The sequence below is a fragment of the Opisthorchis viverrini genome (genome assembly GCF_000715545.1).
Source record: "Opisthorchis viverrini unplaced genomic scaffold opera_v5_521, whole genome shotgun sequence".
Classification (NCBI taxonomy): domain Eukaryota; kingdom Metazoa; phylum Platyhelminthes; class Trematoda; order Opisthorchiida; family Opisthorchiidae; genus Opisthorchis; species Opisthorchis viverrini.
In genome coordinates, this window is record NW_008752178.1 from 1 (window position 1) to 134,386 (window position 134,386).

Below are 134,386 nucleotides of genomic sequence, written 5' to 3' on the forward strand. Positions count from 1 at the left end.
CTCCGAGGACCGGGTGCACCGATGGGGGTCGATACACTTTTGTCCTACGTCAAGGAGCTCTGTCGCTTTTCAGTTTATAATCACTTGCGACATATAAGGACTTGGTTTCTTGTAGAAATTTTCGACGCTCTCTCTTTTGAGTGTAGGTGTTTGGGGTGTCCTACATAAGTGCATGGATTTCACGGCGGAGAAGAAATAACAATTTCGGTTACCCTAATCTCCTCACCCCGCTGGCTAAACAATGACTTGACTGTGATCGAATGCATGACAGCCTACACACCTTGGGTACTCTAAGATGTTGGGCTGTCCTTTCGCCTAACACACGAATGTAGAGCGCCAGTTTATCGAGCAGTATCTAACGTAGTGTCCACTACATATATTTAGGTGACTACTGGCTGAATGCTTTAGCGAGCAGCGATCATGTTTTGTATGTGGTGTCAAAGTACTTTGCGGTCCATTTATTGTGCTAGTTTGCTTATTTTCTGCATGACACGAGCGTTGCAAGTGGAACCTACCCTAATTCTATCTATTATTAGGCGACACATAAAAAGTCTATATTGAATTTTGTATTGCATGTCGGAATATAGCCAGTTCGATAGAGTTTATTGAATGGAGTTAGAAAGTGATGAACCACGTTTTTCTCAAGTAGGTCAGCTTCAGCGGATGGTAACCGAAGTTACGTCAATGTCTTTTGCTGCAGTGTTCAGAAATTGGAGTCCGTCTAAGAAGTCTGACGATGATAATCTAGACGGTCCTTGAAAGTGAAGTGGTCCCCATCCCGGAAGTAAATCAGGAAAAAGGGAGGTGGATGAACCACAAATGTATAGCTATTGGACAGAATAATTTGGCACAGATTAGAGTTTGGAGTTTGATAACATGTGAAGGTGAACAAAACAGCCTTTATATTAGAATGAAAATCTGGATTCTCAAACAGGCGAGTACATGCCCAGTTTAGTTCCGAAGTACAAACGAGCCAGGCGATGCTCTGCCATGAGTAACCTACGAAGACAGAGAAAAACGAAGATTTATTAATCGGCCACAGGAAAGTGCGTATAAAAACAAACTGGAATCAAATAACATGGTATTCGTCAAGCATCACAAATTGAGATTTCAGCAACATGGGTTGAAGGTTTCTGGTGACCAATCTAAGAAATTCCATGTGTGAAAAGCCAGAACGTTCTACGGGATACCTGTATGATACCTTGACATCATCGACAGCATGACATAACACCGATGCTCCTATGCCGTACAACTATGATTTATTTGAAAGCCTTATAGTGAAGAAAAGAATAAATGTGCACAGAGAAGGGATTTAGTGCTACCTTAAAACAAGCATTCCGAGATGCCCACATACCGACACACATTCAGACAATCTGGATAGAAACTGACAACACGAACGCCACTGACATCGATCAGCAGCCATATATTGAGGCGTCTTCAACCAATGGAATCTCACGGTCCCCATCCTAGAAGGCGAGTCGCACCAACAGCAACCGAGCGTTTCATAATCTCTTTCACGCCCTTCTGCCAGGTCAAGGGTTGGCCATCTCTCCGATTCCGCCACTTTGAACTGGGCAAGGAAAAAATAGTACCCTCTTTGGTAAACGATGGTTTGAAAGCTTTTGGTGCTGGACACATTATTCAACGGAAGTACGCGTTGCGCAACCGAAAACTCACGTTATGGATTCTCCGACACCAACCCACACGAGCTATGGTTCTGAGACAACGATAGTCGAACAGCTGAAGACGTTTCAGTTCCGCCGCTCCAACAGGCCAATTCTCACATCCATACAACAAAACAGCCCGTACTGTAGCCTGATACACACGTCCCTTGAGATTCAGAGATTCATCACTTTGAAGTCGTGTCTCAAATCAGCAAAAGCGACCCGAGATCTGCAGAGCCGTGCATTGACCTCATCTGTCACACTGCAGTCAGAACTAATACAACTTCCAAGATACGTAAAACGCTCCACAACTTCCACGATCTCTTCCCGGATTGTAAGTGGCGCATTCAGTGACTGCACGTCCACGAGCATGACTTTACACTTTATGGGTGCAAAGTGCATACCAAAGGACAGGATGACTCTGGTGAGTTCATCCAAAAACACCTGCGGCTTCTCCTCTTTGAAGACGAGAACGATGTAGTCTGCATATCCTAGATCGACAAGGTCGTTGTCACAGGCTATTTGAACACCAGGGTTTTGGAAACCATCTAGCGTTCGTCTCATGATTTCATCGATCACGAAGTTAAACAGGAATGGAGAGAGCGGGCATCCCCGACAGACACCACTTTATGTACGGAGGGTTTTGGAGAGCTCGTCGTATACTATCACCCATCTGATAATACAAAGGGCTTATTATGTTCACGAAATACGTGAGCATTCTTCAGTGGGCAAGCGTGTCAAGAAGTACAGATCGGTTGACCGAGTCCAATGCGCCTTAGATTTCCAGGAACACTAGAACTGTGGGTAGCTTATACGTATGGTGTTGTTCTAGCACCTGACGAAGTGTGAAGATTTGGTCAACGCAACCCCTACCAGGCCGGAATTCCGCTTGCTGCTCTCGAGTCAGTGGTTCATGAGCCACCATAAGGTGAGGATGCACAAGTGACGCCAGCAGTCTCGCTGGGACCGGGGTCAAGCTGATCTTCCCGAGGCCACCGCACTGACTACGAGCCTCCTTTTTGAAAATGGGCACTCCCACCGACTCTCTCCAGTTGTCTGGGACAGACGCCTTTCCCCAAATGCAAGCAGACAGATCTAACAAGCGCTGACTGAGGACTTCACCCCATTTTTTAACAATATGGCCTGGAGTTCATCCGGACCAGAAGCTCGGTGGCGCTTGAGAGAACACATCCAGTCATACCCATGACTAAGGGAGACCAGCAGATTATGAACTGAAAATTTCGGATGATTCAAGCCTCCTATTGTCACGCTGAATGATGCAACATGTGCACTTGTACCCATAAGAGTAACCTCCTCACGATCACTCTCTACTATTTAATTCCCTTTTGCATTGTTATGTTCAGGATACACTGAGTAATTGAACTTATCTGGCTTTGCCACTTAAGTGTGACCGTAGATACTCCCATCTTGTACACTGGTGAATGACACGCTTCCCTGCAGTTGTGCGGGTGAACAGTAGGAGGGCATATTCATCTGTTGAGTTCAACCCTCGCATTACAGAATCCGGCACACCAAGATTTCCGACGTTGCTGATCAACAGAAACCTCTTGACTCCAAAGAACACGGTCCAGAGAAACTTCAGCTGAGAACTTTGTTGGTTCATCGGCGTCTTCCGCTGAATGGGCAGAAAACTACCTCTTCAGTGCTTTAGCCGTCTAAGGAAGATTAAGTACGAATATACATAGCGGTGCTCTCACTTGAAGCATACGGTAGGTACCTGACTGTTCAGCACGCGCCCAGTCAAAACATTTGACTGAAATATGCAGTTCACACGCATAACCGGGACGTCTGCGATAAATTTTACTCCCCTCCCGGTCACGTAGCTGTAGAATCTTTACTAGCATGACTTCAGAAATTGAACAGCTTGTTTTACATATAGAAATAAAGCCACGAAATTACAATAGCATGGCTAAGGGAACTGACGAATGAAACAAACTCAGTGTGACCAGGGCGATTCCACCTCACTAGTTATCTAAGAGGTGACAAGCTACGGCGCTAGCGGGATTGCCAAGATGGGGTATCTAAAGCATTCCCATAGGTATTTGTTTAGGCTTTCGTGCCTTAATCTGTCCAAATTTCGCTAACTTAAAGTGTATGGAGATGAAATAATGACAACCCTAGCAGCTGACCTCGTCGGGTATCCTATCAATTTTGATGCAATTCAAGTTTACAAGATGCAGTGGGCAGTAATTGGATTTAGGACTGTCCACACTTGAAGCGGACATTTTGCAGAAATACCTGCGGGAGCTCAGAGACAGGTGGAATTTATGATCAGGTAACCAAGTGTCGAATAGTATAGGAGCAACAGAAAGCTTTGGACCTGACAACAAGTCAGAACGAAATTTACAAGGATTAGGAATAAGCTTATCAACAGTTTGAACTCTATCACGTTTTGCATGGAAAAATGTAGATTTCATCTCTTTTACGTATGCCCGGGTGAGTGTCCGTCTTGACAACGCCAACTTTCGTGTTTGTTCTCCGACGCATTATGTTCTCATTACAGTGACTTTGGATATAGACAAAAAACAAGACTACTGATCAGAACTCATTTATACTTGGCGTGCACAGTATATCACCCGTGAAAACCGCCAGAATTTACCGCTTGTAGGAAGTGGCGATGCATACGCAGAGGATGCGGGTACATAAATTCTGCTTGCGGAGTTGCATTATAGTGATTTCGGTCGAATGGAGCAGATGGAGTATTTACCAAGGAGTATTTACTGGGTATTTTTGATAATTGAATATAGGGTTCCAGAGTAAGAATCTACAGGGTAATGTATGAATCATACACATCCTACAGTTGGCGATCTTATAAAATTGTTCACAAAACACTGCAGCATGATATAGAGATGACTACCTTGAGATGCGATTCGATACGCACGAGACACTCTTTTGAAATCACGAAAAAGATTTAGTTTTACCAGGACGGCGAGTGAAAGAGTCAATTTCGGATTTTTTTTTCAGCAGAATTTCTTGAACCAGCTGCAGTATGTGGCTTTCCACATCTTTGTTTGAAAATGGAAATGGGATATTCTCCTCAGTACGAATCGATTAGAGTGGTGATCAGTCGCTCGTGGCTAAACGGCTAAGGATGAAATAGTCGCAGTGCCTTTCGACATAGATTGGCTTCACTTACAGGACGAGTGTTCAAACTAAAAGCGGAAGACCGCGGGTTCGAAACTCCATGGAGTTTATCGAGCTACACGCTGCTGAAAATTCCCAGTAAGGTGAAAGGGTTGTACAGTACTACTCAGCTTTTCAGCATAGACTGGCTCCACTTTAAGGATGAAATCTCAATCAAAAGTAAGGTATCCCACAACCTTAACTTTAACTAGATTAGTTTAAGCTTTGTCCAGAAATGTGGGTTATTAAGGAAGTAGTTCATGACAGCTCCATAATGATTAACGTTTCAAGGATTGTGTAAAGTCACTGTTTTAATGACCCCGCGGAACGCAGCGTATTGATGGCACGAAATTACTTCCTTCAAAGAAGCCCCAATCTGATCGTACTCAGGAATGATTCTGCTTCGATTAGGCCGTATTAGGTCACCGTATTTGTATGTTGTATGAATGATTCAGCATTCACGCCATTGTCCATTCTATGCATACAACTGACTTGCTTGGTATGGCTCTCTGTGATTGAATAGTGCCCTGCAGGGATGCTTAGAAACCAACCCTATCATGAAGTCCCCTACGGACTGATCAAAGACCTATAAACGACGTCGGCCAGTGTTCACGCGAGACTCGAATGTACTTCTCATTTATGATTTTTTTTCAACCGAATATGAAGTACATGACTAGCCTCATATTTCTGTTGACACAATATTCGAGACATCGAAGTATGTTGTCTTGTCACAACAAACTACTCACACGGTTGCTAAAAACCTTTCGACAGCCAACGACCGACTCTGCCCTTCTTCGGGCTCAACAAGTTGGTGTAGTTCCATCAACTTCATGTCCTACTGAGACACGAGACGACTTTTGTGTATCACATGAATATGAAGAATATTATGAACTGGAAGTGAGCTGAGTCTACCGTTTACATCAAAGTAAATTTAAAACGACTGTACTCCACCCGATCCGGCGTTTAAATGGAACACAAATTCATGGGGTTTCTGAGATTACACTCACACGATGGGAACCAAAATTCGAAACCGGTAGTGGCTTTTCCAGGGAATTTTACCAACCTTATACGTAGTGTGTAATGCCAAGATGTCGGAAAATCCTTCGCTTTGATGAATTCATTTAATGACGGGCTTACAGTGGATCGTCCATGTTCTGCGTAATCTTGACAGTGAATTGTGAAAGGTGCCACTGATTCCATGGCCAAGTTCAGGATGACGCTATCGGATGAAGCGCAATTGAAAGCAACTGTGAAGATCACTGTTAGTAGCTAGGGCCTACACTGTCTATGGGGCTCCGTCGATAGGAACAAAGATACGGCGCCGCTAGTGGATGGTAGCATCATGGAATTTGTTAGAGCCGACTAATCCCCACACAGTAGATACTCTCCGTGAAACCAAAGATAATTACTTGAGTTAACATTGATATGTGAAATAAAAAAATTAAGAAAACTGCTAGCACTAGTGTTAATACAAACACATTTCGAATGGCGTTCTAAAATGAAAGAGAGAATCAGTTATGTTTCATCGGCTAGGTTTTGGTTGGTCCTCATGCGCTTGATATCAATACTGAGCCTTCATCAATTCGAGTAGGGCAGCATATCAGTTACCGATGAAAAATCATACACTAGACAAGTGGTGGTGGGAAGCACATACCGCCGTTCTTTCCAGGCAACTAGTTCGTTCAACACCATTAGAAGCGGACACCAACTGAGCCCAGCAAAGAACACGCCGAGGGATAAATAGTCTCGCGGACGAATAGATGACAGATCAGCCCAAAAGCAAATGCGAAGGGTTAGGTAGATCGAATGCAGCAAGAGGCTGAACAAAAGTGGAGGGGGCAGAGAGAATCACCACATACAGAAATGACAATACAATTGCGGCAGATGAACACACTTCAGAAAGAATGCAGAGATTAGATTGGGAAAAAAGATATGAACTTAGTTAGTGGTGCAGAGTTTGAAGATATGTAGACAGTGAAATCAAGTACTACTGGTCGGCTGGGAGTATTAGACGAATTCATCATCATCATCATTGTCAGCTGTAATAACCGCGTACTCGTCGTACTGTGGTTGTAGCTGCCGCAGTTTCGTTCACGGATAGTTTGGGGGGGGGAGGATTAGAATAGCAAAATGGGTCCCCAAACATCACGATTTAAGTTACCAATGGTACGTAAGACAAATATGAAACACTATAAACACAAGCTTAGTGTTAAACAGCACACAACTATACTACTACAGTACCGGTGATACTACTGATCGGGAGGCACGCGAGTAGTATGTGTTGTTCGTAGAATTTCGCTTTGCGTCGATTGGAAAATAGAATTCTGTTGCGGAATTCGCGGGGCCACTTTGTAACATTTGCTTTTATTTGACCGACGAATGATTGGAGGCAATGAATCCCCAGGAAGACTCGTTCGGGAGAAGATCTGTGTCCAGTTTTTGTAACTAAGATGCAGATTAGAGTTTTTCTTCCTTGTTCAATGGTCTGTAACCGGTCAGTTGGCATTTCCGAATAAATAACTCCGCAGCAAAGGCCTTCTTCCTTTCACTACTACTATACTTAATCCTTTTCCCTCCCAATTATCCCAAGTGTACACTGCACTAAGGATTCGAGGTCAGACCAGAAGGAACTGGGATGGGGCTCCGCTCAACTCATATTCAAAGTGAAGCTGAGATAACAGGTAAGGTAGCTAAAACAGCGCGACGATGACAGCTAAATTAATGGCAAATACACATGAAAGACAGCTAAACAGCCTAACCAAAGCCACACAGCACAACTTCTTGGTCGTGAGCGACATTTATGATCGGGATTAGTTTGCTGACGGTCGGCTTAACGGTACTCATTAATCAATTCAGTACTGTCAAACAGGGGATAGTTAGCGGCACAAAATTCTCGGCTACTCCATATATCCCAAGCTATCAACGAGAACAGGGGTCGGGATGTACAAAGGATTGAGGAAGCCCATATCGTACCATAAAATTCAACGAGAATTACTAGAAAAATGTACGAGTACCACCTAAAGACAGCTTTGTAATGGGAGTAATACAAGCGGAAACTGCGAAATGGGCACATGATGTATAAGGGCGCTGATTTTTTCTGAAATCAGCTCACTCCATTTTTGCTCGTTTTGGTCGTGTCCATGGGAGTATGTGGCTTGACTCTGACCAACCTACAAGTGTACGATACTTGTATAGACGGGACAGGTCAACCTTCGGCGTGGATGAAAACACACACGAAAAAGATACAAGCATTGCAGCGTTGGTGCCTTGACCCATAAAGACAGTCGTACCACCGTGATGTAAACTCAGTCACTATTGTGCACTCTTACCAAAGAGGTAGCCTCACCGACCTTGTGGGCGTGTACTTTCCTCGTTCCTCTCCCCTCAAGGAAATAAAAGCCAAACGACTGAGGGAGAAACACTTTATGGCTTTTCAAATTGGCACTTTACTCCCCAAACCCGTATGCGATCTATCCAGAATTATTAGTTGGCTACTTATTTATTTGATTTGATGAGCATAACCGACGCACTAGTCTACCATAAAAGTGGACTATTTTTGACTAGTATCAATTTGGTTTTCACGAGAGACTCAACTGAAACTCTCGTTTATGATATTCTACAACTGAATGTGCTGCACACAGGCCGCCCCAAGAAGGGCGAAACCGGTCGTGGGCTGTCGAAGAGCTTTCAGCAACCTTGTGAGTAGTTTCCTTTATGAAAATATACTGCGATATCTCGAATAGCGTGCCAATTGAATCATGAAGCGGCCTGTGTGCAGCACATTCAGTTGTAGAGATTCAGTTGGGTCTCTCATGAAAACCGAATTGATTTGCAAATGAGTGTATTTCTCGAAAACAGTCCAATTTGGGTTCAAGTAGAACATAAGGTTGACGGGAACTCGGGGACTGCGCCTACCTGATGAGCCCCAAGAAGGGCGAAACCGGTTGTGGGCCGTCGAAGCGTTCTCAGCAACTCTGTGAGTAGTTTCCTCTATGAAAATACTTTTGACTAGGTTTAACTTGGCTGCTAATTTAGCCTTGGAAACTGTTATATCTTCTGATTCGCCAATCGGTGGTATCTGCTGCTGACTCGCCCCAGTGCCTAGTGCCGGAAAAAAGACTCACAGAAGGGGACGCAACAGCTATATTCCGAACGAGCGTGTGAGTGCGTGCGTGCGGGAGCAAAAATTGCAACGGCCCTACGTTATTTAGAGGGAATTTTCTGACATTGTTCCAGGCTGTCTGATAGTGAACACCCATCAACATCGATGGTACCTCTATGAAATGCCTGAACGCTGATCACATTCGATCGTGCATCTGCGGCGTGCATAAACACTCATAAGTTTTTGCTGAATTGATTGAATGATTAACTGACCTGGATGCTTGCCGGCTTTCCTACTGAGATTTTGGTATGGTTTTAGGATCTCAGTAGGTTCCGGGCGTTCTGGGGTTACTTTTAGGAATCTGAGCTTCCTGAGAGAAACTTACACAATGGCGCTGGACTACCGATTGAAGGATATGCGGTTGAGGGATAAGATCCAACAACGCAGGTTAATTCACTATTTCTGGAGTTTCCAGTGGTCAACGCAGTCTCCCTTGTTATAAGGTACTTCTCTCCAGTGCGACTTCGAAAGAGCCAAACCAATTCGGTTGCATTCGAGATTTGGTGGCACGATGGAGAAATCACATTTCATAACAATCACGGGCGTTCAATATATGCGTGGACACAAGTTTTATGAAAAAATTGCCGATATACATAATAGGGCAACAAAAAGATGGCTTTGAACCCAGTGAAATGGAATACATGAGCAAGTTTTGTACAATGTTTATAAAAATGAAATGTGTGGATTGCACATTAGGTCAGTAACTATTCACGACCCATCTGTAATGTGGCATCTTGAAAAATAAACGGGACCAAAGAACACGTACAGCTGCTACAGGGTTCACTGCTATCGTAAGCGCTGAATGCGGGCGCAGAAAACTCCAGTAGTTACAATTTGAGGCAAAATGATTCCATAGGTGTTAGTTGTTAACTTCCGGTAGAAGAAACATTAGTTGGTTGCTTTGTTGATTTTATGGTAAAAATCTTTGGAAATGTTACGCCGATATTTTTTGGGAGTTCAAGTAACTCAGTATATTGTTTCTTTTTGGAGGTTTGTTATAAGTTGCTTGTTGTTCCTTGCTTGTTGTTCCTCCAACTAACTCCGTTTAATTTGTCTAACACATCCGTGCTCACTAGATCACGCGACACCTTTGTCCCACAAACGAACAAATCACGTGACAAAACCCTGTCCCGCTCGCAACCTAGACCAACAGGCCGTCTTGCACGCGTCGGAACGATTCTATGCATTATACACATATCAAACCTTGCTACATGTATAAAGACAACACAGTCATCACACACATACGCGCGCTCAGGGGGCAGGACGTTAACCAAATTCCACAAGTGCATGGACAATGACGGAACGTGTGGCAGTTATACTGCGGAGAAAACACGTTCCCCTGTCCGGACATTCACAGAGGAACTCTCACAAACAATAAGTTCCCTTTTACGGCAGTGAAGCATCGGTGTTGAACACTGATGTCATGCTGTCGATGATGGATGATGATGATCCCTTTTAACATGCTCCACATTTTGCATTCCATTTATTTTATACACGGCGCAACTCATCACTGTAAACCAATTTGTAAAAAACTGTCGTTGGTGAATATATCTTGAGTTATATTATAGCTACCATGACGTGTGCATTAATAGGCTTATCCCTTTACCACGAAGCCGCTATATTTATCCAGTGTTCCAGGCTTGCCATCAATGTTGACACTGTAAGTTAAGTTATAATCAACAAAGGAGCATGTCTACGGACCATTTTCACCTGAAGCAAATTCGTTCATAACAACCCTATGCTCCATTTGATCGTGATCTCTCGCAGGGATGAATAGTAATGAGCGCAAAGTATGAAAATATGCACCGAAAAGAAAATTCCCCGTAGATCAGCTGATATATCTAACCAATATTTCACATGTCATTTGTAAATTCCTTAGTCATCTGAAAAATGCAGTCAGTCAGAAACGATCTATTGTACTACAATGATAGAGAATTTTAGTCCACAGTAACTTCGTAAGTAATAAAGGTAGGGTTACAGGATACCTGCAAAGGCGAATAGAAAGAGCCTTATTGGGTTGAAACAGGATGAAATAACAAAACGTTAATGAACCAAGGTTTATCGCTACATATTACAGCAACCACGGGTGCTTTTTCAAGGATGGAACTACAAACTTACGGAAAGAGAAGCCAAACCGGCATCACAAAGGAGTTATTCAGTGGGCAAAGGGGATACGTGAGTAGCTTGGTAACTTGGCATCACGCGTCTGGCCGATTTGATTAGGGATAATACGACAGACACGGACAAACCGTCGTTTCGGCTAACTCACGCGTGTTGAGTGTGAATTACCAGATTCCGCATATTCATGCATGCATACATGTTCCTGTTTGCACGGGTTAAGCGCGATCAATAAAGGCTGCGTGATTCTCTGTCACACCGTATAGACCAATGATTGAAACTCCTCCCAGATGAAAAAACGCCAAGTCTTTCGGCAGTACGTAACCTCAGTTGCCCAACAGTCTTATCCGTGTAATTAGCACGTAGCCATTTGGACCCCCAGGAAAATTCAGTTCCTCTGAATAGACCAGATGCATTTTATTGCAGTTTTCTTTGAAGAAACAGTACGGATGCTGAAGTCTGATCACGCCACACGAGTTCGTTCGGAGATCTGCTGGCGAAAATGGATCTGCATGGTTGATAAAAACGTCATTGCGAAGGGTTGTTGCCTTCTCCACGAAGGCTACCGGGTGCGGCATCTCTCTTTGTTCGTTCCGTTTACGGATGACTACACAACAATTCGCTTGATGATCGCTGGACGATATGAAAAACACCCTAAGTACTGTCTGGAAGGAGTTGGCCTTCAATGCACGAAGCAGTCCGTTGAGAAGTTAGTATCAGGTCATTTTTCAAAACGTAGTGCAAAACTGGCACACCTGCGTACAGTGAATATACAGTAAAACTGGAAAAAGCTTCATTGCCATGCGTTTAGACACATGACATCGTAATAATTCTTACAGTTGCTTACCAAGTTATTCTAAGGGGGCTTAATAATTCGTTCCTGAAGTTCACCTATATTGGCAGAGAAGTCAAGTAACAAACATCGGCATAGTAACGTTGCCTAGTTTCTTCATACTTCAACCAATTTGAAGATGGGACTTACATTAAGAAGGCGCTCACACACCAAGACGGATTAGAGGACCAACGGAATTTAAAAATATGCTGACCGTAATTGGCGAAGACGAAAGATGTTGCAACTGAAAACAAGATGAGGGTCAAACGGAAAGGGAAACATTGGATTAATTGAAACATGAAAACGACACCAGAGGACACTGCTTTAGTTCAACCCCCTACAATTTTCGTGGTGAAAAGAACAAAATGAGATAGAAAGTGACCTGGTGATATGCTATCACAAATAACCCAATAAATTGTTTCATTGTGAATTCACTGGTGTCGGCGTAAACTAGCTACAGTTCCGATGGATCGATGGTTAAATACCTAGAAACACTGGAGACCCAAGCCCACAAAAGAGACTCATCGTAATTGGGGTAGCCTGATGCATGCTGTCTGCACACACAGGAGATTGGTAATTGATCAGAACTCAACAACTGGAGATCTCTCTAGTTTTAGCGACTCAATGACGTCATTCGGGAAGGGCGATGCTCGACATCCAGCTCTGCTTGGTACGCAAAACAAAGCAACGGTGAGACGTCATCCGACAAAATGTGGACCCCAAATGGCTCACATCTTACTCATGGGACGAAAATCCACAACTACACTTCAGAAGGTAACAACAGGATATTAAGAATTAGGTTACCTGGAACTGACGTTTGGTTCAGGGTGAAAGTTTTGTGGAATCCAGTTTATTTTGCATCTCGCGGGAAGATGATGGAGAAACAAAACTGTGATACTAAACAGAATTTTGGAGCGCAGGTCAAATGGATGGTTGTTGGTTTGCGGAGCTGGGCCAAAGAATGACACTGGCATGCATGCGACCAGAGATGCACCAATTACAGTGATCCTAAAAGCATCAAAAATGCTTCCATCTTGATAGTATTACCTATTATGGGTGGGAGGGTTGTATGTAACTATTTTCCAGAAAAGAATTCACGTCTGATAACAAGCGAGACAAAATGCATTCTATTGTGTCGTTACTTTCATAAACTAGGAACGAGTAGGTTAAAAGATTGTAGCGAAATACACTCATTAACATACCCGTTTGGTTTTGACGAGAGGCCAACCTGGAGCTCAGCTGAATCTCTCGTTCAAGATATTTTAACCTGTCACCGTCACGAACAAAAGTGAAGTAGTTTCTTCCTTTGTTGACCATCTATATTCAAGTCAAACCATGCGCAGCTTAACGCAGTCATGTGGCTGCTGTTTAGAAACAGAATCCGGTTTGAAGAGATAATACTTCATGCGTGCCGAACTCCCGGTGCATTGCTGGAAATCCGTTTGAACAGGGCGAAGCAATATCTTTTCGACTAAGTATTTCGGTGGTTGATAGTTACGCAACTACACGTGACTGTGCTCCACAAGCTTAAAGCACCTAACAGCTTCCTGTTTGCGTCCCCTCGTGATGCGAAATCAACAGCAGACTCCGAATGAGGAAATTACAACATACAGCAGTAAGTGGGTGGGCGGACAGAAGCCACACGGAAACAGAAGTGACTCATAACGGCTTGGACCTAGTCAGGTAAAAAACGCTTGGATTTATGTTTTCAGTGGTTGGCCACGCGCGCTTATTGCATGAACAGTTTGGAAGTTTGTAGACATGCGTCAGATATCCTATGAAAAACGTCATAAACAGCTTTCTCCACAGTACATCTCACGGAAGTAAAACTGATGGACGGAGGACGTGACAACCCTATCTAACTCGCTGAAGAGAGTATTGCCATCATATCTCAAATAAGACGAGAGGCTGATGCAATGTTGACCGGTGAAAGGAAGAAGGCTTTTATTGCGGAGTTATTTATTAGAAAACACCAACTGAACATTAACAGACTATTGGACAGAGAAGCAAAACTCTCATATGCATCTTGTTTATAAAAACTGAGTATCTGTCTTTTAGAACGCGTCTTCCTGAACTTTCCTGGGTACTCACTGACTACCACTCAAATGTAAACGAATGTTACCAGGCAATTCCACGAATTCCGCAATAAATGCCACTTTTCAAAGACAGGAAGTGGCTTTACGAGAAAACCACGTGCTACTCGCAGGCCTCATCAGTAGTATCCGCCGTTACACCGTTACACCTGTAGAATTTCGGATTATTTGCGGACAGGCAATCAAGCCAAGCGGGTGTCAGAAAACAGAACGTGCTTCATATTTTATGGCTAAATGACGGATGAGGCTTATCGAATGATGTGTTTGGAGCTATGTCCAACTTTCCATTCAGGTGAAACATCAAGTCAACTTCAGTTTCTCAAACAAAAGGGGGGCTGGTAGTTCGTAAACTGACGGAACATCGATCGGCCTATAAACAATAATAAAACCGGATACTTGTGTCATTCTTTGTGAGTCCGTCTTAAATAATCAGTGCTATCCATCTTGCGATGGATCCATTATTATACTGTAAATAAAATTTGCAGGAAGTCAAGTCTATCTGTTGATCTAACAGTTAGCAGTTTGCTCAAAACCTGTATAGGGTGCAGTAATAATGATGACCATGTTAATAGTCTCCTCAGTAGTTTTAAAAGAGGAAGTACACTTTAACGGTAACTGATGGTTGTCTAGTTTTATCTGGCTGCCATGTGATCCTTAAAGATTTTCAGTCGGATATCGTCAGTGAATTCGCACTATGTATGACGGCCGGAAGGTAATTCTTGATAGGTTATTGCTTGTCGAAGGGAGTCCCATTGTAAATAATTCTCAAGCACTAAAAGCGCTCTTTTTTCTTAGAAGCAGTATTTGGTCAAATGTTTCTCATCTCAGCTATACTGTTGTCTACAAAGACGCCCGGGACGAATGGTGTACCGGCCAACCAAGATATACAGTCAGCAGTTGCATGCTTTTAATAGCGTTCCTTCTGCATCCTAGCGTCCAATCAAACTTGGCGCCCTTTCTTCATCTTGCGTCTCAAGGCACTATTGTGCATACCCCTTTACCTTACCTGATCGTTGCTTCCCTCAACACAGTCGACCTCCATCAACGGCTGTCTGTTGTCCTTGAGCGAGTACAAAAATTCAAGCCCCCACCCATCCAAGGCAGTCCAACGGTTGGTTGTGTTTTTCTGCTGCATCACAACATTTTTATTGAGCTTTCTGCCGCAACTGACCCAGCTGAATTAAGCATGGCTTAAACCACAAACCTTTCCTAGATATGTTTTACACTAAATGTATCTGTCCTTCGGGTTTCGTTTTCGCGTCCCCCCCCCCCCCCGTACTATATAAAACAAGAACCTTGAACGCGCACATACTATGGCAGGATACTTAGTGTTTTAGCAGTAATCCCTCTAAAAACGTAGGTTTTCGCGTCCCCCCCCCGCGTACTATATAAAACAAGAACCTTGAACGCGCACATACTATGGCAGGATACTTAGTGTTTTAGCAGTAATCCCTCTAAAAACGTAGTCAACTGTCTAACAGAACGCGCGGATAACCTCAGAAGATGGGTTTATCCCAATAAGACTTCACCAGAAAGGTGTCGTTCAACCACTGATATGTAAATATAGGTTGTATATTCGAACAAACTGTAAACGCATTCCTGGCAGTGTATTTTGTTTAACCACGTTTATCAGAGGCCTGTTCTGACGTGGTCATCCCGATGAATACATCAGTTCAAATTACAGCTACTATGGTATACCGCAGCTGACACATTTCTTGCTTCAATCTATCGTTACAACTCAGGTTGCCGTACACGCATACTAGTCGTTTGAGACTGCACGCACGAAGGACTACAGTAATTTGGGTTGGAGTGATCGATCGACACCAACAGAGGAACCACTTCTGTATTTGAAGGACAGTAATTTGAAGGTGTGCATTGCTTGGGTTGATAAGATTGCAGCGAAGAGATCTAGAAAATTAACTTATCCGATATAAGCACTTTATGAACATGTTGGTAAGATTCTTATGCATATCAGTGTTGAGTGTCCTTTGTGCAATGCGTTGAAGAAAAGCGCACCGATTGCAGTTGGTTGATCTTATGAATGCTGCGGATACCAGAAGAACGAGTGTTACTCGAGGAGACAAAAAGCATAAAATTCATATGATCGCAACCTGCTTAGCGATGCAGCTTGCATAATGCACAAGCACACATGAACAGTCTAGTTGGTACAACATAGGCACTCACCCAAACAGAGGATAAGCTGGAAGAAGACTACGTCTTTCACCAAGGCAGTGAGCACAGAGAGCTGAATAACACATTGTGGAACACTAGAGTGACAGAAATGAGAGGGGGGAATAATTGTATGCTAATCACTGGTGAGTTAAGGAGGATAAACAATACAGTAGAGGTGCACTTATACCAACAGCCGGGGATGAGTGAATGAGCGATTAGGAGTCAGAGCACTGCGTACATCTCATACGAATGCGACAAATAACTTTAACAGTAACGTGACGAGTGAGAAGCGTTTGGTAGCCCAGAAGTACGATAAAATGGAGAATAAATCTGATTATATTTGGGAGCTAAAAAACAGGAAAATTCAAACACACTCTTACCAAGGCTTGAATCTGATATACACTTACGAGAACAATGTTGATATTTTCACGTGGTTATCAAGATGATATACACATCAACGGTGCACGAGTTTCCTCACAACTAATATGAGAAACTTATGAAATGTGCACGCCTGGACCATGAGAAGTTTGAGCCAACTGAAGTGTCTATGATTGCCTAAAAGATAACGGTTTCGTCTAACATATGTGGAGTTTTTATATGAGGGGAAACACCTTTCTATTAACGATGAATACGATTTCCTTCGAAACCATGGGGGTGAGTTTTTAAGTCGAGTGACTGGACGAAGAAAACTAACAAGTGATAAAAGAAGGAGGAACTCAACGTCACGTCGTGCCTCATATATAAGCGTAAGCGTAGAACCGGGCACACAACGAATCACACTCTAGAATTCCTTTTTCTTTCCCAATGGTTTATTATCGTCCCTTGTCGCTGGCCCTTATTTAGGTCGTTTACTGCTATCAAAATCGTTGTCAAACTTGTAGCTTACGCATTGGCGTTTTCCCTGCTAAGGTTACTGGCCAAATGGAATATATATGATCTCACTAGACAAGCTTATCACCCAATATCTGTCATATGAATTGGTCCGAGTGTGAAGTTGGACTTAGCGACAACCGTGGATCCCAAGCAATGTCCTCAAGAGGTTGCTCAGTAAAGTGAAGAACATAAGTTGAACAACGGGAAGCGAAAATTGATTAGCTAAGGTTAAGCTACTTGAATATCTTTGGTAGTTTGGACAAGGCTAGCGGTTTCATAAATGTAGAGTGCACGAACGAATGAGAAGACATTGGCTTGAACAGAACAACATTAGGCATGTTTTCTGTTACGTTCGCCCGGCTAGTGTGGAAATACAGTGTAACACACCGAAAAAAAACATCTCAGTTTGGCCCAAATGGACAAAAAAACATTCAGCACTACTGTTGATAAAGACATTCAACATGCAATTAGTGTAACGGGCTCCCAGGCTCAAATCAAAACCTAGGGTAAAGCCAAATGAACTCACCTGGCAAGGGACAAGTTTGAAAGTGGAACATCTGTTTCGCTTGGTTGAGTCCAATTGTCTGAGCTTACTGTTATTCGGTTACACGAGTCGAAACTCGGAGCGAACAAGAAATAATTCAGCTCACAAACAGCACAAACCAGAACGGATGGAAGGAAGCGCAGAGCAGTGATTACCACAGTCCGAATGCACTTCTACAGAGCAGGCAACCAAACGGATAACAGGGTAGCAAAGACAGTGAACACACCAAAAAAAAACATCTCAGTTTGGCCCGAATGGACAAAAAAACATTCAGCACTACTGTTGATAAAGACATTCAACATGCAATTAGTGTAACGGGCTCCCAGGCTCAAATCAAAACCTAGGGTAAAGCCAAATGAACTCACCTGGCAAGGGACAAGTTTGAAAGTGGAACATCTGTTTCGCTTGGTTGAGTCCAATTGTCTGAGCTTACTGTTATTCGGTTACACGAGTCGAAACTCGGAGCGAACAAGAAATAATTCAGCTCACAAACAGCACAAACCAGAACGGATGGAAGGAAGCGCAGAGCAGTGATTACCACAGTCCGAATGCACTTCTACAGAGCAGGCAACCAAACGGATAACAGGGTAGCTAGTGAAAGTGCTACAAAGAAATGCGACCGAGTGGCAATCAAAAATAATCATACAGGCTGTAACTGCGGTTGTGATCAGTTATGAAAGAAACAACCCACCGCACATTTTGTGGAACTCATGGGGTGGATGTAGTGAACAGCCACTTAAATTCGAATAACGAACGGTTTGATAAAACAACATGTCACTTGGACTGGTTTCGATTGTGAAAGCTGCGAAAACCCTTAAAAAATGAGCGCGCAACATGAACTAACATGTGAACGTGAAGTGGTCAAGAATCGCACAGACGTTCAGGTATGCTGTAAAACCAGTGTGGTCGAAAGCTCACTTCAGTTCACGGGCCAAGTAAGGCTACGTTTGAAAGCACAAGCACTGAATACAAGCACCAGACAACCGATCTTGGGATACGAGTGGTTTAAGTTATAGTAAGATTGCTTAATAATCGCTTAATAATCATCGTGGACTTTATGAATCTTTCACTACCATGGGAAAGCTATGAGCGATTTTCCGATTACCCACAATCAATAACGAGTTTGACGAATGGGCGAGAACAAACCCGACCACCTAAGGGTAATGAAAGTTTGTCCAAATCGGACAGTAAGCAGATAATGGAATCAAACAGCGCCGTACTGGAAGAGCTAACGGGTTAACCTAAGTTCTGATAGGTCTCAGATACAGCAAAACTGTGACGATTGATCTCATAGGCGACGACCCCATTATTCCAAAAGAGAGAGATACGGCTTATCCAACACCGTGAATTAGACTGCTTGGGTGATGTGCTTAGGCCAACGTGGAATTTCTTAGCTGTTACATTTCTTGGTGCTAGGTTTTGGAAGGACGGTAATTTTTTGCGGGTCCTCACAATAGCAAAAAATGAAATAGCATAACACTGTTCTAAGCCATTTTGGCCACTGAATAGAAGATAGGTCAAATTTAATGTTATTCAGTCCAATCCAGACTGACTCCATGCTAGACACATGATTATCCGTTTTTCATGTCTTTATGAATGTGCCTATGTGCTTCTGTATGCTTCATCTGCAGTTTATCCTAAAAGGCGTTCTCGGACTATGGCTTCTCCCTTTCTCCGTGACCTACCGAGTGAGTGATAGGGAAATAAAAGGTCTTTTCATAAAGAAGCGCCGTACAAGGTCGAGTCTGATCATTTTACTCAGGTGCTCATCATTTTGATGCTTTACTGTATTGTTCAGCAGTATATATGGTGCAAACAGATTTCCACAACAAAGAGTCGAAAGAGTTTGTTGTAGAAGAGGGTCTAATGTACATATGTTTAATAAAATCAAGTCATATGGCTGACGGTTTTCAGAAGATAACGGAGTTGATTTCTGTGTATGATTTAGCGCCTTTAATCACAAAGAAGAATCCCGCCGTCTCGGTCGGATAAAACTGGATCATCAACTGAAGTTGATGAAACAATTGGACTATTCTAAGTCTGAATAATCTCATTAGAAATACACCGTCACATCGAGTATGGTATCAGATCCGAACACGTTCCACCCAACAGTGAGAACTGATTTGTTGTGTTGGCCGCAACAGCAATAGTAGTAAGATCCTAGGTTGAAAATAAAAAATCAAGCTATCAACCTTTAGATTGACTGGTTTGCCGCGCTTAGTTGGTGGTTCTCGAAGTGGACGAGTTCGTTCAATTTGGCGATCAAGTAAGGACAAGCTGAGTGCTGGTACGACGAACAAAATAAGCCAAAGCAACTGCCCCGCGGTGTATCCAGATTGAGCCAACTCGTGATTGAGGCGAACAGCTTTTTCTACGTTCACCAATGAGTGGTGTTGTAATTCCCTGTCTGAAATCGGAAGGAGATGCATTCGAATTCGCTGAGAGGGAAGCCATAACACTGTGATCCGATCGGGAGTAGATGCAGAGTAGCTGGAATGTGCGACGAAGGATGACGGGGTGATGAGAGGCAGAGATGGAAGTCCGACTAGAAGCAAGAGCCACTGAAGCAATGCAGCTGACAATGGAGCTAACACGGAGAATGTGAGCAAGAGATACAGGTTATTGACACTCGCGCGAACCTAAAGGAGGTAGAAATGGAGGGAAGTCCGCTAAGGTTGTAAAAAAAAACAGGGAAAGCGGAAAGGATATCGAGGTGTCGACAGAAACCGTGTTGTTTATTATTATTGTTACGGTGTGAAGAAAGCGAACATGAGACGCTCACATGGTTTTGCCAACGGACATTTTAGGAGACATTCAGGGCATACCAGTGGATGAATGCAAAATAGCGGCCTGAACTATGAAGGATTTTTTGCAGGCCTGTTGTAGACCTAACTAACACTCTCACCAGGAAAGACCGACTTATTGTGAGAAATTAGTGAATTCGTGTAGGCCTAGCATTACCGCTTGATGTCTCATGATGGATGAGTTCTGGAGAGTATTCACCTGACATGCTCCACGAGGGGAGTGGGGTAATTAAGCAGGTAACGGGCGTCGGAAGCCAAAAAAACTGGTCTGTACGACAAGAGAAACACTGAACCAAATTAACTTCAGTGTGCGCCAGAAACAATTTTACGAGATACGCGATGATCTGATTCAAGTTTAATGGGAGCTAGTCTACAAGATACTGACCTTTGGAAAGATTTGAGCTCCCAACAAACAAGCTAAAGAGTGAGAAACTGTACCCGAAAATGTGGTTGGGTGAATGGAGGGCCGACAAACAAAGTATGTACGAAGGTTGCCTTTATTGATTATCTGTTTGATGAAATCCTAACGGAAGGTGTGCATAACTCCATGAAACTGCTTACTCCGATCATACTAGTATGGTGTTTAGTTCGACTTGTCATCATGGCCCTTTTCAAAATGGCCAACTAACAAGAGAAGGAAAGCTAGACAAGATAAGGAACTGACCTCGTGAACCAAAGGATAGATTCGAAAACCATGTGTTTGCATGTCTAGAACCCAGGGGAAGAGCAAGCTCACGATGCGGGAACTCAGTTCTACGGAGTCGATCGGCGTGATGCATTCGCGTAATTGCGATTCTTGGGTTTCCAAGGCAATTGTTTCAGGGTCAACGGGATGAGATCGGTGAGAAAATCGTTTGTACCATTTCCGCGGTCGACGTCGGAATGATGGTTCCAAGCAAAGCGGCTACGAACGGAATAATTGGAGGGGAAAATAAAAGAAAACTAGCAGTAAGATTGCGATCGATGCGGCGCAGAGATAGCTGTAAAATCCGGTGTAAGAAAACAAAACAGCGTAGTACCTGGACATTCCACAGTACAATAATGTTGGGGAGAACAAGGAATAAAAATATGCTGGGACTGAAAAGCTCTGGAGAGGAAAGTATCTTCAAAACAGTAAAATTTCCATCAGTTCCGATTTATTGGGGAGATGGAGCTTGTTTCATAACTGAAGAACAAGTGCGCCACTTTCGACCACAGTTGGCTTGTGAATGTGAGCATGCACAAAAAAAATTGCCTCTCAAGAGAATTTTATTGACTCCGCCTAGTCACAACGGCTCTCCGTTCTCCAACAAATCGTTTCACTAACGGTACATGTACCAAAGCTTACTGTCGTCGACCAGGATTCTGAACAAAATGCATGTCCGAGTACATGATCAGACTGCTTTATATTACTCTCTAGTCGCTATGATATGCTCTAAGTACATCAGCTTTCCCAGTATGAGTTTTCTGATCCCCTAAACCTACAAGCAGCATGCCTTACTGAGTTGTTAGTTTTGCGCTACCAATCGAGGAAAAACAAGGAGTTCCTTTTAATTTCACCTAAGTCACACAGAGAGAAGTTAACAATGGTTTAACAATAGTTTGCAAGCGGAGTAAACATGTCCACGTCAATGGAGTATGCTGCTCATGGACTGCCCTATAGGCCCCCAAATGGGCGGAACCGATAATGGAATCTCGGACAGTGCTTACCGACCATATATGCGACATCCTGGACACGAGCCCAGCTGGACCATGGGGCGAATTTTGAACGACACATCCGGTAGAAAAAAAGCATAAACGCAAGATTCATTAGGACCATTTCGATCGCCAGATGTCAGTGTTAAACTTCACATATGTCTAATTTGGTGTTCAAGTATGTCTATTCAAAGTGTGAAAGTGGCGGGGGGCTGTCAAACAGTCTTCACCAACCTCATAAGCCGTGCGATGCCACGTCTGTTGTTTTGTTTTCATACAAGGCATACAGCATGCTGAAAAACTCGTTTCTAGAAGGACACTGACCTGTTGCGCCGAAGGACGCAATCGATGTCACAACCCAGAAAGCATTGTCTATGGTTCTGTTCTGCCACAAAAATACTGTTTTGTCTTAGTGCGACTGAATAGCTGACGTATGTATAGTGTTGTTGGGACATGCAGCCAAATTCGGTCACTAAAGTCGTGTTCGTGGTGAAAGTTTTCTCTGGTGCTAAGGTGCTATTTGAAAGTGATTGTCCTGTCTTTTCCCTAGAGACAATTGAAAGATATCTTTCGAGGTCAAAATAGAACGGCAACATTTAACGACCTCGATAATCAACATGCGCAGACCCGGGGTGACAAAACCATAACTAACTTACCGATGAGACAGGCGGCGGCTCGTCTGACGGGTTGCCTTTAAAGATAGTACAAGGCTGCGGTAGTATGGGGAGCATGAGAATTGCAACGTCTCCGCGAGCCAAAGGCTGGATATTATCGATGGATAAGCAGCTCCCAACAGTGCAAACAATCTCGCCGTACTCTTGCAGTATGGTTATCATTTGATAAGTAGCTTTAGGGGTTATGGAATAACGCGAGCAAAGTGTTAGATGAGAGGAAAAGATGAAGAAATATTTAGGCATAACCGAGGTCTCTTCATCAGAAATGGTTGGGGGCAAGTGAATAGTTTTGCACCAACTCATTCAGCGAGCTTCCGAAAACATAGTCACTGGTATCTCGAACAAAAACACCGGTTCCCTCGTTAAGAGAACGGGACATTTGGCCTTTACTGCAAAAGTGGGCCCATTCTGATAGTAATTTACATAATCCAACATCAGTAAACCAGATCATGAGACTGCGCGAAAACTGCCCTCAAAAATAATTGTTGGACAGAATATTAGGTGGCCTTCGACTGACTTTTCCTCAATATAAATACAGTGAACTCAAATTGAATATACATTAGTTCAGACAATAGTCCAAGTTGTTGCTTCTCGGTGGCCTGAATAGCGTTATCGTCAGCTTCTGTCTTAGATATGAGTAATCCCGAGGTCGCATTGACGATGTCTTGCAACTATCCAGAATCTGTAGTCTAATTCGACTGGCCGTACAATGACAGAAAACAGGTGTATCCAAAATCGAAGTTGACCTGAAAGTTTACTTCGAACATTTGATCGCTGGCGATCTCGTGACAATAGGGTCTAGCTGATTATCGCGTGTCCGCGGTATGGTAGCAAGGCAGTGGTTGCAAACTACGCAGAATCATTAGAGCAGCACATAAAGCTTATCAAGCTAGGATTGTTGGGTTAAGCGGGCCTGAACACTGTCTACCAGAAATGTTGTTCTTCGTTCCAGACGCTCACTGGACACAGGCCATGACTGAAACGCGGAACAAAGGGTCGGATGCTGTATGATCTTCGTAACTAATTGATCAAGGCAATTTCCCTTGGGAACTCTAAAGGACATGACACGTAACCGATTAGAGCAACCAAGGTATCGTTAGAAATCAGCTAGTAGCACATAAATAATCTACGATAACCAATAATGACGCAACTCATCATCATCATTGTCATAATCGAGAAGCCAGATGAGTGGCATCAGGAAAGAGGGATTCTGTCTGGATATTGTTCTTTGCGGATCGAACAATAGTGAAGGGATACCACTTTTCAACTCTGATTGTGGTTAGCTGGTTTAAGCAGGTTCTGGGGAGTTTTGAAGTCGTCGTTGCGTTCACAAGCGCCCTAAACTTACGTCGTTCGAAACGACCATTCGGACCTTGAGCTCCGTTTTTCTTCTGGATACTGCGGTCTTTTTCGATGTGGAAAATATTACTAGGGTTATCAAATCAGATAATCTTAACGGAGGTAGGAGTGAGACTACCAGAAATAAAAAAATCAGGCCAAATTCGTTCGGGAATACTTGCTGGGGAGTTCCTAGAATGAGGCATGCTTTAGAGCGAAGTTTTTCTCGGCGAAATCAGCTACATTGCCCAGTTAGACGCACAAAGCTGATGAGTCGGGGGCAGTCACTGTGGAAACCCTCATTCCCGTCATAAAAAAGCAATAAAATGCGGTAAACGCACCCAAGAATCTATTCACCATGCAGCCTAGTTAAAACCATCAAGTTTGAGGTCATCGCGTACGTCGACGGGAATTCTATGTAGCAGAAAGGTAGTTAAACGCTAAGATGGCTCATGGGAGTGTTCTCTCAACACTAGAGTATTCAGACAGAACTCAGTGCGAAAGGTATAATAACATGTACTTACTGTCTGGGGTGCAGTCAGTAAAGAGGGAGACCTGCAACGGTACATTGTCTACATGCATCAGGTGTGGGCGGATGTTCTCGATACCGCAAGGAAGCCGAGACTAGCGGAGAAAGAACGGGGAAATGGAATAATTATGCAGAAGCTAACAGAGCATAACACACGGCAGCAACACATTCGGTGTAAGTGGTCGAGGACATCAACTATTCTATTTGATAGGTTCCTAAAACCCTAGCCGTCAGTGGCTAGGCTATTTTTTCTTATATGAGAAAACTGTTAGCTGGTCTAATGGAGATGACCTAATACTGGACACCAATGACAGTCGTGTCAGTCAGGACGTGAGGCTTATACATTGGGCCATCCGAGTTTCCGTAGAGTAATGCATTTCCCAACTAACCACTAATTTGATGCCCTATAAAGCTGTTCGAGAATGTATACCACTTGGCAAGTTTTCCAAAGGTGATAAAGAATGTGCTGTACTGGATGCCAAAAAGTACCAGTCATGCTGTTCGATGAAAACCCACAAGTCCCGAAAGGTTGCAGTGTAGTGTTTATCCAGCTGTCTCGCACCAATAACCCCTTTATACGTATTGCGACAGGTCGATTCTTTTTGAGAACTTGGCCGACCGACCGACCCGAATACTCACAGGCAGTGGAAATGGAAGCAATTCACATTACACTGATGGCCTAACAAACTCCGTCGGACACAGTAGACTTTGATGAGAAAAGGACAATTTTTCCTATTTCGAGATAACAGTTTTTTTGGCTATTTCTAGAATCACTTGATACCGCAAACCGCACATCATTTTTAAGATTCTGAAAGACTTTGATCTTAAACTCGATCCGCAACCGATTGAAACAAACTTGAGTGGCAACGTTTCGTCGACAGAAGAACATACAGTACATATACGTACATCCATACTACTTTATGGCAGGGATTGTACAAATGACTGTCAAATTGGACTTGCATATGTGACAATACCTGAGCTATTAAGCCCTGTCAGTTGTCCGTCTATCAGACCCTTCACGTGTATCATCAGACTGTTCGCCGCGTTATCCACGAGCTCACTGCGCGCGTGCACGGACGTCACGATCAGCACGCAGTGTTATCGGTTAATATGACCATATACCACCCGTTTGCCCGAGTGAAATTTCAACGGTGAGACCAAACAAGTTTTGTGGCGGCAACACACAAGCGTTCACAACAGCGCTCTCTGTTAGTCACTACCTAGGACGAACCCATCCTCGACGACAGGTTACCTCTCTAGGCGTCAAACATCCGCTTTCCATCATATTTTTCCTTTGAGATAGAAACCACATAGTGTAGCTTGCCATACGGGAAGATAAGTAACCTAAACTGCGTCTCCACTGAGTACTTGGGCCGAACAAGAGCAGCACTACATAATACTAGGTCTCCAACACGTCCGAAAAGACAGATTGCTGTTCGACAACACAAGAGCACAGTGAAGAAGCTCAAAAAAGGCAAACGTATCAATTCAGCAACCTAACAAGAACACAACTTCATGGAGTCGATTCCTGAAATGGATCAAAAGAGGACATGCTGAGGTAGGGGGCAACAAACAGAATATTCCGAGCAGGGCATGTTGTTCTGGCCCATTAAAACAACTGAGTTGTCGCAGTTACCTAAAGGGAGAAATCCCATGCTGCAAAGCATGCAGCTCTAGGAATTGAAAAATTTCTTTAGAATCCAAAAACTAACAGGTGTCTAGAGTTACCTCAGTCAAAGTGAAATGAGATCTAGAGATACCTTGTTCTGAGTCAAGTAGTCTGACAATCTCAGTGTATCGTTTCGTTCCGGATTGTGAGTTTCGTCTTCAACACTGGTACTACTGATTGTATCGCTACTGGTGCTGCTTCCGTCGGAATGCAGAGAAACTGTGTTGCGTCTGTTGTTGTTGGTGTTGTTTTGGTTCATATTGGACCCATCAGACCGCATGTGTAAAAGATTGATATCAAGCGGAGAAGAGCCAAATGAGAGGTAACCATCAAATGCCCGTTTAGTACCAACTGTTCTAACGTGTGGTACCACTGTCATAACAGACGGAGAACGTACGAGGGTTCTGAACTTGTTGATCGTGGATGGAAGAGCATGGGGAACGGAACCAGAACGTTCAAGTGCGATCTTCTGATTAGAAATAGTAAAAAACGAATTGATTGAAGTAAAATAAGTAGAGTGACCAGGAATGAAGCACAACGGACCTGCAATTGATTACGCTGGAATACCTAATGAAAACAACACATTAAAGGCCAAACGAATCCTAGTCACTAATCAACCCACAAGAATGAATAATGGCTAGATGCATAGTGTATAGATGTGCAAGGAAATGAACGTTCGGTAGCTGGCCTGTTGGCCGAACTTGGTAGCTGGATTGCAAACGTTTCGCCACAAATCGAGTTGACCTCGCAGAACACGAAAGCATTAAACTGATTGTAGTCACGGTAACCCTCGCTATCGACTAATTAATGGACCAAAAATACGCTGATCTTAGAAGTGCTTATCATTTGTATTCAGAAAATCTGCGCTAAGTTATCTGTACAGGACAATAGACAGAGAATGCAAAAACTACCAAGAACAGATGCACGTCCAACTTTACAAGATAAACAGACGAAGGAAAGAATAAATTGCGTTGATCCGATAGTGGTTCCTACCAGAACAACCACGTCGCCCATCTGTACCGAAATCCACCTCTGAATAAAAGCCTTCCAAAAACTTGCATCGTCATCACCATTAGCAGTAGGAACCACTTACTTGCCACACAGTGGTTACAGCTGTCACAATTTCGTCCACCAATGATTTGGGAAGGTGGGACTAATAGCTGCGCATTAGAAGCTGTAGCTGATATAATTGATGCGTAAATACACGGTTGCTAGTGGACTTTTAAGTGGGGAGACTGGGAGGGTAGCTATGTATTGAAGACAATCGCTTGGATTCACGAGCACCATTGAGGGCGCGACTGGGCTATGTCTAGCAATGTCTCTAAGCATTGATGTGTCCCGTCTTGGGGTCCCCATCTAGGGAGAGGGCAATGACCAGCACAGTTTAGCTTGCTGGTAATGGCTTTCATACATCGCTGCCAAGTAATTGTTTGACATCCCTTGGCTCGTTTCCATCCTTCGCGTGGTTGTACGAAAATAGCCCTTCGAGGAAGTCGGTCGACTGGTGTGCGGAGCACGTGGCCAAGTCAGCACGACCTATGTAATGTGATCCGTTCATCTATCACGGGGAAGTTATTTCTTCCAAAAACTATTCAACGTACTTCAGCATTACTGCTCCGGCGTTCCCACCAGACTTGGATAATGCTCCGAAGATACCGATGGTTAAACATTCGAAGCATTTTGACGCCCTCGACGAACAGCTGCTAGGTTTCTGACCCGTATAAGAATATGCAGCACACCGCGGCATTGTAAACTCGACCCCTGACGGACAAGCTAACGTCACGCCTGCGCCACAGATAAAACGAGTTCACGAAAGCTGCTCTGACCTTCCCAGTGCGAATAGAAATGTCTTTCGAGGGGCCACCGGGAATGATACAGCTGCCCAAGCAGACAAACTTGCTTACTACCTCAACCGGCCCATCCGCAAGCATGAGGTTAGGATTCGAGCCTACCCAGTCTTGCAGTAACAGGTTACATCTTGCAGTAGTGAGGCGCATACCAAGCCGTGTGGGAGAATTATTCATATTATTTAATATTGTTTGCATTATCACGACTTCAGATCCAAGAAGGGCTACGCCTTTTGCATTCTCAATCTTTTGGAAAATGCCCCGGAGCACGTCGATCCCACAGGCATTAGAGGCTGATAATAATACTATCAGTGACGAAGTTGAAGATAAAGGTGAAAGAGGACAGCCTTGTCTGACGCCACTTGATGTGGTGAACTCAGGTGAGAGCGTACAGCGCCTTGAAGAGGGTTATGGAGAAGTCCCCTACTCCAAGGACATTGTAACAGTGCCTGACGGCCCACAGAGTCAAAGACAGCTTTCAAGTCAAGGAAGGCAACTAAAGTTGGCCGCTGGAAGCATGCAACCGTGGAAATGTTCATGACTTTTCTCCTTGGTTAGTCCCAATATTACTGATGCTTTGAGACTGAATGTGGTCAGCGACTCCAAGGCCCGCACACGCAACTTTGTGTACTTGTTAAACTTCGTTATTACTTGATATATTGCAGCCAATATACGGCAATTCCCAAGCTGTCCAACTGGTCACTGCTCTAGTTAGTAATGAAAAACTAGTAAATCACTCGTTTCAAAAAGGTTTAATAAACAATCGATGGATTTGAACCTTGGAAAGTTCGTCCTTAGGCTTTTTCGGCAAACACAACACGAATAATTGAGCGGCCGGAATGCCCACGGGCAAAACATCTGAAATCTGATATTTTGGATGTGTATGGATGAGGTGTATGGATCCACTTCTACACAAGCTTTTTTGAAGTTGATGTAGACAGATGTGGTCAGCGTCACAATAAGGACAAGTTTAGCCACAGCCACTTCCGCAGATGCAGCGGAACTCGGATTGGTCGCTTGAAAACCCAAACGCAACCAACCCAATTGTTCGATAGCCGTAAGCGCTTCGACAGTTGCCCAATCATCATCATCATCATCGACAGCATGACAGTTGCCCAAAGAAAACAACGAAATACATAGTTGTATGTGGATGTGCGGACGACTGGCGAGGGATGGACAGAGTGGCGAACAATACGACCTGTTTTACCTTTCTCCGGTATCTCCCGTCTTTTTGGTTCATAGCGGGCATATTGCTTTTCCCTGATGTGAGTAGTCTATTTTCAGGTAGCACAAGTGGTGGTTGAATGTCCTCAATGAATTTCATCACGAGATCTCAATACACTTAATTCAATCGATCGAACAATGGTCACGATCATACACAGTTTCCAAGTGACAGATTTACAAAAAAACAATGCAGGGCTGCTGTAGTAACATCAATCGCGCATCAACCACTTGTTTTAGCACTTATCTCAGATAAGTTGCACAATATATTAGAACATTCTTTACGGCTTTTACTCTATCGGGGTCACATCTGCAAGGGAATCAAACAGCCATGCGGAAAGTGAAGCGAATGACTAATCAGGGCAATCTGTAGAGTGCAACCGAATGGCCAAATGAGGGTTTACATTGGCCTCCCGTTTAAGGGATATACCTACCGGCCTACTGAACAGAAGACTTTCCACCAGTCTGAACAAAGTTTTCCCGGCCGCAAAACTCCGAACCTGGTTCACCAGCAATCGTTTGTCCCCCTTTAATCTCAAGGATAGAGTGCCTGTCCACACCCAAAATATGTTAGTTTACTCATTCCCTTGCTGCTGTGCAGCGGAATACATCGAACGCACGACTAGGCAACTCGGCCAAAGAATGAAGGAACACAATCCACCCTGGCTAGCTTCTGGAACTAGGAGGACGATAACCAGCTCCGTAGTACAACATTTAGCTGACACTGCACACAACGTGATACCCAGCCAGTTTCCGCGTTGTTTACAAGGCGCCGGCTAACCAACCCAGATCAGTACAGCAGCGCACAATTGCAGTGGCTGAAGCTATCGCCATACGACATCGCGACCCGATCCTTTGTCAGCAAAGACGCTTTGTTCGTGTGTTGTACTTACCATGGTCCAACTCACCTCCCCCCACACATGCATCGTGTGCTGAACACACAACTACAACACCCCCCGAGCTGACTAGCTCAAGTCATCCTATTGGCGACCTGAACTAATGGTTCTTTGATAGGTAGCCAGTGTCATCTCACTCGATTCCCTGTCCATTTACACCATACTCATTCAAATATGTTAAATACCGCTCTCTTAACCGTTGCAATTGTATAACTTGGAAATACCTTGCCGAAAACATGTTCGCCAACCCATCTGTGTTCTTATTATAAATGGGAATTCTCGGAATATCAACTCGATGCATTATCCGAAGCCAGATAAAACTGAGTATCCGTGCAGACCGAGAAGCTTGGTGGATGCGAAAGGCCGAAAAAATGGGAGAGGCAAAAAGTGCTGGAAACGTCCGCAAGCTGATTCACCCGATTCGTTCGAGTGATCTTCCGAAGCCTCTTGTTAGCGAATCTATCAGGGACCAGAAAGGCTCTTTGGACCATCGGGCACTATAGTACAAATACCAATTCAGTTGGCAAACTGCAGCCTCCTATTCAGACTGCTAGCGGTTAACAGAAAGATGGACTGTGAACATGGAAGCCCCTTAGCCTCATAAGTGCCCGAGTGTATGTCTCTACTCAAGCATCACCATGCTGTTGGTCCTAGCGACCTTATATTTGCTCTCTTCAATGATGCCGTTGAGTTTCTCAGCCAGTGCCTGTCTAGCCTATTTCCATCTATTTGGGAGAAGGAGTCCGTTCCGGATAATGCAGTCGAGTCGATAATGGTACCCATTTTCAAAAGAGGTACTCGCATTGGATGTGGTAATCAGAGGATTTAGTTTGACTCCCGTTGAAACAAGGCGGCTGGCGTCACTGATTCTTCGGCGTCTTACGGCGGCACGCAAAACTTTGACCCGTGGGAAACAAGCGAGATTTTGACCGGGTAGATGTTGCATCAACTACATCTTTACATTTCATCAGGTGTTAGAGCAAAGCCATACGCACAAACGGCCCAGTCTTGGTATTCTTTGACTGGAACTTTTGGAATCAATATGACAGAAAACGAAATGGCAAGTCACTTCATAGTTCACCGAACCCTGAACTTGATACCTTAGTGAAAGTACTTCTGATATCTTTGTTGGTTGTAACATTCCTGTTCCTCAGCTTCCTTTATTAACTCCACGACACTCTCCACAGGCCAAGCAAGGCAAACATTCAGTTAGGGATCCTGTCAAAATTAGGTTAGAAAATGAGATAGAGATGAACGAGTTAGAGATTGGAAAATGAAGGTTAGCGTCTCGGCAGATGCTGTTGGATTATGAGTCCTCTGCTAAAGTCGATTGCAGGCGACCATGGATACAGATTTTTATCCAGTCTACAGAATGTCCAGAAGTCTATTGCAAAAGTCAACCGGGAAGAAGCGAAATGCCCACGGCTTTCTACATATCTGTGTAGAAAAGATGCCGCAGTCGGGATTAGAACCGAGGCGCATAAAACGGAAGGTAAACATGCTGACCCCTACACCGCGGCGCTCGCCGGCGACTTGCCGAAAATAGACATAAGTTTGACGGTAATCATACACGATTTTGGGATTGTATGGAAGCCACCCAATTGAGTGAGGCGGATCGACTAATTAACAATAGTAATAAGTTCATGTGTTTTCTCCACTATTGCCTTGGTACTGGTGAAAGTAGCCAAAACACTGTTTACAACGGGACATTTCATCGAAGTTGCTTATGAAACTACACTGCGTAAGACCATAGGCGGACGGCAGCTACTACAGAAAAGTGTGCTGCGACTGAGTGTTCTCGATCGTATCGTACGCAACGTGCATCTCACCAGGAATAAACACCATTGGATGTTTTGGAGTCTGACTTGCACAAGGCTTATCAAAGGAATCGAAAATCAGTTTGAATCGGAGACATGACAGTGCCTGCGAAGGGTCTACCAAGTCAGTTCTCCAGAAGTGTGTGACACTGAAGGGCTGGAGACCGTTGAGGAGTCAGTTTTTCTGTAGAAGTTAACCCGGAAAGTAGTCAGTACCGGAAAAACACCTAAGGTGAACCAAACAAGGTTAGAACTATCCGAAAATTCTGAGGTTCTCTCTCGATTTGGCAGTGGTTCTGAGAGGACGAATAGGACGGCAACGAGTCAGATGATGACATCCACGACTATGGAAATCTGGAATAGGTGAAACTGAAGATGCTGTGAAGGAGGATCTGTTGGTGAAGACGGCGATGAGGAGGATGGGATGGGGATTATGAAGATGAATATGAGAGCGTTGAGTAAGAACAGGGGATAGATGATGCCAGCGGTGAGGAGATAGTGGTGGGAGGGTCACAAGAAAAACTTCATCCAAAACATCCGCTTGGAAGCCAGGAAAGAATATGTCGTGGCTCAGTCTGGAAGTGAAGAAAGAGCTTTTCTCCTCAAGGGGCAGAGGTTACAGTGGCAGAGGTAGTTGTTGCCCCCAATCGTGGAGGTCACGATAGTGATTCCAGGGGTCTAACAGGGAGTCGCTGGTAGCCACATGGGTGTTCTAGACGTTTGGTTGCGTGGCTCCGCCTTTCGACGAAGCCCAGGCCATATGTGGCCGAAATTGAATGTTGAGTGTATTGTCGATGATATACGGAGCCTTGAAATCAAAGAGTATAACGCACTGAATTATTATTTTACAAACCGCTCTCCTACTATTTTTCGGGAACTAGGCTGAAACGAGCCATAGTGGATGATGCGATTCAAATTCTATCTCCGTGCAAAGTCGAGCAAAGAAGCAACGGTTGTACTCACACTTAGTGCTCCTCGGCTTGATGAACTAAGAGCAGCAGAATAATCAATATTGAAATACATGCAACGGCAGGTATATAGTTCCCCCAGCGGAGGATTACATCCCAATGAGACTCAGAATTTGAACTCGGTCAAGTCGTTACGTCAACTTTCTCTAACACCTTTTGAAGGACTGATATGTGTCGAATGAAGGCTGCGAAACAGTGGTTTGTCCCAACCCACCATACATCCCATCATACTTCCTAGTTGACATCCCGTGACACATTGATTGGACACTATCATAAGTCGGAAGGATACATGGGTACGTTATGCGTCAGAAATTTTAAGTGGTAAAAGGGGCAGCCGGAGACTTGTGCGTAGTTGTTTTTCATGCAAGGCAAGGTCAGTGAAGTCAGCAGAACCGTTGATGGCATCCTTACCAGCCTGCAGAGTTGAACCTGGCTACGCCTTTGCGATCATCGGAGAGGATTGTCCGTCCCTTTTTTGTACACGACGGATGGCAGTCGAAGAAGCGATACGGATATATCTTCTCTCGTTTGAAGGCTCGTGCACTTCACATAGAGGTAGCTCATTCTTTATCGATCGACTACTTTCTTATGACACATTTCCCACAGAGATTCACCAAAAGAAATGTACAGTGACCACAGAAGTAACTTCGTTGGAGCCGAACTAGAATTTCGGCAATTTCTTGAGTTGCCAAATTGCAACCCCGTTAACAAGAGGATGGTATCCCAGAGGATCGAGTTGCACTTTAATCCACCCTATAGCAGTCACATCGGAAGGGTATGGGAGTGTCAGATACGATCTATCCGCCGAATGCTGAGTGCGGTCTCGCACGAGCAAGTGTTGGCTGACGAATCTTTGTCTACTTTCCTCACTGACGTGGAGCATATTTCAAATAACCGTTCACTGACGCATGTCTACGATGGTCCAGACTCAATAGACGTGCCGAACTCTAGTCACTTGTTATTGCTGAGAAAGCTTGATTCATCATTTGATGTGACCAATATACGTGACATATGTACCCGATGTTGGGGACAGGGGCAAGTGTTGGCTGATGCCTTTTGGTGTCGACGGTTGAGGGAGTAAATTCTGCTCCTACGGTTACAACACAGGTGGATGTGAAAACGTCGATATTTTTGAGCTGGAGTCTTTGTGTTATTCAGCATCGAAAATCCGAATCTCGGACACCAAGAGAAAGGCATCATAGTGGAGGCCAAGCCCGAATGTGATGGTCCTATATTCATACGGACTCATCCGGCAAGGTTAGGCGTAGTTTAGTCATATCTGCCTTCCGGAAGGGGTAGAAGACAGCTGGCTACTCATTCACCCTACGCGCACGCTCGAGCGACACGTTTGTGGCTAGAGCAATTGTACCATTCTCGGTGATCTAATTTTTGCATGCATGCGGTTAAGCCTGTAGATCAGGGGGCGATGTTGAATTTTTTCTAGACACTTCTTATTGCATGCAACGTAACGTGATCTAATTTTTGCATGCGGTGGATTAAGCCTGTAGATCAGGGGGCGATGTTGAATTTTTTCTAGACACTTCTTATTGCATGCAACGTAACTCAACGTTTTTGTGGTTGTTGTTGGGTGCCTATGCTGTCTTTCTTGTTTTTGACCTGAATGTAAACCGCTGTGTGACCTAGTTATCGCATGCGTTGTCTAAATCAACACATGGGTTTCGCTATCTTGTGGCCATCTTGCTTCGGGTTGGTGTGGACGTTGGGATCCCATCAATAATTAGCAGTTCCCAAACCGGTGTTTGGAAGCTGGTGTATTCCCACTGAGGTTTGAACAATTCTATTATTTTATTACTGTATTCATAATACCACATTTGTTGATAAACCTCTATTTGAACGATTTGACTTTTGGGGATTTGCGCGTACCTCAGCGTGGTCTATAGAACATACCCTTACAATTCAAAGCGAGTCAGTAAGGATTGTGGAGAACTTCGCATACCTCGGTAGTTGTACCTCCGACGTAAAGGCATCTGATAAAGTCAGTGCACGAATCTCAAAGGCTCGATTCACGTGCTCCCCTTTTGGCGTCAAAACGGCATATCACTGGATCTCAATGGTCGTGTGTACGTAGTACGTAGTGTACGCAGTAAGATCTGCGTTGTTTTATGGGTGTGAGGCATGGCCTATGCGGACAGAGGATGTAAAGCACCCTCGGGTTGTGACCACTGATGCCCCATAAGCGCTTCTGGTTTTGGATGACGTCAATGGATAAGTAACGAAGTATTTGGTTGTGTAGCGGGTACCTCAATCGCGGAAAACACCCAGCACAATCAAATACAGTGGCTCGGTCATGTGTTACGCATGCCAAAACATCGTCTACTGAGACGAGTGTTGTTCTTCGTACCTCCTTCCGAATGGCACAACCTCGAGGTAGACAGGGTATGACTTGACCGAAGGGTAGCTGGAGACATTGCAAGAAATGGCGACCGATCGATGTCACTGGCCTTCGTGAAGGCAGTCTCCTTCCAGAATGTCTGGTTGAGATTGATTGTCTGGAGGTTTAGGTAACTCAGAATGCTGGCGATCGTCCAGCACCAGGTACACTACCTCACCCACCCTTTTTCTTTCCCTTTAACTCTAGGGTTTAAAGGTAAATTTTGTTGGTGTACAGCAGTGAAGCATTGGTGTCGATACTTATGTTGTTGCCTCAAATGATTATGATCAACAGAATGTGCTGCGCAGTGTTTCAGTTTGGACGATATTTGAGACATCACCGTACATTTTCTAGTGGGCGCACACTACTTATAAGATTGCTGAGACAGAGCCTTTAGTAACTCCATAAGTAATGTGTTACGTCTGGAAAAACAGCTCATTTATGGAGTTCACCATTAAAAAACCTTATGAATAACTCACTTTTACGAGACCGTGGGTGCGATGGAAAGAAGTACTGCTTCCATGAGTGAAGAGTTCTTTCAGTTGCGAGACTGAAAATACAAGATTGGTAGTCCGGGCAAGTCGGGGGAAGATAAATTAAACCCAAAAAACTATTGTAGTAATGGTATCTAAACCCAGATGTGAATTTACTGCGGACTGGCTTTATTGTTTCGTTCGCAACAGAAGATATATCATAGCAACTCTAGCTGCACTATACAGTCAATTTTAGTGAAAGCTTCACACTGCAATGTTGTGGGTTTGGAGTGTCTGTTTTGCGCCGCGTGGTATTAACTCGACTCTGCGGTGAGGACTAAGGACTGTCCCGGATAATGGCCTGAAGCAAGTTGTATTGTGACTACACTTGCGGTTTGTGATGGATTTTTACACCGATTCTGGAGGAACCCTACGTGGACGGGCCAAATAGCGCCGTTTTGACAGTCTATTAAAATGTGAAGAGCTGGCGTTTCGAAACCCTGCAAGTAAATGTGAAAGAAACAGAAAACCGAAACGCCGAGAAAAGTCAATATGGGATATTATGATTCAAAACAGACATGTTTGGTTCGGTCATTCGTCCTCCTTAAAAGATCATAAATCCCATTCTTCCGTCCTTCAAAAGTCTGATAATGCCTTTTAGGCGACGGACTTTTCGACAGCATAAGTTGATGCACCACGGTATAGTGCGGTTTGGTCAAGAACTGGTGCAACGCGGCATACGCGGAATTATCTGACATGTTTTCGTGTATCCAGAAGTCTCCATTAGAATAATGGTATTAGCTCTCGAAGTGGGGGCAAATCCGGTTTGCTTTCTCCAAATGAAATATTGTGTCGAGTCATCGCCAAATGCGCGGAAATGAGTATACCAAATGACTATTATTAAAAACTTGTCTGAGGTTGTTCAAGGGCAGAGTAATGTGCTCATCATCGGGACTACCTACCTACCTACCTGATGCGCCCCAGAAAGGCAGTAACGGGTCGTGGAATTTTACGCTACCTAGTGAGTAGCGTATTACGTCTATACATGTATTGCGATATCTGAAAGGTCGCACCAAATGAAACATGAGGCGGTATGGCGCAGCACATTCAGTTACTTAAAAACACCACAAACGAGAAATTCAGCTGGATTCCAGGAGTCTCCCGCAAAGCCAAATTGGTTTGCAGATGAGTGTGTCGCTAATTTTGTGCAATTCGGGTTCACGTAGAACATAAGGTTGACGGAAACTCGGGGGACTGCGCCCACCTGATAAGCCTCAAGAAGGACGAAACCGGTCGTGGGCAGCATTATGAGAAGTCTATTGCTGCCTTGACTTGTTTTCTCATGAGGTCCATGTAACCGCACCATCAATGAGAATCACGAGACTGTCGCCGGAAGGGACAAGTGCAACTCACACTACTGAGTCAACAGTCCGCTCGCCGTTGTTCGGTGTGCGGTCGTTGATACTGCACTGTGCCGGTGAGTGACAGACTTGTGCACTTGTTGACTCTACGAACGTGGACAGCTGAGGTTTGTTGTATAAATTTGCTTGTGTAAATAGTACCGTAGAATTTCTAAACCATATCTTCCTTTTGATATTCAGGGTTGGCGAACCTACGTGTCACTCAAAGTTCGGTATCGGGAACATCAACACTTGGTATGTTAGGCCAATACAACGTCAGTGAAATTGACTGCGACTCTCAGTTCCATAATGAGTGATGATAAACCGAATGATATTTTTGAACCCTATAATCAATGCGTCGCTAGCCAAAAGCTCAACGGCCTTCCTCGTAAAGGATTTCGGTAAAAAAAAATTGACGCGAGAATACTTCAGAGGATGACGGAACCAAAATGGAATCGAAACGCATGGAGCGACAAACCTGAAAAAAGACACTCGTTCCGCACACGTGAATTGTGTCCAGCAGCAGAGTTGGACGGGTTTGCGTGACCCGGACTGGCCAACGATATGTGACAATTCCATTCGCACTCCAGACCAAGACGTTCTGCAAACACACGACTTCGAAGTTCATTTTCCTATGCGAGAAGGGAATGGAGTGCGAGTCCTAGAATAACTCAAAAAGGAAAAGGTGAACCGGTTGCGAAAAAAGTTCAGCCATTATCGAAAACGAAGAATGACTCATTACTTGTCTAGAAGAGTATATAACCAGGATCGGGCTCAGCTGGTGACGAAAGCGTCTAATCGGAAGCAGCTCAGTGCACACGGCTACACTTCGATAACTGTACAAGGTATGGGTTTACCAGGCCACACAGAACCTAAGGTGAGACCAGTTCGCTGCATGTTCCTGACGTAAAAAACGGTCGTCTAGTCAGTCAACTGAGTTTTTCACTAACGGTCTACTCGACCTTTGAGTATCCACTTATCAACGCTCCATCATTTTGGTCAATAGTACAGGCTGAGACGATTGACACTTTCAAACAAGGATTGACTGAGTTTGACTGCTGACCACAGCTATAGTGGATAGACTGGTTCGGCGCATTTAAAATGCATTTAGAGGCAGGTTGCTTTCGGTTCATCCCATGCAAACTTTACCACAGTTGAGGCTGAAAAAGTGGAGACGGTTTGAAGTAGAAACAATTGTTGATACTTTTTCTAATGGTTACAGGAATGTTTCCTGTAGTAATGTCTGGAGGCCAGCTGTTCCTTATCGCCGAACATCTCATCATTTGGACGGATGTTTCAAGTGCAGGCTACGGACCAAACGAAGGCACGCCCTGATTAGTTAGAATGTCAGCCAATCTGAACCGAACATCTTTCGCTCGACGCTTCTCGCCCCCTTGCAGAGATTCCAGAACGACCTTGAGGAACATTCAGTGATTACCCCATAAATACAGTTGTAATAATCTTCCTTTGTCTCCATATAGGGCTTTCTGAAGCTACCGTGCCTTTTGATATACCACGGTGGGCGGAACAGGGAGCCAATGGACCGATACAGAGTTGCACGACCGCTCAGCAAGTCACAGCAAGCAGCTAGTAGCTATGCTGTGTTGTACGTCTGTTCGTACGTCACCGTTTTCCATGCAGCGTCCGTATGTAAAGCAGATAAGGAGTACAAGCTTCTTATCTGTGGTAAATACTACTTCGGCTTTTAGTTCCAACGTGTAGGACGAACATTTTCGGATGGTTGCACCTCTTTGAGGATGTTCGTGAGATAAGAAGTATTTCTCTGTGAGATTTCAGGTTCACAGATTTATGTGTTCCTACAGGACAGTATGAGTTCAGTGTACGGACCCAAACTGAGGAAGTTTTGGTGTAGCCATAATCAGTCAGGTCCATATAAACCGAACGACAGGCAAGCACGATAGCTTGAAATATGAGTTGGGTCTTTCTTGGAGTGCAGGTTCAAAGACTGCATCCTGACTCCGCAGAACAGAAGCAGGCGCTCAGCAAAGCTTTACGTTAGAAGCATAGATATCGTTACCCAACAAAGTCCAACACTGTCCAGTCTAATTTCGCCACGATGTGGTGCGGCAGCTGATTTCAATGTTTTCCAGCTCTCGGAAGTGCGTCGGATGAAAGCGATGGACGTCTGAGAATGCAATCCAGGGGAGTGGAAGCCCTTAAACAGTCATAATTTTTTGGGTCAATACAGAGCACGATATGAAAGTCAAGCATGCTGAGACGCTCGCGGATGCCTCGATCTTGCCACCTAGGTCTTGCCAGCTGTGAAATGCCAACGATTATGCCAGGTTTTAAAGCCCATAGAATCAGGCGTATTCGCTATCACCCGGCCAACTTCCGGTATGCTGTGACGCAATGGGCTTATTGGTGCTAACTGTGAGGGTGTAGCCGCGACACCTGAGAGTAACTAGAGACGCACGAGCAGCATAGACGAAGTAAAGCTGACAGCCAGGCCACGCAGCTCTGCTAGTAGTCTTTCTGAGTATGAAGTTCCCCAGGAGTCAGATGGATATTACGAAATGAGTACACAGGGAACTTCCGTACCTCAGGGTATACCGTGCATAAGACAATAAAGTAGCACCAAAATCGAAGGTTTGGTGGATTACAAGTTGAACACCCGCAGGGGAGTGATTTGGAGTGGTGGCTGACTTTCTACAATTGACTTCTAGGTTATAGATATGTTCTCCAATATGTTTACCGACGAGGTCGTTTCCCATCCTGGTATTCGGCCAGCTATAGCCCACGTCGCTGCGTTTCTTGCCGCATCCAACGATGTGCTAAACTGATGATTTAGGTTGGTATTCTTGACACAAAAATAATCGGACTGTTTTCCTCTTCAGACAACACCAAGCAGTCCCATTCTGGAGTTAAGTCTGATCAGTTGTGGTTGGCCCAATAGATTGGCCCTCCACCACACTACGTCCGGAGTGTGCGCTAATATCTACATGAAACATTCAGGGATAGGTTGGGAGAGCTACTCCGATCGCTGGATCTGACTCCTGGACTCTTCCTCCGTTGCGTCTATAAGAATAGACCAAAAAGACTTCAAGAATTACAATCGAGCATCATGAGCGAATGTGAAAAAGGCAACCGGGGCGACCATGTACAAAGTGACAACCAGCTGTTATGGACGGATCCTCATCAAGAAATAAAGCGTTAATGCGTACTTTTATCATGCATTTCAATGGACTATAAGTATTGTCTATGTTTAATCATATCACCAAGATATTTTTATTCAAAACTAGTTTTCGTGTGAATTAGCTCAAAGAAACTGTGATACAACAGGCAGGTATATTGCCCACATTATCACTTTGGAAGTTGCCTGATAAATGATTGAGTTTGTGAAGCGTCATCTTAGCAATGAAAATAAGTCCTTCATTGACATTTCTGTGTGGTAAACGGATCTCGAGAAACGTACTTGCATGAGCAGAATCGAGGTACACCGGCGCTCCCATGTTGTATCATTCAGGGGCGGGGGGGGGGGACCAAGTGCCAAGTTGCGGTAAGTACTTGATCGTCCAGTGCCAGATAAAACCAGCTTATCTTGGTTGCTCGTGAGTTCTGTTAATATTTATTTCGTTTTCACCGTCATCATTCCCGGTTAGGGTTATGAATTCATTAACTCCGTTTTGCGACTCCTATACATGTGCCGATTGTCACCACTGTCTCTCACACAGCTAAGTATGAAACCTGGTGTGCCCTCGTATGTGTCNCATAATCGAGGTACACCGGCGCTCCCATGTTGTATCATTGAGGGGCGGGGGGGGGTCACCAAGTGCCAAGTTGCGGTAAGTACTTGATCGTCCAGTGCCAGATAAAACCAGCTTATCTTGGTTGCTCGTGAGTTCTGTTAATATTTATTTCGTTTTTACCGTCATCATTCCCGGTTAGGGTTATGAATTCATTAACTCCGTTTTGCGACTCCTATACATGTGCCGATTGTCACCACTGTCTCTCACACAGCTAAGTATGAAACCTGGTGTGCCCTCGTATGTGTCGGTATTGAAGCCCACCGAATGATGCTGGTAGGGTTCTCTGAGTTCTCTTTTAAGTTAGCAATTATCTAGGTGGCAAGCTTTAGCAATATTTTATTGGGTTCCTACCCCGAAATGCCGATAACCTTTGTGCAGCCATGTTTCACGAAGTTGAGGTCCTCCGGAGTAGTAACGTATAAACTAGAGGTGGGCTGAGTGTTCATGTCGGCATGGTGTTTTCTAGGCAGCGAATGGTAAGGGCATTTTCACCCCGGAAAATTTCTCAAGGTTATCAAACACGCAAACTGGGTTACCAAAAGACTTATTTTTTTACGTGAGTCGTGCCAGTAGTCCTTCCATCTATCCGGACTATCCCAGCTAATTTTTTTTATCGTTTAGACGGATGATGTGTTTCCACTCCGTTCGGAGAATACGATTTTCCGTGGTCTGGTGGTATTTAGCTGAGATTACGGGACAAGAGCGGAAATTACCACATTACAATGTTAGGAATTATTGGTTTGAAACGCTCACGTACCAAATCGCGCAGTATTTTTGTGCACGGCACTCTCAGCAACTGGGTAGAAATAAAAAACATTCAGCCGAGGCACCCTTTCGGTGTCTGGCTGCAAGGCCACCCAGAAGGAAGCATGAGGGCTGAGATACTGCTAGTCTGCCAAAGCCTGGACACGAGTAACCAAAATGCTGAGACTGCGTTCTATACCCAGACCTTTCAGTCGTTTAGTTCGCGTCTCGACCACTGAGCTATCTTGGTTGGATAGATTCCAGCCCGTTTCTGGGTAAAACAAGGTGTGTGCTGTACTGCTACTAAACATGGTGAATAGAGTAGAAATTCTGCATGTCTAAACTTGTGAACTGTGATACCCTCCCCAATGAGAAGTGATGACAAGATTCAGGTAGTGTGTACCTTTGAGCGGTACTTAGTCGGTTCGATAGCTTATACTGTCCGGCATTGATGTTGACACCGAACACGAAAATTACGTTCATCGTATGCAACGTTATTTCCCACGAGGTTGCTAAGAGAAACGGATCTTTTCTGGTTAGAAACGAAACACAAGTGGCCTCGAAATTGTATGGCTGGCTTACCGGGGTGGACTTACCCGAGAAAAATGAACGAATCGGATGCACGCTTGACTGAGCCGGCGAATAGTCTCCAACACACTGGCATTCACTTGATACTGCATACTAATGAGACCAAGAAATATTTGGTTTTCAATCACTGTTTGTAACTCGGTAGGCGTTGCGTGATCAGACGGACTAAAAAGGCACAAATTATAAACGGAAGTAGTAACAAATGAAAAAAAAACAGCAGCATGTAAAACTGTAATTCATATGTAAAGTATTGACAGACCTGGAGTTGTTAAACAGTAACAAAACTGGTACGAAAAGGGTTTATGAAGAATAAGGCGGAATGGACCATTGGCCAAGATGTGCCAGAATTGACTGAGCGGGGATTCAACAGACATCACTGTCATATGGTCTACGGAATATGGAACATGCAGTGGTGTGTGCAGTAGAACTGTGCTCTCTTATTTCATGCTTGCTTGCTTCACTTCACAGCGAAGGCCCCCGTGATAACAGAAGTCGGCTTCACAGATATCCTCATTGTTGCTGGACACGAATAGACTGCTGCTGCAGGGGTTTTTCAAACCTGTTTGGGACTTGACAGTAAAATTCCACAGGTGAGAAGGTGGTATGTCAAAAATACAACAAATTATTTTTTGTTCCTACTACACTCAGTTTAGGGTTGAAGACCCAACATGTTCGTGAGACGCAAGCAGTCCCCCAATTCTAAATATGTATACTTGCCCACGACATCTACCAGTCAGAAACCCTAAAAGTCAACCACCGCTCATCGTCCGCTGATACCATAGCAAGCAGTCAAAGGATGAGGGAGGGAGGCCTGGCGAACGGTCAAATTAGTGTTACTTAATTGGGCCTGATCTGTTCATACCCCGACCGATTGTTTGTTCGGTTTGCCGCTGAAATTGATCCCGCCATAATGTTTGTTTACTTAAACGATAACTTCTGCGTGAGGTCCCTTTCCCTTATCATTCTGGTGTTCGGTGAGCCTTTCTAGCGGACGCTTTGAAAAGGGTGTCACGGAATTAATTGTTAAGTTTGATGTAAGTGGCGCCACCTTATTCTAGACGCGATTCATCGCATTGTACTACGGCAAATGCTTTGTTATTCGTACGACAGCTAAGAATGAAGTTGGGTTTCGTCTTATCCTGCTGCTCCCAAATTTGAGACACGACAGAAAATTTCATGCAGTTCTCATGGAGTGTTTTGAGCAAGCCATATGCAATTGAATTAATTGATCCTAGCAACCACATAATTCTAGCGTATTTCGATCGCTTTGTTTTTGTACCACATGGTTGCCTGGATAAACTGAATTTCGAGTGATAAAATCTGGAGGCTCAGTATTTGAAGTGCGCTGTGGATCATGAAGCTTGCTTTCAATTGCGCGGATGTGCTTATTTGGGTCAGATACATACAATCGATTGCAGAATTAGTTGAAGAAACAAAGCGAATTGGGGACTAGGTTGACACCTGGTGCTATATTAAGCACCTCGCGCCTCCTGGAACCGGCCGAGGGAATTAGGATTTCAAGCTTCCTCGTACCTAACATGGCTTCCGAAATTACTGTGTCACTTACATAGCTTGCAAGACAAAAATGAAATGCAAATTGTTAGGCAAGAATCCACACGGATTCCGCTATACCGCACGCCTATAGGCGCGGCAACGGCCGATAAGCCTGGCCCGCACGGGGTTGGCTCAGAATTCGGGACGCTTGCCGGTCCGGTATCAAGACGAGATCTGATTGGTCAACAATCTGGACCCAACAGCCAATCATGACCCAGTATTGGCCAAATGCCGGTTGCCAATGCCGCATCCAGAACGCGTCAGAACTTCCAGAAGTTTATAACCGCTTACGCTATATATACGAAGCGCTGTACAACTGTTCTTGACTTCGTTTTGGGCATTAATAGACCTTGTGCACCTTTGTGGTTGTTTTGACGTGAACGCTAGCTTGGTAGGCTCAGACCGAGAACTAAGCTGAGGGAAAATGCCGTTACTACACAAATAGCGATACATTTCTTCTGTTTAGTTCATATTGGTGGTATCCGTATTTGTCTCAGTGAGTCATAAAGGCGAATGATGAAAGGGAATCACAGTGATAAACAGGCTGAGGATCACTGACCTAACAAATGATCTAATCAAGTATATCTATGGACACATTTGGTACCACACTGATTGTAAGCTGTGAAAAATTATTGTCATGGCTTTTCGAAATCCCACAGACTCTATTGGTTGTATGATAAGATGCAATTCGATCACCGATTATTTTTGTGGACTACGGTTCCTCCTTGAGATTTGCAAACTCGAGGACACATGAAAAAAAGCTTTATGGGTTCTGAACAGTAAACAACTAGCTTGAAAAGTCCAATTTTCCACATGAGAAAAGCATAACCATAAATCCATTGATTAAATTCTCCTCGGTCTACTGAAAATCCTATGAGAAGAAAACGCAACGGTCTTAAAACACACTTGCTGAAAGTCTATTGTTGACAGATATACGGTTTAAGAGAGTTAACTTCATCTTGATGCGCTCGATACCCTCAAAGGCAGGGACAGCTTTTCGAAACAGCCTCGCTCTTGTTAACCGAAAATTCCAAAAAAGAAAATAAAAACCGCACACGTGGAATCCCAAGCTTCGTATGAGGTCGTTGGCAGTGGCTTTCCGTTCAAACACCCGGCTACAATCTGACAGAATTCGCAATAAATCTGGTGTAATGGTGAGTTCCATACACAAACCTTACCTTTCCTGCTCATTCTTGACATAGAATGGCTTTTTCGGAGTGGAAAAGTCATCGATCTGTGATCGAACTGCTGATGACAGTTGCCTGGGATCCACGCTTGTATCACCGTAAGATCGTGTACTATGTGTACTTGAACATGTACTACGAGTACTATGAGCCGGCACACTGCCACCAGACGAAACCAACTCAACAAGCGTCTTTTCTTCGTCCTTATGCAAGAGTTCAAAAGCGCCGACGAAGTCTTCAGGTATAGCACAGCTATCATATCGCTCATGGTCACGGGGAGCGAACTGAGGCCCTGCATGCCAGCTTCGGTGTTTGTCTCGACGTTCTTTTGATGCATCAGCGGTATTTCGAGCCCGAACATAATCAACGGTTGGTCGTGGAAGTTGGGCGCTATAGGGTCGAGGATAGTGATGGACAGGAGTAGGAATATGGCTTAGGAGAAACGTCAATGCCGGGAGGCGATTGGACTGGAAAAGAGTCAGATTGAATGGTTTGGTGAGTTGCTTAAAAAGTAAAGGGTAGTATGAAGTTACGTGAGGCAAAAAAACTATACTACTATTCTAGTGAACCTACCGTGATGTGCTTACATAATCGTGTGGTTGGTAAGATGCTTCTTACAAATAGGACATAATAATAATCCTTTCAGTTGCCAACTAACCTATCTGTAGAAGGGTACACCGCATACAACAAACATCATTGCGATCGGCCAATTCGAAAAGTCCAAAATGAGCAGCTCCTCAATAGCTGCCAATGAAGTGGCTTCAAACGTTTCAGACTCACGTTTCCAAATCACTATAGATTTTACTCTGCGAAAAAGAGCCAACGCCTGATGAAAAGCGCGACTTACCGTGAATTCAGGACGTGAGGCTACAGGTTATTGTTAGCATGACTAATAGTTGTCTGCATAGAGGTGTGTTTGAATACAGGGACACAGTCGGACGGTTCACGATTTTGAAACTTTCAAACTTCGAATTTTGATCAAATCACATGCCGCTCACCGAACGGCGCGTGTTTGAAGGATACAGACTGGATGGATGGGCATACTCTGCAGGACACACGAACCGAATAAACGGACATCAGTTCACAGAAGACTGCAAACTCTATAGTTAGTTTCTCTGTCCCACAGACCAGACTTTTCAAACACCCATAATGTGTCCACAAAAACAATCACCATCATCGTAGTCGTCATCAGAAATCAGTGTCGCCACTGATCCTCACTACCGCGCGGACAGAAAGTTTATTTTCCATAAGCGAGTCAAAAGATCAATAAAAAAGAAAGGGCAGACAAGGGACCACCACCAGTCTGAGATGCCCACGGCTCTAAACATTCAATCAAGGAATGTTGAGAGGAACTGCTAGCACGGACGCACTGATGATGTCTCTTCGTATGGTGACGAAACGTTTGCAAGCCAATTGCCAAGCTCGGCGAACTGATCAACAGCCACGTGATCAACAACCAACCTTACTGCCTTCACACTCCTGTCGCAGAGAACAGTTCGACTTCATCTCTAGATCGCCTCGTAGCACGATTACTCGTAGAACGGGGTATCGCTGCTCTTGGACTGGCTGCTTCTCTTTGGCCTTCCTGGCATGGTTGCACCTTGTGAAACGACGTTCCAGCCAGTGAAGCCCGCGGGATCATCGCAGCACTCAAGCGCGACCACTACGTCAAGGTGGCAGCTTTAGGTCTCGAGAGAAATCTTTAGATCTCTGACAACCGATGCCGCAGAACGACTAGAATTAGCGAATTCTTAAGGAAAATACCTGAGTGCTGGGGTGTAAGCACCTCAGATACCTGTGATAGGCTGGCGCTCAATTCCTCCACCTGACCCATCATTCTTCTCTCCATTATGGAGCACTACTGAAATGAACTGATATGGTAGTGGAGCCACAAAGCATCCATGTTCTCCGTTAGGGTTGCTGGCAATAACATTAGTGATGTTAATGCGAGCAGTGACACCAAGAGAGCGTTCCAAATCCGGACAGTAAGATGATTAAGGTGTACAACCAAAGCCTGGGACTCACAAGGCCGACCCCGAGGTGCCGATGTTTGATGGAAAGGCTAAAGCATCACAACTACAAAGAAATAAGTTGAGATGTGTTCAGACGCCCCACCCTAAATGGCCATGAAATTCGGTTCCTTGATCAACATGGTATGAGGTTCAAAAGGTATCATATGGACAGTCTCCAGTATGGCTGAATGTTTTATGGAAGCACATAAACCACCACGATGAGGTCCAGTCTATTTGCCGTGGCACACAGCTGGTGAAAATAATTAATTGTAGTCCGATAAATAGTTTGGAACCGCAACTCTTAGGGCAAATGTGAAAGGGACAATGGAAGTGACGATATCTGCATAAATGATATAGCAAAACGGCAGCTCGAAAAAAGCAATGGGGCGGAAAACCGGGAAAAGATGGATGAACAACACAAAGCTTAATGGTCCAAGAAGACACCTTTTTATTTCTTTGGTTGAACTGAGCCAGGATTATTGGATTGTAGGCACGCACGTAAGAGTCATTACGAGAGGATCAACGGGCGGATAAGCACCCATATGCGAGTTAAGTTGATGTTAACGAGAGAATCCAATGAATTCCATTTGAATGTATTGCCTACGATGTTCTACAACCAAATATGTTTAAAAAGGCCGACTTATGTTTCAGGTAAGACAATGATAAATATATATTTTCTTGACACAGCACCTCACAGAACCGCTGACGTATCGTTCCAACTGAAACAGAAGGCGGCCTTCGTTCAAAGTATTCGGTTGAAGAGCACTACAAAAAACGAGAGATTCAGCTGAGTCTCTGTTAACATCGGGTTAATTTGCATATGCATGTATAACTCCAATTAAGTACAATTTAGTATTCAGCTAGAAAATGAAACTGACAGAAACTCAAGGGTTACACTTGTCTGGATAGTCACAATAAAAGGGAGATCAGAAGTGGGGTGTCGAAGACATCAGCCTCGGAATAGCTCGGTGGCTGAGGCGTGAACCTACTGACCAGAAGGTCCGTGGTTTGAACCCGACCTCTGTATCTCGAATGCTCCTGTGTAGGCTTGAGTGTCCTGCTAATATCTCAAACCTCCTACTTCCTTCGAGTGGCACGGCAACTATCCACCAAGAGGGTGTAACAGCTGAAAGAGGACTACCTCGTCATAGTCCCTCTTGATCCTGAGTAAAACAGGAAACCTTAGAGGGAAAAATATGCACTGAAATTCGGATTTAGAATTACCCTGGGAAGCTGAAGGAGAACAACCGCCGAGGTATCTGCAAAATCGGACACAAGTGATTGGGAAGGAACGATTGTCGGTCGTTCTAACAATGGGGCGTAAGCAAACCCAATACAGAAAGCAGCAGAAGCAGTTCGATTGTAGAAGTCTAGTAGTGAGCTTTTCTCCGCATAATGCATCGGGACCACATCGCGACCATCCCATAGGTCAGAACAGAGAGATGACAGCATGTCCCCGGTTCCTTGAGACAGCAGTTGGTAGTTGCCAGATGGATTCGAATCCCGAAATACAGCGGCAAAGCAACTAGACAACGAGGAGTTTGGGGTCTAGGAGATGGACCAAGGTAGACGGAAATCAATTAGAGGGAACGACTCTATAGTGTTACCAAACTGCCAAGTAGACCAGCTACATTGGAAACAAGCATATCTCATCTGGATCGAGTAAAAGGAACTAACCAAACACACATGAGCCTAACGGTAGGCATTTCAATTAGCTCATAGTAATTTTATGACAAGATCAGAACGCTCTGGTGCCACGGAAGGATGGATATAGCATGAGTTTCAAGTGGACTAATCAGGAGTAGTGTTCAAACTAATACTAAGAAACAATGCAACGGCGCATCTTTGGCATGGTGGGAATCAGAAAGAAAAAGATACTTCTACATCGTACGTTGTTGTCGAAAAGCAACTTCAGCCCTTTACATGTCGGTGGTAGCTATATTGATCAGACACAATGGTTTGGATGAAACGTTTAGATCAACAACAAAACCGAATCAGTCTTAAATTTCCTCATCTAGTCTTATGGCGCCGGATGTGGCCAAACAGGGTGTCAGTACAAACAACAACCCCACAGGTTTAGTTAAGATTAAAAAAACTCTCAAGGGTATGATATTATTGATGGAAGGACACTATTTCGTCAACTCTCCTCATAAGATCAAACAATGCATTTAGGTGTCATGAAGAGAGAGGGCAACTAAACGTTACGGCAATCAGTGTGGATAAATTAGACGAAACGTCCTGCAAAAGTGAAAAAATAATTCGAACCCTCAAAGGGGAGCAGAGCCAGAGCCCCATGGTTTGTGAATGACGGTATGGTCAAACTAGCTCCAACTGTGACTACATATTCTTACAGTGCATAGAGTAGAGATAAAAACTGTAACGTTTTATTTTTGAACAAAGACTGTCCAAGGTTCCTCCATGAAACTGGAGACAATCCAGTGACCGTTCCACCCTTCAACGTAACAGATTAAACTCGTTTTGTTGAACAACGGTAACAACATAATATCAAAGGACGAGGCCACTGAGACAAGTGAGGTGTTAGTGATTCACCAAAACTGTCTAGTTTATTGATCCAGAAAGTAAAAGGATGAAAGCGATAGTGCGCATAGAACGAACACTGAGTCCAATCGCGATCTCACACACCAGCTGGTCACAATAAAGATAAAACGACAGCAGAAGAGCAGGTAATCAGCTATCAAAATGAAGTGTAACTGATTTAAACAAAAAAAAGACGAATTTCCTTGATCAAGGTCGGGAGCACAAACGAATCGGGGGGATTCGTTGGCCGAAAAGTCCCTGGGTAAACTAAGTTGCATCGGATACAGATGTGATCGACTGGTAGAGTTTGTTGATGCTGTGTGGATAACGATCACACAGCGACAGAGTTTTCGGACGGAATGCCACTATCCAAGGTGTGACAATCCTTGGCTCAAGATGACTCAGTGGTTAAGGTGTGAACGTAGTAACCGGGAGGTCCATGGTTTGAACCCGACCTCTGCATCTCCACGGCTCATGTCGAGGCATGGACAACCTAGCAGTAACTCGGCCCTCGTGCTTCCTTCGGGAGGCATGGCAGCTAGATACCGAAAGGGTGCTACAGCTGAAACATTATTATTATGTTATTAGTGTTCACAGGATGAACGGGAACCGAAAATCACTACGTGGGCATGCCCGTTAGGGGCGATACAACCGCTGTTGCTGAAATCCGATTGCAGGAGTAGATTCGACTGTGGTCACAGTGGCAATCTGTCAAAAAACTGCCCGAAAGAGAACATTAAATCCGAGTCAATGAAAATCATACTCACCGATGGCAAATACTCCTCATGCGAAAGGCCAGTAGCACTGATATGTTCTGGAAACGGAGAATTTTCGCGCAGTGATTTCGTTGGTAAGGGGCAAGTCGGCGAACCGAAATTGTAGGCGCCGATACATCCACAGGAGACAAATGCTGTAGAAGCACTGGCTTGAAACCCGATTTGCTGGGCCAAACCACACAGACAGAACGGCAAAGGTGTGAAAGGTAGAAAGCGGTCCGCACTTCGAGCTACTGCATTACTGGCAATCAGATGATCTGTGACAAGAGCTCGTTCACTGGCCACACTGGAGTGACAATTACTCAACAGCAAGGACAACCCGATCGGTTTGAGGGACGGCAGAAAACGAACCCAGCGAGGTTTTTCGAAGTGAGGTAAGTATGGCCAACGGTCATCAGTGCGCAAGTCTAAAACCATTGGTATTATGTAGGGATTTTCACTACCATGCATGATTCCACGATCTTCTAGTTCACTGCAAAAGCTTCCAACGCGGTCGCTATGTCGTTCAGAATAGACAGCTGTGCTACTTTCGAGGGGAACATGGTGGGATACGCAGGCACTGGAAAACTGTATGGAAGGGTAAAAGTGGGGAAAAGTACACAGCTGTCAAGTCTCTGAAATCAACCACAATAATCGCCACAACTACCAGGTCGGGATACGAATAAAGCACGAATTAAACCGTTCTACCACTATACCAATAGGGGATTTGGATTTCGACTAAAGATGGACCGACTAAATAAGAAAGAAAATTGATTACTTGGAAAGACAAGGAAATGAAAAACATACCAGCTGAAAAACTGCCTTGTTGCGCATAAGAACGGGTGATGATCACGACTGCAACGACATTTCTGAATGTCTTTAATCACGTAGTACGCAGAACCACCAACCTGATTAGGCAGACGGATGTAAAATGTAATCGGATGGTGTTCTTGCAGAATAAAAGTTTTCACACATGAATAGTGAGCACTTGGAATCATCAAAGCTGTGACGAAAGTTGTTATTGATGTTCACTATCATTATTTCATTCTCACGACTTCAGGACTAACCAATATAGGATCACTTGAAGCTTAAGGGTATAATGCGTACTTCAGGTCCTACGGACTAGTGCGGCGACGAGTTCACTTTTCTGAAAGATTACCACAATGGGATACGCATTAGTTGCCCAATCATTCCAAGATTAATGATGATTCTAACTGATGCATTGCCTGTCTGACTGGTGTTATCGAATGGTCATACGTGGGCTCGTTTTATCCGCCGATCCTAAGCTGCACTAAAGTGGATTACGTGTACTTTGTTCGTCTTGAATTGGCGTTTGAGAACGGAGATATGGCTGATTTAGGCTAATGCATTTATATATACGTATGATAGATAAGAGTGTAAAATGAATAGTCTGGATAAAACTACGAAAATATGCATAAAAATCTAGTTGGGCGTTAGTGGTCAGCTCGTGCTCCATAAACTGGAGGAAGACCCGACTGCCAGAGCAGAGATGGCGGAAAAGCACTTAGAAAAGCGGGATGAGTAACAAGAACATTACCTGGTTCGTCAGACTATGCATTTCGCACGGGGGCTTCCCCAATCTATGTCTCCGTGATTCCCCCTGCGCAAAAGTGGATAGCGGACTTTTGAAACCTCCATCAGTCATCACATACGAGAGATGTGTTGTCCCGTTGGGTGAATGGACTGATTGGTCCCGTTGTATTTGATGGTGGATAAGACGAGCATGATTGTTACGACGGCGACGCCGTCGATGGAAGAAAAATATTTTCTCCGGTGACGGAATTGGACGGCTGAGAATGCCCTCCTGGTTGACGCAACACACCGAACTAATGGCACCGAGCATCAATAGCTGCTGTTCTTGAGCAGGATCTGGTGCTAAACAAAACTAAGTGGTTGGGGGAAACAAGAATCATACGCAGGTCAGATATACCTAACGGAAATAGGCTGACGTAAACTCGAAGCAGTAATTTGTGGTACTCAAGAGGAAAAATGTTAAGGTAAATTGGAAGATCCGCCCTCATTCCTCGATTTCTCCCCCACCAAAAAAATCAAGCAGTTTCATGTGTCGCTTGATTACCAAAGACTAAAGCACCACTTGCAACTAGAAGCCAGTCCACGAACTATTGAAAACTGACTGGAAAAATGTGGCGAACCGTCTGTTGCCAGAAAACAGGGAGTTGTGGCCACTAAAAATTGCCCCAACTGTTCCAAACTATTCAGAGTGGAATTATATTTATTGCATGTACCAAAAGCTCCCAGTATCGACTACTAACCGAAATCCGTCAGTGGTCTGTCCTAGGAGAGGGAGGTCTTGTTGGGATAGGCAGCTGATCAGTTAGTCTTGTGACGACTAGAGACCACTTGAGCCTCGGTAGCTGCGCTAAAGAATAACAGTAAAAAACAATCAACTGGAGCAGGCACAATCGTAAAGGAAAAACTGGGTAGCTGCAATAAACAGTGTGCGGGAATTACTACAGTGAGTCAACCATAAAAACTAAATCCTCTGCACTATCAGTTGATCGCACTAGATCAACCAATCACTGTACGTGAGTTGGTGTTTCCGTAATTCACCAACTTATAGAACACATCAGCCCTGAATATCGTTAACCACAACTATTGTAGGGCCTAAAGGTCACGAAAGGGTGCTGCATCTGAACAGTTTCTTATACGCACGTGCGATGTTGCGAAAATATTGGGCAGATTGAGGCTCCCATCGAACCATCGAGTGGTCTTCATTCTCCTCCCATCTTACCCGACTCAATACGAGACCGATAGCTTATACGTACAAAGGTGCCAGCAGATAAAGTTACTCACCTTAGACCAGATTGTACGCAAATGGGATCGTAGATCATGTTTGTCTGATTGCGTGCCGGGTAGAGATCCACAAGCATCAGAAGCCAGGCTGATAACAGATACACGCGATGATGGGACAGACGAGGAGGGAGTTAAATCCCACTCAGTCCTCAAGCGTTTCTTGTGGTGAAAGATTATTCTCTCAGCCCGAACACAAACCAGTGAGACACTATAAAGCCAAAGAACTGACAGGCCCAGCCCTGAAGAGCAGTACAAAAATCGGCCAAGCGTACTGAGCGTAAACGAGAACAGAATGGGTCTAGAGGCTAACAAAGTGGTCGAATTGGTTATCCATATACGGACAACGAGGGTCACGCAGAACAGGAGCAAAATTATCCACTTAACGATGAATGTGAACATGAGAAAAACTCTTATGAAAGTTCCAAGAGGTGAGCTCCAGTCGGATTTCTTGGGGCGGCGAGCTTCTTCAAACCGCCGAAGAAGATGCACGAATGGAGCCTCGGACACCAAAGCTCTGATTGGTTTGTGCAATGTGTGGACCATGGGTTTTCTACAGACGTCCCTAGGGTCCCCTGCCAGATGGGAAGCGCCATTCGATTCCTTCTAAAGAAGTGCTTACTAGTGAAACAATGTTTACCTGCACAGCACCATCTGGTGAGCAAAATTCAGGAATTGATTGTCCCGGTTTGATCAGAACAACATCCCCAGGAACCAACAAAATGATTGGGACAGACACCAACCGGCCATCTCGAAAAGTTGACTGTATAACAGAACTCAAATGCGGTAGTATGTCAAACCGAGGGTAGACAAGAGGCGAAAAAGCGTTATTTTTGGAAGTGACCATATCTGTTCATGGTTATAAGATGACCAAAGGGAGCGCACCTAAATCAGATAAAAGCTTTTTTAACGCGAAAGCTGCATAGCTTCCTGGTGCTCGAAGTCGACGATGGATGAGCCACAGTGTGAAAAAAGGTACAATCAACAGTGTGAGCATCAGGACAACATCGCCTAGGGAGCTACAAGTTCACGCGGTTTTATCAGGGAAGTTTGATAATGACTTACCAGGAAACGTTCCACTGCAACATAGCGGCGATAAAAATCATCACCGCCGATAAAGCATGGATAGAACAAAGTAAAACTTCGTGTGACGGTAAATCGAAAAATGCAGCCCGTGTCCACTCTAAGCCGTTATTTGGAATCCTGATATTTGACAATGTTTGAGTTAGCCGACAAAGGGCTTCTTTCGTCGTCAGACCAGATGACATACCCTGAGGCAGATATACCGGTACGTTTACTGAAAACAACAAAGGCGCCTGTAGTTATGACAAGAAAAACAAGTTCGAAATACCAGCATAAGATGTCGATTGGACATCAGATGAGTGGTGAAAAAACGGCCTAAAAAGCTGCCTGATGATTCCTCACCAAGCACCACTAAGGATAGCACCACAAGTTATGCACCTAAAGCAATTAGTGGCTAGCTGCTTTTTACTTTACAACTTCCCGTTTTAGGTGAATTAGCTCTCTAGGTGGTCGCTGATAGAAATTAACGGCCGGAAAACACTTTGCAATCTATTGCTGTTCCCAACTATACACGTCACAAACGGAATACAGCATTATGAAGTCAGTATTCCCGGTAAATGAACATTAGGTGATGAGTAGAGATGTGCGGTAAATGTGCCATTCGAAGTGTCGTTGAGACGAAGCGGTAATGCGAAGGTAGTCACGACAGTGGGCCGGTGCGATTTCGCGTTAGGTCGATTCTCATGAGACGGGACCAGAAGACACCGTCATAGCTGCTAGACACAATAAACTGAATACCCGTGAATTTCGGCCCGGACTGAGATGCTACAAAAATCTACAGCTTACTTCAAAAGACAATGGATTACCACCAAAATATGCTGGCCAGCACCCTGTCCATTAGAACTCCGGCAACTTCTTCAAACAGTTTATTACCCGTTTTCGCGGGTTGATACACAGGATCGAGGCTTTCGCTCAAACTCCCTGGATCGCGCTTGTTCTTGCCAATAGCCACCCTCATCATCACCACTAAACTTCGCCGTCGTGTCCAAGCACAGATCCACAATGGACATCTAAGGAAAGCTACAGGAGGTCCTTGCTCACAACTGTTTATTGGCCCGGCATGAGCATGTGCAACGGGTATTCGGGGTTGTTTCCAATGCACAACTGTCCAGAAGTTACTCAATCGAGTCACCACATCCCTGGCCACAGCCAGAAAAACCATGGTCCCGCATCCGAGCCAGTTAACAGCAAAGCTTCCTCGACCCTGTGGATACACTTAGTGAGTGGCCTGAAATTTTTGTTCTTTGAGACAACAACGACAACCATCACTACACCATGGGATTTGTCTTCAACCTCACGTCCCCAGGGCAACTACTGTGCGCGGAAATGGTGTTGAGTTGACATCGACTTGATAAATTGGCTCGAAGGCGATCACGCGACTTGCGGCGTCATCCCCATTCTGATTGGTTGAAATCTAGATGGCGGGAACAATCAAAAATGACAACATGGCGGCTTTGCGGCTTATGATTGACCCTCTCAAACGAAGCAGAAAATTATAGTGCGGTTGTATCTTTTAAATATTTACATCGGCAACGGATTTTCTAAGTCAATGAACGCAAAGAGTAATCGATTACCGGTAGTTTAGGATAGCTCGGTTGTAAAAAGTGTTACCTTACATTTTGTTCGTACAGTTTTCTATATCTCCAAAGGAAGATGGTATTTGGGATTACTGGCGGTGCCAAAAAGTAATTAGTCGGAACAGCATGGATTTAGCAGCTGACCCTGGTGTATTGACCGCTTGCACTCGGCATCGTTCACAAGTTATGAAACCGTTATTCGTTTGAATGAAAGTACAGCCTACGGGCTATTGTCTATGTTCCTCTCAATGAATGCCTTGAAGGCCGTGTATCATTGGTATTGTGTTCGGTAGCTAAGGCACCCGATATTTTCTTTGACTACCCTAGGTGAGAGACCCGGTGTGTTCATGGACAGCCCTAACTTTGGTTTACAATGACAGAACCATCGGTTCGTCGTTTGGAGCCAACAGATCAGCGATAGCGCCTGTGGTTGAGCTACAGCTGCAGCTCTGGCACCACCGGTGGCAAACGTACCATGCCACCCCCATTTGCCACCTTTGAGCACCGATGCCCACCGGTGGTGCCACCGGCGGCGTGTTTACTGAGTGGTCACCTATTTTCTGTTTCTGATCGTTCACCCCCTAACGTAAAGTATCGTTGTGGCATGAAGAAGGGTTTACCAATCATCTGAGCACGCAGAATAGTGTAAGCATTTATTGACGTATTTAGTGAGCAATGTACGCTAAGCTTGGAATACCACTGTTGCCATAATCTTCTAATGCGGCTGTTGACGACGCTCATCAGCTATGCCTAAAGCAACAGCAACTCGTCACCTTTGTGGGTTTTCGACCTTGAAACTCAGTTGTGGCTGGAAATCATTCCTTCCGTTTTCGTTGACGACTCTACATACTATGTAACAACAGGCGATGTATTAAGTGTACGGTGCGCCCCTGTCATAGAGTCTTCGGGTTGAATAAAATTCCTTTCGATTACGTAACTAGTAACACCGTGACATGAAACACCCATGGAGCCTAGCAGGTGCTTCAGGCACAGTTAGGCCGCCGGGATTTGTGCATACTGCTAAACGCATGCTGTTAGAAGCGACCCTATGTTGCCCTAAAATGTTTCGGGACCACTCTGAGGCTATAGACGAAATCAGAAAATTACGCCCCCCTTTCTCACCTACGCAAACTGGTCTTCAACTCAAGGCCTGGATGCCCTGGTTGCCGTGACGCTTGAGTTATCGGGAAACATGAAACCAATTTTAGGAAAACAATTTTATTATGACTGATTGCAAGCAGATAACAGAATCATTAAAAATGTGTTCCACAGTTGTGCCTGGAAAGTAAATGGGAAAAGAATTAGTGCAGGGCAACGGAATGGAAACGACCAGAGCCCCGTCCGCCCAGCCTGCGGAAAAAACGCATACTAGTTACCACTACTGTACCGCGTTGAGGAGGGGATTTTACGGAAGAAAAAACCAACCAACCACCGACAACTGCGTGTGGTAGCATTGGTGCTAGGTTGAATCTGCCTGAATTACATCACCATACTTTGCATACAAACCACGCAGACGGACGGAAGTAAAAGAACATTCAAACTCCCATCACCACAGACACAGCCATGGGTCCAAATGGGCGCAGCGCATCTCCGATACCCTGCAGATCATATACAGGATAGTTCAAGCGGCGCAGTTTATCGCGCAGGACCCGCACATCATCACCGGTCAAGTCTATTCAATAGTTTTTCCCGGACATACTTCGGATTTCCATGGATGACTTAAAACATCGCAACAATCCAAAGACAAACAACAATGAAACGTACGCAGGTTATTCTGTTGGCCCGAGGATACATCCTGTGTACCTACAAGTTATTGTACCACATTTAACCATTTTACTTGGCAACAATCCAGCTGATGAGGTACTCGGCTCAGGAAAAATGGGTAGTACCGCCCTTGGAACCGTGCTGGCGGCGTTCCACATGGCGTGGGCACCCGGACCGCAAGCGGAGCAAGCGAGGAATGACCATTTGTAGCTCGGCGCCAGTTTATATACCATCCTGATTTTGGCCTTCACACACCAGCTGCCCGGTCCAGATCGCAAGTCGCCGACTCTGGACTCGAAGACTCAGCATCATGCATGTAACTTCTGTCAAAATGTGAACCAGTATGTCCAACGATTGAACACGACTTTAGGACGATCGCACAAATCCCCAGCAATGACGTGAGCCCAACCACTCCTCTCGCAGACAGAAAAAGACTGGTGGAGCTTGGGAGGAGAGATTTTACTGGCGCGGAAGTCGATTCGTGCACAAGCCAAACTGAAGCAAATGATTGACTGGTCGTAGCCACGTGGTCCATACCACAACATACAACCACTGCATACGAGGCACAGCTGCTTAGCAGAGGTTTGCACCGCCGGCCGCTCGGTGGCCAAGCGAGTTGAGCTTGGCAGCGGCCCTGGTGGTTTGCCGTTCAAGTCCGGACGACTTTGGCCAACTTGTTTTCGACTTTCCGGGTAAAATGTTATTTCATAGGATGCTACTATTTTTGCTGAGTCACATATAGTACTAAAATATGATTCACTAAGATGAAATCAACATAATGTTGGATTGCTACATTTTTGCTGAGTCACATATAGTACTAAAATATGATTCACTAAGATGAAATCAACATAATGTTTCGAGTGCGAAGTCATAACTGTGGTTACATATACATGACTATGGTTAAGTTTGAATCGGGATTTCCGAAAACACAAATGTCGAGTTCCTTCCAAGCTTTTATTGGAAAAAGTAGTGTAGAAAGTCAGAAAAAGCTTGTGTATGAAAGGTACGTCGATGTACACGTTAAGGTACATGGATACTTTGCGATGTTAGGAAATGTTTGATGAACGTCCGACAGCACATTTTTCACGTGAAGCCGATGTCCCCTGCAATAAATTATCGAAATTGTTTCATGCTATTTTCTCCCTTGCACTGGCAGTCCATCTGTACGCTTAAACCATTTAACTGGTCTTTTGGCTCGTGCACAAAGGCAATTTGCTCGCGCGCGCTTCCCGGCTTGTGAACAACTAACCAATCAGAATGCTGGCTTGTGCATGAATCGCATGAGTCGCATGAGTCGCATGAATCTCAGAGCATATCGGTGAAAACGCCGAATGCGCATATTTTGCACGAACTTGGGGAGCGATATACTTCGGCACCCATTATCGGCACAATGCTCTCAGCCGCAAACCCCTTTCAAATGGAGTAAAACTTTCCACGCCGAAATGTTGCATTTTGTTGCTTATGTGATCAAACCAAAAAACGTTGCCATTTGCAGCTCACAAAACTTCGTCGTTCACTGAAGCAATCTTCCTTCTGGCTGAAAAGTACTGTGAGATAAATTTCCAGTACCGCTAAGACCACAGGATGCCTAAATGGGGCATGAAAAGTTTAGACTGGTACTCTCAGCTCTATTGAATGATTGCTGTAATCCATCCGGGACACGTCATAACTTTCCAAAATTCGATTCCATTGTGCGAACACTGAGTAACCAACTTTGTCGGCTTTTTTCACAAAATTTCAAAGCCCATTGCAACCGGACGGTGCTGACGCTTGCAGCCCCAATTCAGCAGAGACATATACACTGGTCAACTGGCTGCACTTCATAGTACTCAGCATCATCACCTACCTCACAGCATGCTTCATGGTAAAATGAAACCGAGATATGTGCAAAATGCATTAATAATATAAAAACAGTGCTTTTTGGTCATTGTGATGAACATGACTGATACTCTATTCATTGCTCTATTCATTATTCTCTTGTTTTATTATTCCATATGCTGTACATAGACGCCGATTCGAATACATACGTGCTACTTGTTGCGCTGCATTGAATCCTGGATTTCTACTTCGTCTGGTCATACTGATACACGTACGGAACTTAATTCTCACACATTGGCGCCGCGGTTGGAACAATTCGTCATGCCTGCCGAAATGGATTCATTAGATGTTAATCCACCTGCACGAGACGTAGAGGATTATTCGGAACGGTTCGACATATGGTGTCTCACAAAATCTGGTATGGATGAGAAGAAACTCACGGCATATTTTCTACATTTTCTTGGCAAAGAGGCGTATACGTTGATCAAGAATTTAGTATATCTTGGATCCCCTACACTGCATTGGAGAAAATAATTCTTCAAAACTTCAAACCGATCATCTTCGTAGCAGCCGAAAGGGCTAGGCTCAATGTGTTGACCCGCTCCCATTCTCAGTCTGTTCGTGATTTCGTATTGCAGCTGCAGACACAGGCAGGCAAATGTGACTACGGTGCCGAATAAGAAGGCCAGTTGCGTGATAGACTCATTGCTAGCATTCAACTGTCCGAATTACAGCAGAAGTTGCCGCTCCGTCCGGATCAGAAATTTCAAACTATTCGGAAAATATGTGAGCAGTATGAACATGTAAAGCACGTAACGAAGACTGAGGAAGCAGTCTTGTTAAATTACCCTGAAAGAAATAATTCAAGGATGCAGACGGACAATAACTTCAGACATCGAACAAATTCTCGTGCACCAAACCCATCAATCAAAAATTTTGGAGATGTGAATCCTGTGAACGAAACCATCCCAGGTATTCATGCCCTCACAGACGAACGAAGTGTTTTATATGCGGTAAAACGGGGCACATTCAACTTGTCTGTAAGTCCAAGAAAGTGTGTCACATAACTTCCGATCAAAATACTGACGTGAAAGAATTATCTGAAGGCCTTTAAAATCGTCGTCTATCTGTTTTGTCCCAAAATTCGTCACGTTTTTGAAACTTTGATATCGGCTTTTGGTCAGAAGCATGACTTCATTGTTGACACTGGTAGTGTTGAGTGCATTATTCCACAATCAGATCTAAATGCGTTCTGCCCCAGGGTCATGATGGTGCCTACGCATATATACATTCGTGGTATCATTGGACATTCTGTACCTCTGTTGGGTACTTGCGCGATCCCTGTGAGGTTGCCCCAAAGTACCTCTATCAGTTGCAGTGTTTCGGTTTAAACGTCGGGACCGTCGATTAGCGGACTCAAAGTTCCGCGCTCACTGCAAACCAGTATCAACTTACCGACTTCTGTGAATGAGAATGAAATCAAATAACAGATTAATAAATGTGTTAAGGCTAAACGTGGCATACAAATACACAGGAGACGAATTATTCCTTTTAGCTTACACCAGCTTGTTCATCGGGCATGTTAACGAGTTCATGGCGACTTATTTGGTCCTCTTCTCGGCAAATAATATGTTTTAGTCGTTATTGACGCACATTCAAGTTGGCCTGAAGTCTTTCCAAGTGTCCAGATGCCGAATTTATTCAACAAGCATTGAGGAAAGTGTTCAGCCGTGAATGTGTACCAATTGTTTTGGTCACTGACAACGGCACACACTTCACTGCAAAGTTCCTTGAGGAATGGTTGAAAGGTCCTGAATATCGACATCAGTTTACTGCTCCGCGACATCTCCAGTCAAATAGGCTTGCTGAGAATTTTGTCCGAACACTAAGGTCTGCCATTATTTTACTCTCCCTCACTACTTTTGCGGACTAGGACCGTGGGATTGACAATTTTCTAATGCACTACAGGATCGACGTTCATTCCGTCACTGCGAAGGGTCCCGCGCTCCTATTTAAATCTTGTTCGTCTGGTACAGGTCTTGACTGCACCAAAACGGCTGATGCTACATTTTTCAAGGGTACGGATTTACGATCTGCTACAGGTATAGTACTTTCATCAAAAGGCAAACGGATGGTCACAAATCTCGATTTGGATTAACTTCGCTGTCACCAGAGACACATTGAGCAGGTTGAATTCAATACCAGAGGTCAGTCTGTTAACGGCACTCCTGCTCTTTCAAATACCAACGAGTTCTTTGTAGATGATCTTATGGCATCCGAACAAAATGTTGTATCCGAAGAACGCGCTACCTGTGAAGAATCTGAAGTTCCTTTTCCAAGAAGAGCCAAAAGATTGCAACCAAGACCACCACACATAAACATCCACACGCTCATTCAAGATGTGGCGGATGTGATGAACATAACTGATACTCTATTCATTGTTCTATTCATTATTCTCTTTTTTTAGTATTCCATACGCTGTAATTATACGCCGATCCGAATACATACGTGCTACTGGTTATGCTGCACTGAGTTTGGGACTTCTGGTTCATCTGGTTATTCCGATATGCGTGCGAAACTCACTTCTCACAGTAATCCAGCCATCACTTTGTAGTTATGTCGCAAACTCGAGGATTGTTTCCGTCTGTTGGCGCATGTGACTTGGTCATTCGGGAAATTGTGGGGACAGGTTGAAATACGGTCAAACAATCACGGAGGGCACGGTGGCAGTGTACCCTCATCGAGACGTCGTACTTGGGTTGCTAGAGGGACCCGTACATGGACATCCTGGGTGCGATTGCAATGTTTGTCATGACAAACGAAAACTCGCGTTAGGCAAGAATACTTTTGTGACCACCGAGGGCACTGAGTGGTCCATTGCTGCTATTTGAATGGGCTAGTAATGCAGGCGTATTAAGGTTGTAGACTCAAAATGAGAAATTGTCCGAAAAGTCAGCTAAGGGGCAACGGGGTATAATATAAACGGCCAAAGGTAACAGGTAGCTAACAATTAAGTGAAGCAACACTGGCCGATTGCAAAACGGTAATCGATGTCTAGGTGAAGAAAAAGAGAATCCGGTCGGCGCGAATTGGTGTGAGCAAGCACGATTATCAGGCACTTGCATTAGCTTAGTTTTGCGCAACTTGGGCCTCTCGGAGAATGCGGGAACAAGGGATAGGAGTAAAAGATGATATGTCCGGTAATGCTGCGTGTTTTGAAGATGAACTGAGCTCGGAAGGGCATGGTTACAACCTAATCGAAAGTGTGAAGGATTTGAAAAACGATTTGTTCCAGGGGTGTCATAGTGCGCCTATTAGGCGAATCACTGTTAGCATTCTTCTTTAGTATCAAATGTTTTGGATTCATAGGATGATGACAAGGCTAGCTGATTATGGAATGTATGGGTTCTGTAGATGTTGTCTCCTATTTGAAGAACACCAAGGAAAGTTAAGTCAGAATAGAATTCGTGTTTTGCCTCAAGGACTTTCGAATCAGCGGTGATTGATGACCTTCAAACTTCAATTATCTAGACGAAATGTCATATGCAAGATATCTCTAAAACGTGCTACAGCTGCAGTTGGTCCGCGCATCCCAGGAGATGATCACTGCGTTGTTTCTTGGGAGTCAGTCATTTACGGCCAAACTGTTCCTTGGAATCCATCCCCATTTCATCACCTCTCCCTTAACGTTTTACTAGCTTTTTCGTTCACGCTGGCTTCCCAGGATTGGGATGACTTCTATCTTTGGACAAATACGCACCGCTCTGTGAAGGCTTCTACCAAAACTGCTATTCACCTTGTTTTTCCCGTTGAACGTTTTCACTCCAATGTTGCCGGCTAAAACGTGAGCTGCAGTTGGTCCGCGCATCCCAGGAGATGATCACTGCGTTGTTTCTTGGGAGTCAGTCATTTACGGCCAAACTGTTCCTTGGAATCCATCCCCATTTTATCACCTCTCCCTTAACGTTTTACTAGCTTTTTCGTTCACGCTGGCTTCCCAGGATTGGGATGACTTCTATCTTTGGACAAATACGCACCGCTCTGTGAAGGCTTCTACCAAAACTGCTATTCACCTTGTTTTTCCCGTTGAACGTTTTCACTCCAATGTTGCCGGGCATGACAAGCTATTAAAAACCTTGGATGCCAGAACACACCGGGCTAGCGGAAAACAACGGAAGTCTCGGGATTTCTCATTGCTGCTTCTCACCAATAAACTCTTTACTGACCGCGAATCCTTGCGGGTATCGCTCGAACACCGAGAAGAGTACACCATCCAGAGAACCTCCCTCAATTCCAAATGGATTAACCGGCTGTTCTGTAGACGTAGTATCCCAAACAGTCACCCAATTGCCTTTTGCGTTTCACTGATAGCGGCACCATTACTAAAACTGTTAATATTGCAGACCATCTGAACGCTTATTTTGCCAGCTGGTACCTACCCATTCCTCTCAATTCCAAACCCGTACCCAGCGCTGCATCTCTATAAATCCTTACCGGTCAAGGTAACCACCCGACTCTCAGTAATATAACGCTCTCCCAGGATGATAAAACTTCCGTTCTTCTGTTTTTCCAGGGCCTAACGGCTTTCTACCCCGTGTCTTGCTACATGGAGGCCAATATATTGGAATTCTTGTGCTAAACCTTTTTACTCACTATATAAATTGTGGGATCGTCCCTTACCAGTGGAAGAAATCTATGATCCATCCACCCGCACTTCAAATCCGGTTCCAGAAGAACTCTATCCAACTACAGGCAAATCCACCACACCTCCCTCCTATTGAGAACCCTTCGACGCCTGGTACAAGACCCATTAACCATGTTCTTCTTGGCTAATTTTGCCATAGATGACCGGCAGTATGTATTCCTGTCTCAACGATCCGTTAGTTGCTGCCAGCTCTTTGAGAACATCACAGTAGCCTACTACGCTAGATGATCCACAGTAGCAGTTTGTATGAATATTCAAACAACCTTTGACCAGGTCCGCCATGCCTCCCTGCAACACAAACTTAGTACCTTTACCATCACTGGAACCTTATTCCAGTGGTTCGCCTCGAGATTATCATGCAAGACGCAGGACATAAATCATCTCCACTACAACAACAATGATGTTTATTTTCCAACTTGTGGGAATATACATTACTATCATTATTACAATGTCACGGTCAGACTGAAAGTATGACCTGCGATCACCAGTGAAGCCATCCAAAGAAGGGTGCTAGGACTAATCCCTTTCTTACTGTACAATAATGAAATCTTCTGCGCCATGTCACATTGTAAGACTTTCCTCTTTGCGGACTATATAAAAATCTCGTGCACCTCTCCCCTTCTGCATGAGTCCTTGTCTTTAACCAGATTATGCAAGACTTAGATTCACTGACTGGCCGATCAAACGACTCTGGCCTAAGCTTCCTCTTTAGGAAATCTAGGAAAATTTCTGCTGTTCCCTCCCGGCTGACACCTTCACAAATAATGTAAACCCTATCATTCACTCCACGGAGATTGAACATCTCGACCTCAGATACTCCTGTTGTTGTATCTTGCTGAACGGTGGTGCAACTCTGTATCGGTCCCTTGGCTTCCTGCTCCGCCCATTATGGTATATAAAAAGGCACGGTAGCTCTACGCGGCCCTTTATGGAGACAAAGGGAAATTACTACCACTGTATTAAAGGGTAGTCACAGGGCGCTCCGCAATGTCGTACCAGAATCTCCGTAGGGGGCGAAAAGCGTCGCGTCAAAGGTGCCTGGCTCGGATTCGCCGGCATTCTGACCAATTAGGACATGCTTTCGTTTGGTCCGTGTCCTGCACGTGCCACATCCGTCAAAGTGATGTAGTGTTCGGTTATTGGGTACGGCTGGTCTCTGTAAGTTCAGCTTTTCCTACCAGGCGCAGTTTCAGTTTGACAGAGCACGTTGCAATTTTTAGGCCTTGCGTAAGAGCACTCGTGGAATTCTCTCCCGCATTCTCCCCTTTAACACCCAAAGTTGCAGACTCGCAATTGGAAGTGTCCAACGCTCATTCACGAAAAAGCTGTTCCTCCGGTTCTACCCCTCTTTTACCGCTCCCGCTGTCATATCCTAGGCCTCGATCCGCTGGGACTCAGACGGTTAAAATTGAACCTAACTCTCCTACCGTCTGCTGTACCAAAACGACTTTATAGCAGAGTGGATCAAACGTATACTCACGACCCCACCACAGACGCCGTAACTCCTGCAACCTCCTAGTATGTACGAGCCTAAGCCACTCGTTTCTAGTTTATACCGCTCGCATCTGAAACAGCCTTCCTGAGCAGCTTTTAAACGCCGCGCACCACCATACTTTTCTCAGCCCGTAGACAAGTTCCTTACCCGTGAAACTGCTGCCGCCTTAATTAATACCCAACTATTCTCCTACCTCTACGAATTGGGTCCAATGCACATTTGAGTTTAGCAACGATACAGTTGCGGACAAGTAAAAGATCCTGTTATCATTTCTTCATATCCTTTTGACTTGCTAATGTGGGACCTGATTTTCTACTTGATCCAAATGTGCTGTGTTACTGGCCTGGTTTTTTTCTTTTTCCCCGACCAACTTAGGCCTCGCACTAGTCTAGTCCATACCTCAGCCTACTCTTCTAGCTCTGTCTAGCGCCCATCGCTCCCGGCCTAACTCTACTGACAAAAACCGAACCAAAGTTAGCATTCTTCCAGAGCTTACCGAGACGCATTCTACGCCTATATATATCCATCCAATGATTTGCCTTGCTGAACACACGCACAACAACGCGGTACGCTTTTGCTTGACAGGGTAGCTCACACCAACAATAAGACGCCGTTTCGTCATAGTGTACTCGCCGTGAATATCACCATTCCATTCCAACGGGCCTGTTTGCAGCTGTCAATGCACTTGTCTTCTTGGCGACTTACCTTAACCGGCGTCTGTATGTTATTTGCTTGTTCGAATTGACTGAGCTCTCTTTACTGTCCTTGTCCTCCCCCGATAAGAAAAAGTGGTAGCTAGTGCACTTATTGATGCCCAAGCCGCATTTACGAGCCCTTGGATGGTTTTCCACCCTGCAACTCTGGCAGCACGCACGAGCGATGAAAACCTTGTGTGGTGGACAGGCACGGCCTGTAGAGATGGTCACCTATTTACGTTGCACCTTTGTGCATTCATATACCTGCCACCCAGTGAGTAGTTCGAGTGCATTGCCCATCGCCGGCGGTTCTAAACCTGGCCATTACATTCAGAAAATCAAAAAAGTACTGCTGACTTCCGTTTGTTGCTGCCGGTGTTGTGCTCACCCCGGTTGAATTATTTATCTGCCAACGCTATAAACCACAGATGAAAAAACTTGCCTCTCGTCTGTCACAAAATATACCTGTGGTAGCATGAAGATATTATGCGATGCCCGTGGCCTACATCAACGAGCATAGCTGCATCTGAATTCGTCAGAACAGAGGTTACATCGCACCAAAGTCCATTTCTTCAGCAAAACAAAGAACAGATCTACTCGTTGCTCCCAGCATTGGACATGAATGTCTTCGTCGTAATACACCACTTACAGATTAAAGCAGGCAGTAATGTTTCGAAGATTGGTGACCATCCTCTTACAATCGCCCTCCTTCCTAGATTGTTCTGTTGTTAGCCACTCCACTAATACCCTCCGGGCAACCTAGTGCAGTATCTCTGAAGTCCCGCTCACGCCATTCTTACGTGTTTGGTTCCTCTAACCACGCCACCGGAAGCTGTTGCCCGACCACCCATTAGTTGTGAACTGTCCGTGTTCACATTAACCCCACTTTGAGAAACGGAGATTCTACGTTCGGGTTCTTTTAGTAAGATGCGAAGTAACGCCATATAATCATCCGTCCCAACCAGTCCAACGGATGGCCTTTCTGCTGGACACCTCGACGATAAATTCCTTCTCTTCCCAAAATTAGGCACTTACTCTATTCGAGCTAGTACTTGGCTCCTGGGTTAGTAAACAATTTCGCTCTTTTCTGGGCCCAGTTAGCGTGCCATCTTCCACTTCAAGCTTTTTGATCTATTGACACTGTTTTATCTGATGCCTCCTGGCACTCACCACACGATACCGCTCTCACCCCATTCCTTCCACATTCTCTGTCTTCTCGGGCTTAAAATTTAAACTCCAGCCGCCCAGACGCCCCATACAGTTGGTATTCATTCGGTCTGGCTGTTTCACAGTCTGCACTCACATTTCCCTTCAACCAGAGGGAAATTATCCATGACCCTACATCGGCCTGACTCCCTCTCCTCGTCTAACACAGATCCAGCTTTCGCAGAAACGGGTATCCCTCTCCGATCGCGACACCCTTGACGACCGTTACGGGGCTGTCCATAAGCCGAATTATGTCAGCGCGATGGTAGAATAGCACTGCCATACCCGGTGTGGTGGCACTCCCGCAACTACTTTCTTCAGAATTTCAACCGCAACCTCTCGTCCACTGGAGCCCGTAATTGCAAATACGAGCGGATCTCCCACCCGGCCCTAACAGCCTCTGGGACGAGTATATTCTAACCCGATGAAACTTTTGTTAGGGTTTGACCAACCTGGTTTACTGCTACAATTTCGGTTTGCCCCTTTCACAGGTTTGATTCCGTACACGGTGTTCGTTTAGCCACACACAGTAGCGCTATCCCCCCGGCAAACCTAACCCTTACACCGACTTCCCTTCAACGGTGGCACCAGTGGGTCTACTTATTTTCAGGTTAAACCATCTTTTCGAGATAGAACTTGCCATGTGCTTCCACTTCTAATTATTCTATCTCCATCTTTGCTTGTTGTGACTCTGGCCATTTACTCAACCGCTCATGGCCACTCGTGGCTAGCAGTGGTTCTCGCTTTTAGTTCATGTCAGCCCAATTCATCCTTGAACTAGTCGAACATCATGTTCATTGTTCCCTTCAAGTTGAGAAATGAACCTATTATTATTATTATCTCACTGGATATCCCAACTGTCTCTGTCATTTTCCTCGTTTTGCGCAATCACCTCAACCGCGACCCCCAGTCATGCTTCATTCTGTCTTAAATCGTATGATCATGCCTTACGGCATGCCACCCACAAGTTTGGAGCAAACATTGTAATCATTATCATTTATATCATTATTATATGCTTACGCCCTTGTTTCACATAGTCGCAGGAGGTGGTCCACTCGTGCGGGTAGTGAACTTTGCAGTCTCTTGCGTTTATCATTATGGAAGTGAGGGTTGCCCAAAAAGTTAAGCATGCTAATGTTACGGTTTTTAAGAGGAAGGAAAAAGTGCCGAGTTGAATCTATTGAACAAATCGTCTGGCGTGTGTACTCTTGGTGGTCATGGGACAAGTTATTCGTGGCCTAACATCGCGAACCGTAGTAAACGTCAATCTGGCGACGTCTCAGCATAGCTTTCACAAAAAACAATCGTATCTCAGAAAAAATGGCTTTCGCGAAATTAACGGATATAGCGTCCAATGATCCTACCTTGATACGAAAGGTAATTTGTTCACTTTGTATGGAGTTAGAGCCATGGTATTCAGATGTGACTGATCCACTTGACTCGTACTTCTCTGGCTAAATGGACAAAAACTTGCGCTTGTGGCAGAAAGACCATATTTGCCGTTGCACTCGCTCCGACTGCCAACTGGCGCCAAGCTCAAGAACTGGTCAACTGGATCTTCTAGGCTGCACTCATTCACCTCACCATTGTCGCTATCATGAGAGAGGACTAGCCTGAGCTCCGGAGTGGGTTTCTCAGCACGTTGCATTTGGAACGGCGAACATGACCTCGAAAGTTAATATTGGCAAAATTACGCGAATTCAGTGGGGCCATGCCAGAAAGATCATGCAATTGGGATTTGAGCCGGCCTAAAAGGACGCTGAGGAATTTTATGAATCTTGTTTTCTATAAACTTTGAGTGCATGTTAAGCCGTCCAAATGAAATACGGAGCACTGCCTGGACTAAAAACCGTTCGTTGGTCCGACCAGAGCATTCTAAGTATATTTTACAGCTCCTGATAAACGGATGTCTCGTTGGGAACAAGATGATTGGTTTCTTGGAGAGCCGCCGAAAGTTTTTCTTGAGAATTCTTATGCCGAGTGATTCACAACACTCACCGTTAGATCCACCCCCGGGAATCAACGGTTCAGATGGATCCCTGGCAATAAACGCTGGATTGACTAGAACAGAGGAACCATCTTCAGGAGAACCGGCAACGTCAGACACTGAAGCACATGGAACCAAATTAATTTGTACAGCTGAGTGACGGGAGCGTGTAACATGTGGTGATCGGCTTGCGTTTGAAGGATCTAGTAGACACTGATTGTTCTGCGAGACACGCTGGTCAGTTTACGGTCAAAGGATGTCGTGTTCTGATATCGACACTTCTTGACGGATGGCAGAATATCGGAAAAATGTATGACTCATCACAAAGTTTGCGGCGGGATGGGCCCGTAAAACGGAATTCATGTAACATGTATTGGCTAATTTTCGCATACCGCTGAAGCTGGGTGAAAACGTGGGAGGGGAATTAGGTTTTCTTGAAGAGGCTAAAAATCGAGTAGACAGTTCAAGAATACGCTTCTTCTCAATGTAAATAGACCACAACTGGCGTAGAGCCCAAGAGGAACGAGAATACTGGTGCCGCATCACAGCAGTTTGAATATATTCAGATTTTAGCAGGCGATTGGTGACCCTTTTGGAATTCCTAATATGAAATATTGGGATGCGCCGGCCTCTTTTTTGCTTGCATAATTCCTCAAAGTTCTGAGCCAACACAGCGCCCAGTGCCACGCGTAACAATTTTGTGTCGCCGAGTGCATTGTAAGTCAGTAACAAGTTGTCGCCAAGTTAATAAAAACACGAAGTTTTCGTCAACTCTAATGCATAGCGGATACATCGTGGCTTGAAACTGCTCCAATGCATGTTTGGCATTATAGCGTCCGCAAGCAAACTTTGCGTGCGACATAAGGACCCAATTGCTTTCTGTTCTGTTAACTTCTTGTCAACTTCTTGCTAGCCACATTACCCAACTCCCCCGATCCCGCTAGCAATCTTTCTGTTGTTCTAATCAGCACCCGCTCTCCAGTACCTAAATTGCACAACACCCAAGCTAACTCCACTATAGCTCGTCCAACAGAGACGTGGCTCTCTTCTAACACGCCTGATGCCCTTATCTCCCCTCCGGGATACACTATCTTCCGTTCTGATCGTTCCCACCGCCGTGGAGGTGGCCGCCTCATATACGCTATAACTGAATTGGAAGTCTCCACCACTGACGATCCACTACTGGCGGACACTCCAGACTCTGTTTGGCTTTCTTCCTGTCGGGCTAACCCGCCGTTCATCCTCGGGTGTATGTAAATGCCCCCTCCACACTGGATTAGCTCGGTTATTCGTCTATCCACGCTTCTTTATCACACTCAAGTTCTGTCTCAACCAAGCAAACTAATTGTTGGGGATCTCGACGTTCCTGATATTGCCTGGTCTCATCAAAATCCCCTTTGCGCCTTTCGCCTCTGCTTGCCCAACTTACTGCCGAAGGCTTGTCCCAGCTTGTAAGGCAACCCACACGCGGTACCCACATCCTGGACATTGCCCCTGTCAACGGGTATTTGTGTCTCACCGCTGCTGCTGGCCCGATGTTTCCTGACAGAGACCAGTGTATTGTAACTTGCAGCTGGACGAGTACTCTGCCTTCAGCTAATCTTCCTCCCTTAACCTCTTTTATCCTTTATCCGGGCATTCTTGAAGCCTTTGCAATCTCATTGCGCCATGAGACCTGGGACGAGTTTTCTCTCTCTGATGACACACAAAGCGTGTCTGACAACTTTTACGGCAACTTACTACCATCATTATATCTAGTTGCTCCCACACGAGCTTCCTATGCTTCTGGTTGCCATCCAGCCACACGATTACCCGCTATACGCCATAAACTCAGAAAGTATCGTAGGCTCTTCCTTGAATCCCATGACCTCTGCCTCCTTATTGTGATAAAAACTTATGACTGATACTACCACGACCAAACTCGCCCTCAAAATCTTATGGAATCAACTGCCATAGCCCACTTTCTACAGCGTAAGATGCTGGGGCGCCTCTTTCGCCGGCGTTGCTTTTCAAATTCATCTGCAGTTTCGAATATTGTGACTGCTGACGGAAGACCTCTCTCTGACCCTGCTGGTATTTTGGAATCCCTAAACTCCTAATTCGCTAGCTGCTATGTTCCCTCATCATCGACTCTATCTACTTATTGCTCGCCACCTGGTTATGAAGCGGCCACATCTGCTAACGAGACAAGCCCCAACCACTACACACTCTCTGTTACTAGGTCTGACGTAAATTTGGCATTCGCTTGCTTTGGAGACTCCAGTTTCCAGGGCATTGACGGCATCCGTTCGCTTATCTTAAAAGCTGGTGGCTCGGAATTCCTCACCCTCATCCTTAATCTCTTTAATATCCCCCTTATCACTAGCACAGTCCCTAGTCAGTGGAAGCACTCTACGATTGTCCCACATTATTAGTCAGGTCCACGAACCGCGGCGATCTTGGCATCCACCATACCTGCTTACTCCTTCGTACGCTAGAGCGCCTCATCAGAGTCCCGGTCATGGACTACCTGCTCGCCAACAAAACCTTTAACAATCGGCGGTATGCGTTTATTGCACGGCGGTCAGCTAACACATGCCAGGTTGATTTCTTAAATCATATTTCGTCCGCCTACGATACCGGATAGTGTATTATCCTTATTTACCTTGATGTTCGCAAGGTATTCGACCAAGTTCCCCACGGTGCACTCCTCAACAAATTACAAGCTACGTGGATTGGTGGCCCAGTACTGCGATGGTTCGCTTCTTCCCTCACTGGGAGAACCCAGGCCACCAAAATCGGGGATACCTCCCCCTCAGCCCTCCCCATTACCAGTGGAGTTATTCAGGATAGTGTGCTTGGCCCTCTGCTGTTCTTACTATACGTTAATAACGTCATCGACTCGATTACCCTTGGATCCCCTTTCCTGTTTGCTGATGACATCAAGATATCTTACACGTTTAAGGCCAGTGATTCTGTTGCTACTCATGCTAACATTCAGTCTGACCTGAATTATTTATTACTCTGGTATTTCAACTCCTGTCTTTCTTTCGCTGTTCCAAAATGCCAAGCGCTGTCACATCGATTCCAAATTCCTCCTGGGACGCTTATTCTTAACGTACTCTCCATTCCTACTCGTCCCGAAGTGAGAGACCCAGGCCTCAGGTATTCCTGTACAGTTAGCTTCAACCAACATGCAGGGTACAGAGTCGTTATAGCTCACAAGTTCTGCGCTTACATTCACCAACCCTCCTATGATAAATTCTGCTTAATTACCATTTTCAAACAGTTTGTAAGACCTGAATCCGCCTCACAGTGTTCACAGACATGTCGGACTGCTGTGGAGAATACGCAGCGCTCGTTTACTAAGACCCTGTTTCCGGTGTCATCCACACTACTGTATCGTATACGTTGCTTGTCACTTGAGCTGGATTCATTATGGCTAAGGCGCATCAGGTTGAGTCTGGGCCTTCTGCATCGCCTAATCTACCGGCGGGCTTACATGGCTGTCACTTTGAATTTCTTCCTGTACTCCCTATAATATCCATAACTCTGGATGTTTACTCTCACTGTGGACATATCGAACTGCCTTTAGACATACTATCTATCTATTTACCATCTCATCATCTCTCATCTCACTTAGGTTTTCGAAAGACCATCGATTCTTACCTTTCCATTGAGGGAGCTGAGCGCTTTTTCGCGCCTCAGCTTACACTAGACACTTTTGAAATAGGCCATAAGCCCTTCTAGTCTGCGCACTCGCCCTGGCTATGCTACTACTGGGTCTTAGCACTTACACTTACCAGCCTGAAACCCGTAGCATTAGTCCGCAAGTGCGACAACCACCCTCTCAAGTGTTCTTATCTATGCCCCACCACTTTATCGCTCTCATACCCGTCTCCACTGAGATGGTTGCATATCCCTCCTCCAGGTTTAGGCTTTTGTATCCAGCCCAATTATTCCTAATTCTTCAAGCCTGGTCCCACTCCTGTGTAACTCTATCAGCTCTGTTTAATGTCTGGTGCTTTGCTTTGGCTGGATTTAACAAACCTCAGCCAAACTAAAGCCTCAGTTCCACGCTGTTTCGAACCATATTGTATCCCCTGAACACGCGCGGCGCACACATATCAAATGGGCGGTCTGAAGATGCACTATGAATGAAATACTTGTTTGGTCCCACAATCCAATAATTCACACACACAACACTGGTGCGTCTCTACTTGACAGAGTGGTTAAGACCAATGCTTCGTCTTCGTTTAACCATAGTACACAGGTTCTGAGCATCTCTATTATACTCTCATTGCTCAAAAGTTAGTTGATGTTTCATTTACTTCCGCGACTTGCCTCTTCCAATAGCTGTTCGCTGTTTGCTTGCTCGAAACGACTGAGCTGTTTTCCTGGCCTGGCTTCCCCCCCGACCGGATAAAATATCTGGTAGCTGGAGTCATTTATTAATGCACAAACCGCACTTATGACTGCTTGGATGGTTTTCCACCTTGCAGATCTGGTAGCGTTCACGAGGGATGAAAACCTCGTGCGTTGGACGGGTTCGCCCTGTTACGTTGCACCATGGTGCATTCGTATACCCGCCACCCCTTCAGTAGAACGCGTGTATTGCCACTCGCCGGTAGTTCTGACCCTGGCCTTTAATTCAGGAAAACCAAAAAGAGCAGCGTTGCTGTTTGTCTGTGGCTGGATTGGCTTTGTTCCGGTTGTCACTTGCCCAACAACACCAAGAAATACAAACGGACGACAGTTGTCCTTCCGTTTGTTCTAAAAAATATATAATATATATACATAAATATTAAAAAACATTCATGCATGTGGTAGCCTGAGAGTGACGTGTGAGGCTCACGGCGTGCAAACTGTTGCCACTTTCGTCTTACTGGGGTCACGCCACCCTAGTTCACTTTATCATCAAAACAGCGCACACGTTCTTCCCTCTTGTCATCTAGAGCGATCAAATGCACAAAATACTAATGACTTATGAGTTCCTGATAACAATCAGTCACAGCTAGCCTTTAACGGCTGTTTTTTGCCATGCACCATTCGTTTTCTGGAGGTGGCAGGAGCGACTCAGCGAGTAGCGATCTTTAACCTCACTTTCTGTTAGATTGATGTAGTAGACCTCAGTTAAGCTATGATTCTTATCAATTATCTGGGAAGCCGTTGCTTGTCTGTTTTTTACTTGTCTACTGTCACTGCTCACATTTACCCCACTTTCTGCACACCCCGATATCATGACGCTTTGGTAAGCAAAAAATACCGTCCGTTCTCAACTAGTCCAACGGCTAGCCCCTCGCTAGTTACCTCGGCGACAAAGTTTTCACTTTCCTAAAACTAGGCGCCTACCCCGTCCCAAATAGTACCGTGCTTCTAGATCAACAAACGTATTCACCTTTCTTGGGTTCATTTAGCATACTGTCATCTCCTTTTAGATTTTTTTCCATTGACGCCGCTGAATCTCATACCTCCTAAAACCCGCCACACGCTAATGCTTTCATTCTACTTCTTTCACGTCGCCCCTGTTTCCAAGCTTCAAACGTCGACTGCAGTTGCCTGAGTGCCCCTTATAACTGTTATTCATTCAAACTGGCTGGTGTCCGGTGTACACTCAAAAGGACCTCCAACAAAAGGGAAATTATCCGTGAGCCTACATCTGCATAACTCCCTGTGTCAATCTCCGTCTCACCCAGGACCAGCTGCCACGGAACTGCGTATACCTTCTCCGACCCTTCACGACCGTCACGGGGCTGCTCACTAACCGAAGCATGTCAGCGCGATGATGGCAAGCCACTGTCGTACCCAGTGAGATGTCAACCCCGCAGACTCTTGACCGCAACCCCTCGCCCAATCAAGCATGTAGTCACAATTTCCAGCAGTTTTTATCTTCAGTTAAAGTACGGACGTTAAAAGCTCCTACATAGAGAGGATCTCGTGGATTTAGAAAGGTGTTATTTTGTTTAATGTTCGTGGGCAGCGGGGAGCCTGAGGCCTTTCGGTCAGATAGCTGAGAGTCAAATGGCCCAGCAACGTTTGCTTGTGCGGTGGGAAGGGGTTGGGTAGGGACATCGGTGGACGCTGAACTGCGCGGGCAAATGATACTTCCCGGTTGCCCGGGCCGAGGAAGGGGTTTGGTTGAGGTACCCCATCTTGAGCCTCCGATTCAAAAGTCTGACCCACAAGGCAGTGGGAGGACGCAGTGTTTTGTTTCGAGGACCCTGACCGTAGCCTCCGACTCAAAAGTCTGACCCACGAGGCAGTGGAAAAATTTAGGTTTTTCTTTGAGGACCCTGCCCGGAGCTGATGACTCAATAGTCTGACCTACTCGGCTGCAGGGGGTTGGCCTAACCCGAGGGCGCAGGGAATAAGGCATTACTGTCTCATTCCGTATTGGATAATGCGCCGGTGGTCACGGTCAACCGTTGGGCGATCGAAGTGTGCGGTTTTTGGGGCCGACCTTTTCTAACCCGTCCTTCCTCGTGGGAAGGCAGCATCGCCTCTTTATAAATGCGGACGTACTGGTCGCTCGGGGTGGAACACCTCACCGCCTTCACACCCCCGCCGCAGAGTACAGTACGGCTTACCCCCAGACGGCCTCGTGTCGCGATTACTCGTGGTGCGGGGTCTCGCCGCTCTTGGTCTGGCTGGTCAACTTTGGCTTTCCTGGTATGGTTGTACCTTGTGGAACAAAGTTCCAGCCAGTGTAGCTCGCGGGATCATTGCAGCGCTCAAGCCCGACCACCACGTCAAGGTCGGGATTCATCTCTAGTACCCTCCCGTGCCCAATGAATTTTCGCTCAGATTTGGCTAGCCTGGCTTTTTTGCTGCAAGTTCTGCCTGCCCCATGCACAAGTTCAAATCGGTATACGGAGTTCGGGTCGCCCTATGTATTAGCAACTTCCCCCACTCGACCTATTCCCCCGCACCTGACTTGCATACAACAGTGCAACAAGTGAATCTGCTTACTTTCAGATTAAACCACATTTTTGAGACAAAACTTGTCATGTGCTATTAATTTGAATCATCCCAATTTCATCGCCGCTTTTGCTCGTTGTGACTCCGGCCATTTACCTAACCACCCAAGGTCACTCATGGCAAGCGATGGTTTTCAGTTTTAGTTCATGCCACCTGGCTGTCCTTGAACCAGTCGGACCTCATACCCGTTGTTCCCAACAAGTTGGGAAAGAAACCTATTATTACTACATCATCGGATATTCCCCACTATTTATAACATTGTCCTCTTTCTGTACAACCCGCAACCCCACAACTCCCCAGTCATGCTCCATTCTGACTGTGAAACTAAGATCATACCAGACAGTATGCCACCCACAAGTTGGGAACAAACATTATTATTATTATTACTATCATTATACATCGCAGTACCATTTATCCGAACTAAGATCGCCCAACTGAATGCTGTTTTCGATTTCCACCATATGCTGGCCACTATAGTTCCGTCTAACAGTCATTTTGACACCTTCGCATCTTAGATCCCCGATGTGGACACGGCTGTCTTACTGCTCCGTTTTAGTAGAAACAACAAGCTTCTGCGCGCCCTCGACAGACTGAAGGATATTCTTGAACAGCTGACCTTAATTTATCAAGTTTCCTTGGTTAATCTCAACGGCTATGACAACCTAAACTGACTCATCCAAGCTGTTCATATACGGGGCAGTATGGTAACCCAAGTATGACGTTGCCACACCCAGTCTGATGACTTGCCCTTTGTTCACATTTCCTTAATACCCCGCGGCCGAGCGTCATCTGCACACACAAGACCTTTCCAAACCGTTAAATTTGTAAAGAAACTCTAAAGAACTGGCCACTTCATTCCACCATTACCTTGTTCTGCTAATAAACCCGCTAAATCTTTGATTGTATCACCAAGATGTCTTTATGACGGCGAAGATGAAGCCTTGTCGTGCATCCGATATAGTATGTGCTGGCCATAACAAGCTTAAAATCCACTGGCTTTGTTTGACATGGCGCTTCCCGCAACCTACTGGCTATTAGGGTCAAGAATTGTTGTTCCATGTTGAGTTTGCGCGTGGAAAGAGATCTTAATTATCGTTCATGTGATCATGAGATTAGTTCAAAATTCAGTACGGAAAAAGCACGTGATAAAATGAGCTATTCGACAAAATTTTTATCGTATTCACGGTGTAACATACAAAGACACTGGCAGCCATTAAAATACTAATTCGACGCCCATATTGAACCTCGACTACGTTCAAAGAACTTTCAACAAAACTGCTGTGGCACGGTGAGAGTTTTGGCCTTGAGTAAATACCTTCAAGTGCTGAAACTTCACTTCAGTGATTCCTCCGCTCAAACTATGGTTTTCCAGAAATTTGGAGTAAGCGTCTAGGGCTCGGCGCCTGTGTGTCGTCTGATGTAGATTCTTGAAATTTGCGCGGGTGACTTGAGGGAGATGTGCCAAATGATCCGACGTACGATGAGCACTCTTCAAACTGGCTTATCTTGATGGAGCGGGGAAGGCGTGCTAAACGGAGGCCAGATGCTAATTGTTTTTGGTGTCTTGCTTAGTGATGCTCTCTGGCCTATCTTTTCCTCGGATGACGAAGGCGTTCGCAGCCTCCCCCATACGACGTATGGACGAAATTTTCGTCCTTCAAAAACGGCAACATTCAAGTGACCAGTGCTTCGTGGCGTCAACATTTGTTTAAGATATGCTTTCGCCGGAACTTCAAGATTTCGGGCCGTCCGGAAAATGAATTTTTGCATTTGAAAGCGGGCACTGAGGGTCGCTGATGGAGGTGGGAATAAGAGCTGTCCAAAGACGGAACCTTTAGCAATCCCAATGGGGGCCGGTGCCAAAGAAGATTAGGTCGTGCTCAATTTCACACAGAACGTTCAGGTTAATAGGAAACACTCCATTTAGCGCATTATCCCTCCTTGAGTTTTTTAAACTCCAAGGTCATGAAGCTTTAGGACCTTCTGAAATTGGTTGTAAAGCGTTATTAAGCTTTCGTATGTGAGTCATGTAAACCGATCCATAAATGCAAGTACGTTCGTTATGCAAAAGCGGATCGGGAGGAATTTGTGTTCGGATTGTGTACCAAACTATTCGCAGTGACGCAATTTCGAAGGCCCACCGCAATATGCGCCGGATCTGCATGACACCTCGATTTGGCCGACAGACTTGTTGCACTTTAGCGACAAGGAATCTCGAGATTTTTGGTTCTTCCAAGCTAATGGACGTTGCCTTCGTGAAGAAACTGACAAAACGTCATGTAAAGGCTTTTACCGCGGCTTTGCGATGCTTTTTCCACTGCCCTTAGACGCACCGCATCCAGTCTCAACGCACTGAAGCAATAGCTTACGAAATCTTTTCAAACAGTAAGTTGGTTGGCTTGTCCGCCTGCTCCAGCTTTGTCAAAAGCAGATATGCTTGGCTCGTTCGGGAAGAACAGGGGTCTGCGCGGCAATCCCTTCATGTTTCAGGCTCTTCCTATCTGACTCTTGGGAAAAGTTGCTTTTTCCACTTGAAAACATCACATTTTGAGGTTTTCCGGACGAGAATGGGTGTCGCGGCCTGTTTTACTAGGTATATTAGGTAGATCAGGGGCTTCGTGCTATGCCTCCTGTAGGAATAACCTGGGCTTTATTTGCAAAAGATGCCTAGCCACCCTGGGTTACTTTCGGCTCAATAGACTACACTCCGATTTCGCTGGATTGGGCGTCGTATATTGTGCTTTATTGAACCTGGACCTAGTTTAAGCCTGTCAAGTTAAATGCACAGTCCTGAAAATTCAGCCGGGTAAGAGTGCCGAAACCACCCTCTGGGACTAGGGTTTGTAGCCCAGAAACAGATGAATCCAAACGTTAGCACACTGCGGTAACTAAGTTCCAGAACAGTCTCCTCTGTCACTTGATCAACGAAGCGTCTTCAATTGGTGATAACCAGATCCTTTCGGGAAGGTTGTTGACATACGCGATATCTGCTGGGTTCGCTGAAGGTGTAGTGGAAGGCGAGTTTCGCGAGCGTTCAAAATGTGGATCGAGTCTTATTCCCGTGGTTTTGTGGCGCAGTGCTTAACGACACTGAAAAGCGAGTCACTGAATCGATGAGTGCTGGGACGATATCGCAGAGGGCAGTCGGAATGGGTATGGCCACCTACAAATATGAACGAATGTCGCCTACCCTCTTATGCCTTGTAACATTCCAGGATATGACGTGCTCTTCACCCTTGAACTCTTGGTTTGAGCCTGACCTAAGTAAATGTGATTATGGACGGCCGTTTGACGGAACTACCATTTTATATCGTTAACATAGTTAAAAAGCGGGTGGTCTATGGGAGGGCAGAAAACACCAGTACTTCAAATTGTGGAACAGGTAAGCGTTCAGCCGCCAGAGAGATCGACAGAGTTAGCACTTCTACATGGGCCTAAATTCCAGGCCTTGAAAGGGATCTCTATGGCACAGCTATCCTGATGCTTATCTATATGCGTTCTAAATCTCCAATATGGCTTGTTGATACAAGTTTTGCCTGACAGGCCTTGCACGGTTGTCCCCACAATTACGCTGCACGTATCTGGTGAGATTTTCAAGCTCAAATTATACGCTTCAGTCAGGGAAAATTTTTCTTCGGTTCGGGTACATGGTACGTGGAATGACCTCTGTCCTATGGCTGTTCCCGCTTCACGTAGATTCCAGTTCAAACAACATTTGTACGCCTTTTTATGCGGTTTATTTTGCTGGGAAGCTTACTGTTCACTGCTGAAAATACGCAGAGCTGTGGTACTGATTTTTTGCTTTTGCCTGTTTGGTGAATAGGAACCAGTGGAAATCAAGATAATGCTTGACCCGGCACGCGTGGAAAAGATGGGTCGCTTTTTTAGTCTGTCAGTAGACTAACCCGTAAATTTTTCCTTTACGCTTTATTGAATCATCCGTCTAAATTTCCCCTATTCCACACAACTCGCTTCTTGTTACTTCGTTTCACTGGCGCTCATACTTCAGTGTATTATGTGCCGCGCGCACGTGCGATAATTACTGTACATGTATACAAGAGTGCACTCACTCCTTAATGAAATTCGTTCGGCGATTTCTAGGTTGGCGAACCGTCGGCCTAACTCCTTTCTGTCCCAGGCTCATGGCTTATTATCCTCCATCCAGCATTTGAACCCGATCCCAGGCGGGGCACCTCATGGTCAGGGTCTGTGGATAACTTACCTTCTAATCATGTGTGTATCTACGGCACTTCGTGTTTTGAACTTTCGAACTGGGCTCTCATCAGACTTGTCCTTCTCACTTTACCATCAGAAATCGCGGATACAAATCCGTGAACTACGATACTCGTCTCGCGATGCTTGATATCTTTCCCCTGGAGTATCGTCGTCTCAGAGGGAACCTAATTCTTGCTTATGCCCTGTTTGAACAAAGCTTGGCCAACAGGTTTTTCGCCGTTGAATCAGCAAGCACACGGCTCAGAGAGCACCAATTCATCGGGCAACATTTTTTCTCATTTCGGGTAGTAGCTGCGTGGAATGACCTTCCTCCGACGGTTGTCCAGTTCAAATCACTACTAGACATTTATTTATGTGAAGCCTCGCGCTGGCAAGCATACTCCCCCTGACTGAGAACATGACGAGCAGCCCTACACCCTTTTTTCACTTATGCCTTTCGGGTGAACGACAGCCGCTGAACGACAAGAACAAAACCGACCCGGGGAACTTGGACAAAAGCCTCGATCCTGTGTACCAATCCGTGAATCCGTGAGTCCGTGAAGGTCAAGGCCAGAGCTCCCGAAAGAACATGCCGTTATCAAGGCGTGACAGGAAAGGTTTGCTTTTGTTGACTGATCCTACGCTTCTCAGTTGATCTTACTAAAGTTGGAAAGAGGGCTCCAAAGAAGAAAAAACATAGGGTACATGGTACGTGGAATGACCTCTGTCCTATGGCTGTTCCCGCTTCACGTAGATTCCAGTTCAAACAACATTTGTACGCCTTTTTATGCGGTTTATTTTGCTGGGAAGCTTACTGTTCACTGCTGAAAATACGCAGAGCTGTGGTACTGATTTTTTGCTTTTGCCTGTTTGGTGAATAGGAACCAGTGGAAATCAAGATAATGCTTGACCCGGCACGCGTGGAAAAGATGGGTCGCTTTTTTAGTCTGTCAGTAGACTAACCCGTAAATTTTTCCTTTACGCTTTATTGAATCATCCGTCTAAATTTCCCCTATTCCACACAACTCGCTTCTTGTTACTTCGTTTCACTGGCGCTCATACTTCAGTGTATTATGTGCCGCGCGCACGTGCGATAATTACTGTACATGTATACAAGAGTGCACTCACTCCTTAATGAAATTCGTTCGGCGATTTCTAGGTTGGCGAACCGTCGGCCTAACTCCTTTCTGTCCCAGGCTCATGGCTTATTATCCTCCATCCAGCATTTGAACCCGATCCCAGGCGGGGCACCTCATGGTCAGGGTCTGTGGATAACTTACCTTCTAATCATGTGTGTATCTACGGCACTTCGTGTTTTGAACTTTCGAACTGGGCTCTCATCAGACTTGTCCTTCTCACTTTACCATCAGAAATCGCGGATACAAATCCGTGAACTACGATACTCGTCTCGCGATGCTTGATATCTTTCCCCTGGAGTATCGTCGTCTCAGAGGGAACCTAATTCTTGCTTATGCCCTGTTTGAACAAAGCTTGGCCAACAGGTTTTTCGCCGTTGAATCAGCAAGCACACGGCTCAGAGAGCACCAATTCATCGGGCAACATTTTTTCTCATTTCGGGTAGTAGCTGCGTGGAATGACCTTCCTCCGACGGTTGTCCAGTTCAAATCACTACTAGACATTTATTTATGTGAAGCCTCGCGCTGGCAAGCATACTCCCCCTGACTGAGAACATGACGAGCAGCCCTACACCCTTTTTTCACTTATGCCTTTCGGGTGAACGACAGCCGCTGAACGACAAGAACAAAACCGACCCGGGGAACTTGGACAAAAGCCTCGATCCTGTGTACCAATCCGTGAATCCGTGAGTCCGTGAAGGTCAAGGCCAGAGCTCCCGAAAGAACATGCCGTTATCAAGGCGTGACAGGAAAGGTTTGCTTTTGTTGACTGATCCTACGCTTCTCAGTTGATCTTACTAAAGTTGGAAAGAGTGCTCCAAAGAAGAAAAAACATATTGAAAAGGTTCGGTTGTTTCAACTGTCCATCCTTACATTCGCTCAATAGATCCGTCGTTATATTGACTCTTATAACAGAGCTTACGTAATTACGTTTAACAATCCTCGAAACCAGAAAATTAATGAGCTGCGCCACTATCTTAAAGATGGACAGTGAGCATTACCTTACGTATTATTTTCAAAGAATCATATTCGGGAAAAACAAGGTTACCATTTTGGCACTTGGGAAGAGGTCGGGTAAGGCTCTTCGGCCGCACCTAGACGAATTGTCCAAATTTATAAGAGGACAGTGTGCTCTCCTACTGACGAACTTGTCGGTCCAGGAGTTACGTGAAAAATTTGATGCATTACGTTCCTCAGAATTTGCCCGTCCAGGTGTTCGGGCTCCCCAGACCGTAAGTTGAATTCGAATAGAAGCCAATATTCCATGTTTATGTTATCATATGCCCCGTTGCTTTGTCACACGGGAGTGAGTTTGGAGGCTTCACCCCGCCCGTAACTCGGAATCCGCGTTATTCGTCAAACGGTTCGAAAAGACGTGAATTCCCACTGTCAGGTGGTGGGTTTATCTACGAACCCGACAAAACAGAGGAGCATACTTGCGAGGACCCGAATATCCACGTGAGCACTGTGATAGAATGAATGGCGTTGCGTCCGATGTACAATGGGATTTAGAGGGTCCGGGGGAGATTACGATAATTCACAAAGAGGATATGTACCGACAGTCAGAAGGGCCTTTTTACGAGCTGTCGACCAGACTTGAAACCTGAGGTGGTACCTGATGTGTCGGAGGATTTGTGCCAAACAGGCATCAGGGACATGGGGTGCAAAGTGGTTTCAGTATCAAAAGAGCGTTAGTCCTATTGACGGCGTTCAGTGCGCGCGGAACGAAGGGGGTTGGGTCCGTTTAGAGGTGTACACTCGGTCTTTGACAACTATATTGTCCGAGAGGGCTAGTGGAGCTCTGTATGGACCGGGTGCCTCATACAGCTTGAGGCCTTCTGTTCCCTCTACGTTCTGCTTCAGTTTGGGAAGGCAGATGCCTCACGAAGCCACTATGGGAGAGATTGAAGATCCTTGGTGACTGGTTGACTGCTGGAGGTGTTCTGCTCCTTGTTCTGGACGTCTTTGGTTACTAGCTGTTGTCACACCGTCTGCCTTTGCTAATAGTGCCTTGTCTATTTCCGGAACAGGTGAAAGAGTTCCTGGCTGTTACCACTGTTCCCGTCGACCTCCATCTGTGCTGCGACTTCAGGACACTGGGTGGTTGTAGGGGCAAAGCTTATTTAATGCTATTTTCTAATAGGCGCTGTTTTGTGCAGGCTGCTTGTTGACGTTTGACAATGCGCAGTCAGCGACTTCGTTCACTGAGCGAAGTAAATAGAGTACGGGTTATCACGCGTCACCACAGATATGGATAATAGATATGGGATTGTGGCTTTTTCTTCAAACCTGTCTAGTGAGATCATAATTTCCAGCCTGGGTCTGAACTACTTTGGATATGATTACACTTTCGTAGTTGGGGCCGGTAACTGAACCAGACCGCTTATTTCAACTTTATTGCATGAGTCGGGTTTCTACAGGCTCGCTATAACTAGTCGTTAGTTTGACACAAACCACGTAATTGGAATCAACACAGGTTGCCCACTAAGACCGACAGACCCGGACCTAGTCATCCATTTATAACTCTTTCGTAATGTGACCGATCTAATCCAGAATTCAGTTGAGGGCCGCTGAGTTCCACCTATCATGGTGATACATAGGATAACGAACTTTTCCACTAGCCCGAACGCGGCTTGCTAGTAGCATTGAGATAGGTATCTGGATTGTTCGAGAGCCAGATACCACTCGGTTGCTCAGACCGAAATAGGTGGCTCATCATCGACATAATTGCCAGTAGCACCAAATGATAATGCTGATGCTTCGCTGCCGTACAGCCATGTCAATTTATTTGAATCAAGCCCTATAATTTTAAGAAAGGAACTGTAAAAAGGGGATGTAAAGCTAGTCTACGACAAACATCTGAAATACACTCTCACTCAGACGGACAATCTAGCTAACAGTTGATAGCGTAGACGCCAGGCATCACTTAGCCGCCATATCGTTCAATGTCTCCAGGTAAGCCTAAGTGCCCGACTCTGGAAGGCGAACAGCACATAAATTATTCAAATTTTTCGTGAAATCCGTCATTCCTTATCATGTCGGATTTTTCAGCCCTAGCTCCCGCCACTCCCAATCAGGCATAGCAAAGAACGCTGTTTTCGGTGGGCGGCGACTTGACATGCGTAACACGTCTCAGCCACACTGGCTCCTTGGGTTAGGCACCTGTCTCACCAAAGACCGGATGCCTGATCACTTCATTCCCAATTCGCTAGTTCCACCCAATTCCAGCTATGTTTCTGATACACCGATGCTGGTAGACCTGGAGTCTAAGGTCCTTCCCGCGAATACAGAACTGCAACCCGCATTGTGGTCCACTACACTTTTTCGAAACCCAGTGATGTCTTCATGCCGCAAGTGGTACAAACTAGCAAATACAATTCTAGCTCTTGAGATCCGTACTTTGCCTTTATCCGTCGCAATACTGTTAACAACTTCCGAGATACGTATAATGTCCCACAACTCCCGATGTTACTTCTTCAAGTCAAAATCGCTCCCCCTTTCGGTGCATAGCTGCCGTGCCACCTGAAGGAAGCATGAGGGCTGGGGTACTGCCAGGTTGCCCAAGCCTAGGTCGAGGAGGTCGACAGGCAGACGTCGGGTTCGAACCACGGACGTCTTGAAGCATCAGAGGCATGCTCAGAACCGTGTGTCCCATAGCATCATGGTTTTGCACTTTGTGGGTGCAAAGCACATACTTAAGGACTGGATGACCTTAGTCAGGTTTCCTGGTGATCCTTCCCTCACATTCTCAAGAATGAGAACAATATCGTTCTAATAACCCAGGTTGACAAGGTACCGTTGTTCTACAATCTGTCGAATGGTGAAAATGTGATCGATGCGTCCTCTTGTAGGACGAAAGCCAGCTTGGTTTTTTCACGAAAACCAAGCTGACTGATCACTTACTCTGGTCAGTCAACCTCCGAGGGATAAGAACAGAGAGCACCTTCGATGCCGCAGCTACCAGGGTGACGCCACGATGCTTTTCACGCAGCGTCCCCGTACGCTTTTTGATGGCCTAAGCGGTTAGAGCGCGAATTTTTCTAACCGAACGGTCCGTGGTTCGAACCCGACCTCTGCCTCTTAACTTCCCCTGTCTAGGCTTGGGCAGTCTGGCAGCCCTCGTGCAACCTTCGGGTTGCATGGCAGTTAGGCCCTGAAAGGGTGCTACAGCTGAACTCTTTAAATGAAGGAATAACCATCGATTTGCTACATTCTGGAGGCATTCCCTCCTTAGTGCATACCGCATCAGTGAGCTTTGTCAGGTGAGTCACCAGGGAATATCCTTCTTCTTAGAAGAGGGCTGGATATAGACCGCCTGGTCCTGGCGCCTTATCACGTTTCATTACGAACATTTCGTACTTTGTTCCTCCTGACGGGCGACTTTGGTTCACATTCCTTTCGCCCGTATGAACTGACTCTGGAGTCTGTGTTGTAAGAGGCCAGCCAAACTATTATTCGAAGTGTTTGGCCCATATTTCCAATCGACGTTTTTTCGAGTGAATTAATGAGCTGTCTTTTCCACGTATTGTCTAACTAACCGTTAATTTCCTATAGCCGTTCGGCTGTATCAACTGGTATGAAGCACGGCTGTTTCCGTAGCCTTTTCGTTCACCAAAGCGCGTGGACTCTGCTTAAGCCGTTTGCTGCTTGGCTTTTCTGAGGGATTTCTGTGTGCCATCGTGCCCGTTGCCTGCTGGTATGAATTTCCTGGCATCAGCCAGCATCAATCAAACGCGAAGAGACTGTACCTTACCGTGGTGTGGCGGTTTGTGTCCCTCGACGCCCCACTGAGTTATACTGCGGGGTGTCCGTACGACACAGTCTCATACCAGGTTGGTTACTGGGTAAAGGTCTAACGAACACAGTCTCCTGGACCTCCAGGTTGGGGGTTGGAACATGTATGGCGACGTGTTCCGTAAAAATGGTAATGTACTTGCATTTCCATCCCAACATCACTGCCTTGCGGTTTGGCTTTTGAGCCAATGGTTTTGGTCTAGGACCCTAATTGTCCTCCTATCCAGGTGTGAGCGCCCCGGCAATATCCCAGCTCTCCTACAAACATGACGTTCACAGCTAACAGTACTCTTATGTCCCATCGGCCGTTGCGTGGTGCCATCAGTCGGGTCGCCTTACTTGCTGCCTACAGTAGATTGGATAAGCGAAAACATACTACTGCTTCCGCCCCCATTTTTCTCTTTCACATACTTTTTCTTTCCTCTCTACCCACCCCATTAATAACTCTCTCCTTCTGGGTCCAGCGCTCGGGACTGATGACTCCGTTCGTCGTTCATCGGTTTTGAGCGCAACGTGCAGTCACATGGCACCGACATCCTCAGGTATCTCGAAATCAATCTTCAAGCCTCGGCACACAGTCCATCTGACTGCGTTCAATGCTGCACTTCGAAGCAATCAGGACAACAATCTGCTCTTGCACTCACAATGGACTCGCTTGGGATTGATGTGTGGTGTGTCTCAGAAACAAGAATTCAAGATGCCAGCATAATGGATGAGCTAACCGCTCCGTCAGTCTCTACTCGCTTCCAGCTACGCACCTCTGGTGATTCAGAGGCTGCTGCAACGGGATGTGCAGGGGTTGGTTACGCCCCGAGTCGCTTGACTGGATACCTGTTGATTGTCGCCTCTGTGCGGTTCGTCTGGCAAAGTCTGTGAAAGAGTCTCGCGTGCAGGTTTTAACGACGCTCTGCTGTGGCGAGCTAAAAGCTCAGATATCATGGTGGTTATAGGAGATATGAATGCACAAGTGGGCAGGCTTAGCGTATCTTAGACTCAGTTAGGTGGTCGACATGGATTGTGCTCGGTACGTATGGGAAATGGTGAACCCTTGCTTCAGATGCGTGCTGATCGCAGGCTGTTTTTATGCAGTACTAACCCCCGAAATAGCCGAAGTCGTCTGGCCACATGGTTTCCTCCAACGGCGTACCGGCCACAAACTCAAATCGATCACGTTGCCATTCGCTACAGATAGAGCGGATCAATAACTGACTGCCGGTCGTTTTGGAACACATTTGTGGATTCTGATCACGCGCTCTTCTGGAGTCGTTTCTCCCTTGCATTTTCCGGGGCCGCGTAAGATGCGAACAAATTGCTTGGCAACTGAAGGACTGGCAGATCCGGATGTTAGACGAGTTTATCAGAATCGTCTTCTAGATTCTCTTCACCATCAGATGGGGATTCGTGACGAGATTACCACCTCTTTGCATAGTGCTGGGTTTTTTTGCCTCTGGCACGGCCCAACCCAGCGCACGCAAGCACTGGATTTCAAACCGAACGGTGGCACTTTCCAAATTTCGCAGAAATATCCTAGCAGGTCCCGAACATAACCCGGTGCGAAGAGTTATCAGAGAGTGAGGGTGCGAGTCGACCGTGTAGTATGGTGGCCATAGAAAGCCAAAGAAATGGAAGAGGCCCAGAAAGCCGGTAATGCTCGAAGAGTATTCCAGTTGATCCATGCGACCGGTCCGCGGAAACCACCTGTGAGCGAAACCATCGAGTATCAGAATGGAACAACCATCTCGAATAAAGAATAACACCTCGGCCGTTGGGCTGAATACTTCGAACAACAACGATCTTGGCCCCCAGCTGGCGCTCATCCAGAGCCCACAGGTGAACTAGAACCCTGGACGGTGAACGTGGAACCACCTACGGCGTCGGAGGTTTACGACTGCATATGTTCTCTCAAGCGCCACGGAGGTCCGGATGACCTCCCACTCGCATTGTGCAAAGACGGCGGTGAAGTCCTCAGTCAGCGCTTGTCCGATCTGTTTGCTTGCATTTGGGAAAAGGAATCTGTCCCAGACAACTGGGGAGAGTCGGTGATGGTGCCCATTTTCAAAAAAGGGGCACGTAGTGAGAGTGGTAACCACGAGGGGGATCAGGTTGACCGCGTACGTAACGAGACCGTCGGTGTCAATTGTGCCTTACGTTGGCTTGTGAGATACTGATTCGAGAGCATCAAACGGGATTCCGGCCTGGTAGGGGTTGCGTTGACCAAATCTTCACACTGCGTCAGGTGCTAGAACAACGCCATACGTATAAGCTACCGGCAATTCTAGTATTCCTGAATTTCCAATGCGCATTCGACTCGATTGACCGTTCTGTTCTTCTTGACATGCTTGCCCACCAAGGAATGCCCCGGAAGTTCGTGAACATAATAAGTTCTTTGCATTCCCCGACGTGTGAGAGTATACGGAGAGCTCTCCAAAAGCTTCCGTACATAAAGTGGTGTCCATCAGGGATGCCCACTCTCTTTATTCCTTTTTAATTTCGTGGTCGATGAAATAATGAGACGAACGCTGGAGAGTCTCCAAAACCCTGGTGTTCAAATAGCCTGTGAAGAAAATCTTGTCGATCTGGAATATGCAGACGACATCGTTCTCGTCTTCGGAGAGGAGAAGGCGCAGGTGTTTTCGGATGAATTGAACAAAGTCATCCCATCCTTTGGCATGTACTTTGCATCCACAAAGTGTAAGGTCATGCATAAGTGGGACGTGCAGTCGCTGAACGCGTCACTTAGAATTCAGGGAGAGTTACTTGAAGTTGTGGAGCGTTTTACACATCTTGGAAGTTGTATTGGTTGTTATTGTAGTGTGGCAGATGAGGTGAATGCACGAATCTGTAAGGATCGGGTCGCGTTTGCTAATTTGAGACGCGACTTTAAAGCGGTAAACTTCTGAATCTCAAGGGACGTGTGTATCAGGCTACAGTACGGGCTGTTTTGTTGTGTGGATGTGAGACTTGGTCTGTTGGAGCAGCGGAGCTGAGACGCCTTCAGGTGTTCGACAATCGTTGTCTCAGAACCATAGCTTGTGTGGGTTGATGTCGGAGAATCCGTAACGAGGCAGTTAGGTAGTGAATTTTCGGTTGCGCAACGCATACTTCTATTGAATAATGTGTCCAGCACCAGAAGCTGTGTTGGTTGGGACATGTGTGTCTAACCGCCGTTTGCCGAAAACATTGCTGTTTTCCATGCCCAACTCAGAGTGGTGGCCAACCCTTGACTTGACAGGGGGTTGTGAAGGAGATTACGGTGCCGTCGGTGCGACTCGCCTTCCAGGATGGGGACCGCGTGATCCTTACTGCGCCAGGTTGGAGACACTTCAACCGTTGTCAGTGGCGTTCTTGTTGTCCGTTTCTATTCAGATTGCCTGAGTGAATTCTTGGAGGTGTAGGCACCTCGGAGCGATAGTAATGAGCTAGCGCTTAGTCCCCTCTCTGCCCACCTCTGTTCTTTTGTTCACGATAAGGCTTTCAAACGAATCATGGTTATACAGCAGCAAAGTATCGGTGTTGAATAATTCTTTCATGCTGTCGACGATGATAATGACCTTGAGAACTGCCGGAAGTTCGTTATCACACACATAGATACAGAGTTTTGGGGATAATAATATCCCAACACCTTCCCTTGTGAAACATTAGTAACAGGTTGGACGTGGGTCGACCTGGATACGCCCCGGCCGGCGTCGGTATGTACACCGCCTGGGAAAAGTGCTGGATCAAGCCTGAGTCGCCGGTCACACTCTCTTTCGAAACTTCATCAGCTTTCAGCTCAAGAGTGTCGAGCAATATGTCCAACGGTACGGTGCCCGAACATACTGGAGTTCCCGGCGTGCTGTTAAAGCAGAGTTGGTTTTGATGTCTGGTCAAGGTTTCTTGACCAACCGACACGTCGCACATCACACTACCGCTTATGCGCAGGATGCGACTTGTAATCCACCCATCGTGTCCCTGGCAATAGTCAAAGACAAGTACGGGTGCTCCTACCTTGAATGGGGCTCCAGCTGCCACCGGTATGTGCCTTGACTCAGTAGACTGTATTGGTAATATGGAAAAATGCACCATTCTCAGTTTACGGCCCATGAGTGACTCTGAAGGGGACTGGTGGTTCGTCAAAATACCACTCGGGGTCGTTCGGTACACAAACAGGAGTCTCTGAAGGGCTTCGATGGATGTCTCCTCCTCTCCAGCTTCAAGCAAGACCCTCTTGAAGGTGTTGACGAAGCGTTCTGCTTAACCATTCAATTACGGGTGAACGAACCTGTGTTATAGCATATCGAGTGCCAAAAACGCGGAACTCAGCGGAGGTGAACTCCGAACCATTGTCTGACACGATGGACTCCGGTAAGCCTTGCTGGCTGAAAGTGTTGGATAACACACGCAGCTACTAGATGTTTTTGGAGAGGACACCGGAATGATTTCTGGTCACGTGGAAAAAGCGTCAACCAAAACTAAATAGGAAGTGCCATGTATCGGTCCTGCGTAGTCAATGTGGATCCGAGACCAAGGCTTTTCAGGTCGAGGCCAGGGAACCGGTGTTTGATGTGGCGGGTTCTTGGCAACTTGTTGATATCAGAGGCAGCGTTTTACGAAATCCTTGATGTGCTGGTCCATGCGCGGCCGCTAAGTGTAACTGCGAGCTATTGACTTAATGTGGCTTATTCCTGGATGCCCAGAATGGAACTGACGGAGGGCGAGATAATGCATCGGCCTGAACGAAGTCGGTTTTGCGACGATATTGAATATCAGAGTCGTAGCCCAGAGTAATAAGCTCCTATCTTTGCAGGCGGTTGGCAGTGTCTGGGAATACCTTTCTTTGAACCGAAAATGGATAGTAATGGTTTATGGTCAATAAGTTAGATGAAACGGCGACCGGACGGCGAGCGCTAAGACGAACGCTCATTTTTCCATCTGTCGATACTTTTGTTCTGCTGGCGTTAGTAATATCGACACATGCATGATGGTCTTCTCCGATCCGTCTGGGAAGAAGTTCAGAATGACGGTATTAACTCCAAAAGTAGAGGCACCAGCTGCCACGCCGATCGGCAGTTTTGGGTCGTATTGGGTCATTAGCAGATCGAAACTGAGCATGGCCTTCAGCCATTAGCCCGATTCTTCGCGTTCTTCTGGCCAGCACCAGGGGACGTTCCTTCCAAGCAGCTGATTTAGTGGGGGTGGAATGTTGTGTGGCGAACGCAAGAATTCCGTTCCAAAAAGGAACGTAGTGATGGGACATCCTTAGTAGTTGACATCTGCTGTATAGCTCTAACGTTCTCCGGGTCAGGATGATGACCGGAGGCGCGGAAGATGAAACCAGGATACTTCGCTGTTGTCAAGAAGAATTGACACTTCTCAGGACGGAGGTGGAGGCCATTGTCCTGAATGCGCGGCAAGACGGCATTGGTCCCATCAAGAATCTATTCGGGTGAAACAGCAACAATTAGCACGTCGTTCAGGTGTGCGAACGATGGAATGCCAGATTGGATGGCGTCCATAAACTTCTGGAAAATTGCTGGGGCGGTTTTGACGCCAAACGGGAGACGACTGTATTGATACAGCCCGCGGTATGTGTTGGTTGCCAGCATTGGGCGTGATTCTGGTGCGACTTCAATTTGAAGATACATTTCAACAAGGTCGATTTTCGCGAAGAAATTCCCACCGTTCAGAACAGTGAATAGGTTGTCGGACACTGGTAGTGCACAGTTGTGCTACTGAAGAGCGGTATTTAGGCCGGTTGAGAAATCGGCACATATGCGGACGTCACCATTTGGTACCTTCACCACGACGATCGGCGCTCCCCAGGGGGAGTGGGATATATGGGGACATAACGCCTTGTTGTTCCAGCCGTTGAAGTTCGGCATCTACCAGTGAAAGGGAGGCGTACGGGACTTTTTTTGGATGGAAGACTGGCGTAGCACCCGCAGGAGGTGGAGGACTGCTAGTGTCACAGTGCACTGAGGTAGACCTGGTTGGATACGCCGTAGGAGACTGAATTGTATTGCAAATGACGCTTATTGGAATGTCGACTAACCCCAGTCGACCGAACCAATCAAGATCCAATAAGGTCAGCTCAGCTGCCGGTACATAACACGAATATACACTGTATTGGAGCTCACCGGAAAGTTTTAGCTCTCCATCGCAGGCACTGGTAGCAGTTCGAGCGGCTTCTCCGATCGGAGGTTGCCGGGGCTTGCGCCAAAGCTTCTCCGAAATGATGGTAATGTCCGACGCAGTGTCCAACTGCAGACGGACTGGATGACCATTGACGGCGACTGTAAGATACTTTCGGTGACCTGGGTTGTTGATCTGGAAATTGGCAGCAAATTGAGAGAGGGGCCAACAGAGTTCGATTTCGGTTTGGGACAGACGCGTGATGACGGCTATGAACTATCAGAGGCCGTATGCATCCGTGATTGACAATGCCCATTTTTGTATCCCACGGACTTACATAGGCGGCACCGATGCTGTTTGTAGAGACAGAACTTGACGAGGTGCCAGCCTTAATAGTGCCAACATTGTAAAGGTGGTGTCTTCTTTGGGCTTATGTTTTGCTCTGGACCAGAGTACTGTGAGGCCGATTTGGTCGAGCCGGAATCGTCAGAGCCAGGCTGTTGCGTAGCCTGATTGTATGAACTTCGGGACCGCCATGACTCCCAAGTTGGACCATCGCGGTGTCTTGCTTCAGGTTAAGCAATCGTTGAATTTTGAGGTGATGGCCTGCACCGTCATTGATGGGTCCTGCTCGATGCGGCTGAGGCGTCGGGTACGGATTTCTGCATCCTTCGGGGATTATAGACCGGATATTAAAATCAGCGACTTGAACTGATCTTCCATTAACGATACGAGTTTGAACCGTTCGCATTCCCGGTTCACGATCCTGGAATAAGTGAGAAAGTCGTCTGAGTTACTTTTCACGAGCTTCAGGCGTCGATAATGGATGTTGGAAATTGGCGTTTGCTCACCGAATATTTGTGAGAGCGTGTGAAGCGTTCCGTCAAAAGTGAAGCCACGTGGGTTCTTCGGAAGAATATAGTTAGCGTACTTATCGTGCCCTGCGGGTCCAAGTTTGCGAACCTTCCAACTATCATCTTGAGTTGAAAACTCGACCCTGAACAGGTCTCCACAGCGACGAAACCAAGCATCAAACGTTATGCCAGCCGAGGCTTTATAGCGAAACGTAATGATACCGCCAGCGATTTCTTTAACCGAAGTTTGCACCTTTGACTTGGTGTACGCAGATTATACAGTTGTGCTAGAAAGTAACAGCCTAAACAGCATTAGGATCGGTTGCTTGCCATATTGTGTAGGATTCCCAGTCGCATGCGAGGGGAGTTACGTGACCCCCAACGAAGACCTATTAGCACCCGGTGTGACTAGCCACTCTCATTTTGCACATCTGTGTCCGTCCTTTTGGAGTCTTTCACCAGCGTGGTTTCTCAGGGGAATGGTAGATAGTGGGTGGTCATGCGCTCTACATGTCCTCACTACTTAGCTTATTTTATTTGCTGTTCTAGTGAGTCTTATTCGTTACATCGCCTACGCTCCTGCCATGCTATTAAACACCTGTGACCAGTGATTTGGAGGTCTTCGGGTTGGACAGGCAAGTAATCCAATTTTGGAAGGGATGTAAGTGAAATGGAAACCCAAGACAATTGGGAACTTTTCCGGTATTACATTTAAGGTAGATTTTGCGGAATGAATATTATTGAATGACGAAACGGAGTCGCCTGCATGATCCGTGTTCACCAATATTTCTCAAGGTACCATTTTGATTCCTAGATGTCCGGTCTCTTGTACACTGTGTTCTTTGATTGTATCAACAACGAAATCGAACGAAAAAATCACAGAACAGCTTCATTATCTGTGGCACACGTCTGTACAATTTATTGTAAACTGTAACGCGACCAGAGGAGCCAGACTAAGGGACAGGAAGGATACTAATAAACTTCAGGGGCGAGATAGCTCGGTGGTTAGAGCGCGCAATTACATACCGGAAGGTCCGTGATTCGAACCCAACCTCTTCATCTCGACTTCTCCTGTTTAGGCTTGGGCAACCTGGAAACATCCCAGCCCTCGTGCTTCCTTCGGGTATTATGGTAGCACCGAAAGGATGCTACAGCTGAATGATTTTTAAAATTTATTTTCAGGGGCACTTTTCTTCGCCCAAGCATATTTAGGATTCGCGCATTTTAAGTCAAGAACATAGATTGGGGCCAGGCTGTACATGTGGAACCGCACAAACGTTTGACGTAAAGAAGTGATCAATGCACCTCTTACTTTCTATAAGACCACCCTGCAGGCTATTTTATCATGTATCGGTGAGACTCGTGTACAGAGCATCGGAGATTTCTCCCAGTTTTCGACAACGCATGTATTAGGGTCATACGTTTACGTCACTGAGTTCGCAATAAAAAAAACGTTCCTCCGGTTGCGGAACAAGTGCGCCAACCGATGTAAATTACAGTAGTGTGCCACGTGTGTGAAACCATTGTACCGTTTTTCATCTGTACATTAGAGTGACGCAAACATAATGGTAGGCAAACTGCAACATGGGGAGTATTTAACCGCCGTTGATGTAACGCTACCTACGCTCGGCTGGTGACTTTGAAAGATATGGCTATCAACGGGTCTATGGCCAGTTTCTATACATATTTTCTATTCGACCTTTCGGGGTCCCGGCATCGCATCGTATTTGGCTGTCCCTAAATATTATCTACTGTAATGGTGATTTTGATTGCCAGGATGATGCTCATAATTCGCTCTACAGATTTACGGCGTCCGCCGGTCGCTTTTGGATGGAATTATTCATAATCGCCGTCATGGAGACAAGAGCCTTTCTTAATCGCCTCTCCGGTATTGAGAAGGCTGATGATGAAATAAACAGTCACTTTAATGACTCCAGCGGCTGAGGGTGCCGTTAGATTTTATGGTTTATGTTAAGAAAGATGAGCTTAAGTTTCTGTAGGTATTGCCTTAAGCACACTACGACACAAGCTATAACCACACGTTGATTTTACATCTTATATGAGCATATTAGCAATTTTTCCAATTTTTGATAGCGATCTTCTGAGCAATATTTCTATCAGTGATGTCTGATTGTTCGCTCGTTTTGTGAGGGGTTTGGTTTTGTCTGAACTATAAGGCTTTTGCAGACACATTATGTCCATAGCTAACTTTCCGTTACAAGGAACTTATACCTGTGCTAATAAGTAATGGTGTTCTGTAATGTGTTTTCTATTTCCATCCGCCATGTGAACTACTCGCGTATTTCCATGTTTTAAGGTAACATTAGCTGCTGGGCCGTGCCATAAATTCGCCCATACATTGGAGCCCTATTTACGGGAGCTTGGACTACCTGTCAAACTGGTGCGGGGTATCGTTACTCTAGAAGAAGACTATATCGTGTGCAGACGGGACCAGGAATTGACTCCGGAGCAGTGTCGTGTTTTGGTAAGCTTTGTTTTTCTGCGAATCCCCTAACAATGGACACCATATCGCTCTTGTGGAGCAAGATGGCGTAATGGTTAGAGCGGACCATGTGGTACGTGGTTCGAATCCGACTTCAGCATCTCGACTTCTCTTGTCTAGGCATGGGCAACCTGGCAGCATCCCAGTCTTCGTGTTCCCTTCAGGTAGCATGGCAGCCGGGCACTGAAAGAGTATTACGGCAGAACGATTATTTTTTATAATAACAGGAACACCCGATGTCTACTCTGTTCTTGTTCAACTTCTTCATTTATGAAAAAATGAGGCGACCGCTGGAAGGTCCGCAAACCACCCGGGATTCAAATAGTTGCTGGTGAGTTAATCTGGAGTAGGCAGACGACATCTTCATCCTTGAAGACGAAGGCGAAGCACAAGCCCTTTTGGAAAAGCTGACCACCACCGTACCACAGTTCTACACGCGTCTTGCATCTTCAAAGCCCAAGGTCGTGTTTCGGAAAGTGCAGTCTCTGAACGCACTCCTAATAATTCAGGGAGAATCACTGGAGTTTGTGGGGAATTCCACATGCCTCGGTATTTGTATCAGCTCTGACGGAAGTGTGCCTGACGGAGTCAGTGCACGAATACCAAAGACCCGAATCACGTTGGCTAGTTTGGTTTTGGTATCGAAACGGCATACCACTGGATCTCAAGGGTCGCATTTATCAGGCTACATTAAGGGTCACGTTGTATGGTAGCGTGACTTCGCCACTGCAGACAGATGATGTGGACTCAGATCATACCCTGCACGTGTTGCCCCTCGTTTTCCAAAAGCCAAGTTCATTCAGTGACTGCAGGATTCGGTCGTCAGCAACAGCTATCTGGAAACCAACCAGTCGTGCAAATGAAGACCGGTTCGAAACTCGAAACATTGAAATCGGTTTGACTGTGTGTCCCAGAACGAGGCCACGGCCCAATTCAAGTTGGATCTCACAGCGATCCATATCCCCATTTGAGGCGATGAGGTCCACCAGGACGAGAATGCGATTCAGTATGATCTCCGCTCTGGCTTGCACTCTCAAGACTGACCGTAAGGAAAGCCCAAGAAATGGGGATGGCGCAAGCGATCTGAAAAGTTACTCGCAATACCGGACCAAGAAATCCACCAATCAGTGAAGCCATTAATAATAAATCCCAATAATCTCCCTTTCAGTGTACCGTTTTCATGCTACCGGAATGAACCATGGAGGCTAAGATACTGCCAGGTTACCCAAACATAGACAGGAACGATCTAGACCCACAGGTTTTGTTGGAATCACGGACCTTGTTATTCGTGAACTCGCGCCTTAACGACTGAGCCAACTCGAGTTCATTACAGAAAATCGCGGTTCAAAATATATCCCTCCGCTTACTTTGGTGGGTGAAATAACAATTTGACTCACCTGAAGTGCCCAGCATAATGGGATTTGAACTGCTCGGCCCCAACAGTAGATGAATTCAATAGCGAAATCAAAATTTTGAAGTGAAACAGAGCACGCGATCCTGGTATTTTTCCACTGTTTTGTTTAAGGATAGAGAATAGCTCGTTGGTTTTCTGAAAAAGCATTTGGTGGACGAGTGATGATGATGATTGATTGATCTGGCACATCAGCAATCATCTCGGTCTTTAGAAAGGATGCGTGAACACTGAAAACTATCATGGTGACTGGCATCGAAGATGCTGTTTGGCCTCATCCTTCGAAGCTGACTGAAGATAAGGGGAGGCAGATCCGTGCTGTGTTCCTCCCTGCATGAGGTTGCGTCGATCTCATTTTCATCCAACAGATCCTGGGTCAGCGACCCTGAATCCAGGATCTAATATTGGTTGTCTTTCTCGACTTGAAAGCTGCTTTTGACACGTTTGTTCGTCGACAAAAGCTGCCCTGCCTTCTCGATCCGAGAAGTAATCTCATCTCCACCCAATTCATCGGAACTAATACAACCGCCCAGGTAAACAAATTTATCTATCATTGGCTCGTCTGCAAGCGGGAGGTCCGGGTTTGCTCCCAGCCAGTCCTGTAGTAGCACTTTAGTTTTTGTAGGCGTGAATCACATGTCAAGGCGTGCGGCCGAACTACTTAGGTCATTTAAAATGGGTTGCATTTTTGGAGGATCTGAACCAAAAAAAGCAACGTCCCGAGAGCATTTCGACCCTCGAGGTGTCAGAGTCAGGCAGAAAATTTTTAAGCAGTACCTCAGTAACAAAGTTGAACAGGAAAGGCGAGAGATTGCAGCCTTGTCTTACACCACTGAATCTGGTGACCTCAGAAGGAAGCTTGCCGTATACTCTTATCCGTCCACAGGAGTTAGCATACAGTTCCCTCATAAGGAGTATAAACCAGTAAGGGGCACCGTTGATCGCCAGGCACGCGAACGTTTTTGAGGATGGGCAGAGTCAAAAGCAGCTTCCAGATAAAAAAAGGCCCACATGGGACGTTTGGAAGAGTGTCATTGTTGAAGAGCTTGTCTCGGGGTGAGGATATGGTCGATGTATCATCGTCCAGGGCGAAACCTACCCCGATTCTCACGAATCTGTCTCTCACGATAATCGATCAACCTGCGCAAAGTAATGTCAGAGGGAACCTAAGATGCGGCGGATACCAAGCTGATACTACGACGTATGATGTTCTTGCGCCCTTTTTGAAAACTGGGATGACGGTGGGTCCCTACTTATATCATATCCTCCTTGGACACCCATTTCGCCCGTTATTAACCCAAAATATGTTACTCACCCTACCCTCTTTCTTGACACATTGAAGTGTGCCGGTCTGGTACGTGTCCCTCTGTTTCTTCCGAAATCGCGCTTTATGAACCATTCTAGTCGTAACAAGCCTTTTTTGTCTCTTCTCGTCTAACTGCGCTGCACAGATTGATCTGGAAAAATTCACATGTAGCTCATTCTAAGTGTAGATTCCGTTCTGACTCGACCGGTTACTGTCACATTTCAATCACCACTGTTTTCTCGAATTTGCGGACAAACAGCTGCTAGTGCTCTGCAAACGTTATCATCAAGGTACTCAAGGTGCCATAGCTCTTGGTATGTTTCTCCTGTTCGGAGAATCGCATGGCATCTGGGCGCCGAAAAAGTACTACAACTGTACGACTGGGTATTTATTAAGTTGAATTGGCGCACGTTGGCGAGTTCCGATTGAATAAGACCTGGAGATCTTGCTTACTAACTCTTCCGTTAACTAGACTGAATGTCTTATATATTCGTTCACCTCAAGCTCGTTTGGGCGTAGTTTCGCATCAGACTTGGATTTCTTGTTTTTCCATGCCTTAGCAGACGATCCCACCGTCTTCATATTCCACCGTGCTAACTGTGAACATACTGGACATCAAAATTGTGAGCTTTCTCGATTCAGCTTTCAACCCTGATACTTCGCTACCGTATGCCAGGCACTAGTACAAAAATTAACCATCCTATTCTCCTGAGTCTGAGTGATGAAAAGTTTTCCCTATTTTAGGGTAGAATCCTTCTTTTGATTACTTGACCAAGTTCAACGAAAGCTGTGCCTTTCCACTATCGACTGCTCTTTTATTCTTTTCGAAAGTTGATTTTCCACTCTATTGTTACCACCACATCAAGTGTCCTTCTGGACACAATTTTTCCACTTTTTGACCAGAGTCACCCATTCATCCCGCCTGTTTACTTCCAGCCCCATTCTCAGGTCTAGGTATTCTGTATCACCATTATTTTTCGATGGAGATTTCATATTGCAAATGAACTCAATCTGTGCTGAAAATCCGGGAGGCACTGTGGAGCTGTTTCAGCCTTACTTAGAATCATCAACAGCACGCACCTCTAAGGAGATGTGAACCCGCGACTTCCAACTCCTCAGGTATCGAAATGCCCCGTGATGTTTGCTCACGAACATCGGGTACGCTGACGATATCGGTGTCCTAGGATCACACCCTTTAGAAATGTGAACTATTTAAACAAACCCTAATAATTCTGCTGCACGGTTCAGTGCTCTTCGATCCTGCAACGTGTAGTGTTACTGCGAGATTCGGTGGGGTCGCACCCAAACGTCATGCTTTCAGGTGATCCGATCGCTTTGGTTGTTTGCAAGTTGGTTCACCTGGACAGCTGCATAAGTCTCGGTGTTTTGGCGAAAGACGTAGTCATCTCCCTAATTGGGAAGGCTAGGACGGCGGTTGTCAACCTTAGGCGTTTATGACACTTAGGTGTGACATCAACTTGACTCTCAAGGGTAGAGTATACAATTCCGCGGTCCCATCTGTCCTAATTCATGAACCGAAGACGTAGCCGTTGCGTGATAGACCTTCGAAGGTCTAGTGTTTGACTTTTGGTGCCTCCGAACCATCGTTCGAGTCTGATGGAAACACCAGATGAGTAACGCTAGATGTATTTTCGCCTTCATTCTCTCTCGGTAAGTCAGCTGGTCACACTCCACGGGTTGCGTTGGTCAGATCATGTTCTTCATATGCCAGAAGACCGTTTGCCTTTTAGAGCCCCGTTCTACCAGCTATGTCGGATGGAGGCAACAGAAAGCGTTCAGTTCATAACCTGGCAATGGAACATCAAAACCCTTACCAGTCAACTCAGTCACCGTAGCTACCGCGGGACTAGACAAACCAGTGGTTGGTGACCCTAACAAATATTGCTGTCACGCAACTAATGGCGGTCTTACATCAGAGCTATTGCCTTCACTGTATAGCCCTCAACCCGTGCCACACTGGATAGACAGAACCGTTCGACGTCAATAAACTGACTGCGCCAACTCCAATGCGTAGCTCTCACTCCGTTATCTTCGGTGAACGAAGATGTAGCAGTTCGGACCACTGCATTCCGAGCTGAAAAACTGAACACCGAACTGCAGTAGATATATCAGTTTCGAGAATCCCTCATCTCTCGGAATTCATCACTCGAGGAACCAGTTGGCAACTGACCATGTGTGAATCGCGTGAATGGTGAGTGGCACTGTATCCTGATTAAGCGCGAGTTAGTCCTACTGCTGATCAGTTGCTCGTGATCAAGTGGTAGGTTGCTGGTTTGGATCTTCAGAGAGCATCATAAGATGATTCCGAGCAAGGATGAAACGACTATGCAGTGCATCCGGTTTTTCTATATTGGTTGACTTGACCTGCGGAATTGAATTTTGACTGCAGTTTGGAAATCTCATACTACCACAAAAATCGTCATTTCTCAAATCTACTGGGCGCTTATTCACTTCTGTGCTTTCCGAACTTCTTGTCTTCAGTTAGTTTCGACAGCACATCAACGTTTAACACTTATACAACCATAAGTCTTGTTATGAAGAAATGATTAAGAAGGGACTGAGTACTGGCTCACTGCAACCAATACGAGGTGTCCAACTTCCAGACATTTATTTAGGCAATGTTTGTCAAATTGGAGAATTTTTTTCTCGATCAGAGTTTCATTCCAAACAACTGGGCAACGCGGTACAATGTCAATTAGAAGGCGTCTTCAAGGTGACGATAGCAACAACAGTTTGGTTTACTGGTGAATTTGATTATGCTAAGTGCCACTACCAACGAAGGTTGGGTGACACTAGGGGACAATCGTAAACAGGTAGTTGAATTGTACGATCGGCTCTGCGCAGATGCATCTATAGGGCTCTCTTTAGAAGCAAGTGCTACCCGATACGGAGTACAGAGCAAAAAACAATCCTGGGAACCAGGTTGGGAGTGAGGGTAGCAGTCAACGGCTTTGTTTTTCTCATACTTTCCTTCTGTAAACTCGCATAGAACGGTCGATACTCCACCTTTGCATTCACTTCACGGCCAGTGATTCATACAGGTAATTGTTCTTCACCACATCATCGCACTCATTTGCTGAGTGTCACTTTATTCTGCCACGCCATGTCGTCCAGTTGGCCGAAGGCACAGGTCGGCCTGCTGTCCTTTTCCAACCGGTTCGTTTTTATCTTTATCTCTACCTTCTCTCCCCCCAAAGAAACTATTTGAACTTCAGCTATCCGAGTTCCGTGTCGCCATCATTGCGTTCTGGTCTGAGGAAGAGGGCGTTTTAGAAGTGTCCGATTCAGATAGCCGCCAAATGATAACGTCCTTGGCCCCTGCCGTACGAGTAACATGTCAGAAGCTGGACGACGGACAATATTACTTCATCCCAGAAGTAGTTCCAGATGAGCCAGAAGACGCGTTAATGACAGACGGGGGACAATAATTTAATCCTCTTGCTGTTCCGTATGATGCCAGAGGTGTATAAAGCGAGTTGCCTTTGTGAAAAGTGTTTTTCTTGCAGCAGTGATTTACTTAGGTCTTTGGGGTTTTACTGGCACTCAATTTTCGTTTAAATGTTAATCAAGCTGCTGTGGAAATACTAGGGTGTGAAGAGAATTTATGATTCGTATGCTGGTATTAGCTGTTTGTTTTGGGTATTTGACACTGCGAAGTACTCAGCAATGCTTATGCTATCCGACTACTGTACAGAAACCTACGAATCCAAGTCTATCACCAATCTTCTTCAAGATGGAACGACATGTATATTCGTTGTAGGAGGAATAACCCCAAACGATTCGGTCTTTTTTAGTAAAAACTTCAGATGTTGCAGTCGTTGACTGTGTATCTATCTAAGCCAAGTCTGCAGATAACTGAATTCCAGTGATAGCTATTCAGTCAAACCTCGGTCGCAAGAGCTTCATCCTCACGTCATGTGCTAGATCCTAGAAGGGAGTCATTCAGCACTTCCCTAGCATAGCGTCCAAACAACCCGGATGAGGGTTCAACTTTATGGATAGTGTCAGATTGCCTATGCTCAGATAGCAACAACCGAAATATGGACCTTTCGACCCGAAGCTGGCAGCCATTTCGCGTTAAGTCTGACCTGATTTCCCATGGTCCGTGTCCATGTACTATCGAATAACCTCTGTAAACTCGTCTATCACGCGGCGTTTTTTTCGTTAAATCCTTTGAAGGACCTCGAAACTCTGGCTTTCCTAACACAGGCAGGTGTGCTCTAAAGTAAAGAAAAGCTGAAACATTCTTTATGCCCTCTTTCCACAAAGGCCGGCTTTTGGGAGCCATAGCGCTGTAGGTTATACATGTGACAAACAAGCTGTCATGTTTACGCTATGGGTATTGAGGCATGGCACAAGTCACTCTAGCATTCAACTTCATTTCTGGCCATACCACCGGTAATAGCATGACCGTGGTTTATGTGGTTGGCTGCGTCAACTAGCTTAACCTGAAAGCACTTCGCATGACAGGTCCTTCAGCGGGACTACTCAGGTTACTAAATATTTCTACCAGCATTTCAGTCTCAGGTTTCGGCGACTGATTGAGATCATTTCATAGCCCCGCGGTCCATTCTCAAACCAGGATAGAAATAGCCTCCTTTGTCACCACTGGGTGTAGTTAGCTTACGGCGCCTTTAGGGGGGCAACATTTTACCTTGGGCACTTGCTTCCAGGGTAGAACGGTCGTCGAAGTTGCCAATTCTCTGATAGCAGTGATAGTGTTCTACTTTTGGTGGAAGTGGTTCGTGCACTTTCCAGCGCGGAATCGTTTTTTCACGGTTGTCATGCCCCTCTGGAATATAGCTATCAAACATAAACTAAAACCACAAGTTACGTAGTCCTAGATGTGTGCCAACAAAAGTCAGTTATGTATTCAAACCAAATACAGGGACTTTCAGTCTATGTATTGAAGACGGTTGTCAAGTTTTATGTGAGTTCCCTCTGAGTCGGACCGACTGCAGATGACAGTCAGTGATATTGGACCCTACAATTCTCATCTCCGAGCATTTTCACCAACCATTTTCATGTGGCATGTGTGTTAGAAAAGCCAGTTGAAAGCATTCTCGTGCGCTGACTCTACAAGCTAGGTACTCAGTGCCCTACTAATTTAAAAGTCACGAGGGTCATATACGTATTTTCTGGGACAAAAGCATGAACGTTATTAACCCTATGCTTTCCCACGATCAGATGGGAGTGGTATCTTATGGAAATTCTGAACACGCGTTCCAATGGTTATAACGAGCTCGTTCAGTGACGACTGGAAGGGTAAGTGTGCTTTGAGGTTGATGGTCTGATCATTTGACAGTTAGGATGCCTTCAGTTGTCGGCCGATTCATACTTAGCAAGACGGAAATTGTTAGTCGTTGTAAGTTATGTCGCCCCTCAAATACATATTACAGTGAAAAGTGGGCTTTCACTAATTCGGGGGAAGCCATGTTGGTTATCCGAGCATCTTGTACAGAATACTACCAGAGCGCGTTGGATGTCCTGGTCATCAGATTGGTGGCACCATAGTTGTCGCACTGGGTTTGAAGGCAATAAAGAAAGCGTTCAGCTGTAGCGCCTTTTCGGTGCCTAGCTGCAATGCCACCCGAAGGAAGCACGAGGGCTGGGATACTGCCAGGTTGCTTAAGCCTACACAGGTGAAGTCGAGTGGCGGAGGTCGGATTCGAACCGCGGACCTTCCGGTCAGTAAATTCTCGCTCTAACCACTTGGACCATCTCGCCTCAAATTACGGATTCAATGGGTGTCATTCCTAGTAGGCTTGTGGAGAATACGTTTATGCTTGTTTCCGTTTGACTTCCGATTTTTGCTTACTTAGGTCGATCAAACTAACCAGCTCATCACTCAAGCTACACACTATGCCAGCGAAGTTTCGATTCATCCTATTCTCTGCCGTTGAGCCTTCATATGTTAGAGAATAACCTCATTAGCTATTATAACCAACGTGTGATGACATCTCTGAAGGTCAGAGGAACACATGAAAATACAGAACGCTTGACTCAAAGGGCTGATTTGCATACATGCTTTTGTAGGGCTTTTTCTCAAAAATGCCTACGTAAGCCCTGACCAGCTTACCGTAAGCGGTAACCCACACAATGAAGGCGATGCGGACAGGCTTCAGTATGCCTAACGGATACAGACACTATTTGAAAAGGTGATCGTCCGAAGTTGCGATAACTAGAGAGCCTGGTCTTTACAGGCTGCTATCAACTTCCACGCGACAACTTTCTTTTATGTACTGTTCAATTTTCAGGGTCAGCATTTAGGTCCAGTCATTATCAGCCTTAACGAGTCGCGATTACTTTTAGCGAACGAATGAATCTCATGGTTTTAGGGTTCACTTTCGTCTGAAATTCTAGCCTTGTGCAACAAAAAGGATAAATCACTAGATGCGCTGGAACTAACGATTGCGCCACGCGGCCAATTTTTAATGAAAGTAAGTGTTGCAATAAACGATCATTTCACACAAATAAAGAAGATTAGGAGGAAAAGGGTTCCAGTATGATCAAGAGCGGCGTGCGAAAGCAAAGCACAATGATTGCAACGCACGTTTGCTGTCTAAGGAACTGAGAATATATCGGAAAATCGCAGTTGAGTGTACACACCGTAAATATGAAGCCAGTTAAACCTTCAACTCCTGGAAGTACCGCCGGCTGCAAGTGGAATATCCCTCAGTTCTGTTCGCATGCACAAGAATTCTCCCATTATTGTGGTGATCACTAGAGAAGTGCCGGTGGCCACCCACCAAAGTACAGAGCGTGGGAAATCACGACCGTGAATGACGCAAAAGATAAAGTGCCAAAATACGATGGTACAGGCGAAATCTAAACATTGTTTTGTCCGTTTTACCAGTCGCCACAAACCAAGACTGCAGAACAGTGGAGTGAGGAGAAACGAGGCAAAGATGCATTTACCCGTAGCAGTAGAAAATGTCATCTGTTGCGCATCGAACAACCATCGCAAATGCGGACCAGTGTTGAGGAAACAAATCGCACAAAACGTGATGAGTAGGCCGGCGGTTGCATAGAAAATACATTGCATGCATATAATCTGGCTAACGATTAGCACAGGATCCCATACATTGCTGCGGAACTTGGGAGCCATGCATGAAACAGGGTAATTTGGATGGTCTAAAACGGAAGTGAAACGCTATTATACGTGTGAATGATTAGAACTTGGCATAAAAAGCAAGTGCTTCGGATATCAACAATATGTATATTTTTGTCAAGCCTTTTTTTTATACAAAACAGCGGGGATTCACATCAGCGAGATATCGACCTCCGATTTCGTGTTAGTGTTTGGGCTAATAAGTGGTCGCCATATACAGGAGAGCTGCCGGCCGGAAATTACTGTTTCAGTTGCTGGGTGCGGATGCCATGCTTCAACGGTGTCTGGACAATCCCAGAATGTTACATGTCTAGAAAAGCAAGAAACAAGGTAATGATTAGTTGCAAGTGTCGAGCTAGATAAGCTTATCTAAACGCGGCCCGTTCGTAATCAAGACGAGACTGAACAGGTCCAAACAATGGAGCAGACAGTTGAGACGGGACATAAGGTTGACGGGGACTTCACCTACTTCATGGGTCCCAGGAAGAGCGAAACCGTTCGTGGGTTGTCGATGAGTTTTCAAACTTTTGAACGGCTTTCTTCAAAAAACATACTGCAATATGTTGAACAACTTATCAACTGAAACATGAGGCAGTCTGTGCAGCACATTCGGTTGAATAACCCATAAAAACGCGCAAATGAGTGTTTCACGAGGTGTCCTTCAGGTAAGAAGGTTGACTGAACATTAGGAGTGCGCACACGGTGAATGCTAGGTACTGGGGGAAAGGCAAGGCGAGTTTCTTTGTTCCTATGCACAGTTGCTAAATGACTATTTACGTTGAAAAAAATAGAGCATATTCAGCCCGAAAACTGGTTCGAGGAACACCAGAAGCACGACTTAAATCATCACGTTCCAAGGGTTTCCCAATCGAAACTCAAAAAGAGGCCTACGACTACAGAAAATTTTCCTATCGGTTACTTACCACATTTCCAAAAGTGAGTAGTCCGCTCCTGAGCATGTTGCTCACAGCCTTCAGCTGTAACTTGGAATGGTTAAACGAAAGCGGAGCCAATACGTAAATAAACATTCAAACGCAACGATAACCACTGATAAAAAATCTTAACTGTCATACGAGAGGATTCGAGAAATGATTATCAAACAACTTTCAGGAACAGATACGGCTGGAGAACAAAGATAGGAAGTACGGGATGACCAAGTCTTGGTATTTATACTAGGACCAGATGGTCACAGAATCGATGCACTCTCACGTTCACGAGCTCGACTAAATTATGAGTTTCGACAAAAGAAACAGCGTAAGTAGTGGATTCTGTATCGGGGCACTACGTTTGGAGTAAAGGAAACTGATTGCACTCAACGGGTAACGGCTAGCCAGGTGGTGATCTTCAGTGGGTAATCCTTCTTTACACAAACCCGACGGAAGGGTAAGATGACGAACTCACAGTGAGCGAGGTTTGCATAAGGGATACGCTGGGATACTGATCGTACACAAATGAAAGAAAACTTATTGTGAATGGGCTACCGCAGATAAACTAGAAAGTTGTGATAATGACATTTTGATGGTCCGCCTATGGCTGTCACTAGCTCTGTCCAATACAGGCGATACAAAGGACCGCTGTGCAGTTCACAAGGTGAAGTGGGGGATAGGCTATGAAGTCAGCCTATGGATAATCTCCGACACGGGCTTGATGGCTGCTAATTGACCGCTGCTACCGAGATGACATACTGCCGATGACGTTCATTGTCAATAAAGTGAAACAGTTGTTGGTATGATAAGATAAGCCGACCGGCCTAATCCCCAACGTGAGAACATCACGAAATAGAAAATTTTTTGCCACACAATGAACTACAGAGGATGACGGCTCTAACCGGAGGAAACTTTTTTGACGGACCGGAATATGTCCACAAACAGGCACTAATAAGGCGCAATATTACGAGGTACGATGTGACAGAAAAAAAAACGGAAAATGAATGGAGAACTACGGCAAGCCCTGTGGAACGAGAAAGGCGAGGCTAGACTAAATCCTCAAGGCTGGTGCTCATTGTGGGAGTACCACGCTGTTGGGAAACGTAAGTTTACTCAAAATTACCTTACAAGCCATAACATGGAAACTTTAGAGCCAAATTACAGCGCAGTGAAATAATGTGTTACATTCCGACGTTTCGAATGCCATGAGCGGCCTTTTCGAAGATTTTCACAGTAACGTGGCGAACATGTCATACAGAGTGGATTTTGCCAAACGAATTATCTAAACTACTGTAGCGTTTTCTTCCTCCAAAAGTGCCACTTACACCTAGTTCTCATCGTACTACGCTTAGTGGATAACTCGCTAAGACAGTTTTCAGGCACATTAGATATTTCTGTTTTTTTTCCACAGGTGTTAGACCCTTTGCAACATTGAGTCGTGTACACTGATTCCACTGTCAGGTTACATAAGGAGGAATATTAAACACTTTTCTCAGACTACACCAATACTGCTGATCGAAATTGCGGTGATCCCACTGTGCGCGTAGGATCTGAATTATGAACAGGTATAGCTGAGCGATACGGGCTGCAACCACGGAAGTACAGTTCACGGGCATTTTCATTTAACCTAAAGAGTGGCAGCTTACGAAGTATTTGAACGAAACGCTACCTAAAACTGATAATCTAAATCGGTGACAAATTGATTGATTTGACACATTTAACCGGAACGTGCACATGGGTGTGTGATTGTAAATGGGTTGTCATTAGAACAATGCAACGTTAAAAAAGTTACACAAGAAATAACTGAGATTCAACCAGCTTAGGAACACCGGAGTGAAAACATGACAGATTAATGTGCACTAAGCAACGCGCAATTCGATGTTGCATCATCAACAGTACTTCCTAGAAGATATCGATATCAAAGTCTGCATTGCTGGAAGAGCTATGCCTAAAAGCTTGATCGCAGCAATGCCCACAGTCTAACCGAGGGAAATGATCAGAGTAGAAAGAAAGGATATAACTCACATCCATCTGTTTCATTGAACGCAAGTCCGCTAAACGACTTTCGAGGAACACCCATGAGTCGGCGAGGTTAGGTGATCGATCTTGAAGCATATACACTTCCGTCAAGTTATACACGTAAGCCAGACCAAGGCGTTTGGCATACCACGTCATCTGGGCACAGGATTACCCGGATTACAAAAAAGAAAATAAACGCTGGAGGCAAGTTAAAACAGCAGAAACACCACGGGACAGGTACATATGCTGATACTGACAGTGAAGACCAAAGGGTTTCCCACCTCTAAAATACAAGGTTTTGTTCGTAGAGGGAATTTGGCCGGTTATGTGAGAAAGTTTCGCTGCTGACTTAGGGATGCATACGGAATAGCTCTCATTTAACTAATAACCGCTCCAGGGAAAAAAGTTCCACTCAATTATTCGTACTAAGAGAAGTACCTACATCAGTAGTACGGTCACCGCATTGGGCCCATATTTCGTCCACCAGCTGGGCCAACAAACCAATCGACGAAGGCATATTGGAAGGCAGCGCTAGTAACCCCAAAGCTTGGGGCCAAACAGGTAGAACAGGGGTAATCTTTTCTAATCGGAATTTCAGTGCCCGATAAAGGAATGCGTCCATCTCCGCCGGTGACGAGAACCTGTAGGATAAAGATGTGGAAAACCAAAAGGTTTAATTTAAGATAGAGTCGACCATACGCCCGGAGGACTTATTTCGGGTAAAATCATGGGGAAGCCGTTATCCGGATTTCCTGGAAAATAAGACCAGTCTAATGCGGATCTCTGTATGTCTTCCAAAATCAGCGGAAGTTGAACATACATCAATACAACATACATCATACATCAATATGAGTAACGGTATCACTGGTGCCCTGTATCATAACATTGCATCTTGCTGGTATGAAACAGATGCCTCGGCTCAATTCTCGGTCTGAATCCTCCAAGTTAATTTTTTCAGCGGAAGAATCACAGATAGTGCACATAGTGTATTAAACGCCCAAACCAAGTAAAAAATGTTTAGCGCAATGAAAACACTCCGGAAATTTCGACACCTCAAAGCGCTATTGGAAGTCGGAATCCAGCAGGTATTGCGACATGATTGGCTATTCAGTCATCATTTCCGATCAATCAGAGCACGTTCTGATGCTGGACCGGCAAGTGGTCCCATCTTCTGATCAATCGTGTACGAGCTGGGATTATTGGCCATTGCGATACCTGACAGTGAGCAGTAAGACCGTTTTGGTGTAGGGTTTCGCCTGACAGTCAGTGATATGAAGCGATGTTTAGCCAGAGGGCAGCAGGTCCCATCAGAAGACAAACAGCTTGTCGGGCAAATATTACCTGATCACCAATGATCCAGAACATTCGGATCCCAGCGTTTTCGCGGCGAAAGTCTCTCAATCCGACTTACTGAGTGGTACTTTGGCTGGTGTTTCTCCGCCCCCAACCAACCATTTACTGATTCTTGATTCAGTACGAAAGTATGCATGTGGTTTTAATTGGTTTGATATCATGAATGGCATTCGTCCAGTCCAATACCTGTACATGATACCTCAGTAGCCACGGGTTGCTGGGTCAAGCTGTCTTTCTTGCATCTTGTTCAAATCTCTCACCCCATGTCTACAACTCCACAAAGGGGTAATAATAATGGCTGTTCAAAAAATATTCCCCCGCGATGACCCGATGTGTGGAATTCTAAAAAGCACAATAAATGCAGAGTAGGAACCGGCTCCTTCATCTGGGCGGTTTTCTCAACCTATAGATTAGGATAATTAACAGTACTGATTAGTAAGACAGGTGGATAGGGGATGGGATACCCCAAAAAGACAATTTAGTGGGACATAGTCAATCACTAGAAGCAAAGAACCGGTCAAATTTCATTCTTGACATCAACCCAACTGAAAGGATGCGGATACTGAGTGTAAAAAGGTATAAACATCAACGACCTTTAAATCTAATCATCATACGGAAAATGTCACACTATGGCGAAGTGAATTACAGGTTGCTAAGCGAAATTGTCGTGATACACGAAAGTTCTCTACATTAGACAACACAATGATGATGGGCAGAAAATTTCACCGCACGCTTTTCATCTTTTGGTGTTTTCGAACCAGCTCTTCCAAGTAATATTCGCGCAAGCGCCGTGTTTGTTCTCTGATAACCATTTCGATCATTTCAGTCATTTCAATCCATCCATTGGGCATAAAATTATGGTGGGAAATATGAACAGTCCTATGATTTTGCTGTAATGCGTGCTGCACTGCCCCTCACAAAAGCCATAGCTCATAAGAGAAGGCAAATCAAAGCTTTTCCAGAAACCTAGATTTCTCATGTAAGGATACTTCCTATATTCTATAAAACTCCCAGTTTCCTTCACGAAACGGATGTTCAAAAGGAAAATGAGCTGCAATTGCCTAATACATATATTCGTTATATTATAATGGCTTATCACGTTAATGTGTTGTCTGCCGACGGTACCAATCCAATCGGCAATGGCGCACACACCGTGGATATGATAAATTGAGTGCATAGTTTATTTGATCGGAGACAGGTCACCGCATCTGTATAGCGAAGGAGAAACTCATGTCAAAGAACGCACACATTGGCCTTAAACCCACCAGGTCTGCATTACACTTACCGTGGAAGACCATCATCCACGCTGGCTGATGAGGACGAAGAATCTGAGGTGCGCCAATCTACCATAGTATCTGCCAACTGCTGATTGCGAGATGCGTAAAAGTACAGCACTAAATCAACTCCCCCCTGTGGGGTGACCATTGTGTGCATTCCAGGAGGAAATCCACCGGCTACACAGGCAGCTTCTACAGCATTGCGGGACCATCCATACTCCTGGACGTAGTCTAGAGCTGCCTCGAGAATTCGTGATCGCAAATCAGAGTCCGTTAGTTGCAGATGCATCGCCTGTGAGTCTGATGACCCGGAATTTTCAGAAGTGTGAGAGGAATCGCTGAAGGACGCTAGAGGAATAGAAAAGATGCAATAGAGGAGAAAGGGGGTTAACAGGCAACACTACTATCCGGAGGTCGTCCACAGCGATAGCCCAAATTAAATCCTCATGAAAGTTCGACGATATGATTTTTTCCCAGTGGCTGAAGCAACCGAAATGCAGCCTGGGATCACTAAGACCAGAAAAGAACTTTTATGAGCCGCTGGAACTTTCGCGTCATCCTTAACCCCACCAGTCAGGATAAAAGCATGTGTAGCTCCTATGGATATCGGTCAGCTATAAGACGCTTCTCAGTAGTGTGCTGTCTTGATAACAGGGGGTGACTGAAACGTCTGAGTGAGCAGCCGAGACGACAGCACTCACCATATACTCGATCAGCGCCTTCAGAACAGTGACAGGCTTATTAACTTCGTGATCATCAAGCAACTGATTGTCAGCTGTTCGCACTTTCAGTACACCGAGAAACTGACGTAGTACACGAACAACGGTCACGGAGCAGCGCAGACAGACTACATTTTGGCATGTATTCGGTGAAGACTGCAGGTTCAATTGAGGCATCGATAATGGGGACGCAGGAGGACAAATCGTAAGATTGCTTCGTTATAGAACAATCTGTACTTCACCGTGACGAAGGCGTTTCCAAAGTACTGCACCACTCAGATGCCCTGAAAACCGAAAAATGCTTTCAGAAGCTGTATCCACTAGATTATACATCAGAAATGCTAGCCAACCTGAAAATCTGTTGTTGCTGGTAGGCAATGAGTAAATAATGCTGAAAACATCAGTTCAGCTACTGTGGAGTACACACGCTCTTTGTGACAAAAACATGGATATACACTTATACAATGCATTCATCCCGAAAACAGGAGCAAGCTTCACTGGAGGAGTTGACTATCGCGTGCTGCGACAACAGATCGTAGGTTGCCCCAGGAGGGATCGCATTTCATACTGATTGGATACAGCATTAATTATGGGATCCGCATCAAAAGCGGGAGATTTCAACCGACTTCATAGTCTCATTCAAACGGCTTTAGGCAGATTCCATCTTCAACAACATTCGTTCCGCGACACAAATGGTGATTTTATCAATGGTCACGACAAGATGCAAGTGGAATACTTCAAGCAACTGTCCCATTGCCCGTTTACTCAGACCAAAACCTCCGAACCAACCTGACCTTGGCACCTTATGACGGCAAATATGAAGAGCTAAACGAGCTGAAGATTGCTACGACTATCAAACGAATGAGGAACGGGACCCTAAACCTTTCTATAAATTATTTTGCGCCATTTGAAAAACAGGATCTGTTCATTTAAGCCTGTGCATACCACCTTCAAAAAAGGTGAGAAATTCGTTTGTCCCAGCCTCGGTCGGACAAAACGAGTAGCGCATCAATAACGAAGTTGAAGAGGAAAGGGGAAGAGGACAGCTTTGTCTTACATCACTGGACGTGGTGAACTTAGGCGAGAGTTTCCCGTATACCAGTACGCGCCCACAGGAGTTCGCATATAGTGGTAGCGCATCACGAAGTTGAAGAGGAAAGGGGAAGAGGACAGCTTTGTCTTACATCACTGGACGTGGTGAACTTAGGCGAGAGTTTCCCGCCCGTAAGTACGCGCCCACAGGAGTTCGCATATAGTGTCCTCATAAGGGAGAGAAATTTGGAAGAGACCTTTGATCACCAGACACTGCCAAAGTTGCTGACGATTGACAGAATCGAAAGCAGCCTTCAAATCCAGAAAACCGACCACCGTGGGACGCCTGAATGAGTGGTGCTGTTCAAGGATTTGTCTCAATGTAAAGATTTGGTCGATGCATCCTCGACCAGGGCGAAACCCAGCTTAATTCTCACGAATCTTTCTCCCCCGACAATCCACCAACCTGCGCTAAATGATGCCAGAGAGCACCGATACCAGGCTGATACCACGATGGCTTTCACATGACGCTTTTGCTCCCTTTTTGAGGATTAAGGATGACGGCCGAGGAGCTCCATTCGGCTGGCATGCTGTTTTCGTCCCGAATCTCCCACAGTATGGTTGTCAGACTATTAAACAGGACCTCGCCGCCTTCTTTGAAGACCGCGGGGTGTAGGCCGTCCGGGCCAGGCACATTACCGCACTTCATGATTGGAACCTCACGCTGGATTTAGGTTGCTGATAGTGGGTTGGTGCCTCTGTTCCATTCGGTCCCGCTTGGTTCTTCCAGCGGGTGTGTTGAAGAAGACCAGGTGAACTGTTCTTGGAAGTGCAAAGCCCACCGCTCAAAGGCGATTGAGAGAATGAATTGTTGTTCGTCTTTTTCGCATATTGTCTCACATACACCTGCCTTATTTTGACCCGTTGATCGGATCAGTTGAATCAGGGTGCGGCTGTTGCCTGCAGCTATAGCCTTCTCCATCTCCCGGACCTTCGAAATCCACCAGCGTTCTCTGTCACTTTCAAGCTCTTGATTATCCGGTGTTTGAAGGGTCTGCGTGCACTATCATAGTCCCTAGTTGCTGGTATGGCCTTTCTGTCAGCAATGAGATCTGCTGATCCCGAAGATATCCAGTGTTCACTGAGCCGAGTCAGACGGGCTGGACAAGCAGTTCTGAAAGCTGACCGTGTTGTCTCCTTAACTGGCCTCCATTCATCCTCCAAGCAATCGTGCGTGAGTTTCCAGTAGCTTTCCAGCCAGACCAGCTCGATATTCTTCAGCTACTGAAACTTTTCGAAGCTGATGAACGGAGCTGCTCTCTTTTGGTACGCGTAGTGCTGGCGGAAAGCGAAGTGCCAAGCGGGCCTGCACGATAGCGTGATCAGAGTCAAATTGCGTACCCCAGAAGGAACGACAATCGTTAACTGAAGCTCTCCATCGGCAACTGATAGCTATATGGCCCAATTGAGTATACGACTGTCTTGTGGTAAGTGGACTCCAAGTAACTCGGTGTGTGCGTTTGCGTTGGAAGTTCGTACTGGCCAGGAGCAGACGATGATCTGCACACAACTGAAGAGGCCGCTCGTCATTGTCCATACGCTCTGCATCGACTCTCAACCTACCACCCAACTGTGCTTCTCTGAGACTTAGTCGTCCAACTTGGGCATTCATATCACCCACCAGGATTACCGTACTCCTGAACAAACACCATTTGCCGTGTCGACAAACGCACAGCACAAAGGCGACTGTTTACTGGGATCTAGCCCACTAAGGCACCTTCAGCCTTGGGTCACATCGTAGATACGACGACCCATTGCGTCAGGATCACCGGATGCCCGAAGAGTGAACTGTGGAACATCTGGGCTCGGCCTAAGCGGCTTGAGGAGCACCATCAAACTGGGGTCTTGTATGCGTGTTCCGGAGACACAACATACATCGATAGAAAGGGGAAGTAAGGTTTCAGTAAGGTCTGCCTGTTGCCCAATTCAACATGGAGTGCGGACATTAAAGGCTGCAACATGGATGAGATCTTTTGAGGTTAGTAGATGATTATTTTGGTTTATTTTTCTGGGCAACGGTTGAGACACGGAGCAGTGGCCAGAGGACTGGCAGATAGGTTGATTACACTGTATTGTACGATGAGTTGGGAAGGAGAAGGTCGGTGACCAAAGAGCTGCAAGGGCAAACGATACTTCTCGGTTGCCCAAGCCAAAGAACGGGGTTTAGTTGAAGTACTCAACCTTGAGCCTTTGACTCAAAAGTCAGACCTACAAGGCAGTGGAAAGATGTAGGGTTTTGTCCGGGGACTCTGCCCCTAGCCTCTGACTCAAGAGTCTGAACCGCGAAACAACGGTTGTTAGGCTTTTCCTGGAAGCCAATGACTCACCGACCACCGTGGGACGCCTGAATGAGTGGTGCTGTTCAAGGATTTGTCTCAATGTAAAGATTTGGTCGATGCATCCTCGACCAGGGCGAAACCCAGCTTAATTCTCACGAATCTTTCTCCCCCGACAATCCACCAACCTGCGCTAAATGATGCCAGAGAGCACCGATACCAGGCTGATACCACGATGGCTTTCACATGACGCTTTTGCTCCCTTTTTGAGGATTAAGGATGACGGCCGAGGAGCTCCATTCGGCTGGCATGCTGTTTTCGTCCCGAATCTCCCACAGTATGGTTGTCAGACTATTAAACAGGACCTCGCCACCTTCTTTGAAGACCGCGGGGTGTAGGCCGTCCGGGCCAGGCGCATTACCGCACTTCATGATTGGAACCTCACGCTGGATTTAGGTTGCTGATAGTGGGTTGGTGCCTCTGTTCCATTCGGTCCCGCTTGGTTCTTCCAGCGGGTGTGTTGAAGAAGACCAGGTGAACTGTTCTTGGAAGTGCAAAGCCCACCGCTCAAAGGCGATTGAGAGAATGAATTGTTGTTCGTCTTTTTCGCATATTGTCTCACATACACCTGCCTTATTTTGACCCGTTGATCGGATCAGTTGAATCAGGGTGCGGCTGTTGCCTGCAGCTATAGCCTTCTCCATCTCCCGGACCTTCGAAATCCACCAGCGTTCTCTGTCACTTTCAAGCTCTTGATTATCCGGTGTTTGAAGGGTCTGCGTGCACTATCATAGTCCCTAGTTGCTGGTATGGCCTTTCTGTCAGCAATGAGATCTGCTGATCCCGAAGATATCCAGTGTTCACTGAGCCGAGTCAGACGGGCTGGACAAGCAGTTCTGAAAGCTGACCGTGTTGTCTCCTTAACTGGCCTCCATTCATCCTCCAAGCAATCGTGCGTGAGTTTCCAGTAGCTTTCCAGCCAGACCAGCTCGATATTCTTCAGCTACTGAAACTTTTCGAAGCTGATGAACGGAGCTGCTCTCTTTTGGTACGCGTAGTGCTGGCGGAAAGCGAAGTGCCAAGCGGGCCTGCACGATAGCGTGATCAGAGTCAAATTGCGTACCCCAGAAGGAACGACAATCGTTAACTGAAGCTCTCCATCGGCAACTGATAGCTATATGGCCCAATTGAGTATACGACTGTCTTGTGGTAAGTGGACTCCAAGTAACTCGGTGTGTGCGTTTGCGTTGGAAGTTCGTACTGGCCAGGAGCAGACGATGATCTGCACACAACTGAAGAGGCCGCTCGTCATTGTCCATACGCTCTGCATCGACTCTCAACCTACCACCCAACTGTGCTTCTCTGAGACTTAGTCGTCCAACTTGGGCATTCATATCACCCACCAGGATTACCGTACTCCTGAACAAACACCATTTGCCGTGTCGACAAACGCACAGCACAAAGGCGACTGTTTACTGGGATCTAGCCCACTAAGGCACCTTCAGCCTTGGGTCACATCGTAGATACGACGACCCATTGCGTCAGGATCACCGGATGCCCGAAGAGTGAACTGTGGAACATCTGGGCTCGGCCTAAGCGGCTTGAGGAGCACCATCAAACTGGGGTCTTGTATGCGTGTTCCGGAGACACAACATACATCGATAGAAAGGGGAAGTAAGGTTTCAGTAAGGTCTGCCTGTTGCCCAATTCAACATGGAGTGCGGACATTAAAGGCTGCAACATGGATGAGATCTTTTGAGGTTAGTAGATGATTATTTTGGTTTATTTTTCTGGGCAACGGTTGAGACACGGAGCAGTGGCCAGAGGACTGGCAGATAGGTTGATTACACTGTATTGTACGATGAGTTGGGAAGGAGAAGGTCGGTGACCAAAGAGCTGCAAGGGCAAACGATACTTCTCGGTTGCCCAAGCCAAAGAACGGGGTTTAGTTGAAGTACTCAACCTTGAGCCTTTGACTCAAAAGTCAGACCTACAAGGCAGTGGAAAGATGTAGGGTTTTGTCCGGGGACTCTGCCCCTAGCCTCTGACTCAAGAGTCTGAACCGCGAAACAACGGTTGTTAGGCTTTTCCTGGAAGCCAATGACTCAATAGTCTGACCTACTTGGCTGCAGGAGGCCGGTCTGGCCAGAGGGCACAGGAAGTAGGGCATTGCTGTCTCACTCCTGATGCGTCTCCACACAGCAGGTGCTTTTGAGCAGCACCGGGCTCTTTGGTTTTAAAATTATTTCCACTGTCAGCGGTCACGGTCAGCCGTTGGCCGATGAGAGTGTGCGGGCCGATCTTTTCTCATCCGTCTTTCGTTGGGTGACGTCGACATTGCTGCTTTCATATGGACATGATGGTCGCCTGGGGGAAACACCTTACTGCCTTCGCACTCCTATCACAGAGGACAGTACGACTCCAGACCGCATCGTAATACGATTACTCGCAGTCATCGGGCGGCTCCCCGTTTGCCTTCTTGGCATGGTTTAAAATTTAGGAACTGGGTTCCAGCCAATATAGCCCAAGGGATCATTGCAGCACAGAAGCCCGACCATCACGATAAGGTGACAGGTTTGGGCCGGGGCTCGTTATTCGGTAACTGTTCAACAACGAGATCCCAAAGCTATGTTTCGGCCTACCAGACCGACCTCAGATCCCTCAGCGATAACGTTTACAATAATTCAGGCACCGATCTGGCAAGATCAATGCTAAAATTTTCAAACAAAACTTGGCTTCTGTCCCATGTGGAGGATGGCTCAGTTTACTACGCTTAAAGATGATATGGAGGGACCTAGTTTCCAAGCAGTAGTTAACGCTGGGTCGTAACTTGTGCAGATCTGGAAACCGCCCACAGCTCGTGGGACACCGGTATATGGGACACTTCTGAAGCCAACTTATCTTGAGTCAAGAAATAGTTGCCCAAAAGTGAAATTACCTTACTTACGAGCAGTTACTTTGGGTGTCTCTTTTTAATTAGAGCTACACTAATTGATTGCTTTCGGTTTTCTGGAACGCATTACTGTTATTAAATTAGTTTAACCAACCTAGTCAAGGTAAATCGCAAAGATTCACTATGGTCTTTGAACAACGCTGGTGAGAAATTATGCGGCCGTGCGAACCGAAGGCTTGTCAAGACGGAAAGGCACATAATTATACGTTGTTGACCGATCGCCTTAAGAGTTCGTACACTAAAGTCTGTGGTGAAAACAGAGGAACAAGATCGGCAAGCGACAGACATCAGCGGTGACATGTCAGCCACTTCCTGCTTAGGCTTGGGCAACCTGGCAGTACCCCGCCCCTCATGCTCCCTTCGGGCACCGCAAGGGTGCTACAGCTGGACCATTTATTATTATTATTATTACTATTAGTTACTTCCTTAAGCGCAACAGAAATGACTGGGGCTTGGATCAACAGAGGAGTGATCGTTAAATAGGACAGAAAGGGAGTTAATTAATGCGAGGGATCAGCGGCAGTCCGTTTGCGCTTACCGGCCATGCCGTCTGCAGCAAGTAACACCATTCGGCTACTTGTACCACGCGAATACCGAAGTGGCATGACATTATTGGCATGTGTACCGTGGGTTAAGGTACTGCCAGGGCGGCCGACGGGAAGACGATTGCGACTCTTAACCGGAGCCCTTGGCTCGGAGACTTGACCGCAGGTCATCTATGATAGGGACGAGACTAACGAAACGGTATAATTTTGGTTCAAGTGTGACGACTACTACCGGGGAACGTCAGAAAATAAGTGACCGCCTGCGATGTTTCGAATGGGATTGATAGACCGATCAGACCACCACAACTAGCCTCAAAACAAAAAAAAACTAGCTTCAGAATGAAAGTAGTACGTAACTTGTGCGGCAGTGTCACATAAACTGAAGGGGCGATAAAGTTTATCCGTCAACCTTAACTTACGGCGAAACGCATTCTGTGCTTTATGCAGTTAGTTTCAGCTACGATTGGTCCACCTGAGTAGCGTTATTCTGGAAATGGTATTCGGATGAAGTCACACGGGCCACGACGAAAAAAACATGCAAAATGCCACGCATCGCAGTGGGGATAACCGGGGACTAAGTTGTTCGAAAAATTTGGTAGCCGAAATTAATAGGGATTCATTGGAGTTACTTGACTGATCAAGTCAGTGTGAGGTTTTGGATTGAACAAGCAATCACATTTAGTGGCGGGGTACTGTAGAGACGTTTTTGGGTCATGTTCAACTCAGCTCTACTGTCAAAAACCGATGCTGGTGTGAAGGGAGGATTGTAGACAGGAATGAGGCACTGTCTGGTTCTCTATCATCGCACTGGGCTTGTAATGATCGTATAACCGATTGAAACCGCCTACATTTCTGATAATATCTTCGTCGTGTTTCTTGACCAGCTTTAGCCACTGATAACGGACACCGAACAGGAAGTTCCGACTGCTAATTACTGATAAAGAAGCTTGACCGAGTTCATGCGACAATTTGGGAATAATAATATCAACGAAGCACAGTCAAAAGTGGCTGAAATGGCAGCGATCTTGAAGACCCACGTTCATTGGGCCCTTCGACATTCTACTTCTGCGTTAACATCTCAGTCAGTTTCATTTGTGCTTCTTCAAACTCCGTTTACTGTCTGAAATCTGTAGCATAAAGTTGCCGACTTTCAGTAGGTAGCTTTGGTATCCAGCTGATATGCTGGTCACCTAGCAAAATTATCGGTATCGCCCCGCCTCAAGCTGATATTACACATAAAAGTCGCGATGATTCCGTGTTGTGTCTTGCTGAACAGTAGTGCAGCTCGGCATCAGTCCCTTGGCTTCCTGCTCCGCCCACTATGGTGTATAAAAAGGCACGGTAGCTCTACAGAGCCCTTCATGGAGACAAGGGAAAATTATTACAGTTGTACTTATAGGGTAGTCACAGAGTTTTCCACAAGCTCGTGCCAGAATCTACGTGAGGTGGCGAGTCAAAGATGCTCGAGCCGGATTGGCTAACATTCTGACCAATCAGAGTATGCCTTCGTTTGGTCCGTCTCCTACACGTGACATCCGTCCAAATGACGTGATGTTCGGTTATTATGAACGGCTGGTCTCCGGACACTCCGCCAAAGTGTAGTACACAGCAAACAGATGACACGGGTCTGCGAAGGCATTGCACATGTGTGGCTGATGTTTGAAGCGGATCCACAAGTCAACAATGGTTGAGCTATTGCAGTCCGGGAAACCACACTCCGTTTGCGCGGAGCCAAATGTGGCATTACGTTCGAAACTTTGATGCCGATGTGTGGTAAGATAGACGTAGGCTGGTGGACAACGAGACAGGCCTTTTGTTGGCATGAACAATGTGAGTGCCATTAAGGAACCAAATTGTGGGTTCATAAGTCGGTGAAAGCGCAGATTTCACGAGCTAGCATGGTCGTAGGTTTTACCATCAGGTTTGAAATCTTAATATTTGGCTTTCATCGAATACCTTTGAACTGATGCAAAAGTACAATGCTGCGGTGCGCTCCATATTAATATATGGATCAAAAACCTGGTCGCTGCGCGCCGAGGACGCCAAAAGACTTTCAGTGTTTGACCATCGATGTCTTCGGAGCATTGCCCGAATCTGGTGGAAACACCGGATCAGCAATGCTGAAGTACGTCGAATGATATTCAGGAGAAATAACTCACCCTCGATAGATGAACTGATCACACTGCACAGTTTGCGCTGGCTTGGCCACGTGCTGCATATGCCAGTCGACCGACTTCCTCGAAGGGCTCTTTTCGCCCAACCATGTGAGGGGTGGAAGAGAGCCAGAGGCGGCCAAACAATGACTTGGCAGCGAAGTGTGAAAGCCATTACCAGCAAACTCAGCTGCGCTGGTCCTGGATGGGGTCCTGCGGGTCCCTGGATGGAAACTCCGAGACGGGCCACATCAATGGCTAGAGACATTGTCAGACATGGCCCAGTCACGCCCTCAATGGCGCTCGTGCATCAAAGCTATTGCCTTCAATGCATAGCTCCTTTTCCAAGCCCCCCACTTGACAGCCCACTGACAGTACTGGATTTATGCACCAACTTAACAGCTCGCGGGTGCGATGCGCAGCTATCTAACCCCCCAAATCATCGGTGAACGAAACTGCGGCAGCTACAACCACTGTACGACAAGTACGCGGTTCTTACAGCTGACAATGATGATGCAAAAGTACTGTCCAATGTAGGCTGGAACACTAAGGATGATTAATGTTGATCAAACTGCGTCCATTAAACACCCGAAGAAACAGTAGATTACGAACAGGAATAAGTTTTCTAGAAAACCTACAAGCAAAACGTATCCGTGAGTAATGATGTGACAGCTGAGTCTTCAGCATCCTGTAATTCGCGGGAGCAAACCGTTGGGCACATTTGACCGATGTCATAGATTCATTCTGACCTGTGAAACTGGAAGGGGAAAATCGAAGTTCAGTGCTGCAAACGCTTGAAAACAGGATTAGGGGAGCTGGTTACGCCGGGAAATGCGGTCAGATAATCCTGAGGAGCGGGAACAAGCGAAACCTAATTACACATTGCTAGTTGAGGACAAATAGTGACGAATAGGTGTACGATGAGTTACACATGGATCACATTAGTTTGGTACAAAATCTGTCCGTGAATGGGAGGAAACGGACGGCGGTTCGCATCAGAGCATGCGCTTCGGGGGACGGGAGAGAGCGCACTCCCCTCACAAGGGAAGTTTCTCTCAAGGATTACTCTCCATAGTCGTAAAACCTCACCACACCGCTTTGGTGGACATGGAGAGAATTGGTTTTATTGATTTACTTGGAACATAACACACTCATAACGGTAAAAGCACTCACCATAGCACACTACAGTGTACGGGGCGAGATGGCCTAAGTGGTTAGAGCGCGAATTTACTGACCGGAAGGGTCCGTGGTCGAATCCGCCCTCCGCCACTCGACTTCACCTGTCTAGGCTTGGGCAACTTGGCAGTATCCCAGCCCTCGTGCTTCCTTCGGGTGGCATGGCAGCTTGGCACCGGAAGGGTGCTACAGCTGAACGCTTTCCTTCTTTCTTACTACAGTGTACGGATTCAAAAAAGTGCTTAGTCCTAATCCGGACACATCAGGTGGGCGTACGGGGATGGTATAAGGTGCATCAACTGGCACCATGTGTTCGTCGACCGGATTCCCGGGGATACGAAATTTCTACTCAGGGACACTTGGTAATGACTAACCGATCCTTAGGTGAGCTGACGAGCAATCAGCAGATAATGTTTTATCTAGACGGCCCTCGGTCATGTCAAATCAGCTAATTACGAGACGAGGCATCATTTTCGTTGGACAAAAGCTATAACGTTTTTCAGCAAATATGCCTGAAGTGCTATAAGATACGGATTTAACGATGCTGTGTGGCATGCAGGACACCACACAAAGCATCTTTTGCGATAACCTATTCCCGTGCAATCTAGGGTTGTTTTTATTGGAAGTACATACATTCTTACCGAATAATTTCACGGCGGGAAGAGTTGGTTACACTTCTTCGAAGCGCTTTTCTTTAGGGAATAAGAAGGGACCTCATGCAACGGAAATGTTAAGCATTTTCAACCGTTTATTCCCTGAACGCTGAGTTAACAGAAATATAGATGTCGTTACCGGTAAAGTGGTATAGTGATTTTCACTGTTTGCCCATGCAAAGTCCAGCTATATGAAAAAAACTGCTAATGTGGATCAATTCATTCAGCATCGTCCGAAACGAAATGTACGACAGTTCCTCACAAACTACCTTTAAAGTGCCATTTGTGAATGTTTTTCTCACTGCTAACAGGTGTGAGCGCGTTCGTACACATCTCCAGCAGCTCCGTACAACATGCGCACAAGCTTAGGTGGAAGTGAGACAGTAAGTATTATACATTTAGCAAACGCTCACAACTGAATTAACTGACTACTGACTACAGGTACACTACGCTAACTTCGTACTATTACTAGGAACAAGAGCACAGTGCTACTTCGCAAGTGGAGCAGAACAATGAAAAGTGGGTGGTTTAAGAAAAGCATAAGATCACAAGATCGAACCCCCGCCTTTGCAAGGTAATGCCTTTTTGTACAACCCTATCGGCACGGGATAGGAAACCTGATCCTTGTCCTTCCCCCAAGTCACATGGCGGAAGGACATCACAGATGAGCGACACCATTGGAAGTCAAACCACAGCAACACACGGTTAAGTCTAAACATCTGAGTTGAGTTGGTTGACGGGACGGTCATAGTTAAAGAAGCAGAAACCAACATCAAGTGGATTTCAAGAGCTTACCTTAAAAATAGGCGAATTCTCGCAAGCCGCTCCAAGCCCCACAAAAGACGTAATGGGCGCATAAACATCCTACTCTGCAAAAGAAAAAAGTAACTTGGAAATTTCCGCTGAAGAGGATACTGGCAACTCAGGTTGCGTTGTTATTTATTAGTTTCTTTGCTGAGCTGAGAAGTTGCGGCAGTAAACGCCTCATCGCGAACCGAGGTAACACCGTCAGCGGGTTGTCGTCTAACACAGTACGATCCAGGAAAAACACAAAAATGCAATGCAGCGTTTTATTAACAGTCACAAGAAAACCTTGGAATATAAATCCTGATGAACCTTCTGAACACGTTCCAAGGTTACTTTGAGAAGTCGGAGTCGCAACAAAGTTGATTGTTGAACATTGAGTTCAGTATTGAGACGGTTTTTCTCGGTGGGATTTGCGGTAGACTTGAGTGACATCTCAAGAGCATGGACCCGGGTCTGAATTTCCGTAATTTGACAATTCAGATCCTTTTCCAACGGTTTTAAAAAAAAGTCATCAAAACGAGAGCTAGAATTGGTTTGCCGTAACAACGCTCGATAAGGGACTATGCCAACGTCAGATGCCACCCCTAACGTTGGAGAAAGGTCACGAATCATGCATATCGTGTTACATCGAAGGAGTATGTACAAGGCCATATTGAGAGCAGCCAATACCCAGCTACTTTGATCGATGAGTGCATCGGTTGAAGAGGGGAGAGGGTAGACAAAAATAAGCTCAGCGAGCTGACACAAACAACGCTGTTCAAAGGGAAGATAAGGGGTTTCTTCACCAGCCTCACATTCCTGAGAGGCCACTGCAGTTGAACCGGCGTTCAGACATTCCAGCCATGCCTGATGAAGATAATCTTTACAAAGAGTGATCATGTGCCCGCGCCACCCATGATGTTCACCAGGTTGACGTGGATCCAAAGTGCGGCAAAACAATCGATACCGTGCGGAATAGGTACTCATACTAAACAGCCTGTCAACCATTGAAATCGAGTCAGTTACCACTTCAGGTAACGTTTCGCCAGATACAGGCTGAATTGCAAGTTTCTTTAACAGCCATATATAATCCATATGATCTTCAGACCACCAAGTCGAATTCAATGGATTAAGACAGAAATGCAAAATTGCTTGTAACAATTCCAGCGAGCGTGATACAGTTTTTTTCTGAATAACTTCCGGAGGTGACTTTAGTGCGTTAATCTTTTCATGTTCTGTGTTTTGTAAGTTATGGTAACTGCGGACAGTCAGTGTATAGTTCAATATTGGGTGTACAAGGTTGATGTAGTGAGCTTTTGAAAAGACGAGAGGCCAACAGTTGTGCAAATCTTTGGGGGTGGCATGTAACATCACATAGGATAAAATTCCCAACAATGAGGTGAAGATAAGGCATGGATAGTTCTCTGCAGTTGCATCCAAGTTACCTTCATTGCCATGCTCTGAGAGGCGAGCTGCCTTGGCTAGCAGTGCGTAGGGGGTGTTTTTTGACTGATTAATTAGTCGCAACGAGTGAGAAAAAAGTAACTCGAACTCAGATGTGTAATCTAGAACCAATAGAGGCTCAGCAAAGAGGAACAATAGGTTGGCTGTGAAAAACGCATCTCCTTCATCGTGTCCATCCTTGAATCGGTAGTTCACCAGGACGTCGCTGTAAAAATCGATAACCGCTTCTAATGTTTTTGGTAACTCGCTCAATTTCGGTTGCTCCAGATGTACACGGCTCTGATGCATCAAAGAGGCTGTAATCTCATTTATTACGGGACGAATGCGTGCAAATTTCGTGTAGTCCGTTAGAGTGACACAATTAGCGAGCGGTTTTAACAAGTATCTAACGTTTGTATTAGTATGCAACTGAGTTAGTTGCCCAGTCAGTATTAGCAGGCACTCTCCAACGTCGAAATGTAGTGGCATACTTTGGAGAAGAACGTGAAGGATGGAGAGAATTTCCTCATCAAGATTACTGGATAACTTTCCGATCCAACCACAGGCCCAATGGGTAAATTCCGCCACATTTTCATTCATTTGAGATTGAACATCCTCACCAGAAAGTGCGTCTCGCAAGCCATCGGTTTCTTTGTTACGGATTAACGTATCTAGCGAGTCGAAAATAGCATCTAAATCGCTAGAGTTAACGACTGGAATCTGGTCCGTCATGTCCGTTTGAAGTTTATGCTATCCAAACAGTGGTGTGCCTGACAACAATATTTTACTTGTTGAAGGATTTTAGCTGAAATGGAACGAAAACAAACGCATCAAGTCCTCAAGATTACTAGTCAAATTCAATGAAGGCATGAAGAACTATAGGATACACAGTAAGACTGGTAAGCCACTGAAAAGCGAAGCGAAGTAAGAACGAGTGTGAGCAGAGCAAGCAAGGGCTGATGCCATTACGTTAATGACGATCGAAATTTATTGGGAAGGGATGTTGGCTGACAATGCATAACTGAATATTCATAAGAGCCCCTATACATAGGTCGCTGAACACTGCCCCCGACCACACCCCAGAAAAAGGGTGCATCATTTGTGACTCATGAGTAAATGGATGTTTCAAGTTTGATGAAAAGGTAGATAGATTCAACATACAGTGCGGAGAATTGTGGGGATAAATGGTTCAGAGTGGACTATCGGTCAACAAAAAAAGCTCACACAACGAAACACAATAATATGGACAATTTCAGCAATCCTAGGCCGTATCTGTTATGTTTAGTAGCTTTTCTTGGAACACAATCAAGAGGTCGAGGTAGCTCATTTGCCAGGGAGCGAATTTCCATGGTTGGAACCCAGCCCTGAACCTTGACTGCTCCTGTCCAGGCTTGGTCAACCTGGAAGTATCTCGGCCATTGTGCTCCTTTCGGGTGACAAAGTAGCTAGGCACAGAAAGGGTCATCATCATCATCATCATCATCATATCATCGACAGCATGACATCAGTGTTCAACACCGATGCTTCACTGCCGTAACAGAAAGGGTACTACAGTCTAACAATTATCGGTATTAGTATTGTAATAATATAATGGTCGTTCAGCTGTAACACCCCTTCGGTGCCTAGCTTCCATGCCACACGAAGCAGGTACGAGGGCTGGGATACTGCCAAGTCGCCAAAGACTATACAGGGGAAGTCGAGATGAAGAGTTCGGGTTCAACTCCCCGAATGGGTGCATAATTTTTGGTCACGCGTGGAATCACAATAAGACAACGTTAGACGCTGGCAATATCATACGAGACAAGGAAAAACATACCAGATACATACTCAAGGAACTTTCTCCCCAAATTGGGTCACGAAAAACGTTTGTAGCGCTAGTTCTACCTCTTCCCTGCTTCCTTAAAAGGGACCGAAGTTAGGTTGTTTGCAACAGACACACTGTGTTTTAGAACTTGCATTTTTAATCTGACTTCCGCATGAGAATCGAAGAACAAGAACGGCAATACATCTTCCACGGCAAGGCTGGAGGGGGCCAGTTACAATGCGAGTGAAATCGCCATTCTGATCTTTCCATCCGGTGACAAAGATTAGGATTTGGTGAACCACCTACTATATAGTCTGATTTACATACGATGAGTAGCTTGCTACTAGTGGCACGGATAAGAAATCGCGCATTTTCAGATGGGAACTAGTTCTACATTAGAGGCAAGTTCTGACCGCTATGTTTTAAGGTATTCCTATGAACCAACAGCCATTTTGTTCGCGATTAAGAGGGATGCATCAGTCCCACCGTCAAATGGTGCTAGACGGTGAGCATCTACGGCTGGAAGAGATCGTCTGGCTTCCCGTTCTTTGAGTATGGTCCAGGCAAGTGAAAGTGGGAGAATTCACATCATCCTGAAGTTGCGTCGATTGTTGCTTGGCTGAAATTCTTTCTAGACTAGACGGAACACCACTCATACGGTTGCTGAAAACTCTTCGACAGCCCACGACCGGAGCCCATCAAACAGTGTAGTCTCCCAGTTCTACAAAACTCATGTTCTACTTGATTCCAAATTGAACACTTCACGAAATCCAACTAAAAAACTCTTCACAGCCCACGACCGGAGCCCATCAAACAGTGTAGTCTCCCAGTTCTACAAAACTCATGTTCTACTTGATTCCAAATTGAACACTTCACGAAATCCAACTAATTTGCTGGTTGACGATGTTCTTCAGCTGAATGTGCTGCAGAAGGCCGTCTAATTTTTCAGCTGGTATGGTACCATAGATTTGGCAGTATATTACCGATACGGAACACTAATCCTAAAGTTGCTAAGGCGTTTTTCGGCAACCATAAGAGTAGGGTGTCCCATCTGGAAATACAGCTCATTCACGAAGTAACCAACCAAGACAAAGACCAAATAGTTCGCTTTTAAAAAACCATGGATAAAGTGCAGAGGACAAGCGTTAAAGGCTTAATGGATGAATGGAGGGTACTTTTGGTTACGAGACTAAAAACGGCAGAGTAACCATCCGAGCAAGTCGAAATATAAATCAAACCGGGAAGTAGCTAGAAATTTACAATGTAACTGGTGTATTGGCTCCTTTGCGACAGCGAAAAGCATTACAGAAGTCCTTTGTAGATAACGACCAATCTGCGGCTGAGATTTGTAAACAGGCGTCGAAATAATCTTTACATGTGGTCAGAGATCCATCAATTTCATCTATCTACCACTCTAGCTGCACTATGTAGCTTATGTTGTCGAAAACCTCATTGGAATGTCGTGTGCTTGGAGCTCATAAACGAGAGATTCATTGTCATCATCATTATCAGCTGTAAGAACCGCGTAGTTGTCGTAATGGTTGTAGCTACCACAGTTTTGTTTACCGATGATTTGGGGAGGTGATGTGGGTAGCTGCGCATTGAAGGTGAGACCTGATAAATTGGTGCGTAAATACAGGACTGTTCAGTAAGGGGTTGAGAAGGGAGCTATGCATTGAATCTCCCGTTCCAACCAAATTAGGACGCAGATTAGTGCGTTTCGCGAGTTCTTTCTAGAGTGTTCTCGTCATTTGACAGAATGGATGGATATGAAGCCTAACTGTGTTACATCCCGCTTCTGTGAGCCTTTGAAAAAAAGATTTTCACACAAACCATGGCTTTCAGGCAATAAAAACAGTCCTGTGCACAACATCTCTACTTAAAAGTCCGTGTTATTGGAAAGAAGACCAATTAGAGGACCCCGTCCCGTTAACTGGCAAACCAAACAGGCTGCCCAAGTACGCTTAAGCATGCTGTGGGCAAAAAAATCGCTCAGTTGTACCATCTTTTCGGTGCATAGCAAACATGTCAACGGAAGGAGGCACGAGGCCTGGGATACTGCCAGGTTGTCCAAGCCTAGATAGTAGTCGCAATGCTGAGGTTTGGTTCCAATCACGGACCTTCCAGTCCGTAAACTGACGCCTAAGCCACTGAGCTATCTCGAGTCCTGTTGGGGGTATCCAGCTCCCACGGTATAATGACTGTCTTGCCTATGGCTTTCCTGTAGTGGATTGTGCAAGGGTTGTTGGAATCGTTTTTTAGGACTCGTATTATGTACACAGATGGGTTGACGAACATGTTTTCGGCAAGGTCTTTTCAAGTCATACAGTTGCAAAGGTTAAGAGAACGATATTTAACATATTTGAATGAGTATGGTGTAAATGGACAAGGAATCGAGTGAGATGACACTGGCTACCTATCAAAGAATCATTAGTTCAGGTCACCAATAGGATGACTTGAGCTAGTTAGCTCGGGGGTGTTGTAGTTGTGTGTGCAAGTGTGAGTGGAGGTGAGTTGGACCATGGTAAGTACAACACACGAACAAAGCGTCTTTGCTGACAAAGGATCGGGTCGCGATGTCGTATGGCGATAGCTTCAGGCGCTGCAATTGTGCGCTGCTGTACTGATCTGGGTTGATTAGCCGGTGCCTTGTAAACAACGCGGAAACTTTGGCTGGGTATCACGTTGTGTGCAGTGTCAGCTAAATATTGTACTACAGAGCTGGTTATCGTCCTCCTAGTTCCAGAAGCTAGCCAGGGTGGATTGTGTTCCTTCATTCTTTGGCCGACCTGATAGGTAGCCAATGTCATCTCACTCGATTCCCTGTCCATTTACACCATACTCATTCGAATATGTTAAATATCGCTCTCTTAACCTTTGCAATTGTATGACTTGAAAAGACCTTGCCGAAAACATGTTCGTCAACCCATCTGTGTTCTTATCATAAATGGGAATTTTCGGAGTAACTCGTATTATGTCTTTATTTTAGTGAAAGGGAGATAACAGATACAAACAGATCATCAGGATGGGGGGGGGGGGCAAATGATTTGACAGCTCCCATTCGGGGTTGGAACCCGGCCCGACATAATGACAGTTCACGATCTCACCTACTCGACCGCCCAGCGGGTCTTTGACATCCTTGCTACGGTCAGTTGGAAAATGAGCGAAATCAGTAGACGAACAGCTCTTATCATCGCGATGCTTCAAGACGCATTACAGAGCCTACTATCAACGGGACAACAGGGACTCAGTCTCAACCCAAAGCTATAGCGACGCTCACATAGCTAGATAAGTGCTATCCAGTCCCCGGATAGTTTCATTCGGGATATTTTGATGGTCAAAGTGGGCTCCTGAATAGGACTCATAAACCTTGACACTCCAAGCTTCAAGCTGTCGCGCCAGAGCTACCTAGGGTTACGAAATTGAATAAACATAATTTGGATAGTATGTCTGGGCGAAGTGGGTAATTTAGTGATTTACTGAAAAGTCGAAAGTGACGTGAGTGAGTAGAAGCCAAAGCGGGTTAATGGAGTCGAAGATGGGCATATATCAACAGTAGGATAGACGCAAAGAAAAAGTGCTAACGTGGTGCAACATTTGGGCTTGTTTTCCATCGCTTGAAGGCTGTAGTGCCACCCAGCTAATCACACCAGGAAAGGGTTTTCTTAAGGTACCCCAACAGTAGTTTCCCACATAAGAAAAGATTAGCAAGGCAGCAAGGACTCGTATGGGATCGTAATGTCGCCATTTCTAAGGAGTGCCTCAACATCGAGTTTTTTTTGCAGCTAGCTGCCACATAGAGGGGAGAAAACATTTCAAAAGATAGGCAACTCTGCTCATTACGGCGTACCTCATGTGTCGGGACAGCAGGTCAATTAGGGAAAACAGTGGAGGCGGAAGCAGCTAACGGAATTTCCGAACTTTGAGTAAACAGGTCAAAGGTTGTCGCCCCCACACTCCACTCCCTGAGACAGACTCGTATATCGAGATGAGTCAGCAGTTTCCGGGAGGTCAATTCACTAATCTGCAAGGCTCAGTTAGCGTTTGCTAATTCGAGAGACCTATGGCGTCAAAGCGGTATATCTCTAATCTCAAGGAAGTTGTACATCAGGCTACATTACAGGCTGTTTTGTCGTATGAAAGTGAGACTTCGCAAGTTCGAACAGCGGAACTGAGATGTCACCAGGTGTTCGATAATCGCATGTCTCAGGACCTTAGCTTGTGTAGGCTGGTGTCGGAGAATCCGTAACCAGGCAACGCGCACTTTCATTAAAGGCTGCGTCCAGCACCAGAAGCTGCGTCGGTTAAGCCATTTGTTGCGTATGCTGAACCATCGGTTGCCGAAGACAATGCTGTTTTCCATGCTTTACTCAGATTGGTGGAGGTAGAGAGGTGACCAACGCTTAGCTGGCAGAGGGGCATGAAGTAGATCACGAAACCTTAGGGTGCTGCCGGTGCTACTCGCCTTCCAGGATGGGTACCGCACGATCCCCACTGTGCCTGGTTGAAGACACCGCAAGATATACCTGTCAACCGATGTGTAGTGAAAGTTACGCTTTACTGCTATTTCACTTGTCATTTCAGCCTATACTGTGCTTATATGTTGAATAAAGCCTATCCTTAGGCGAAGTCTTCTCATTCTACTCAACGGATCAATAATCGATTAACTAAGTCATCGACTCCCACTACAATTTATTCAACATATTATTTCTCATCCATGGAACGCTTTGCTCAACCAGCCAGATTTGACGCGGACCCATACGCTCCTGATGCAACCGACCAATGGACTCACTGGTATCGTACATTCTCCCATTTTTTATCTTGTATTGAGACGCATAATCCGGACAAACTGGAACTTTTGATCAATTATCTTTCTCCTTCTGTCTATAAATCCGTTTCTGAGTGCACCACTTTCAAAGAAGCTGTCGATACTCTTTGTTCAATCTATGCCCCCACCAAAAGCGAAATTTTCGCTCGACACGTTCTTCACACATGCAAACAAGACAATGAGCAAACACTCGATCAGTATGTGCAAAAGTTACGGACGTTAGCTGTTGATTGTAATTATCAAAAGTGTGATGGCGATGTACGTCGTGACGAAGGTATCAGGGACGCATTTATATCAGGCATTCAGTCTACTCAAATCCACCAGAGGTTGTTTGAGCACCATATGTTGACGCTACGTGAAACCGTAGAAAAATCTAAAGCATTAGAATCGGCATACAAACAGGCATTGTCGTATCAAGTACCCATCTCATCCAACCCTTGCAACGCTGCTCCACAAAGTGGCTTAATTCAAGATACAGCCCAGTCAGAAGATACAATCCTGGTTTCTGCGGTAACTAATAAATGTTTCTTTTGTGGCTATAGCCGACATCCGCGAACAGCCTGTCCCGCCAGAGATGCCATATGCAAGCTGTGTGGTAAAAAGGGTCACTTTCAGTCAGTTTGTCGTTCCAAACAGAAAATCAAGCCACAGACGGCGACTACTCAATCTTTGTTGTCGGCGCTTACTGTTGCGTCTGCTCCCGTATGCCTACAACGAGCGATTAGCCATGTTCATGTTAACGGTGTCCGTCTCCAAGCCCTAGTCGATACTGGTAGTTCTGAGAGTTATATCTCAGCATCAGTCGTCAATAAGTATAGCTGGCGAGTACTTGAATCAAGAAGCAAAATCTCTATGGCTAACACATCTTTTGTGAGTGATACCCTTGGACATTGTCTGGTGCACCTACAGCTAAAAGACTTCGATTACAAAAATGTCAGGCTATCCGTTCTGCCGCATCTATGTGCTGATGTGTTGCTCGGTCACGACTTCCTCAACCTGCACGAGGGATTAGAAATACCATTCGGCGGTTCCCGACCACCTGTTTCCCTTTGCAATTTGACAGCTGCTAAGGTTCCTGAACCGACTTTGTTCCAGAATCTATCACCAATGTGTAAACCTGTCGCGACAAAAACCAGACGTCAGTCTTTTCCTGATCAACTTTTTATTCGCAAGGAAATAAATACCCTGTTGCGTGATGGAGTTATAGAGCCATCAACGTCACCATGGCGCGCTCAAGTCTTGGTCACAACCAACGAGCGTCACAAGAAACGAATGGTGGTTGATTATAGTCAAACAATTAACCGTTATACGTATCTGGACGCGTATCCACTCCCACGCATCGATGAAATGATAGAAAAGATCGCTTGTTATGAATTATACAGCACACTCGACCTACGCAGTGCCTATCATCAAATTCCTATCCGCGCCGACGAACGTAAATATACTGCTTTCGAGGCTGATGGCAATTTGTACCAATTTTGTCGGATACCCTTCGGTGTGACGAACGGCGTTGCTTGTTTCCAACGCACAATTAATGAAATCATTGCCAAAGAGAAACTGGCTGACACTTTTGCATATATAGACAATGTCACTATATGTGGTAAGTCTATGGAAGAACATGATGCTAATTTAGCCAAGTTCAAAGAAGTGGCGCGGCGTTTCGGACTCATTTTCAATGAAGCAAAGAGTACAATCTGTACAAGAACTGTACGGTTGTTAGGTTATGAAGTATCTAAAGGTACTATCAAACCAGACCCCGATAGATTGCAACCACTCCGCAATCTTCCGCTACCCAGTAACCAAAAATCCCAACAGCGAGCGATCGGGTTGTTTTCATACTATTCGCACTGGATATCACATTTTTCTGATAAAATTTATCCACTCGTGCACAACCAAATATTTCCTCTACCTGAATCGGTGAAAACGGCGTTTCATGTACTGAAATCGGAACTGGCTAACGCCCTGGTTGTTTCTATCGACTACACACAACCGTTGGTAGTCGAGACAGATGCGTCTGATGTGGCAATCGCAGCCACCCTAAATCGAAACGGAAGACCAGTGGCCTTTTTCTCCAGAACACTGTCTCCATCTGAGCAACGCCATTCCGCTGTTGAAAAGGAGGCTTATGCTTATCTATACGAAAATGGCGACATTACCTCATTGGTAATCACTTCAAGTTGATAACGGATCAACGAACTGTCGCCTTTATGTATGAAACTAACCATAAAGGTAAAGTTAAAAATGATAAGGTAGTACGGTGGCGCATCGAACTTTCTCCCTTCAGTTATGATGTCGTTTACCGTCCGGGCAAAGAGAATCAAGCTGCCGACGCACTATCCCGCCAGTTTTGTAG

General features: G+C 45.6%; 7 protein-coding genes across 7 annotated transcripts; 2 read left to right on the top strand and 5 right to left on the bottom strand.

Moving 5' to 3' along the window:
• Positions 1-806: 806 nt before the first annotated feature.
• On the bottom strand, positions 807-54,597 carry T265_11527 (hypothetical protein; the record flags this gene model as incomplete). The annotated part of the gene is made up of 22 exons (XM_009178206.1): positions 807-999; positions 6,463-6,627; positions 12,071-12,164; positions 16,198-16,280; positions 17,585-17,775; positions 18,105-18,158; positions 19,795-20,241; positions 21,071-21,310; positions 22,737-22,927; positions 24,617-24,716; positions 26,382-26,759; positions 35,911-35,981; positions 37,783-37,936; positions 42,415-42,571; positions 45,139-45,611; positions 48,381-48,704; positions 50,462-51,037; positions 52,008-52,355; positions 53,285-53,887; positions 53,922-54,130; positions 54,167-54,300; positions 54,347-54,597. 22 exons carry the CDS (start codon positions 54,547-54,549, stop codon positions 927-929), a joined length of 5,268 nt encoding a protein of 1,755 aa, XP_009176470.1.
• On the top strand, positions 1,681-41,761 carry T265_11528 (hypothetical protein; the record flags this gene model as incomplete). The annotated part of the gene is made up of 4 exons (XM_009178207.1): positions 1,681-2,088; positions 35,639-35,647; positions 37,506-37,559; positions 41,696-41,761. 4 exons carry the CDS (start codon positions 1,681-1,683, stop codon positions 41,759-41,761), a joined length of 537 nt encoding a protein of 178 aa, XP_009176471.1.
• A 14,387-nt stretch (positions 54,598-68,984) lies between the features above and the next one.
• On the bottom strand, positions 68,985-69,272 carry T265_11529 (hypothetical protein; the record flags this gene model as incomplete). Its single annotated transcript, XM_009178208.1, has 1 exon — positions 68,985-69,272. One exon carries the CDS (start codon positions 69,270-69,272, stop codon positions 68,985-68,987), a length of 288 nt encoding a protein of 95 aa, XP_009176472.1.
• A 588-nt stretch (positions 69,273-69,860) lies between these two features.
• On the bottom strand, positions 69,861-70,154 carry T265_11530 (hypothetical protein; the record flags this gene model as incomplete). The annotated part of the gene is made up of 1 exon (XM_009178209.1): positions 69,861-70,154. The coding sequence occupies one exon, from the start codon at positions 70,152-70,154 to the stop codon at positions 69,861-69,863; it is 294 nt and encodes a 97-aa protein (XP_009176473.1).
• An 11,047-nt stretch (positions 70,155-81,201) lies between these two features.
• T265_11531 (hypothetical protein) lies at positions 81,202-102,514 on the top strand (the record flags this gene model as incomplete). Its single annotated transcript, XM_009178210.1, has 5 exons — positions 81,202-81,324; positions 82,806-82,909; positions 82,941-83,151; positions 95,996-96,163; positions 102,117-102,514. 5 exons carry the CDS (start codon positions 81,202-81,204, stop codon positions 102,345-102,347), a joined length of 837 nt encoding a protein of 278 aa, XP_009176474.1.
• T265_11532 (hypothetical protein) lies at positions 92,474-114,338 on the bottom strand (the record flags this gene model as incomplete). Its single annotated transcript, XM_009178211.1, has 6 exons — positions 92,474-93,019; positions 93,348-93,590; positions 106,954-107,007; positions 109,418-109,616; positions 111,614-111,953; positions 114,263-114,338. 6 exons carry the CDS (start codon positions 114,336-114,338, stop codon positions 92,474-92,476), a joined length of 1,458 nt encoding a protein of 485 aa, XP_009176475.1.
• Positions 114,339-120,752: 6,414 nt separating this feature from the next.
• On the bottom strand, positions 120,753-121,031 carry T265_11533 (hypothetical protein; the record flags this gene model as incomplete). Its single annotated transcript, XM_009178212.1, has 1 exon — positions 120,753-121,031. A coding segment is annotated over one exon (279 nt), but the record flags the coding sequence as incomplete, so codon positions are not given.
• Positions 121,032-134,386: the final 13,355 nt, after the last annotated feature.